General features: G+C 34.9%; 1 protein-coding gene and 1 pseudogene across 7 annotated transcripts; both read right to left on the bottom strand.

Annotated features, from left to right (window-relative positions):
* Positions 1–59,955: 59,955 nt before the first annotated feature.
* On the bottom strand, positions 59,956–141,092 carry Hace1 (HECT domain and ankyrin repeat containing E3 ubiquitin protein ligase 1). Of its 7 annotated transcripts, XM_047557986.1 has the most exons (25): positions 140,763–141,092; positions 137,066–137,117; positions 136,507–136,561; positions 135,240–135,329; positions 134,397–134,501; positions 128,581–128,656; positions 121,543–121,674; positions 109,980–110,062; positions 105,805–105,901; positions 105,534–105,635; positions 104,395–104,501; positions 100,346–100,496; positions 94,774–95,099; positions 94,228–94,296; positions 93,895–93,982; positions 87,030–87,141; positions 86,839–86,936; positions 86,568–86,655; positions 82,591–82,740; positions 81,895–82,091; positions 72,013–72,144; positions 66,208–66,306; positions 65,868–65,938; positions 61,488–61,601; positions 59,958–60,943 (listed from the first exon to the last, which is right to left on the bottom strand). In XM_047557986.1, exons 3-25 carry the CDS (start codon positions 136,533–136,535, stop codon positions 60,841–60,843), a joined length of 2,619 nt encoding a protein of 872 aa, XP_047413942.1. In that variant the 5' UTR covers positions 136,536–136,561; positions 137,066–137,117; positions 140,763–141,092; the 3' UTR covers positions 59,958–60,840. The 7 variants fall into 7 exon arrangements, with proteins under 7 accessions (XP_047413943.1, XP_047413942.1, XP_047413939.1 ...); XM_047557983.1 differs by lacking the exon at positions 137,066–137,117; XM_047557988.1 differs by lacking the exon at positions 135,240–135,329 and having other exon boundaries at positions 59,960–60,943.
* LOC124988495 (growth arrest-specific protein 7-like) lies at positions 73,258–77,184 on the bottom strand (annotated as a pseudogene).
* Positions 141,093–144,179: the final 3,087 nt, after the last annotated feature.

Below are 144,179 nucleotides of genomic sequence, written 5' to 3'. Positions count from 1 at the left end.
TGTAGCTCTGAGATGTGAGTATTTCTCAGCAGCAGGATCTCTACTCTGTGATCTTTATTTGGTGGGATTATAGTTTAAGTAAAAGAAAATAGGGTAGGAAAACAAGAGAAAGTTTGAAGTGTTTGGAAAAGTGATCAGAGGAAAATCAGGACATAAAAAGCAGGTGTCAGCTGTAAAAGGGATAATTAATGAAAGTAATGGAAAAACAGAGGAGGAAGAAACAGAAAATTTTGGCTATTACTGGGGGAGGAGAATAAAGGGGAGAGAGGAGGGCCCAGAACCTAGGTATGAAAGAATCTGCAGATGTAAGATCAAAAAAGATCAAAACAACTTGAACCCTCATATAATTGTACCCCACCTAAGTCTAATCTAAGCTAAATAATGAAAACATGCAGGAGAGAACTATTAACGGGTTATACAAATACACACACACACACAAATATGTATTCAAACCTATCCATGCAGTGAGCATACACAACCACACACACACCCACATACACACAAAATCATGCATAAGGAAAAATGAAGAATAATAAAATACAATGAAATGATGCTTTAAAAAAAGTTAAAATTTTAAAAAAGTCTAAAAAATGGGAATATGGAGAAATAAAGGGGAAAAAATTGAAAATCTTAATGAGAAACAGGGGACTCACTTCCACTGTGGTGGTCAAATCTGTTTGCAGGGATGGCTTTTCAGTCTTTGTTTCTACTTTTGGCTCTGTATTTGTGGCCACCATCTTCATGTTCCTCACCTAGCTGCCAGCTGTGTGTAGTAGCTCTCTGCTTCCAATCTCCCCCTGTTGGGGCAGATGGCCTGGAGAGTGCTGACGAATTGTGTGATCCTGAGGTGGGGGGTGATGCAGAGTTTCTAGTTGCTGGGGTTTGGAGCTCTTTTGGTGGGTTTTTGAGATCTGATTCACTCCCCTTATTAGTTTAGAGTTGTTGATCTCTGCTGGGCTTCTGGATCTCTGGGATTTCCAGAAAAATCCACTTTTAGGGTTTGGGAACTAAGCCTCCTTAAGTTTCCCCTTCACCACTATGGGTGAGAGTTACTGGGTATCCACCCTAGAGTGCAGATGTGCTTGTGTGGCCCGGGGAGCATATGAACAGTAGCTGTTATGTGTTGCCAGCTATTATGGAAGTTTTCTCCCTTGGGATCAAGAGGCTGAATGGTCCAGGTAAAATATTCTTTGTGCCTGTTTCAGTCTCTCTGGTTCAGAAACCCTCTGGGAATTTTTTTTTTACTGGCTGCTGGTAACTTCCTTTATGAGTTCCCAATCCCCATCTATTCACAGCTGTGTGAGCTGCACACACTGTGCAAGGTGCCCAGGGACAGCTTTCAGCACCTGGGAACATCTTCCCACCTGCCAGCATGTTCTGGGCTCAGAGGGCTTTCCACTGGGCGCCTCCAAAGGGCTTACTGCCCACACTGAACACTCTCTCCCCGGAGGACTGCTTTGGATTTGTTTTCACTGAGACACTTACCCTACCAACTCTGTGTCTATTAAGATCAGTCTTCCTCTGTAACCTACAGGTTTCCCTAAGTCAATTTTTCTTTATTTTCTAATTTCTTTATCTACCAGCAACGTGTTTCTTTTGTCTGCACTTCCTGCTCTGCCCTGCTTAAGATATTATTTCTTATGCTCAAATTACCAACTTTCTATCACTCTAATTTTTTTTTTACAGTGCAGTATTGTTTCAGTGAGGTTCCTTTGTCATTCACCTCACTGAAGTGCAGTGTTTCCGCCTTTTAAATTTGGAGGAATTTTTTTCTCCCCTTTGATATCAGGAATTGAACCCAGGGGTGGAGAACTACTGAGCCACATCCCCAGCCCTGTTTAATTTTTTATTTTGAGACAGAGTCTTGCTAAGTTGCTTAGGGCCTCATTAAGTTGCTGAAGCTGACCTTGGACTTGCAATCCTCATGCCTCAGCCTCCTGAGTTGCTGGGATTACAGGAGAGTGCTAATAAACCCAGTGTTATGGTTTGGATATGAGGTGTCCCCTAAAAGCTCACATGTGAGACAGTGCAAAAAGGTTCAGAGGAGAAATAATTGGGTTGTAAGAGTCTTAACCCAATTATTGATTTAATCCCCTGATAGGGATTAACTGAGTGGTAACTGAAGTGGTGGGTGTGGGTGGAGGAGGTGGGAACTGGGGTACGGTCTTGGGTATATACTTGTGTCTACAAGGTGGAATCTCTCTCTGCTTTCTGATCATGAAGTGAGCTGCTTCCCTCTGCCACACTCCCACACTATGATATTCAGCCTCACTCAAGCCCCAAGGAATGGAGCCAGGCCTTCTATGGACTAAGAACTCTGAAACCGTAAGCCCCAAAATAAACTTTTCCTGCTTTAAAATTGTTCTGGTCAGATCTTTTAGTCACAGCAGAGAAAAACCTGACTAAAACATCCAGCATAGGAAATAATTTAAAATTTGAAATTCAATACCATGGAATTCTATCAAATGTCGGGATAAGATAGAGATCTTTCCAAATATAAAAGAACTGAAAAAGTTTATTCCTTTTACCTAATATGTACCTAGTATGTTTAATCCATATTAAATACTGTGATTAAGCAACTGGGCAACCTTAAGATTTGATGTCTTTCCTATGTAAAAAAGAAAAACAATTAGAAATTTTAAGCAAAACAAACAAATGTAGAAAAATGTGGTCCAAATAAAGAGTGGCATGATTTTGAACAACTGATAGACCTAAGAAAAAAACTAAGATCTTTTTGAGATTTATACTTAGAATATTCCTTTTTTTAATAACAGGCAATATTTACAATTGTATTTTCTCTACAGGTCCAATCATATAATCTAGTTCTGAAGAGAACAATATTTATGTAATCATAATACTATTAAAGCTCATTATTGATTTTCAGTTTTCAGAATCAACCTATAGAACATAAAATAGGTAATTACCAACAGAACATAAATATGGCATGTGTCGACCACCTAAAAGTAATAATGCATCTGATGACAGTTAGGAATTAGTGATACAGAAAGGGGCAATGGAAAGAAGGAGAGGAGTATTGATATCTTCACATTACAGGTGAGAGCCAGAATTTTGTCTGTTTGAAAGATCAAGATATAGGGTTTGTATGTATAATTTAAAGTTATAAAAATGAAAACTAAAATGTAATTACCCAAATGAGTATCTATGGGGGGAAGAAAGGAAATATTTAAGTAGGCTACATTCACCAATTTTTATAGCATGAGTCAGTTACCACCAAAGTTGACACATCATCATAATGAATGCTGGAAGATACTTTACTTTAAAATTAATGCTTATTTTAAACATTTTTTCAATGGCTTTGTCTGGCAAGTGAGGTTAAAGATTTTTGTTGTTTGGTTTGTTACTGAAGATTTAACCCAGTGGTACTTAACCACTGAGCCACATCCCCAGGTCTTTTTATTTTTATTTTGAGACAGGGTCTCATTAAATTGCTTAGGGCCTCACTTAGTAGCTGAGGTTGGCCTTGAACTTGCAATCCTCCTGGCTTAACCTCATGAGCTGCTGAATTACAGGTATGTGCCACCACACCTGACTCAGGTTAAGGTTTTAAGACAACAAAATTTCTTTTTTTTTTTTTTTTTTTTTTGCATTTATACTATTTGAATTTTTACTTCAATGTTCTTATGCTTTTTAAGATTTTAAAAAGAAATGTGTTTCTTGTACAGGTAGGAATCCTCATAAACTCTAATTAAAACATTTATGTAAGTATTGTTATTAATTACAACAGTAATAATGAGTAATAGCTAAATTTTACTGAGGGCATTTTATGTGATAAAAGCTAAATGAACACTTCCCTTGAATTATCACAACTCTTATGAAATAGATTCCATTATTCCTTATATTTTAAGCATGAGGAAACTAAAACTTAGAGATTAATTCATGGATAACTCCTTTGAAAACAGTTTCCAAGTCATATAATATATTATATGTATTATGTAAATACATATAAGAAAGAGATGTATATAGAGATGTAATATATAATATACATATAACATGAAATATATAGAAAAGAAATATGTTATATGTAGAAAGAGAGACAGGTTGTATACATAGAGATATAATGTACAGATAAAGATGTAATATATATTAGTCTGTCTTGTAAATTGTTTTCAGTTGAAGCCATCCATGAATTCAAATAAAAATCTTTCAGAGCTGATATAGTTGATGGAGACAACAGAGTCTTCACAGTGAAAGTTCAAATTCACAAGGTAAATATCCAGATATAGATATAGATATATACGTATGTAGTAATATATAGGCATATATATCTCAGTTGCCCTAAATGCTAGAAGATAGCAAAACAATGGTCTCAAATTTAGGAAATAATTTTGACTCTGAAATCTGATACCCAAGGATCCTATCAAATATAAGGTAAGATAGAAGTATATTCAGATATAAAAGGACTGAAAATTTTTATTTCTGTTTTATCCTTTTCACAAAAAACAGGAAGAGATATAAAGGGGACCTGCACAATTTGAACCTGAAAATATGTGTCATTCCTCTTCCTAGGAAATTTAAAATTAGGCAAACAGAAAGCACTCATTACTTGTGTGACAATTTACTTAGTGTCTACTTCCTGCAACCATGAACAGATTCAAGTAATCCTGACAATCGACAAGTGTTTAGAGAATAAATCCCAATCACATCAGTTGGTGCCGGGTGGAGGGATTTTGCAATGAACCAGGTGGAGTCCCTGCATTTAAAGAACTCAGCACAAGCAAAGAATGGTTTGAGGGGTGCTATCGGCTCCAATCTCAACTAATTCCCACACCCACACCCACTGCAAGGACTCTGATTTTTCATGATTATGTTAGTATTAGGAAGACAAAACTTTAAACCCCTGACACACCCACCCCTTCAAAGAAATTGCTGGCCCAAACCTCCCATATAAAAATTAGAAACCATCTGGAGATCTTAGAGTCCAGTGGAGATGGACACACAATTAACTAACATGTAACTCACTACACAGGTCTGGGTGGGAGAGTAAAGGGACCTGCTTATTAGATCATTTATGTTGTTATTACATTAAGTGGAAGATCAAGAAGCTATGGGCCAGGCTGTGGCCATATCGCTTCAAAGTAAAAGATAAAAAGAATAAATGCCATTTTTCCCTTAATGTATTTTGATGTTGTGAATTGTATTTTTAAATTCCAAAGATATTTAAAATTTCCACATTTCTTATATAGTTCTATATACCAAAATCTCTTTGGGAAGGACATGTTTCTTTTTACCAATTTCAAACAAGCCTCAGGAAAGTACATATTATTAAGATAAGACCAAACACATCACTTTTTTCTTTCTGAATCCTTTTCATAAACTTTATGGCCAGATATTTTGCAGGAGTCTCTGTGGCTTAAAAATAGAAATTTTTTTTTTCCAGAGATAGCTAAAGAAAGATTTGAGATGAACAAGGTTAACTGCCCTTTGGTGGGTCACAGTACTGATGTGCTTCAGCCTCAGAGCATGGTTGAATTTTTAATCATTGACTCCATCAGTTCCTATTTTTTTCTTTTCTTCAATGTCTGTAAGTTGAGTTTTGAGCACACTGGTTTATTAACTCATGGACCCAGGTATGGTAAATTAATTTGCTGATTTCTCCTAGTCTTTTCACAGTGAATATTTCAGTTAAATTAGAGATGGGTAAAGTGATGCAAAACCCAGCCCTCTCTTCCTCTGTGCTAAGAGAACCTGTCCTGTTTAGGCATCCCCTCATCTCCTTATACACTGGTGCTCAGGAGATGGGTCCCTGCCATTGTCTAGGTTTCCTATTCCCATTAACAAGGATTCATTTGAACATGAGCATACATATAATTCTGGTTACTCTGATGAGTAGGAATTCTGGAGAAAGCTCTACTCATTAACAGGGGGAAAAAAAAAAAACCCACAAGGTTGAGGATAAACATCTCCTCCTAGATACCATGTTTCCATGATCCCCTGAGCTGGGACTGTGATCTTGCCACCACACAGGTGAGCTAAATCAGCAGTTCTGGGATTGCAGGTCACAGAGACGCAAAAAACTGAGGTGCTGCTCTTGAGCAACTGAGTCAGCCAATCTGGAGTGGCCCCCCAACATTTGGACTTCCTGTTACATGGGCTACTAAGTCCTCCTCTCTGTTTTAACCATTTTGAGTCAGTGTTTTCTGTCACTTGGCTAAACACTTCCAAACTGGTCTATGTGGATTAGTTCTCTCTATAACCTTTCTTCTCCTGTCCAGCCAACATTTTAAACATAATTCTAAACCTTATTTAATTGGTATTAAATTTTCTTCATGGGTAGTCTTTAGCTTTCATTAGTGATATATTTAAATTTATCTTTGTGTTTTATATTTTACCTCAGCAATCTATCTTTAAAAAGTGATCTTATCAAAGATATCTGGTTACTAGTACCCATGGGGCACTAATTATATTCATAAGGTCATGGAAATAGAAATATAAGGCTATGGTATTCTTTGATAGTCAAACACATCCATTTTGACTGAAGACTTTTCCCCTATTTAAAAAAAAAAAGAAAGAAAGAAAAGAAAAAGCGTTATATGTAGCTTTCTAATTCTTATCTCAGTTTATTTTTCCATAAACTTTCATTACAGCAACTCCTTGAAGCCTGACGATTTGGCATTCACAGTTTAATTTCTTAGCTTTGAGTTAACATTATTCTCTTAATCTCACTAATCCTCTAAGGAAGATGAACATAATGGTGAACTTCCTATAAAAATATTCTATTAAATTCTGAAATGATTAAATTGTACACACAAAATTAAAATGTGAATTCATGTTGAATTTATATAACTTCTTTCCAAATTCCTGAATTTTAAGTCATTTTCATCAATACCACTTCCAAATGTCTCCTCTCTATGTGGGCTTTATCAAGACAAATGTCAGAATTCATAAAATCAACGAGAATAATTGAAAGGCCTGTGTTAATTATAAATCATAACACAAGTCAAGGTTAATTACAATTAAATTTTAAATGTTTTGCTTGAGGATGCTAAGCTTATTTAGTCTGGAACATATTAAAATAAAAATGAAATGCTTATGTATGAAAGATATAACAGTATATACTGCAGCTGCCAGGAGTGAAAAGCACTGCCCAGCACTATTTAAACATATTCACCTAGAAAGTGAGAAAAAATAAGCAGTTTGAATGTAAATTATTCTCAGGACTTTTTAGTAATAAATGGAAAAGTAAAGGGCATAATCTCTTAAGCACCCCTGGGCATAACGAGGTTTTTAAAATCTAACTGGGAAGAAGCTAAGATGCCAGCATTCATTTCTGGACTTTACAGTCAATTTTGTAACCAGGGCTTTTCTAGGATTTTTTTCACCCCTGTGTTTAATTCTGAGAGTTCTCTAGATTGAAACTTCAAGTATAAGCCAAAGGCAAATTATTCTGAACCCACCCTACCATATACTTAGTGTCTTGCAAGCTCCTTCTAAGAAAACATATTGAAGACGGGATTAGTACCATCTTTAAAGATAAGTATCATGATGCAACAGTGTGGACATGAGAGTTTTAAAGTCCAAGATTAGTGTATGGTCTACTATGAAACTGAATGGAGATATTTATTTAAGCAAGAAGCCCTTTTCCTCAAGCAAAATGTGAAGGCATTTCAATAACTGTACTTTATGCAAAAATGTAAACGTCTGGGGAACCTGGGTGGAAAGTGCCCTGTGTATAGGGTTCCTATTTCTATAATATCTTTTCGTAACATCACCTTTTTTTTTTTTTGGTAGTGTTAGAGATCAAACCCAGGGCCTCATGCATGTTAGACATGCACTCAACCACTGAGCTACATCCACAACTATTATAATTTTTGAAAACCTAAAATTATCACAAAATGAAAAGTTTTTTGTTTAATGCTTACAAATTATTGTTCTACAATAATATTATGTTTACTATTTTGGCCTGATAAAATAATTCAATTGTCTTCAAAGCTTACTTCCTGAGCAGGGTCAGAGTTGTCAAGGTTTCTGTGCTGGAAAAAGCTTCAGTAAGTGATCTGTGACCTCAGTTCTCTGCTTTGTTCTCTGTGGTATTTAGAGACATCAATTACCATAGATAGATATTTATTTTCACACAGCTGAATTCCCCATAGAAGAAATACTTTAAAATTTACATGGACAGAGCCTGAGTGTGGTTAGTACTTGAAATCTGACTTAAATACATTGCTCTTGTACTTGCAAGTTCACTAGTTCCTGTCAAACTGCTCCATAACTTTTCTACTTTTATGGTCCCTTAAAAATAAATCACAAAATTAAAGAATTAAAAAGATGCTTAACTTCAGACTTCATAGACTCTCACAGCACAAATGGTATTAGCAGTTAACCTATACTGCCAGGAATGTGAAAGCCCTCACCCAAGGTCACATACTGACACCACACAACATGCCTATTCTAGTGGGAAGCTAGAACGGAGCCTAAGAAGTCGTCCTTGTAATAACCGGGGAGAGTTCAACATAGAATGTCTACTAAATGATATTATGTAATTGTTAATTTATCAAGTGCAATAAAATATTTCCATCATATTTATTCTTGGATGATGCATGTTGAAGCATTTAGGATTTTGCATTTGATTACCAATTTACACATGTGTTGTGGGTATAATCATTAATGTAAAGAGATAAACAAAATGTAACAAGATATTAAAAATTATTTTATTTGAATGGAAGACACATGGGTATTCATATTTGAAGATATACCATAGCACAGTAGTTCTTCAAAAGTCACAATAGCTCTTATAAAAATTGGATGAAGGACTTAGAGTCATAATGACTCTTTTTAAATGTATAGTTCTTAATGAAAATTTTCTGTCTTTCTGCAATACAACAGAAGAAAGTAGAAAATTAAACTGATATTAGGAATAATCATGATACATTCAATAAACATTTATGAATTGCCTACCAGACTTGGGAAACAACAGTAGCCACAGTATGATCCTGGCCTTGAAGGATATCCTTCAAAAGGTAAATGCATAAATTGTGGAATACCCATACAGTGGAATATTAGTCATCAATAAAAAGAAATGAGCTGGGAGGGAAAGGGAAGGTACTGAGGCATGAGACTGATCAAACTGTGCTATGTGCATACATAAATATGGCATAATGAATCCCATGGTTGTATATAATTACAGTGCACCAATAAGAAAATGAACTATTAACCCACTAAAAACAGGATTAAGATTAAGGAATCTTAAATGCATGTTACTTAGTGAAAGGAATCAAGATGAAAAGTCACACGCTGTATTATTCCAATTCTGGAAAAGCCAAAACTGTAATGACAATAAAATCAATGGTTGCCAAGGGGTTGAGGCAGGAGACTGGGGAAGGAATGGATGCAGCACAGGGAAATTTTAGGGCTGTGAGACTATTCTTCAGAGTACTATAATGAAGGCTACAGAGCATTGTGTGTTAATCAAAACCCATAGAACAGTACAGCACAAAGCAAGAACCCTGATGAAAACTATGGATGGTCGTTAATAGTAAAGTATCAATATTGGTTAAATTGTAACAAATTCACCACTCTAATGCAGATTGTTATTAAAAGGGGAAAACGTGAAGGGCGAGGAATAGAAGGAGTATATGGGATAGGCTATACTGTCTGCTTAATTTTCTGTAAACCTAAAACTGTTCTTTAAAATACAATGTTAATTTTTTAAATTTTATCTTGCTTTGGCTGTTCATTTTCCCCAAATGCCAGCTAAGGAGGTTCTATTGGAATAAGCATCTATTGCTCACAGTTAAGTCTTTATCTGTACTAAACTCACTTTTAATGAATTGCCAGTCACTTTTAGATATGCTCAAATAATGAGCACATAAATGATGGGTAGGCCCTGGGCAGGGTTTCGAAAAGTGTGGTCCTCACGCCACCTGCACCAAAGTCGTTTGGATGCTTGTTAAAAATCTTATCCCTACTAAACCAGAACCTCAAGGGGTGAGCAGTCTGCATTTTTAATAAGTTCCCTGGGGACTGTGATGCACGACAAGTGTGAGAAGGACTGCACTAACAGTATATAAGGATACTTATGGAATACTCCTTTTATTTTACTACTTATAAAAAGCAAACAATTAAAACATACCAGCTGCCCAGTAATTGAGAACAGGTTTTTCTCCATCTCCTTCACACAAAATGACAATCATGGCTTATTTTGCCATTTCAGGAATTTTAGCCATAAGGACTGAATTCTCCAGAAGCATTTTATTATCTGACACCATGTTAAAGAAATACCGGTATTTCAAAAAAGAAATAATAAATGGTGAAGACTTGAATGACACTTGTGGACCTTTTGTATTTTTTTTTTTAATTGAAGTCTTATGAATCATAGTTTTAATAAAAGACTAAAGAAGATTTCTGATGCTTTATGGTTTATTACTCCCCAAATTGAATAAACATTTTTTCAAGAAAAATTTCAAATGACATTGCCAATTTCCTTCCCCCCCTCCCCAAGAAAATTAATTTCTATGAAATAATTTTGGTCTTGACCTTTTCAGAAAGATACAATTTTGCAGCATCTATATCAAAGAAGGTCACAGTGTCAGTACACAAGGCAGCCTCATAACAAAGCCCTAGAACAATCATAGAGTGGGCCTGATCAATCCTAGTTGTCATTATTTCTTTCAGACTCTCCACCTTGCCCTTTTATGATCCTAGCAATTCACCTTTAAGCTGTATGATATTGTTATTACCTCCATTTATCTATGGTAAAATTTTCAACCGATCTTAACCATTTGAGATATGGCAGAGACATGTGTTTCTCAAATCTTTGCTTTACATTTCTGTGTCTTCCCCTCACCCTGCCATAACAACACTTAGAGTCTTTGCTTAAGGGAAATGATCTGGTATTAGTCATTTATACTCTAAGGCAATACTGCTCAAATTTAAGTGTACATCAGAATTACCTGTAAGGCTGATTAAAACACAGATTTCTGGGTCCACCTCCAGAGTTCCTGATTAGTGGTCTGAGGTAGGGTCTGAGAATGTGCATTTTCTAATATATTCCCAAGTGATACTCACGCTGCTGGTCCAAGGATCACATTTTGAGAATCACTGGTGTAAAGTAATTTGCCACCTTTCTCTGGTACTTGTTCCAAATTATATTGTGATTGGTGTTGTAATTTATATAATTTTTCCAAGATTTTTCAGAGTGAGAATCCTAATTAACAATCCCTAGATAGTATATTAAGATTATGCAAACTGACAAATGCTCCTGACACTGGGAAAGGCAATCATCCAATTATTTTTCTAACTCTACAGAAAACAACGCAATAAAAATCTCAAGTTAGCATGTGACAGGCCTGGCCTTTTAGCATTAACCAATTCTTAACTAGTCAACCACTCACCTGTCCCTGGTTTAGCTTAAGCATTTCTATTTAATTTCCACTTGCCTCCCTTGCAGTCTCAGCTAATGTGTTGGACTTGGCCTCACTCCATCAGGACCTGCCTCTTTTCACCAAGAACCTATGTCCCACATTGCCACCCACAGAAGACAGCCTGCCTTTCTGATCTCTAGTCATGGGTCCTCTCCATCCTGGCTCCTGAGAATCTGAGAAGTTTCAACCTAACTCCTTCCAGGACTGCCAGCCTTCTAGGTATATGATAAACCACTTCTTCTAGGCTGCATCCTTGCCACATTTTAGGGAAAGATGTTTACCCTCTTTAGATGGAATTTTTAAAATGCTAAAGCTAAGGCATGCAAGGGCCATGTGAGAATTGGGCAAGCAAAAGTGCCCAAAAGTAGATGGCAGGAGAAAAGGAAGATTTCACACACAAGAGTACATGATTAAAGAAATGAAAAGTCCTGCTTTCTTTGATTCTCTGATATTTTCATTAAGTGCCAACCAGAATGGCCTCTTACCTTCATATAAGATGGGCATACTGCTGAAAGACATTGCACTTGGGGAGAAGGGGAGAAAGTCCAGAGGAAAGCAAGCAACCAGAAAGGCAGACCACTCCACCAGCAGAGGGCAGCAGACCACGCTACAAGGGGGACTGCAACCAAGGGCAGCACTTCACAGGAAATCTGGATCTGTTAAGTGCTGGCAAAGATGGGGGCACAGAAGGGGCCCACTGAACTACTATTATTGTTTCCATGTTATTAAACCTCATGGCCATAATACTAACAAGCACTGTATAAGAAAAGAGCACAAGACTTTGCATCTTAAAATGCAGATTCCAGCATTTTACAACTGTTGACTGGACCAACCACCCACAGCCTCCATTTTCTTAACTGTGAAATGGAAGGGAAAAAATAATACCAATAGCAATGTGACTTACTAATTTCCCCAGTTTGATTATATATATATATACATAATATATATATATATCTCACACACACACACACCCTTAGTTATTTCCCAGTTTGTGAACAAAAGACGTGCATTAATACCAAAGGCCATCTCAGCAATTCATGCCACAGGATCCAATGCCCAAGAATTCATTAACCTTTTCTTGTATTGTGGAATAATACTCTGGACTCCATCCTGCAGGAACAAACAGAGGGAATTTCTGGAGTAGGGGGTCCATTCAGAGAGGAACTAATTCCCACTGGGTAATTAATGGTACATGTCACTCCACCCTGATCCCAGCACTTAAGTAAGGCTGGTAAAAGAGAAACCAGGAGCCACAGTTCAGGGAATGATTTAAGAGAAAATCCAAATCTTGGGCTGTCTTTCCAAAACAATTACTAGAAAATTGCAGAACCTGTCCGCCCCAGGAAACCTCAGGGAAAATATTACTTTGATTGTGTGATTGCATCTTTCACAGAGCATACAAGAGCAGGGCCAGGCACTGCAAAGCAGAAGCTAAGAGCCCCAGTAGTTATATTGTGCCTTTGTGGAATTGCCATGCTTAGCTTACATTGAAAGAAGCACAAAATTAAAATGCCAAAGTTACAAATCACAATTCTGGTTTAAACTACAGGACAGAGTTCCAGATGATTTCCTTCTATTTTTATGTGACAGGCTATTAATTGCAATCACTGCACACAATTTTTATTTTAGGACAGCTAACATTTCTCTTGCCTCCAAGCCCCAACCAACATTGTACTCTCAGCTGGAGAAATTTCTCTGACCAATCTTACTATATTTGCCTCACAGTCTTTTTCAAATTGACACCTGAGAGTTCATTTACACCTTACAATTTTACAAAAACAATCCTGAAAGAAGGTACTAAGTGATCTATCCCATTTGAATTAAAAGTTTAAATTCTAATTTCAGTCTCTCGTATGGATTGGATAAATGGTAACACTTTATGGGGAAGCTCAGATGAACTTGGATAATTTTTCTATGCTTTAAATTACTTTCTCAACATACATGTGCTGTTGCTTTTAAGTCTACCTCTATCTCTTCTTTAAATTCTGGCTAACAAAAAATAATTATAAACAGTGCCTTTTTAAGGGAAAAAGACACATTACCACTGAGTTATTCCTCAAGGAATTTATTAATGTAAGTAACTCAATTAGAAGGCCTGTCTTTTCTGGACAAGCAAGTCTAGGAAACTTTTAAAAGTGTAACTGCTAAGTATTAGAATTTTTAAAAGCTAATGTGTATTGAAGACCAACATGGCTTTCTTTAGAATGTGTATGATATGTGTCACTCACTGTCTCCTGCCCTCCAGGCACATTGTAGTACCACTCTTAACCACCCAGTGAAGTTAGAGAGGGCCAAGTTAATTGCTCTGGCCAATGAGATGAGAGAGAAAGTGATGCATTACTTCTAGTCAGGTTTTAAGAGCCAATGTCTGATTGGTCTGTCCCTTCACTCTACCACAGGGTCCAGCAATGTTCTCACATAATGGAGGCCCCAATCACCTGGCCCTGAGTAAGGAAATCATGTGTCAAAGTCACCTCCAAGATAGACATGTGGCACCAATAACATTGGACAGGAAGTCTTTGTTGTTTTAAGCCCCTTAGCTACCAGGATTGTTTATACCGAAACATAATCCATCATATACTGACTGATACATTTCAGAAAAATCTTACCTCTATAATGCTTCCTACACAGGTCTTTGTGCCTGGTGAAAGTCAGGGAAGGGGTCATGGAACAGAACTGCAAAGGAATAGTTCCTGAAAAGTGATGGGAAACTGTAAAGAAGCACACTTTTAGAGTCATGACATGCCAAGGTTCAAAATTCAGCTTTGATGTTACCCTTGATTAAAGAGGCAAAAATCTCTCAGTCTCAGTATCCTCCACCCTAAAATGAGAATAATAATATATGCCTTTCTTAACAGAGAACTACATGCAAAATACCTTTCACATGATAGATTCTCAAATTACAGCTGGTTTTATCACCTATTCCTGTAGAAGAGATTCTGACAACAGAAAACATAAGAGCAGAACAAACACTTCCACTTGTTCATCTTTGAAAAATGTTATGTTAAGTGTTGCCACTTATATTTTCTAGTTTAACTACAAACCTTGTACAGGAAACACAAATTTTATTAATAGCAGTACTGGCATCTTATGCATGCAGAAAGTAATGAATGTATGGATGTTAGTACACAGAGTCAATGGTAGAGAGGGATTTATTTACATACTCGATTTATGAAATGGTGACCTTGAAACTGTTATGCAAAAAAGACATTAATCCCAATTTGTAAAGCACATGAAACTAGAAACAGGAGTGGTAATATAGATAAAGAACAACACAAGAAGAATTAGAATCGTTTTTAAAGCAACATTTGTCTGCTCCCTTCTCATTAAGCCTATTTTAAAAGGTGAGGTATATTCCCGACCCTAAAAATTAAAATCCCTCACCCCAATCAATCCGATGTTGAACATTGAGATATATTGCCTTCCTCCACAAGCTCTCAAAGATTTTATAAACCCTGGGGTAACCAGAGATGAATTTCTTAATAAAAATTCAATTTGTAGGGTTTAGAGATTATTTACTCCTTGATTGTAGAGTAATTTGTGAGCCTTGCCCCACATGGCTACATAACTTCTTCCTCTGGCAATGGGAGTAAAATTGATTGGATCTTTTCACAGAATAACACATGAGTTAATACAAATTTTTTTCTCTCAAGTCTCACGTATCGCCTTGCTATTTACTTTCTGTCAAAATAATCCCAGCAAACCAGCCACAAGGCAAACACATAGATATTTATCTATGAATTTTCATCTTTGGTTAGTATATGATTCTGTGTTAGACACATTCCTCTTGTCACACTAAATCCACAGAGGAAGAAAAAAACAAGGTCACTCAGGCCTGTCCAGTTGTTTTACCTTCATCAAAAATTTGCTGATAAAAATCCTTGCTACTTATTTGCACTAAATAAGTGCAAATTTTCCTTATTTGTACAAATTTTTCTTATTTTGCACTTCCAGAGCATTAGTTATCTGTAATAATACATCAGGATTTAATTACACCCCTAGAGCCAGAAGAGATGTATCCACCAACCACACCATGTGACTGCCCAGTTGGAGGTACTGTGTTATGGTTTGAATGTGAGTTGTCCCCAAAAAGCTCACATGTGAGACAATGCAGGAAGGGTCAGAGGAGAAGTGATTGGGTTGTAAGACCTAATCATCAAATTAATCCCTGATGAGATTAATTGAATTGATAGGGTATGGCTGGAGGAGATTAGAATTGGGACGTGGCTCTGAGGTATATATTTTGTATCTGGGAAGTGGAGTCTCTCTCTGCTTCCTGATGATGTGAGCTGCTTCCCTCTGCCATGCTCTTCCACCATGATGTTCTGCCTCACCTTGAGCCCCAAGGAATAGAGCTGGCCTTCTATGGACTAAGACCTCTGAAACCCTCAAATAAACCTTTCCTCCTCTATAATTGTGCTGGTCAGATCATTTGGTCACAGCGCGAAAAAGCTGATTACAACACACTGGTTCTTTGATTCAGCCATGTTTTATGGAACACTGGCAAGACAAGATAGTCCATATGGGCACTGCAATGCAGGATATTCAGAGCCTAAAGAAAAATTCCATTATGTTCTCCCTGACTATCAGTTCAGGTAATAAATACTTGGACAGAGTCCCTCTTTCCCAGGGAGGGAGTCTTTACTGAGAATGAGAAACACAAGCACATGGGGGTCTGCAGTAGAATTCCAGTAAGTGGTGCCCCCTGAATAACCTCTCTGACCAACTGTTAATCATTCAACCAAACTTCATTTGGGGGAAAAAAATAACAATAAAAAACTCAAATCGCACACTACATTTTAGGATAATCTCAAGCAGCGCCCCTGAGCCCAATAATATAGAGAGGATATTTCAAAATTGAAAACCATTGTTAATTTCTCTGGGGCTAGGACAGAGGACAAAATAAAGGAGACTTCTAATTAAAACTGCCCAGAAGTCTCCAGTCGGTGCTTCAAGCTGACAGTCCCAAGCACTGTGTGGAAATTGACTGGGGTAGTCTGCATTTCCTTTGGGCCACATGCTGGGAATCTGGTTGCAATCATGGTTGTTATAGACCAGAACCAGACTTTGGTTGATGGTGTATGAAGTGGTATAAGTGGGATGTGTGCAAATGTACACAATTTATTGACTTTGCTCTCAAATTCCCAGGCAGTGCTCATCAAAACAGGACGGGAGCTGCCCTGGACAGGAACACCAAATGGTCAGTTACAAGATAGGCCAAGGAGATGACAGCCAGAGAAAGGAATTCCAAAATGACAGATGTTTGACTGTTATAAGTTCAGAAAAGCAGAGAAAATGAGAAACAGAAGCATGAAGCTGAGGTTAGAAAGGCCTTGCCACAAAGCAGCTGTTCAGGAAGCACAAATTCCATAAAGCCATGTTCTAAGACGATCAACAAGCAGGCTGTGCCCAAAATGCTTACGACCAGGGCTACCAACATTTTGGTCCTAGCCTAGATCACAAGTCAGAAAGACCTCCTGGTAAGAAATCATAAACATTTGGTCTGACAACATCTGCAGGGCCGATTTTAAAAACAAGCCAGGGCTAAGAGCATATAGCTCCTTGGTAAAGCACGTGCTTAGCACACATGAGGTCCTGGGTTTGATCCCCAGCAACAAAACCATAAAAATAAATGAATGCAAACAAAAGCCAAACTCTGGGTCCTTTCTGAAGGTTTTCATAAAGAGGAGCTCACTGAGAAGCAGCAGAGGTATAAATTACAAGGCACACTAAAACTTTCTAAACAGCCTCCTTACTTATCTCTGCCACCCCACCCCCAACTTCTGCTGTGCCTACTTTCTCCGTCTCTTAAAGTAACCCAGCATCAGCTGGCTGCACTTCTCACTAACTGGTCAGCATCTTTCCTTTGTTCCTCAGATAGTTTCAGGCTCTCATGTTCAAACATCTGTGCCTTCCTCAATTTTTATCTTTGACCATTTGCCCAACTGGGTATAGACATTCTGCAAGGAAGATAAAGAAAGAAACTGTTTCTATAAATTTTCCTTTGAATATTAGTTCTTCTTTGTTCTCTGTCACTCATTCATACACCATAATTACAGGCTACAGGGAGAAATCAAAGTCACGAAGATGTCTGCTAATGAACTGACTCTGTCCACCCCACACCCCACGTGACCTCCACCCACTCCCGTGCTCTTCTCAGAATTCTGGTCATTATTGGGCTGTGCTAATTTCACACTGCTGCCGAAACAAATTCCTAGAAACTTAGTGGCTTAAAGCAATACAAATTCATTCTCTCAAGTTCTGGAGGTCAGAAGTCTGAAATGAGTCATGAGAGGCTAAGAGTGAGGTGCTGGCCAAAGATGTTCTTTCTGGAAGTTCCAGGAAAAAAGTCCGTTCTTTGCCGCTCCCAGAGGCAGTGGACCTTTCCTTGTCTGGTGGCTGCATCACTCTGGTTTCTTGCTTCTTTCATTATCACATCTCTTACTACTTACCCTCATCTCTTGCCTCCCTTATACATAAGATTACACAAGACTCACCTGAATAACCCAGAATAAGATCATATCTGCAATGTCCCCATTGCCATGTGAGAGAACATGCACAAAGCCCAAGGGTCCATTTGTGGACAAAATTGGAGCTCATTATTCAGCCTACTACACTGGCTCTCAGATGTCACAAATTTTACCCTAAAAAAAAAAAAAAAAAAAAAAAAAAAAAAAAAAAAAAATTCAGTAAACTTTATCCTAAAAAAAAGAAAATCAGTAAAAATCCAATGTAAGGTGATTGCAAGTGAAATTGTCAGACTTGCAGAAGATAAATAAATTCAGTTGACAAAAGTTATGGCTGAGAACCACTGGAATTATGAACAAATCCCCTGGCAAATGAGAGAACTGCAGAGATAGAATCTTTCACAACTGAAAAAATTGGAAATTAGCAAGGATAACAACAGTGGGGCACAGCAAAGCCCAAATTATTTAAATATCACCTGATTAAGAAACAGTCTTAGAAAAACTGATAATCTTTTGCTCATGATGCAAGAATGTAAAATAAATATCACACATAATCATACAATTATCTTCAAAAAAGTTTTTACCAAGAATGAGTCAATTTTGATTCATTCCTTCTAAACTTATAATTGGATGTGTTAATGCTACCCAAAAAAGAAAACTAATTTTCATAATTTTTAGTTTTATTTTTCAAGATAAATAACCAATTTAAACACTTTTCATTATTTACTAAGAAGTTTGGGTCTCCATTCTAAGTGACTTTGTTTTCAGTGACTGTTTTATAATAAAAACTAGATAAGGTTAAAGGGTAACCTGCAGGGGTAGGCAAGAGGCCTTTGCACAGCTGAGTAGGGGACTGTGGAAAGCAAGACCATGCCGACCTTAAACACAGCTCCTTTCCCTGCCTGAGCCAAAGATTTCCCCTGTAACTGAAGTTCCTGCCTAAAGTTTCATCTATGAGAAGAAAAACAACAACCTGGTAAAAATACTACAAAGTGATCTCAAAGATTACAACTCACCAGGTACGGTGGTGCACAACTGTAATCCCAGTGGCTCTGGAAGCTGAGGCAGGAGGATTTCGAGCTCAAAACCAGCCTCAGGAAAAAGCAGGGCACTAAGCAACTCAATGAGACCCTATCTCTAAATAAAATACAAAATAGGGCTGGGAATGTGGCTCAATGGTCGAGTGTCCCCGAGTACAAAAAAAAAAAAAAAAAGATTACAACAACTCATGGAAGCATCATTAAATGTATATGTGTGTGTGCTTGTGTGCGCGCGCACACTGAAGATTGAACCAAGCGGCACTCTGCCACTAAGCTACACCTCCAGCCCTTATTTTATTTTTTATTTTTATTTTCATCTTGAGATAGGATCTTAGCTGGGTTTCCAAGGTGGCCTCAAACTTGGAATCTTCAGGATTAAAGGTATGTGCCACCATACCCCACTCACTAAATGCCTTTTTGAAAGGAAGGGGAGGTGTCATGGTAGCACACACCTGTAATCCCAGTAGCTGGGGAGGCTGAGACAGGAGGATCACAAGTTCAAAGCCAGCCTCAGCAACTTAGCAAGGCTCTAAGCAACTTAGAAGACACTGTCTCTGAATTTTAAAAAAAAAAAAAAAAAAAAATTTTTTTTAAAGGGCTGGGAATGTGGCTCAGTGGTTAAGTGCCTCTGGGTTCAATCTGCAGTACCAAAATAAAAAGAGAGGGGGAAATGCAACATTTATTGAGCAATTCCAAAACGTTAAATATTGTGTAGGGTGTGTTTTCACTAATCTTCTGCAAGTTGAGTACTATTCGCTGATTTTTGGAAAAGTAACTAAGTTTCTGTAAAAGTTGAGTAATTTTCCAGAATCTCACAGACAAGAAATAGCAATGACACAGTGTAAACTGAGGTCTTTCCAGGCCCAAAGCCCATGCTATTTTAACTATACCAGTTTTCTCTGGAGACTGCACAGGTTTGTCCTTAGTCTCCAGGACCTACCTTTCCTTGTCATAAGGAAACTGACTAGATTTGTAGACAGTGACTGGACTAGGAAGGTCAATATAAGCAAGAACATCTGGGCCTGTGCCCTTGCCAAGACTTGTCAGACCCTGAGAAATAAGGAATGTTTTCAATCTCTCGGAGATCTCTGCTCTCTTTGTAAAATATAAATATTATTAATACTCAAATCATGCAGTTTTTGACTTTGAGAAAACTCACCTTAAAATCCAGGTGAATAGCTAGGAAGACTCAATTATAAATTCAGGGTGTCAGCTGGGCATAAGTAGCACAGGCCTATCATCCCAGCAGCTCGGGAGGCCAACACAGGAGGATTGCGAGTTCAAAGCCAGTCTCAGCAATTTAGCAAGGCCGTAGATAACTTAGCAAGACCTTATCTCAAAATAAAAATAAAAAGGGCTGGGGATGCAGCTCAGGAGTTAAGTGTCCCCAAGTTCAATCCCTGGTACCAAAAATAAGTAAATAAATAAATCAAGATGTCCATTCAAAGTTATCCCAAATTCACCAACAGAAATATTTGGAATGAAGCAAACCAATTCTAAAGTTTAATATGGAAAAATAAACTTACCAGAGTAGTCGAGAATATTCTAAGAAGAGTGATGAGAGGATAAGCCCAAGCAGAGAGGAAAATTATAAAGCTCTACTAATTAAAACAGTATGGTATTACACCTGAAAGGATAGAATACAACAACAGAACAGTCCTGAAATGGACTCAGATACAAACTTACATCTCAGGAATGTAAGATATGATAAGAATTTCTTTCCAATTCAATAGGTAAAAGGTCAATTGTCCAATAAATCTTTTCAGAACAACAGAGTAATGATCTAGGGAAAATATATTTCTGCTCTTTACCTTTCAGAAAAACAAATTACACATAAATGATTTCAATATACAAAATGAAAAAAACAAAATTGCTAAGTGAAACATGGCAGAAATTTTTACAATCTCAGATTAAGATGGTCTTGAAACTCTTTAGAAGCTGTAAATTAAAAATGACAATTTTTAATTTCTGTGTGAAAAGAAATCACAACGTGAAGAAAAATAGCCCCATGGTTCCTTTTGTTCCTCTTGCAGGTCTCAAGGTATTTTTGCTTGCTATTCCCCTGCCTGATATGCTCTTTCTCTGCCTTACAAATAAGTAGGAGAAAATATTTGCCAAATATATAAATATCCCAACAAATCAATAAGAAAATATCAGCAACTCAAAGGAAAAATGAGTGAACACAGTAACTCACAGAATATGAAATACCAAGGTCTTTCCAGCATATTAGAAGGTAGTCAGCTTTGCTCAAAATAAATGAAACTCAAATAACTGTAGGATTTATTTTAAAAATTTGATTGTATATTTAAAAAGTAAAGTATGAACTCTCATACAATGTTGGTGAAAATGTCATTCTACCTCTTAGAACATCTTTTTTAAATTTATTTTGATTCATTGTACACAAATGGGGTACAACTGTTGTTTCTCTGATTGTACACGAAGTAGAGTCACAACATTTGTGTAATCATACGTGTACATAAGGCAATGATGTCTGTCTCATTCTGCTATTTTTCCTTCCCCCACCCACTTCCCACCCCTCTTTTTCCTCTATACAATCCATCCTTCCTCCATTCTTGCCTTCTCCCACCAGAACATCTTCTTAATAGGCAAATTTGGAGTTATCTATAAAATATATATGTACATTTTTTTAACTCAAATTCCATTTGCATCCAAATTAAATAACTGTGAAATTTTCACATATACATATTCTGACCCAAATATATCCTATGAAAATATTCTCATGTGTATACAACAAATATATTAAGAAAAATTAAATGCAACACTTACATGGTAATAGAAACATTCATATGTAAAACTGACCTATCAGTTGAGGACTAGTAAAATAAGTGATATCACATAAATACAACATTCTGCATTCATTAAGTAGGAGTGAAATAGCTCTAGGTGTATTGAATGAATAAATTTTACTTTTATATGAAACAAATGAAAGTACAGAATAAACTATAGGGAATTCCCCCATTTGTGTATGTATATAAGGCACATAAGTGTACACCTATATATGTACATGGCAAGATCAAGGATAGAGTAAAATTTCTGTGCTTAAAGTTTTGTATCATTTTATATATTATCTATTCAAAAAATAGCTGAGAAAGAAAATGTTCAAGCAAGTCCTTGAAGAATTTGGGCAGATTATCTGTGATTTACAGTTGCCAGCACCACTGAGCCTTGTTGTTGACGTGGGCAATGAAGAGTTTTGCACTGAAACTCAGTGAAGTCTTAAATTTAAAGGGAGACAGCATGATGCACTGCAAATGCACAATAAGCACTTGGTGTTGGAAGGCCTTGTTCCACGAGGTTTTTAGTTCCCCGTCTTAAAAGCTGTGTGATCTTGAAAAAGGCATTTACGCTTATAAACATCAGTTTTTCAACTATCAATAGGGACAAATACGATAGGGTTTCTTGTGAGGTCACAACTGGGTAATATAACTAGAAGTGTCATGTAAAGCTAAAGTGACATAAGCACGAGAGAAAATATCTAGCTAATTTCTAAGAATTGGGTCCCATGTAAACTGAGAGACATAAACAAGCTAGTTAATATCTAGTTTGTGAGAAGTTAGAAGTTCCGTGATCTGCATAGAAGAAAATAACTTGGAAAATGTTAATGAATGCCATGTGATAATGAGGAGTAATTAGAAGAGCCCTCAGCTGCAGCAGACAAAGATGCTCAATGTACTCAAGAAGGGGGCACTGTTCACACATGTGCAAAGACATTTGGCCTGGGGGAGACACATTTTTTTCTGTTCAACTTGAACCCCATTCAAGAAATTATGCTTCCTCTTTGAGGAATTCAATGAATTCAACCCCTCCCTTTGGCCTGGCAGATGCTGAACACAAAGGATAACCCAACAGATGCTGACCAGAGAGCAGAGGGCTCAGTGGAAGACAGAAAACTGACAAGCATTTCCACGTGAGTGGGACGCACTTCATCAGTGAAATTTGAAAGTCTTATTTCCATACATTTGTTAAAGATATGTGTTATGATCAACTAACTTCAAGTGAAAGACCGAAAAGGAAACTGCAAATAGAACCAAGAGCTCTAATATAAGGAAATGATAATCCACACAAAATAAGAATTTATGTAAAACTTTGAGAATGACCAGCAGAGAACAGGGAAGTAAAAGTAGGGGAATAGGGATATAAAGACTTTGATGCATATCTGCAAATATTCCTGATAATCCTATCACTAAAAGGTGGGTTTTATACCCCTCTTCTTGAGTCTGGGTTGACCTTAGTGACTGGTTGATCAATCGTGTTGGCAAGAGTGACTATGTTCCTTCATTGGCATGGAACCCTTGAAATCACAGAGGGCCCTGTGCTCAGAAGGGTCCTGCATTCGGTTTAACACTCTGTTGTTACAGGTTTTAAATTCTTGGTAATTTTGAAACAAAGGACCCCGTTTTCATTTTGCATTGGGTTCACAAATTAGGAAGTCAGTCCTGCTTCTGAGACTGGGTCATGCAAAGCAAGGCAGCCTCTTCTCTGGAACCAAGAGCTCTAAGCCACTACATGAGTCCTCTGAATAACCATGAGGCCGCCATGTTGTGGGGAAACCAAACTATCCCACCAAACACAGCCCATGCAGAAGTGCCAAGATATCACAAAGACATGCTCAGTCAAGGCCCCAGCTTCTCCAGGACCCTGCTGCTCCAGTTCCAGCCCATCTGACTGCAAGCACATGAGAGACCAAGAGCCACAACTGTCCAGCTCAAAACACTTTCCAAATTTCTGGTCCGGAACTATTGGAGATAGTAAAAATGGTTGTCAGCGTTCCAAGTTTTTAAATTTTAGACTGTTTTTTTTTTTAATATTTTTCAGTTGTTGATGGACCTTTGTTTTATTCATTTCTTTATATTCAGTGCTGAGGATTGAACCCAGTGCCTCACATATGCAAGGCAATTGCTCTACCACTGAGCCACAACCTCAGCCCCTTAGACTGATTTTTGACAAAACAGTTAATTGGAACAATGGGTTATGCCAGATCAAATTTGATTCCATAGAACCCTGCATGGGGTCCACAAGGGGCATTATTGGTCAGTACCTGAGTTGTAACAATTTATGTCTGGGGCAGGTGGGCAAAGCATGTTTCCTCCATGTTACAGAATAAAGCCCTGCTTCCTGATGTCAAGAAAACAAAAATGAGTTCTTAATCTTTTTGTGCAATAAAGAGAGAGGTATTCCTTAATAATAAAGAGAAAGGTACTCTCTTAATAATAGATTGAAACATTTTCTTTAGACCATTTCTTCTATTAACTATTAAACAAGAAAAGGAGATAATTTAGGAAAGCAACTGGGCCTAGAATCCAGTAAACAAGCAAATCCTAATGAGTCACTTTCTGCAATGAAGTCTCAACCTGGAGCCAGATGAACCTTGTGGTGTATTAACCCAGAAAGCCAAATTCAATGAGGTAAAGAGACTGAAGAAAGACCACATCTTTTTAACCTTACTCATCTCCATTCAGTTATCTCCTGAGATCAGCCCGCATGCTGCTGAACCCTTTTGCAGTTCTAACTTCTGATGGGGTTTGTGGGCGAAGGGATAATGGTCACCATTCATCAAGAGCTCACATATACTAGCTCTAATTCCACAGACGAGTCCATGGGGAGGGTTTTCTATGCACAATTTAGGAGTAAGGAAGGGAAGCTTAGAGTAATAAAATAACTTTATAAAATTAGCATCCATCAAATGCTGACCGTGCAGTCTCTGCTGCACATACCACATGCATCATCCCTCTGCATGCTCGAAACCACATTCTGAAGGAGAGAATATCATCACCTCCGCTTTACAATAGATGGTGCCTACTCTCAGAGAGGTAACTTGCCCAAGGTCCCAGAGAGGCAGAGCAGTGAGATGGGTCCAAAACCCTGAACGGAGCCTCTCCACTCTGGCAACTCCAAACCCCAGACTTGGACCATAGGATGCTCTATTAATTCTTAAAAGTTCCCTCTGTAGGAGAAGAAAAGAAAAGCAATGGTCTCAACATCAAGAGTATAGTCTTTGGAGGGGGAAAAGAGACCTCTCCCTCAAACCTCATCACCTGTTATTAGATTATTGAAATGTACAGACTTTACGGGTTGGTCAATTTTATAACGATGTCATCATAAACTTCAGTGAGTTTACTTTATGGTCCACAAAGGCTCCATCAGAGGAATGGCCCATTCAGATTTACTGTAGCAAATAGTATAAGATCTGGCAGTGACCTGGGGAAAGCTCTCTGGAAACATACAGGCTCATCTTGCCCTAACTGCCTTGATCGTCTCTATGTCTGTAGATCCAAATGTCATTTGGTTCCACTTCCACTTCAATTAAGCAAGCAAGGCAGAACCATTTCAAATAAATGCAATCATCTGCACAGTCCAGACTCAGCCCTGCCTCCATTACAAAGGTGGATCAGCACATACCCTAAGCTTTTCCTGTTTCTTGGCATGTATTCATGAGTTCATTGTGTTTTGTTTGCTTTCAGGTTTTTTGGATTTTTTTTTACAACTTTCAAAACTGATTTTGCTGGCAGTTTCTAAGGTTAGCAACATCACCTCCATCAGACACCTCTGTTCCATCTCCTAGATGGGATCTTACACATCTAGTCCCAATCATGTTTTCTTGCTTATTGTGTAAATTGCATTCATCACTCTAAAAGGACTTGAAACACCTTGACTGCTTTCTCTTATGTGGAACTTGAAATCCATCGATTTCTGTTGCAGTAGCCCCAGCTATATGTTTATTATCTGTCAGTTCTAGTTTACTTGGAAGTTATCTGTACAGAGCCCGGCAGTCAGAGGCTAGCTCACAAAATAGGGAATCAAAAGCCATAGTCATCTGCATGTCGACACCTGCCACAAAGCCTCACAGGGCCACTCAATGTGTTTCTACAGGGAAGGTCCCTGGCATCCAAGGGCTCTTCTTGCTCCTTCAGTGGCCAGTAGAAAAGCCCTCCATATGCCTCCCACTCCTAGAAGTTGTCCCTCCTTGGGATCAAATTCAGAATATCCCATTATTGATACCACCATCATAGATAAATGTCTCACTGCAAAGCTATGGTGACCCTCAGTTCCCAGGGTCCCATAAAACAAGGTACATGCTTATCCCCAAGTAGGTCCAAGGCAACCATCTCAGAGAAATAAAGGCTATCTGGAGGGCAGAGGGCTCTTAGATTCTGGAAATTCTTGTCCTTCAATTCTGAGATACGTTTTAAATTATTTTTTGTTCTACATTCTGGCTGATTTCCTTAACTTTGTCTTCCTTTCTTTGTTATGACTGAATTTGAATATTGTTCTCAGTCAACAAAGAAATTGAATTCTCTCCCAAACTGATAAAAAAATCATAAATTAGTGTTATGCTCAGATAAGAGAAAAGAACTATATGTGAATGTACCAAATGAGAGTCTTAAGTAAAAATTATGATGACTGAACCATAGCTTCCCCCAGTTTAGAACTATGTCCAGTGATGACATCAGAGCCATGTGGTGGCAGGAAGCAGTCATGCACTGGGCATCTGTTTCAAGGTCAGAGATGTAACATGCCTGAAGAACTCTCCTGTAACCTACTACAGAATTGGCATTAATGGACTTGTCTAACGTGTTTTTAAATAATTCTTTTTTCAATAGGTATGAACTCTTGGAAGATAGAAGCTCCATAAATTTGGATTTGAGGTACATCTTGATTATTTTTCATGTGCTAAATATCAGGAAATGCCCCACAAACTATCATTTAGGCTTATTTCAACAAGCCCTTACTGTTCACTTACTAGACAACCTAATACTGTACTAATATGCTAGGAAGAGATCAAAGACAATCTTTTTTTTTTAGTGGTATAGAATATAAAAAAATGCAGATGACTCTCTAGAGTCTTTTTCCAGTGATTAAGAGGGTACTTTAGAATCTTTGGCACATCCCAAAAGAATCACTGTGAACATTAGTTTCTATTCTCCATGAACATGTTTATTCAGGGAAGGCTAAATAGTCTGTAAGATACAAAACTGGCAAAACACTGAGTCGCTCTCTTCTCTGTGCTCCCAAAGCATTCCATGTAATGTTGTGGAATGTGGAGGCTTGTGTTGTAGTAACCCTTATAAGAGATTGCCCTCCAGATTTTGAAGTGGATCCTGTTCATTGTCGTATCTTCAGTACCTAAAATCAAGTGAAATGTGTAACATACTCATGTAGGGAGTTAGATCACTGGGCAAGTGGACAGATGGATGGATATCTACCACAGCCTTTCTATCTATTGCCCTAGAAAATGGATGGCAGTAAATGCTGATATTGAAGACACTACTAGCCCTAGAGCTGAGCATTAGCATTGCACCTAGTGCAATTAGCATTGCACCTAGTGATGCTACCATTTCTATAGCTGGAAGTGTGTGAATAAAGGGTTAACTGCAGGCCTTGGGTGAGGCAGGCCTGCTTGAGAATGACCTCTGTCATGGCCCTGTTTCCTTGGAAACAGTAGAGTTAAGATAAATGGGGAACAGTTGTCTCACCCTCATTGTGTGAAACAGAACCTGGGTTAGGGATCTGTGAGCTGGCATGCAGGCCTCAAGCTTGATGAAAAACATACACAAAATTGGTGGGGACTGTGGCCTTTCGTGACAAGGTTACCCCCCACACCTTGGCTCTCACACTTGGCCACATGTGGGTGAGGGTTCAAAGATAGCTGCTACTAGAGCAGCTGCTGTCCTCCCCATGGCCTGACAAGGCTCTGTCCCTTTGTTCTGCTGCCTTGTGTCCTTTTAGAAAGTTCAGTAAAGTATTATTAGATTAAAGCCTGTGGTGTCTCCAGAGTGCAATTCCTCCACTCCAACTGATAATCGCAGCTAAGCTGCCACAGTGGGCAATCTGCATATCTGGTGCTTTCAAATGTCACTCTCAGTACAGAGAAGAGGAGGGAAGGAAGGAAGGCAGGAAGGAAGGAAGGGAGGGAGGGAAGAAGGGAGGGAGGGAAGGAAAAGAAAAGAAAAATAAAATCTCCACTACTGCATTCCTAAGTATGGAAAATGAGGTGTTCATAAATATTTGATAATGCTGTGAACCTCAGGCAAAACCAGACCAGCTCCCAAGAGGGCAGTACTCTTGACGGCCACATCCTAGCAAAATCAGAATGCAGGGGATTAAAGTTAATCCAAGTGGCAATGTCTGGAGTAGGCACTGCACAATTTAAACTACATCACCAAAGAAAGGCCAGTTGGGAAAGGAAGTGCAAAAGAGGAAAAGCAGGATAAGGGTAATTGCATGACTAGGAAAAGGTCAAAGGGCGCATTCCCTGAAGGTCCCTCTGGATCTGTGAAATGAGGGAAGAAAAGCATACACATTCTCATTGAAATTAAAACCCCTCTTAGGTTTTCACCTCTGCTAAATTCTGGCTTGAAAATAATTCTAAGCCCCTACCCCTCTGAGTGAATGTTTAGCCACTTTGCCTGGGGGGTTGGTATGTGCCTTTAAGATAGAAAAGCAGGGTCTAATATTCCCTTCAGTCTTTTGTGGGGTTTTTTCCTAGCACCAAACAGAATTGTCCAGTTAATGAAGCCTAAAGAGGCTGTGTGGGGGACAGGAGAATCCACCCAAAACACCTGGCTCAGAGTCCTTAGAACTCATGCCCACTGGGCTGACCATTTTTACTGTCAATCAGACATCATCAACCCCTTTTTAATGTATTGAGAACCCACAAAGAACAAATCAAAGAAGCTCTAAATTTCTGACTCAATTATTCCATGCATTTAATTCCAAAGAGAAATGCACTACAGGCCATTTTTCTTCATATATATCTTTTATTTATTTATTTATATTTTAATGTGGTGCTAAGGATCAAAGCCAGTGCGTCACATGTGCTAGGCAAGCACTCTACCACCGAGCCACAACCCTAGCCCTCTTCATATATTTTTAAAAATGTAAACAAACTTCAGAGGATCAATTCCAAGACATACTGATAGTTGTTACATCAAAACAAAATTAAGGTAGATGTCTGTGAAATTATGCATTTTTTCCTACAAAAATTCTAACTGTAAAATATTTAGTCTAGATATACTACTGTTATTTTAGGTAAAATTGATTATATTAATATAGTCTTTTGCATGTCTAAACATTTTGCAAAAAAATTACCTAATTTCACATTCACAATAACCCTGAGATAAGGTAAGGCAGATATTACTATTACAATTCAGTTCTCTTAGAAGCAGAGTGGCTTTAAAATGACCCTAAGAACACAAAAAGTTGTTAAATGACCTTAAATAACAAAATAGATCCTCTGATTTCTGACAAAATACTTTCTTAAAGAACTTGATAAAATGAAGGCAAAATATTTTTAGTTCTATAAAATTTCAGACAGTAAAACCAAGTAAAACTTGTTAAATATATCCCTTTCCCTCAGAAATTTGGTAACTAAGTAATTAGTCTGTGAGTTACTACTTTTACAATTCAAGTGTTTGAAAAATCTAGCCATTAGTTTAAAGTCAGTAAGAAACTCATTCTATTTCTTCTTTATTTTCCAAGAGGAATTTCTTAGGCAAATACAAAGTCTAAAAAAATTCACATAGCTCAAGAGTAAGTTCAAAAAGTTTAATTCTAGCAATGGGACTACTTTAAGTTCCTGAGAATCAAAATCAAAATTTGGACCCACTTCCTTATTTCTAACAGTTCAGCAAGCTCTATATTTTGTTTCAGACCATAGATACTGGGTATTTCAACCTACTGAACTAATCTTCAGATTTACTTTAAATTCTTCTGGAAGATTCATGCTTTTATAGTTGGGAAAGGAAATTAATGACTTCTTTAAAGGATAAAAAAAATATTTATAATGGGACTTAGGGACAGGAGCTTTGCAATTAAAAATACCATTTAAACATTTTACTTAAATCCAACTAAAGTGGAGTGTCAGCGCAATTCTATTCGTTAATTTTGACATGATTTACTGCACATAATCCCCTTAAGTCAGAAGCTGACCTCCACAGCATTCAAACTTCCTGTGGGATCAAAAGGAATAATAAGAAACATGTTACTACTGTAAAATAAGCAAGTCTGGTGTTGTGTGCAGGTTTGTTCCTATGTTGTCAAATAGACAAGCATGCAGCAAATACTCAGCAATAACAAAATAAATGTCCAGAGACCTTTTCCCAACCGACAAGCAGACAACTCAGCAACTTCAAACAGTTTTTTTTTTTTTTTTCCTTTTAGAGCCAATTCACTTGCAGTGTAGGCTGATAAAGCAATATTAATCTCCTGCTTTAAATCAAGTTTCTGTCACTGGGCTCCATTAATCTCCCCCCTGTTATCAAGTGTCTCCATGGCAGGAAATTATATTTCTAAATTGAATTTTGTTCTGTTTCCATGTAGTAAGAAATATTTTCCAGACTACTAATAGGATGCATAAAGATTGTGACTCTGACAATACCGTTAGATAAATAAAAGCTATAAATTAAAACCACCTTCATTCACTAGCCAGCATAATAGCAAAATAGAAAGCATTGATTACCTGGAAAGAGTAATCAAATAAAAGATTTTAAATGAAAAGTGAGGTAGCAGATGGTTAACTTTTTAATTTACCTTTTTATAGCAATTGCCCATAAAGGTAAAAGAAAAAAATCAATCCAACGAGTCTCTTGCTGCTAATAAAACACATATTGATTCTTAGTGCATATGCTTACTCTACAAAATGCTCAAACTCGGATCTTCCACAGGTAATGGAAGCAGATACAGTTTACGAGCACTTCAGAGGAGACAAATTTACAGTAAAGAAAAGTCTTTGGGCTAGATTTATCATGAAAGAACAAAAACTTACAACCACAAGCAACAAAGAGATTTCATTTTATGGGCAGAGATCCACTCACAGTGAGGCCAGGACAATTTAGCCAAGTGGCAGTTCAGTGGCTGAGAGAGACCAGCAAAATAACAGTCTCCTTTTTTGTTGTTGGTGGTGAACAATACAGAAATCTCAATAAAGTTCAGATTTTTTTTTTTTTTCATTGATACAAGTTGCCTTGTACTTTCCTCCTTAAACCCAGGTCTGGGTTCTCTGACAGTAGCAATTGGGGAAAAGTCTCTTCAAAGTGTTTTTGAAAGCATGGTCCCAAATGTCCATTTAAAACTTCCCATATTTAAAGCTACAGTGAATGAAAGAAGTTTTTCATTGTGCATCAAGTAAAAAGCTCAGAGAACACATAATTTATGCCAGTAAGATATGAGAAGGATAAGTAGGATTTGACAGCTACACAAAGGAGTCAAGGGAAGTTTTCCAGACAGAAGAGGTAAATGGATACCTGCATCCTTTCCCACTCTAACCTATAGATCTTGACCTGAAGAAGACATATGAATCAAATCCATTCCCTTTAACTTCATCCAGAGCTTTTCAAACCTGAAATTATGATGGTAGATTTAAGCCACTGTTACACATACTATCTTCATCAATTTAAGTATTTTGATACTCTAGTAAATTAAACCCCTAACAGACATTTATAATGGATAAAGGAATAATAATTTGATATTGAAGATCTGAAAGTTTACAAAAGTAAAACTAAGAATCTGATGGGCAATAATCAAGACCTTCAAAGTAATAAACATTAAACCAAACTTGAAAGCAATCTGAAGTGGAGTTAAATTATTTTCAGAAAAGGAAAACATACATGTTCTTCAATATGAATAAAAGCAGGTGGTAAAGGGAAGACAGCATGTGAAACACACATCCTCCTCCTTCACCCTTTGAGCAGATCATACCTACACATGTGAGAAAGATAAAGAATGCAGCCTCCCAAAGGAGAGGGCACAAGTCACATTTATTTGCAACCAAGCAAGAATGATCAGTTTGGAAAACTATAAGGCTTATTTTTTCCTATTGTTGTTTAACACAACTTTGACAGTAGAGCAGACAATAATATGCTCCTGGGAGAAATGACAGCAAAAGAGAATGACAATCATTATTTTTCTATATGCTACAACTTGACAATGTATTTTGCATAAACATCACACCAGATGTCTAGCTTCTGGACCCACTTTTTATTAGAAAGGCCAGCCATCTCACGGAGTGTGATGTACACATCAAGCATTTATACCAGACTCCGTTCAATGCCTAAAGGTTTGGTGGGGTTCCACTTGGAATTAATTTGCAATGCTGAAATTGAGATTATTTAGACAAGTCCCAACTTAAAGCTGAGTCCATCTGTCTAGATGTTGCTTCATACATGAAATGTACTTGCTAATGGCTAATTTTCAAAAGCATCTCATACTCACCAACTAGTATATAAAATGTATAACTCAATTGCTATTTACTAAGAGGGTAGAAAATTACCACTACCTAAATAAAATTTAAAACTGAAGTCACAAACAAAGGTGTAAAAGCACTTCAGTCTTTCAGTAGAGAGATTCTTAAACTGCATTTATTGAGGTTCTCCAGCATCAGTCATCTCATTTTCATGAGTAATTAGTCCCTTCTTAAAAGGATCTCTTTACTTAGAAAACATTTACACATCTGGTTGTGTTGGTGCAAAGGCCATTCATTCCAAATGTCTACAGGTTAAAAAGAGAAGTGTTAGGAGTCTACCTCACCTTGCCTTTTATCCTGAGATCTAAAAAAGGCTGCTCAGCCACACTCAAGAGTGTCAGGATATGGTCTGAGGCTTCATTCTTCCTCTGCAAACCAAAGTTTCCTCAGGAAAGAAATCTTAAGTAAAAAAGATCAGGAAACTAAAGACTGTGCCAGTGATCTGTAGAGAACTCAAAATACTTCAGAGAGCAAAACGTTCAAGCAAGCTATTTTTTTTTAAAGGAATCAACTCCTGAGGACAGCCAAGGAGAAAAAGAAAAAGATCCCAAGGGATATTATCTCTAACTCCAAAAAGTTAAAAATTGACATTCATTTTCAATTTTTAAAATGTGTCTTTAGGGCTGTGGAGGTTGCTCAGTGGTAGAGCCCTTGCCTAGCATTCATAATGCACCAAAATAAATAAATAAATGCAATGTCTTTAGTCACTTCCAAGCATGACTTCAAATACGTTGAGATCTTTGCTTTAAATAACAGTGCTGGACTCTCTATAGGGATGCTCCTCAGGCCAGTCTCCTTGAAAGTCAAATTGCCCAGGAAGACTCTAAATGAAAATCTCACTTCCAGAAGACATTAATATGTAAACCTTGAGCTGAATAGGAGAACTGGTACTTGATTTTAAAGAATCTCCTCAATTTCTAGTTAAGTAGAAGGAACAATTCCCTATGTTAACATGAAGTCTCTTTGAAGATCCACCATTATAAATGACTTGTTCATTGAGCATAAAAGCTTAAAGAGGGAAGAAAGTTTATTTCCATAGCTTCTTAATACACATAAGGTTCCAAATAGCCACTATTTATATTTAAAGGCCAAAGTTAATAGCTTTTGTCTTATCTGTGTCCATCTTCAGATCTAGCTAGACCTACAGTCTCCTGGAATTCCTTCAACTGAACTCTCCATCAACATCTGTAATTAATCCACAAAATGCTGAGGGCAAAGCAGGATACAAATAAGCTAAAAGAATAGGGTCCTTAACTTTAAGTTTTAGGACCTTTGAATTCATTGCTATCATTTTAAAATTTAGACTGTACTTGGTGGCACATGCCTTGTCACCCCAGATACTTGGAAGGCTGAAGCAGGAGGATTGCAGGTTCAAGGCCAGCCTGGATAATTTAGCAAGATCCTCAGCAACATAGCGAGAAGAATGTAATTCAGTGACAAAGCACCCCTGGGATCAATCCCCAGTGCCCCCCCCCCCCAAAAAAAAAAAATCCCACAAATCCACAAATATCAGATTTCTGTTTCCTTTTGGGTTATTGGGTGTTTTGTAGTTTGGATTTTTTTTTTTTTTTTTTTAGCCCAATCACCCTGGGTCTTCAGTCTCATCTGTCGAAAACTGTTGGCACACAATGGCTTAATCCCTGAGCTAGATCATCTCCAAAATCATTTCAGGAATAAGTTTTAGAATATAAATATGACTGTAACAAGTTTGCTTTAAAATTTGAATTGAAATAGCATTTACAAAATAATAGTCCTAAGTGTGAAGCACAGAATACCTCTTTGAAAAAAACTGAATTCCTGAATTGTGGTTATTTTAAGTGACAGAGCTGAAGTCACTTGGGTTACATAAGATGGAACAAAGACACCAAAGAAACACATGTAGACACTGAAAAGTGCTTCAATGGACCCATTGATTAGATTTAAGAATGCGAGATAGAAATTTTATCCTCTTATACAAAGAAGAGGGTGAGCATAACTGAGGAATGAAAGGAAAAAAGGAACATTCTTTACCATTGTGGTAAAGAAGAGGAAAGTCACATCCTGGGAAGACCAAGGAGGAGGGACAAAATATCTTCAGGAATTCTTGTTTAATCCCTAAATTTAAATAAGCTCAACAGATAGAAGTCCTGTTCATAAAATAATATTGTACTCTTTATGTGAACTGACCAAGAGAAAAATTTAAATGCCAAAATCAAGAATAAAAAAGGAACCATTACCACTGATTTTACAGAAATAAAAAGGATTGCAAAGGAATACTATTAGCAACCACATGCTAATAAATTAGGTAATTTACATAATCAATGAAAAATTCCTAAAGAAACACAAACTACTGAGACAGAGTGAAAATGAAATAGAAAATCTGAATAGATCTGTAACAGGTAAAGAGATTAAGTTATTAATTAAAAACTTCCCATGAAGAAAAGACCCCTGACTAGACAACTCCCTTGCATGAATCGTACCCAACACTTAAATGATTACTACCAATTCTTTATACTTCTCAAAAATATAGAACAAAAGGAACTATCCAATGTATTCTATGAGGCCAGTATTACCCTGATACCAAAACGAGACAAAAACATCACAAGAAAAGAAAACTATAAACCAATATCCTTCTTAAATATAGATGCAACAATCTTCAACAAAATACTATCAAACCTGCAGGCATGGTGGTGTATGCTTGTAATCCCAGCAGCTCAGGAGGCTGAGGCAAGAGGATTGTAAGTTCAAAGCCAGCCTCAGCAACTTAGTGAGGCTCTAAGCAACCTAGTAAGACTCCATTTCTAAATAAAATATTAAAATGTCTGAGGATATGGCTCAATGGTTTACTGCCCCTGGGTTCAATCCCCACTGCCTCCCCCCATCCACCCCCCCCAAAAAAAACTAGCAAATCAAATCTAGCAACCTATAAAAAGAATTATATACCAAGACCAACTGGAATTTATCCCAGGATAGCCTGGGATAAGTTTAGGTTTTACATATAAAAATCAACATAATACACCATATTAGCAGCTTAAAGGACAAAACCTCATGGTCATTTCAATAGACACAGAAAAAAATTAACATAATCTAACATCCTTTCATGATACAACCACTTAAAAAAAACAGGAATAGAATGCAACTTCCTCAACCTGAAAAAAAGATAACCTATAAAAATTTTATAGCTACTATTATATTTAATGATGAAAAACTGAATGGTTTCCCCTAAGAACAAAAATAAGATGAGGATATCCACTCTCACTACTTCTATTCGACACTACAATGGAGGTTCTAGACAGGGACATCAGGCAAGAAAAATAAATGAGGTACTTACATGGGAAAGGAAGAAGTAAAACTCTCTTTACAGACAATATTTACCTATATATAAAGCCCTGAGAAATTCATAAAAAGCTATCAGAACTAATAATCAAGCCTGACTAATAAACAAGTTTGTAGGATTCAAGGTGAATAGTAAATATCAGTTGCATTTCTATCTGCTAGCAACTGAAAATCTGAAAATAAAGAGAAAATTTCATTTAAAGTAGCACCAAAAATAATACTTAAGGATAAATTTCATAAAAGAAATATAAGACTTATACACTAGAACTATAAAACTGTTGAAAGAATTTAAAGAAGACCTAAGTAAATGGAAAGACATCCCATGTTCATGGATCTCTGGAAAACCTGTTATTGTTAAGACAGCAATACTTCTCACATTGATCTACACAGTCAATGCAACCCCCCTCAAAATTTCAACTGACTTTTTAACAAAAATTTACAAAATGATCCTAAAAATTATTATGGAAATGCTAGGAATATAAAGTAACCAGACAAATTTCACAAATAAAAGCAAACAGGGTAAACTCACACTTATCAATTTCAAATTTTTCTACAAAGCTATTGTCCTTAACACAGTGTGATGCTGGCATAGGATAAACAAATAGAAGAATGGAATATAATTCCAAGTCTATAAATAAACCCATACATATGACCAATTGTTTTTCAATAAAATGTTGAAATGATTCTATAGGGAAGAAGAGTCTTTTCAACAAATGATACCAAGACAACTGAATATTCATTTGAAAATGGAAAGAAGTTGACTCCTTCCCTATACCATACACAAAAAGTAACTCAAAATGTATCACAGGTCTAAATATAAGAGCCAAAACTATGAAGAACACATAAAAATAAATCTGTATGACCTTGGTTTAGATAGTGTTTTCTTAGATATGACATCAAAAGCACAAGCCACAAAAAATAAATTAAACTACATAAAATGCTAAAACTTTTATGCTGAAATGGATATCTTCAAGAGAGTGAAACCAGAAGTCTGTAATCTCAGGGGCTCGGGAGTCTGAGGCATGAGGATTTCAAGCTCAAAGCCAGCCTCAGCAACAGCAAGGTGCTAAGCAACTCATTGAGACTCTGTCCCTAAATAAAATACAAAAAAGGGCTGGGGATGTAGCTAGTGGTTGAGAGTCCCTGAGTTCAATCCCTGGTACCCTCTCAAAAAAAAAAAAAAAAAAAAAAAAAAAAAAAAAAAATAGTGAAACCACAGAATGATAGAAAATACTTTCAAATCATATATTTAATAATGAAACTAAGAACACTTCCAACACAATTATAAAAAGATAAGCCAATTTTAAAATGAGTTAAGGATTGAATAAAACTTCTCCAAAGAAATAGACAAACATGGTCACAAAGCAAATGAAAACATGCTCAACCAAAATCATTTGCCACCAGGGAATCACAAATCAAAACCACAATGATATAATATTTCACACCCACTAGGATGACTGTAATCAAAAAGACAAATAATATGTGTTGGGAAAAAAATCTGTTGGGAATGTGAAATGGTGTAGCCCTCTGGAAAACAGGCAGTTTCTTAAAAAGTTAAATAAAGGGCTGAGGTTGTGGCTCAGTGATAGAGTACTTGCCTAGCATGTGTGAGGCACTGGGTTCAATCCTCAGCACCACATAAAAATTAATAAATATAAGGTATTGTGTCTGTCTACAACTAAAACAAACAAACAAAAAGGTTAAAAGAGATAGCATATGACCAGCAATCACATTCTTAAGTTTATACCCAAGAGAAATGAAAACATTCCTCCATGGAAAAACTTGCACATGAGTGTTCACAGCACCATTGTTCATAATATTCAAAAACTAGAAATAACAGAAATTGCCATCTACTGAAGGATAAAGTGTGTTCCATCCATACAATGGAAATACAATTATTCAGCAATAGAAAGGAATGAAGTACTGATACATGCTACATGGATAAATGTTGAAAACATTAAGTAAAAGAAATTGGTCTCAAAAGATCACATATTCTATGATTCCACTCATCTGAAATGTACAAATAAGCAAATCTATAGAGGAAGAAAGTAGATTAGCAGTTGCCTCGGACGGGAGAAGTGATTGCTGGTGGGTAACTGGATTCTTTTGGGTATTGAAAACGTCCCAAACTTGGATCATCATGATTATTACACAATTCCATGAATCTATGAACATGGTAACAATGCTCTTTGCTGCAAAGATAATTTACATCAAATTCACTACAATTGATACTGTATAGCCAATATTTTCTGAGCCTGGGACCACATAAGGATTGTGCTCACAGGGCAACTTAAACTCCTCAGAGAGAAGAGAAGCCCATCGAGCCTGGTTCCTCGTCTCCACTTTAAATATCCCAGTTGGCCTCCATATTCAAAAAGATAAGGAACCTAAATATAAAAGGAAGCTGTGATAAAAGTGAAGATGTATGTGAGTCCTTCCTCTTTCTTGCACTACTTTCAAAACTAATAATTTGCTAAGCACCATGGGTTTAACAATGGATTGGAAGCAGGCTCAATATCATCTCAGCTTCCCTTTTATTTATAGTATATGCAGGCTGAGAATGTAATTTCAGGCAGTAGGCTTAAATTTCATTTAAATCAGATGGTCCAGTTTTTTAAAAATAAAAATTAAATTTTAGCATACTGTTATTTCAGCTCCCTTGTTGCTATTGTTTTTCTATTAAATTCCTGGATCCATTCAGAAAGGGGAAAGAGGGAGATTCCCATATCCCAAAATACCTTTCATCATTCAGCCCCAAAGACAAATCTTTTCTACTCCAATTCTACTGGTGGTCAATGTTGAATGCATGTAGTGCAGAGTGGAAACTTACACATTATTAATGACTTAGCAAAATGCACTGGGCACAAATAGAGTTGCTATTAAAAGCAATGTACTCTCTTCTCCCTCATCATATGCCTGGGATTACCTTTGTTTGGCATTTATGCTCCCTCATGTTATTACAAAACCATACCCCAGAGTCTTGCTAACTCAGTTTTCTCTTCACTATCTCCAATGTAATTTTCACATCAAGGTGTTTCTATAGACTGGACAGAGTTAGAGTTCAGCTTCTTCTACCAAAGTGTTTAAATTTGACTAGACAGCAGCAATTGCTTTTTAATCTAAGCAAACTGATCTGTCAAAGCCAATCAACTCAGGGAAGTTATTCCAGGAGGATCCTAATAATCCCGATGAATCACACTGCCCTATGTGAAACTCAGCCACTGAACTCTTGACACAGTGTGTCACAAGTACTTAGAGGAATAAGTACATACAGCTGAACTATGTGTTGACATATACACTCTAGCCTCTCATGCATAAGCTAATGATCACCACATTTAGTCTGGAGAGGGAGCACACTGTTGTGTGTGGTGGTGTCAATTCATGTTTAATGATGTTATAGCAAGTAGGTTTCATGTTGCATAACCCAGGAATAAAGGTTATGCTTGATCTCTCTAGATGTACATAAAAGGTTATTGTTATCCTGTAAAATTGCCTCCTGTCTTTTAAACAAGAATCTCCAAACTCTTAATAATACCTGTACCAATTTAGAGCTTTACAGTTACCAAGAACTTCAAGGATATAAAGTTGTTTAATTCACAACATTGAGAGATCAGAAGGTGGCAACAGTCATTTACGTCGCTCAAAAGTCAAAGAACAGAGAATTAAACCTGGATCTGGTAGTTTCAAGTTTGAGGTCTTCCTAATGTTTTAAATTGTGTTATTGGAGATTTTGTTCTAAGGTTAGTATGACTGGGTACTATGACTTGAACCTTTGTCCCTTCCAAGACTCATACCCTGGAACCTTCATTACCAGTGATACACTGTTGGGAGGTGGGCCCTGAAGGGAGGTGTTCAAATCATGAAAGGTATGTCCTCAGAACAGATTAATGTCCCAAAAGGCCTTTGGGGAGCATTCTTACTCCTTTCTGCTCTGCTGCCATGTGAGGAACAGCATCTGCCCACTCTGGAGAATGCAGTATTCAAAGGCACCATCCTGGAAGCTGAGACCAGACCCTCACCAGACACCAAACCTGCCAGAGTCTTAAACTTGACTTATCAGCCTCCAAAACTAAAAGAAATTTCTGTTCTTTATAAATTACCCAGTCTCATACTAGGGAACAAAATTGACCAAATTATATTGTTATATTGTGTGCATATACAAATGTATAACAGTTAACCCCACTAATATGTATAATTATAATGCACCAATAATATTTTTTGATGAATTACCCAGTCTCAGGTATTCTGTTACAGCAACACAAAACAGATTAAGACACCAGCATGGGGGATGGAGATGTGAGATAGTGTGGAGTAGGGCTGCTTGGGTCTCTCTGCTTCCACAGAGAACTCTGCCAAACTAAAGTAAGAAATGAAGAGAATAGGCCTGATGTAGTGATGCACGCCTGTAATCCCAGCTACTCAGGATGCTGAGGCAGGAGAATTGCAAGTTCAATGCCAGCATTGGTAACTCAGTGAGGCCCTGTCTCAAAATAAAAAATAAAAAGGGCTGTGGATGTAGCTCAGTGGTCGAGTGAGACTAAGTTCAATGCCCACTTACTGCACTTACTTCTTGCTCTGTCTCCCAGCTTCTCTGATGTCAGTTAGGATGCTTCCAGAAATCAAGTCAGCACCAGTGCACACATAATGTGAAAGGACAGTAAGATTCTATCCCTGGGGTGACCCTTTACTGATGGGTTATGAAAGCTCATGGATAAATGATCTCATCTTTCACCCCTTTACATGGGAAAATTCACAATGTCAGCTCTTCAAAAGGTCCTGATGGAACAGAGTCCCAGGTGCCCCTACTGCTCCTCAATCTATGAGGCGCTCTTTCATTGGCTTCCCTCCTTCCTATTTCACTTCTCCAGTCCCCCACTCCCATACCCTGGAATTGCCTCCCTCAATAAACTACTTGCCTGAAAATTTAAAATCTGAACAAGGAACAAAAGACTATAAAATATGAACAGGATAACTTGGAAAAAAGAACCAAACGGAACCTCTAGAAATAAAAACTAAAATAATTTTTATTTAAAATTCAAAGGGAGATCAAATAAAGAATAAGAAAGAACCAATATATTGAAAGATAAAGCAGATAATTTTGCATAATACAGAACAGAGACATAAGCACATGGAAAATATAAAAGAGATAGTAGAGTAGAAATATCTACTAAAGTCAAATTAGAATTCCAGAGGACAGAATAGGGAAAATTTTAGGAGATAATATTCAAAGAAATTATTGAATTTTCCAGCTTAAATTATTCAAATCTTTAGATTCATGAAGTTCTAAATTGCAAGCAGAAACAGAATAACTGGACAAATAAGAACATGAATGAAGACAGTGGAAATAAACATAAATATGTGAGTAAACATATTAATGTAAATAGAAAAATAAATCTAACAAAAATAAAGATTATCAGATTGGATAAAATTTTTAAATCTACTTTAAACATGTTTTTCAAAGAATCCTGCAATGTAAATATAACAAACAGCTGAAACTAGAAGAATGAAAAAATTACATTTTATATATACATATATGCATATATATACACACATCCACATACAACCAAAATAAACCTGATATAGAATTTAAGGCAAAAACCATATTGACAAGTTTTCAAAAATCTGACAGTCTCAAGTGCTGGAAAGCATCTAGAATAACCACATCTCCTATACTAATGAGATGAGATGAGAGTATACTAATTGATATATCACCACTTCGAAAAGCAAATGGGATCATCTATTAAAGTTGGAGATGTAAATTCCCCATGACTCAGAAATTCTACCATAAAAACTTCAGCACATACACAAATGTATAAGAATATTTGCAATAACATTGTTTTAATAATCAAAATGGGAAATTAAATTTCTGCCATAAACAAGACCACAATAAATAAATAATGTCCCCCTTTGGACATGTGTGAAATTTCTGTGGGAAAAATAAAACATGAAATGTTTGGATCATCTGAACATATGTAATTAATTTCACCAATGTTTTCCAGAATGCATTCTAGAATGACCCAACCAGTCAATGCTCTAAATAGTAGAGCTCAAAGTGCCATATCCTCTCTAAAGTTTGGTATTTTCTATTTTCTAATATTTGCTATTCTGATGTGGAATCTAAGGTTTCTTTTAAATCATGTTTTTTGTAGTGGTTTTGTTAGCCAGTTATTCTTGTCCTTCTGTGAATTGCCTAACCATACCCTCTGTCTGTTTGCCTACGGAGTTTCCTGTCCTCCTTCTTATTGATCTACAGAATTTGTTTATCTATTCTATATATTAATCTCTTGTTGGATTTAGACATCATAGGTATCTTTTCCCAGTCTACAAGCTGTCTGTTAACTTTGTCTATGCTCTCCTTCAAATGAAAAAAATCCATAATTTATACTAGTCAATTTTCACCTAAAGGTTTGTGCTTTAGGGGTATTAAGTTTTTCCCTTTACGTAGATTTAAACTTTTATCTGCAAAGCTTTTTTGCATTCTTTGAAAGACCATTCCATAGTTTATAGCTTTAGCAGCTACTATAAGTAGTATCTAATTTCTGTTACATTTACTGGTTGGTTATTGCTGATAAAGGTGAATGTTATCATTTTTATCTCCAATCAGTTCTAAAAGTCAGCTCATTCTGCTTTATTTCTTACATAGAAAGAAATCTTATATAAAAGCATCTATCTTCTATATACAAATAATTTCAAATTTGTCTCTTCCTTTCCAATCCTGATAACTCCATTCTTTTCCTTATATCATAGTATTGGCCAAACTTTCAGTATTAAGCCAAACAGTGACAGTGTTTTCATCTGCTAGAAAAGGCAAGGAATATAGTCCCCCTCCAAAAAGAAAGAGCACTATTGACACCTAGATTTTAGCTCAGTGATACCCATTTCATACATCTGACCTCCAGAACTGATAAGATAATGTGTGTGTGCCATTGGAAACCACTTAATTTGCCATAATTTATTACAGAGGCAATAGGAAATTAATACAATATGTAATTGTTATTTTACTTTTCTATTATAAATTGTGGCATAGAGAAGTTGAGAAACTTGTCCAATGTCACCCAACTGAAGAGTCTGATTCCTGTTTTAAAATTTATCATTTTTCAAGCATGACAGCCAATTACAAGGGCTTTACCTAGGAGTTCTCATGGAGAAAAACTGCTCTTTCTACACTTGGCTTGGTAGGCCTGTTATGGGGCACAACTTAAGAACAGACCAATCACCACTGAGAAGTCCAAATTTGAGAGTCTTTATTAAGCTGGCCAGCTGACTGTCTCACACAATGCCCCAAAAAATGGCTATTGGGAGAATAGCACTGACCACAGGGTTGTAGGGGTTCTTATACCAAAAATCACATCAATCATAAGTGTCTGCTGCTATGATTTGAAATTACACATTAACATCATGAGATCATCAACAGAGGGGGAAGTGGGTCAAAATGACCCTTACCTAGGTACAAACTAAAGAATGGTTACTAACATCCACACAATCACTGTTCACATGGTACATTGTTTAGGAGCAATAGGAATCAAAAGAGAGCAATTTTTCTTTACATAGGAATTGTCATTCTGTGTTGTTAAACATGTCACACTAAGTAACTGAGGATGGGCACAGAGGCGGGGTATTCCCATGGGAGAAGTTTATTTCCTACATAACATGGAGTCTCAGAGCAAAATGGAGTCTGTTTAGTCATTTCCCTTAGAGACTGGCCTATAACATTCTCATGGAGCCAGATCTGTCAGCCTATCACAGGCCAAGAATGCACTGCAATTCTTTGAAGGGAGTTACAGAGATTCCAGAATTCCCTGGTCAATTATGCTCTTATGAAAGCATATTTACATTTCAAACCCAGGCATCTTCACTCTGTCATTTTCTGTGACATTGGGCAGAGGTCTACCTTAGACATCTCTGCCAACACCTCCTTATGGGGGAAAAAAAGAAAAAACCTTGAAAACACTTTTTTCCTTTTGACTCAATCCCTATTTTGACTAATACTCCTAGTGGGCATTCTCTCAGCAATGAGATGACTCCCACATCTGTGCTGCTGACCCTCAACCTAGGCACAGCCTCCACTGGAGAAATGGAATGGGGAAGCCAGTGCCTCCTCCTGTCATACCATCCCAGTAAGGAATTAAGAGCTTAACTCATTTTTGGCTTCTTGTTTTAATTGGCTACTCTAACACCTGACAGCTCAGCTCTCTCCCCCAGTTCTGGGCTTATAGTGTAAAGGCTGGAATTGAAATCCAGGGTTGAGAGCCAGCTGCTGGAGAGTTAGGAGAAGGGTGTTTGCTTTGGGTCAAACTGGAGGAGCAATTCCTGTGAGTAAAGGGAGTGAATGAGGATCTCCACAGCTCCTTGTGCTTAGGGAAACTCCCGCCTTCTCTCCCTGAGCAGTACAGTTCACACCATCATGGTCTACTTTGAGAAAAAGGAAACTGAACTCAGGAAAGTCACAACATCCTTGACCATCTGCAAGATCCCTGCCCTATGTTTACAGTTGCCAGTCACCTGCCATCTGCATCTATGGACCACTGAACTGCCCTGATGCTGAAAACCCTTAATTGTCCATGCCCCACCTGATGGAGAACAAGGCTTTCGGTTACTTTCCCCAATTTCATCCTTTTTCAGTGGAAGCAGCTTGGAGATGTCACCGCCCATTTCCACAGAAATGGAATGTAGAAACTGATGGTGGGGAAATTTAACAGTGGTCCACTTTATGCTTTGAATACAGCCCTTGCTGCTTGGTCACCGCAATTTATATTTTAAAAGGATGTGTTTCTTTCTCTTCCTTTCTCCCTGCTCCTCCCTCCTCTCTCCCCCTCCTTAATCTCAGGGAAACAGGATTACCTTTCTTCCCCATTTTAGGCAGATTTATGTCCTTGAGTACACACCCATCATAGGAAAAAATTAATCCAGATTTGGAGGATGGTACCAGAAGATCTCAGAAATGACTATATCCCAAATTAACAAGTGAATGACAACTCCAGATAGAACGAGTGGAATATAGCCTTTGAACCACCCTAAAGAGCCCCCTGTTCCTGCTGATAGGCAGAATCACAGCCTCTGGGATAGGAGTCCCCTGTGTTTCTCCTTTGCCAGCAAAGAAATAACACTTCTTTTTCCTTTTTCTAAAAAAAGAAAATGAAAAAAGAAATCCAGTCACCTACCTCTGTACTCCTGGGCATGATGCTCTATTGCCCCCACTTGTGTTAGGTCATTGTAGTCCAAGGAGCTGAAGGTAGTAGCTTGGGCAAGGGCAAAAGAAGCTGATTGATTTAAAATTTACCTTGACCAGGTAAATTTGACAAAAGTTGGTGATGAGCTAGATGTACCAGATGAGAGGAAGGGAAAGATAATGAGAAGTCTTCCCAGGTTTTGGCTACAGTGATTAGGTGGCGCCCATCTACAGAGCCTTACTGGAGAGTTTAGGATGGGGTAACAGGTGGCAGGTGATGGCAGAGAAATACAGCTCCTCTATGGATATACTAAAGTGTCAGGGACCAAGAAGAAGTTCTCATTCTGAGAACGTTCTGACCTTTACGATAAGCAGCAGCCCAGGGAACATTTTGCGGTTGCCTCCCCTGCGCAAACACCCTGCAGCTGACTCAGGCACCCTGCAACTGACGGCTGACGGATTCCCGGAGCGCGCCCCTCCCCACTCCCGGCTGATAGTTCTGCCTATGGCACTGCCCCCACTTCTCTTCCGGGATTTCACCTTCCCGCCGGCGAACTTGCACCTTATCAGGAGCCCAAAAGAAAAACACAGCCAACCAGCCTGTGTCTCATCATACCCCTCATTCCCTCAGCATAAATACCCGTGAGAACAATAAAAATTTGCAGCTTGATCAGAATTCCTGTCTTGCTGTCACTCCCTGTGTCTCTTGTCCCTTTCATTCCTTCTCTCTTAGGTTCGCCGTCCTGCGTTGATGTCCCGCGGGTCAGGACACTAAAGAACTGAGATTTCTAAAGAAGGAAAAGCCAAGTGATTACATCAAGAAGGCCATTCTGTATGGAGCTTGGAATTTGAATAATACCAATTTATTTTTTTCTCTATTTCTAGACATTAGGAAAAGACAGAGATTATTTAGAGGACTACTATACAAATGCCATCTACACCACTCCTTACTCCTACAGTAAGCTTTCAAAAAGAAATCAGATATTGCTACTGTTTCGAGAAAAACCTAGGGCCATCTTCAAGGACGGCTGCCATGTAGACAGCTAACAACCTCCAAATCATGGAACTCAGCAGAATATCAGAATTCTCAAGGAATAACCAGGACCTAAGTGCCGAGAAACTAATCATGCACTAATTAAAAATTCAAGAACTTAATAACTGCTATACAATAGCCTTATTTTCTATGTTTATCATTTTTACCCTTTCCAGTTATTTGCTCAGTCAACAACCTGATCAATTTATTTGACTCTGAAGCTAGAGAACAATTTAAGAATTCAGTTGGGTCAGATATTTGAGGCTGCCTTGGACAATGAGTTTGCATTAAACCCTTCTCCTGCACTAATACATTCCTGCAGCCGGTTTTTACAACTTAATCATATGCCACACTGCACAGTTTTAAACTGTTTTAAAATACGCCTTTCATCTGCCCAACTGAATTTTATTTCCTTTGAGGGCAGTATCTGGGTCACAGTTCCTAAACCAGTGTTGAGTACATAGAAGGCATTAAATGGAATTTGTTGAACTGATTTGAAAAGTATCTGTATAGCCAGCTCCCACCTAGGACCAGGTTTCCTCCATTTTAAACAACTGTATTTGATCCTCTCACACAAGTGTACGTGAAGTCATCAGATTCTCAGTTTATAGTTTTAATGGTTTTGCAACATTAGATGCACAACATATTTTGAAGCACCAAGTATGCTTGAAATTGAACATTTTTATAAAGATAATAAAAGTTAATGACTCCCTATGATCTATGATCTGACAATACATCTGTTCTTTCTCATTTTGAGATGATAAAATACCAACCCCAGCTTGTTGTGGCACAGTGGGAAAAAAGAAATATGGTCCTATTAATCACTCTTAACTATCAACTTATTAAGCTATAGTTTCTCAACAAGCTTGTCGTACATGATGGTTAATAGGCTGCAGGTGTTTTGTGAGTCTTTTTATACTGCAGTTATGTCACAAAGAGACAGCATGGTGTAACAGAAAACCTAGCAGACCAAAAATCAGAAAATCTAGGTTTTGAATTCCAGTTTGGTTAACAAGTAGCCCTAAAACCTTGAACAAGTCACTACTTGTCTGATCCCCAGCTTCCCATCTATAAAATGAAGGGACTGATTATAAATTAAAGTTGCAACAATTTGCACCAGATCAGTAGACAGGTAACCTAAACCAGAACCCAAGAAATTTATAAAGGGCATTCTAACAGAAATCTGCCCACATTAAAATAACTTAAACCAAACCATAAAATTGGAACTTCTGTTACTAATATTAACCTTATAAGACAACTCTGTTGCCTAACAGCTGTGGAAGGACACAAAGACACAGCAGCATGTTTCACATTAAAATAATCTTGACTACTGAAATATGATGATATCCCTTAAATTGTGCTGAAAATAACCAAAATTCGATATTGGCTAAGTACCTACTGATAATAGCTTCATAACACATTCTCGACTGACAAAAAGTTCCACTCCGTTTGTTACAAACATTCTAAATGCAGGCTAGATTTCCAGCTTATCTCACAAGAGTATAAAGACCCTTGACACAGTTTAACTATACATGATAACAGTAAATCCTTGAGTTCTGGGTCCCACAAATAGAGCTTTTATCATACAGAAGATGAGGTTCTTCCCCTGTTCTTAGGAGACTGGAAGTTAGTAATTATTAAAATAACTGACTTTGGTCACAGTCTTCTGCCTCCCTTCCTAGCCCATTTACACTCTAGCAGGATACCCAGTTCTGACTGCTGCTGTAGCAATCCCACTCCATCCCACTTACCAAAAGATCCTATGTTCCCAAAGCCATTTCTTAAGCCTCCAAGCAGTAAGCCTATGACCAAAGAGCAACTGGACATATCAACAAATAACCCAGATAACATTACTACACCTAAACTATAAATAATTTTTAAAGAGACTGCCTATTATTTATAAAAGGAAAAATATTAGAAATCTAAATGTTAACTTTAGAGACAAGGTCAAATAAATTAACGATACATCCATGTAACAATATTATGCCACCGTAAATGGCGTAACATTGCAAAAATGTTTACAAATAATTTTTAATGACATGAGAGATGTTTAAAGTAAAATGCTAAGGAAATAAAGATGTTGAAATACTATGTTCTTTATTAATTCAACACTGTAAAAAATAAACCGAGGGGACCTGGCAACATAGCTCAGCAGTAGAGGGCTTGCCTTGAATACATGGGTCCTGGGTTAGTTAGATCCCCAGCACCAGGGGTTGGGGGGAATACATTGAAAAGATTAAAAGGAAATGTAATACAATTATTGGGTAGTGGAATCATAATTTATTGCTAATCCATGCTTCTCAGGTTTTCCCATATAAACTGAATACCACTTTATTATTAAAGAAAAATGAGAAAAGTGTTAATTCAAATAAATCTCCAATTGGTAGAATTTTAGAATTCTAAAAACTGTTAATTATCAAGCAATGTGGAAACAGCTTTGTGGGCAAGGGAGCATTCCCTTTTTTGACTGTTTACAAAAGAATTTAATTAGGAGAGTTATTTTAACCACATTAATTTAATTCACTGATTAAGCTTATAAATTATGTTTTGTGATTATGAAAGTATTACTCATTGCTACTGCTGTGACATTTCACAAATTCAATAAAACCTACTACAACACACCATATTAGAACTGGATGTTTCTTTTGCTACATACATATATATTTTTTCTATAACAGGAAATAACACAGACATACGATTTATATAAACAGGAAAAAAAGGTTTTAGGCAGTGAAAAAAGTTCATCCCATCTTTCAATTCTTTCCCAGATATAGAAATAGTGTCTTGTCCTTCTCCCCAGTAATTTTCTTTACACATACCCCCATGTATATTGTATTTCACACCAATCACTTCTACACATCTTTATTACCTCATTTAATAAATCTTAGAAACATTTACATATCAGTACATGTCGGGACTAATGACACGTTAACTAACTCAGGCTGACTCCTTACTCCCTGGCGAGTGAGCAAGATCAAGGCCTCAAAGGCGGTTTCAATAGTTAATGACGATAAATGGGACCACTGTCAGGGATTGGTTAACAACAGTTCCGCTAACGTGATCAGCTTGTGCTTGCCATATAGTCCTTTGGGACTCTCACCTGCTTGAATCCTCCGTGCCTTGCTGACCTTTAAGCTGATTGGTTCCCGCCTAGCCCCCACCCTACATAAAAGCTGTGTGACTTCCTCAATAAACGAGATTCCTGCTGTGTCTCCTGTGCTGACAGCCCTCCCGGCTCTGGTGGGTTTCCTTTGCCACCAACACTCATCATCCTGCTCACCCCGTATTCTCCTCAGGTGGGCCCTGAGGAGGTACATCGGACCTTGTTGCCCGTCAGGGAGCAACAAGTACATATTGATCCATATCATTCTTTCTTAAATTCTTTGTTTTCTTAATTGATATTCTATTCTATGAATGTATTATTAGCACTCTATTAGACATTGAGATTATTATCAGTTTTCTCATCACACAGATCAAAGACTGTGCCTTTTACAAATCTGATACTGCTAAACTGTCTTCCAAAGAATTTGTACCTGTTTAGACTCCAGGGGAATATTTCTTTCTGAGTGTGTGTTTTTTGTTTTGTTTTGTTTTGTTTTGTTTTGGGGGGCAGGGGGGTACTGGGGATCGAACTCAGGGTCACTCAGCCACTGAGCCACATCCCCAGTCCTATTGGGTATTTTTTTATTTAGAGACAGGGTCTCACTGAGTTGCTTAGCACCTCATTTTTGCTGAATCTGGCTTTGAACTCACAATCCTCCTACCTCAGCCTCCCAAGTTGCTGGGATTCCAGGTGTGTACCAACATGCCCCGCCCAGGGAAACATTTCTAATGAACACAAATCCTGTATGGCAGTCTCCAAAGTTTTCAACAGCCAGGAAGGTAACATGAATTAGGAGTGAAGCAGGCTAGAGTAAACTGGAGAGCACCTCAGCCATCAAACTGCAGCTTCCACTCAATGCCAGGGCGCTAATAATGATTTGTAGCAAGTGCACCCTGTGTTGTCAGATTGTTTCATTTCTCAATAGAAACCAAAACCCTGGACATCTGCATGAAACCTCTAGATTTTCTTAATGTTGATAACTCAATTTTAGAATTAGCATGACAGACAAAATACACACGTGTAAGTAGGCCTCATTTCAACTTGTGCCCTGTGCTTAAGCTTGTTTTTTTCCCCCCACAAGCATCAGACTAGCATAATAGTAGGGGCTGTGTTCAGCAGATTGCTTTGAAGCTGGGATTTCTCTTACATTTTGGATCTGGATTAGCTTATCTAAGTTTTGAATGGGTTTTATTACGTATGTGGTCACTATCCCCTCAAATTATTTTGGATAATTTAATCTACTCTTGCCCAAATATTTTCATCAACCAGTTTCCAACCATATGCTTCCTTGCCTTATATTTTCATTCCTTTAGAGTGCTATTCTGTTTTCTTCAGATTGGTCTCTTCTACCTAAATATTTGCAAAGGGACCAATCTGACAATGTAATTTTTTATAAACAAAAATAGATGTTTATAAACATTAAAATTATAAGTAATATAATACCAAAGAAGTTATGGTTACCAATTTGAAAACTCAAGAGACTATTTTATAATTATATTTGGCCTGAAGGGATTTTATGTCCTATTTTCTTCATTTTCTTTTCTTGTACACTTAAGTAGAGAAAAATCATTGACTAAGTTGGTCAAAGAAATCTGAGCTAAAGACAAAATGTGACTGGTGGGCATGGTTTGAGCATTTAAAAGCTATTAGAGTCCTCACCACAAACAGTAAGACTCCATGCCCAAAGGATAAGCTGGTCACAGAATGAGCTAGTTGCCATTAGGTTATTCACCAGCCTCAAGAAAAATGTCCATGCAACAAGGTACGCTGTGAAATACCAGACCCAGTCTTACGGTATTTCCCTCTTAAGATTTATTTATTTTTTATTTTTTTGGTGGGGCCACCAGGGATTGAACCCAGAGGCAGCTAACCACTAAGCAACATCCTCAGTGCCAACCACCACCACCCTTTTTTTTTTTCCTACTTTTTGAGTCAGGGTCTCAGTTGCTGAGGCCAGCTTTGAACTTATGATTCTCCTACCTCAGCTTCATGAGACAATGAGAATACAGGTGTGCACCATCATGCCCAGCCCTGTTAGGTTCCTATCTAGCTCTGAGAGATCCCAAACCCAATGAAAACATGGGATCCTTAATTTCTAAAAGTCTGAGTACTTGGCCTTTTGGTACACATGCCTCTTTCATATATAAGAATTATGGTCTCAGAAGCTGTAAATGTTTAAAAGAAATAAAAATCTCTTAATTTAGTGTTAAGATGGCCAGTATGTGCAACATTGCAGATAAACAACAATGTACTTAAAGAAGTACATTTTACAATGAGGGTTCCATGGCTTGAATGTGCTTCCTCCAAAAGTTCATATATTGGAAACAATTCCCAAATTCATGTTAATGATATCTAGAGATGGGACTTTTGGGAGTTTATTAGGATCAGATGAGGTCATAAAGGTGGAGCCCCTGTGATAACATTAGTGGCATCATAAGAAGCAGAGAAAGCATGCTTGCTGAGTCTTGCCACATGACACCCTCCACCATGTTACGATGGAAAAAGCATTCACTAGATGCTGAGCAGATGTCAGAGCCAGCCTCCAGAACCATGAGACAAATAAACTCGTCTTTATAAATTACCTAGTCTCAGTTATTTTATTACAATCACAGAAAACAGATTTAGACAGAGTGATCCCAAATTCATCCCACTCAGGGACACTTACTGATGTTCAGAAGCTTCTAAAAATGTTACAAAATTTTTATTGCCTTTTTAAAAGATTCTTTATAAAAGACAAATGGAAAGATTAAAGTGACTAACTGATTAGAAAAAAATGAATCTGCTAAGCTTTTCAGAGTTATTAAGATGAAAGAAAGCTGAAGTTTGGTGCTCTGGTGAGGAGTTTGGTTTTTTTAGGAGCCGAGGCATAGAAAATACTTTCTCTGCCCTATTTGTTAACAGGCTTTGCCCTGAACTCAGTAATCATGCTAAAAACACAGAAGCTAAGTTGCAAATACTACCCATGGTACTCAGATTCCAAAATACAACTTTCTGGCATTTAGTTGATTATTTTTGAAAAGCTTTTTAAAATATTCACAACTATAAAAGAAATCTCCATTTATAAAAGTATCTCCCTCTCTGCACCAGGAAAAGAGGGAGGATTAAGTTACTGGAAACTTACCATGGAGCAGGCACTGTCTTAAATTTATATAGCAAGCCTTTCCTTTGTTTAAGGTGTTTTTCTGGTCATCTTTTCTTCAATGTTCTTTTTTGGTTTGGGAAAATTAAAATTTCAGGTCTGTGTCTTTGAAATGTAAATTGTCTAAATTGTTTTATCCAAGAGTCATTCCTTAGGAAATACAAATTTAGGTCTGTCTGGCTAACAACTGCATAGGTTAACTGTTTTAGTCCATTTTTTCACTGCTATAACTACAAGACCCAGCTAGAGCAACTGTAGAGGAGGAAAAGTTTATCTGGAGGCTCACGGTTTCAGAGGTCTCAATTCATAGACGGCAGGCTCCATTTCTTGGGGCTCAAGGAGAGGCAGAACATCATAGTGGAAGAGTGTGGCAGAGAAAGCAGCTCACTTAATTAGGAAGCAGAGAGAGAAACTCCACTCTCCAAATACAAAATATATACCCCAAAGTCACGCCCCCAATGAACCACTTCCCGAAGCCACGCCCCACCTGCCTCCAGTTACCACTCAGCTAATTCCATCAGGGATTAATTCACTGATTAGGTTAGGGCTATAACCCAACAATTTCCCCTCCAAACCTTCTTGCATTGTCTCACACTGAGCTTTTGGGGTCACCTTACACCCAAACCATAACACTAATGAAATAGGTAATTGAGAGACTGACAGTCAAAATGGGGGATTAAAACTATTTGGAAACTGTTAAAAGTTACAATGAAAGATATAAGATCTATTTCTATGTTTATGTTCTATATGTATATATATTATATATATGTGTTATTTTTCTTTCTTGGATGATGTTGCCAAAATTTATAAAATGCTCTATTAAATTAACTTAAAAAATAAGTGCTTATATATAGCTGTTCCCCTCTTATCCATGGGGGATACACTCCAAGACACTCAATAAATGCCTAAATTCACAAGTGTAAATCCTATATATTTTTTGAACACAAATGTTGGCTGCTAAGCAGAACAGGTAACTTTAGGGGTAAATGCCTAAAGACTGTTATTGCATCTTTAATGTTGTTTGTTCTTTTTCTTCCAGCTAAAACTCTTTGAAGCCAGGCATGATGGCATTACCTGTAGTCACAGCACTGGGGAGGCTCAAGTGGGAGGATTCTTTGAGTCCAGGAAACAGAAAACAGTCTGGGCAACATAGTAAGACCTTGTCTCAAACTAATTAATTGATTAACTTTAAAAACTTTTTGGAAAAACTTAGAAGGAATAAGGCAAGGTCACTGAGTTACTCTGCCTCATTCTATTAGGAGACTTAGAGTACACTTGGCTCATCCTAACACTGAATTCAGCATGCCCAAAATTCATCTTTTCATTTTGAACATGTGCTTTTAAACTAAGCATGCTCACCAATACATGTACTTTCCTATATGAGTATGTACAGGTTCCCCAGTAAAACCCCACACCTTCTTTGTTCAGCAAGAGCACTGCTTTGCAAATAACTCCAGTGCTTTCCTTACTTGCTGTGGGTAATACAACTTTCTCCACCCTTATCTTGTGGTTGTGCTTTTTGGCTTTGCAACCACCAAGATATAAATCCATTGTTCACGTAAGCACTACAATACGGTTAGGTGACTGATGGCTGGGTAACATATACAGCATGGATCCGCTGGACAATGGATGATTCACTGCCAGGTGGGATGGAGCAGAATGGTGCCAGATTTCATCCTGCTGCTTAGAACAATGCATAATTTAAAACCTATGAATTTTTCTGGAATTTTCCATTCAATAGTTTTGAACCAGGGTTGACTGTAGGGTAAATGAAACCACAGAAAGCAAAACTATAAGGACTACTCTATTATCCCAGAAAAAAAGGAACTAACTCAAATATTTTTCAGGTTTATCTGACTTGAGCAAAACTTTGATAAATAACATTAGTTTAATGTTACTGGCTTAATGAAAATAGCTGTGATTTCTGAGAAGAAAGAATTTACCTCTAGACTTCTTGTTTTGATGATGGACCTGACAAGTAGGCACTGTGAAAATGGTTAACAGGGAAATAACTTGAGATGGTGGCTAGTTTTGTCTAATGACCCCTGGAATTTTCACGAACAATCCAAGGATAATTGTTAAGAACAAGAAAATTACATAAGGTGTTAGTAGGATAAAAGTTTATAATGAACTTTTTAATAATTACGTTTCACAAATTTTTACCTAAAAAGTTTTACAAATCTTTTTGGTAACTTATACTTTTAGAATTTTGTTAATTTAAATCTAATGACGAATAGTCATTGGCTATTTAGCTCATTTCCAAATAAGATAAAGTGCTGAAATATTAATTTCTGAACATAAGCTTACTTTACTTTTGGCTTTTTAAATTTTATTGAAAGACAAAAATATATCTGAATCTGTTAGTAAATATGTCCTGTTCCACGCTGAAAAAACTAGGACTGGAGGCAGGCAGTTCAGTGGTATTGCGCTTACCTTGTATGTGTGAGGACTGGAGTTCAAATCTCAGCTTGGAGGAGGGGGGAAATAACCTAAGTGTGTCTAAAAGGAAAAAACTGTTCTATATACTTCTAGAAATGAAGTATATATTCATAAAATTCTGGCATACAACAGTTAAAAATCATACTTCCTGAAGCTGTCACTACAAGTTAAGGTTACCAAGAATAAAAATTCTAATTAATACATGGGAATTTAAACAAACCCATATGTGAGGGAATTAAAACATGTTTCTGGTAAGAGAATCTTAAATGAAAGATGTGTTTTTGTTGAGAGTAATTTCTGTCCTACAGTAAAATGATTGCTGTTACAAAATGACAAAGAGGCAAAGTATAAGACAAATAACCAAAAGGACATAAAAAGGTTTATTAGAACATTGGTGGAAGAGTGATTTTATGGACAACACTTTCTGACCAACATGGCCACAACTGGAAGGGAATTGCTTATGCTTTTCTAAAAATTGAGCATTCAAATAAAAAGTATGATGATGCAAAACAAAAATTTGGTCCTGTCAAAACATTTTCTTGAAGTACTGATCTACTCTTAATGGAAAGGTTTTTCTTTATAGCTTTTAGGTAACTGATGTAGGAAACAAAAGTTCTGTTTTAATCAAGATGGTTTCCAGTGGTTCATGTTGTCTTAATTAAGTCTCTGAGTAATTCTTTAATATTAAGTTGTTGAGAAAACTGAGTCCTCTGGATTATAAAGCCAACATTTTTATCTGTAACCTTCTATATTTGCCTTTAAACACTATTATCACTTTGGTTAAATGGATGACTACTGTTCACAGTGACCTGTGTTCATATTTTGGTCAAATGTTTTAGACCTTTGATATTTTTTATAAACTTCTCAAAATCACATTCTAAATCGACTTTTTCTTGACTCAGATTAACTTTGAGATTTTCCAGTTTGTTCCCTGAAAAGCTGCAAAAAAAAAAAAAAAAAAAAAAAAAAAAAAAAAAGCTGAGAACCTTAAAAGAGAGATACCAAACAAATTATGTTTATCTGATACATATGATAAAGCACTTACAAATAATAAGTGCTAAACCTTCTTGGGTATACTTACATGATTTTTAATATGCTTCAAAAATTATATGGATTTCACAGAAATCTAATATTCTTGGGATAGCATATTAGTCATAATCTTAATTTTTAAATGTATTCAAAATAAAAGGTTGATTTTTTTTCCTTGTTTTTTCATTATTAATGTAAAGAACTCTCATCACACCTGGTCATTTTAAGTCTTGTCCATAGTTAATTGCTTTATTCCGATGCTTTTATAGAAGGTGTTTCCAAGAAACTGTAATCCTAAATTATTGAGTCTTCAAGGAGATTCATGGAAAGGACTCTGATGAGTACAGGTTTCTGGTAACTTTAAGACAAAACTGCTGGCCAGGTGCAGTGGCACACGCCTGTAATCCCAGTTGCTCAGGAGGTTGAGGCAGGAGCATCTTGACTTCAAAGTCAGCTTCAGCAAAAGCGAGGTGCTAAGCAACTCAGTGAGACCCTGTCCCTAAATAAAACACAAAATAGGACTGGGAATTGTGGCTTAGTGGTCAAGTGCCCCTCAGTTCAATCCCTGGTACACACATGTGCACACCCACACACAAAAAGATCATTCTATTGGACTGGATAAGAACTCTACTGAATAAAGTGACTTGTTTACAAAATTGCTAACCCCATATCAAGCAGAATGAGTATTAATTAAGTACCAAGGAAATACTTAGAGTTTCATGCTAGATCAGGCAGTACTAAAATTGTTAAGATATGCAATTTGAATAATCTCTGACTGATTGATCCAAGTCAAATTGCCCATGACAATCTATTTAATAAACAGTGCTATGCACCTGAATTGAAGAAATAAAATTGGTACAAGAGGTTGTAAATCTAGTACCAAGTCAGGACTCATGGACAGCCTGGACAGCCACCAGGTCCTTTCTGAGTCTTTAAGTTTCCACTACTGTTTATAGTCAGTTTTTTTTGTTTTTGTTTTTGTTTTTGTTTTTCCTACTGTGACTAAAAGATCTGACCAGAACAATTTTAAAAGAGGAAAATTTTATTTGGGAGCTCACGGTTTCAGAGGTTTTAGTCCACAGAAGGCCAGCTCCATTTATCAGAGCTTAAGGTGAGGCTGAACATCATGGCAGGAGAGGATGGTAGAGAGAAGCAGCTTACATCACAGTGATCAGGAAGCAGAGAGAGAGAGAGAGAGAGAGAGAGAGAGAGAGAGAGAGAGAGAGAGAGAGAGAGAGAGAAAGAGAGAGAGAGAGAGAGAGATTCTACTCTCCAGATACAAAATATATACCCCATAGCCAATTCCCCAATGAACTACTCCCTCCAGCCACACCCCACCTGCCTCCAGTTACCACTCAGTTAATCCCATCAGAGATTAATTCACATTAGGTTAAGACTCTCACAACCCAGTCATTTCTCTTCTGAACTTTCCTGCACTGTCTCACGTAAGTTTTGGGGGGACACCTCACATCCAAGCCATACCAACAACTAAAAGCTCTTCATTCTATGACTCATTATGGAAGGAATAAATGATACATATTATGAAAAAATATTGGTGTGGTGACTGTTCTAAATTTGCTAAAAAGGTTTATGATCAATGTTCTATATATCTAACCCATAACCCTGAGCAGACAAATTTCAAGTATATTCTACCACCTGATGGGCCATTTGAAAATTTACAAGGGAACTTCATTCAACTGGCACTTTCAGTTCATGTTTTCTGGTTGTATAGAAACCTACTGCTGAAGAATTTGCAGTTAAGTTGACCAGAGATGTTTCTCCCCAGAAGCTGATGGCATTATACACATGGACAGCTTTCCCAAGAACATAGATCAAGACTTCTTGGTCATACTAAAAGCTGTAGTTTTTATTTTCTCCTGTCCTAATCTTTACCTTTTCCCTAAAGGAAATCCATGGGACCATAATTTATGGATGGCTTCAGCTAGACCTTACACTCTAGGAAAAAAAACAGAGTAATTACTGAGGTTTATGAAGATAAGCCTCTCTACTAAAGGAAGACTCTACCTGGGGTTCCTAGAGGACTCACTCTTAGCACTAGTAGGGTACTAGTAGTATTAAACTTGAAACTAGTTCATCAACTGGGTAGAAATCTTGCATTCTGTGGCCAACCATGTAGGGAACATTCCTCAAGGTTATCTGACAGCAGTCGCTGACACCATGGTCTAAGTAAGTCAAAAAGTCTGGACAGAGAAACTGAGGTAATGATAAAGACTCACCATGGAATAAAGGTCTTTGCAGTTGCTGAGGCTGAGTTATGAGCTGAGGGGAAGTCTTGCTCTTCAAACATCCCAGCAAGCTGTGATGTGAGCTCACCTGGCTGCCTTGCCTCATGCTGTGTGCTGGAGCTTACCATCCCCCAGTCCTTTGTCTCAGACTTGTTGCTGGGCAGAATTACTTAGGCATACTTGGTTTGTTTACATTATCTCGAAGTATAGTTCACGTATAGGCTGAATATGTTATGCTTTAACAAGCATGTTAACCTGATTGGATAATGTGCCTATATATATCTTGTACAATCCTAAGTAAAATTAGATCTGTGCCTCTGGAGCCTGGTCTCCAGTGTCTGAACTGGGGTAGACACAGTACTCCTCACTCTCAGCGGGACCCCTAGTCTACAAACATCTACACAACCAGACAACCCCAGGGGTTCAGATAAGTCAAGTCACCCTTCAAAAGCCAGTCATGATGGAGCTATTCAGAAGACTGAGGCAGGATGATCCTGAATTGGAGATCAGCCTGGGTAATTTAGCATCTCAAAAACATAAAATTAAAAAAAAAAAAATTCTTTAAAAATCAACCTCCAAAAAGTAAATGACATATGTGTTCCAAAAAATACTTAACTGGGCTAGGGACATTAATTCAGAGGTAGAATACATGCTCAGCACATATAAGGTCCTCGAGTTCAATCCCCATCACCAACAATTAAAAAAAAAAAAAGAAAAGAAAACTTAATGAAACATCATGCAATTTTACATCTCCTTTTGCTTAAAGGGGAGCTAATGTATGGGATTTTATAAGCCTAAATTTTTATAAGCCTAACTACCTATCTTTCCCAATTTTGCTACTGAAGAAAGCTGAATTTAAAGGGTAGCTGATATTGCTGTTTTTGATACTGCCACCTAACACATTAAAGGAAATTTTTCAAATGAATACAATGTATGATGTATTTATAGAAGCAGCAAACACATGGTTTTTAGGCAACCTAAGTGGTAGATGGCAAAAATCCTAGATTTTCCAAGGTTTCCTAACTTTTATGTTCTTCTATTGAGTCTCTGGATCACTACTAATTGCACAACACAATTGGATACTTCATTAAATCAGACCATTCTATAGCAAATTATGGTATTCACCAACAACATACCCTGAATATAAAACTATTATCAACTGGGCTTAAATACTGTTAAACTATCTATACTGCCTGAAGTTTGATTAATTTTGATTAGTTCAGTTTATAGGGGCTCTTGTTCAGAAGTACACTTCAGTCTTTGGGATTATTCTCCTGATAGTCATCATAAAACCCCCTGTGCATTGCTATCCTCTCAAACCTTAAATGTTTGTATGTAGTCATTCACTGAGTGTTGAATGATCTCACTTCAACTATCCAACAAGAACATAAAGAATTATGCAACTAATATGACATTTTCAGATATGAATTCCATATTGAGACCAAGTAAGTCCACTTACAATGGTGACTGAGAATGTTGCCAAAGTCCAAAATTTTTCAATCTCTCCAAATTGAGAGGCCACCCAAAAGGGAGAAATCATTAACAAAATTTGGCCTAAGGAAGTCTCTTACTTGGACTCATATACCAAACTGCAACCAACTTAGTACACAAACAAACTGAAAACCTAATTGAGGAGTATTTTCCCATAATAAACAGCTAAGTTTCAACCAATACAGCAGACAAGCTTCAGTCAACCCACAAGCAGTCAAACGTTTAAACCATGTTCAAACAGGCCAACATTGAGCTGTAACCAATAGGGCTATCTCTGTACCTCATTTCCATTTTCTATTCATTAGTGCTTTTCGACTACACAGCAGATTGTAGTTCTCCAAACCTGTGCTGATTCTGAAAACTGCTGGATTCTAGAATCACAAACAAAAACCAATTAAGACCTTTAAAACTAGAATAGTTTTTAAAGAATTCCTAACATTTCACATAATTTGAGAGATATTTTAATGTTAAAAAAAAAAAAAAAACAGAACCCAAAACAATATATTAAAGAAACAAATATAAAAGTTTCTTTAATATATTGTTTTGGGTCCTGTTTTATTACTTTCAGTGTATAAATCTCTTGATTAAATATCACTGGACAAATACACTGGCTGCTCATCAACAATAACACCACTGGATACTTTTAGTTTCCAGAAGCAAGGTCCTACACATTTTCAAATGCCTCCATCAGCCTCCCTCAATGTGTGAGTGTGCCTGCCTGCCTCCTGCTAAATGCAAGCTGTAACTACTCATACTGCAACTGCTCAGTGTAACTTTTCCAAAATAAATAAATAAATAAACTGACTGGACCATCCAAAAATTCAAAAACCCAATGTTCTGTATTAGGCATGTCACTTGAGCAAAACATTTCAATTACAAAAAGCAAACTTTAGGAATAAAACATTACATACTTAAATTATAATCTATACAACAGATTACTTCAAATGTCATCAGAGTTCACAGACAAATGTGAAGAAATATGGTAAAATACTATATTTTAATTTTACCTTCATTACAAATTAAAATAAGGCATAAGAAAAATTTTGAAACCACAATATGTACATGTGAAAACTGACCACTGAAAGATGCAAGTAAGTCATAATAGACTAAGCTCTAATATACAAATTAGATTTAATTTCATTAGCTGTTATCACATCAGTCTAAATTTTATATATTAAAATACTAAAAAGCTAAAAAAAATCATTGCAATATAGATACAATGTGGGAAAATACATATTTGTGACTTTATACACAATCTAAATTAATCCATTCTATACAATAGTTTTCCAAAATATAAATGGCACTTTACATGCAGTAGAACATACCAGTTGGATGTCCTTATATAATTTAATATATAGGAAAATAAAGAGAAAATACCCTTTTAACAAGACAGTTACATAGCAGAGGTGGAATGTAGAATAAGATTTTGCCTTAATAAAATCTTTGATAAGTTTAAAGAAATAGGAAAAAAAAGTTTCTACTTTCAATTAGCATTTTTAAAAATGAAGTCTACTGTGATTTTATATTCTCTAATTGTATCACAGAGAAAACATAAATGGGAAAAGAGGAGGGAAAAAAAAAAAACAGAAAACCTGATCCTTTATAAATTTTAAACATCAGCCCTGCCTATGGGTTGCATTTAGGCTGCTTTTCTGTTGACAGTTTTCTAAATTGATTCTGCCACTTTGAATTGTGCATCAGTAGTCAAATGGGTCTTCTCGGCTCCATTATGCCATTGTGTAACCATAGCTGCCACAATGTAGTGCCACAAGAAGTCTGTCCTTGAGTATTTCTTTACTTGGATATTCAGGTAACTTGAGCATGTTGATGCTTTAAAATAAAAACATACTACCATTAAACAGAAAATCCATGAAATTTCTGATTGTTTTATCTAGCAGAGAAAATACTACTCATAATTAACATAAAACCACTCTCAAATTTGCATTCAAATTGGAAAACCCTGAAGTAGTATTTAAAAAGACAAAAACTGCTGCACTGCAGTTTCTTTCAGCATGCAAATGTAGTAGAAGAAAATAAGTTCCTTTCAGGTTAAAATAAATAACAGGGGAAAAACTAATAGGGCAATTTAGTTTGAAGTGATAATAACTTAGTGATATTTTTGACAACTTAAGTTTGGTGGTACTTGAACCATATTCAATTAATTAAACATTAGGTAGTTAGGGTTTCCCAAAATATTTTCCCTACCAAAAAAATAAGGGGGAGCAAAAGCTATGTAATGACTTATGTGTATGTGATTCCAGAATTCTGAATAGAAATCATAGTTGAGATTTTCCTTTCAATACATTAATAGTTAGTTAGTATTAATCATTTAAAATTAACCAAAACAACGCACAATGCATTTAAACTAACTTACCATGTGCTTGAAGTCGGTAAAAGATTTGGGGTATATGGCACGGCAGCAATTGTAAAGTTTTGCAATCCACTTCCACCCATGATATTAGCAAACCCACCATGTGGGACCCTGGAACTAAGAGTTTATACCATAAGTTACAATCACATAAGGAAAAATCTTTGTCCAACAGGTATTTTCAAGCTCTAAGTTAGAGTAAGTATATATTCAACTCTAGAACAATGACAAAATGTTTTACTCTGCAAAACTCCCAATTCATTACTGCATTTGTGGCCAGTTACCCTTCCAAATTTCCATCAACTATATACTATACTTACAAATGACCACAGCACATACATCTACTACTTAATTTAGCATGGTCATTTGTAATTATTTGCTTTCATGTGCTTCCCTACTAAACTTAGACTGATTTAATGGCTCAAACATGTCATATTTATATCTGTCTAAATAGAGTTCTAGCAAAATGCCTGGCATCTAGGAGACATTAAATATTTGCTAAATAAATGAATGTTTGATTGATTAAGCAACAAAGGCCTTACATGTTATGATCCAAATGGTTTCCTTCTTGGTGAAAAGTATCTAGATCCAAAGTGTTTTCTATTGTTTTGTTTTTCATAGTAGAAAAACTAGAAAATTCTTTACATTTCTCTTTCTAGATAAACAATACCAAATATATTTTTAAAATGTCATCTAACATAAAGAGGTCACAGGAAAGCTAAAATTTAATGCATAACACATCACAGAAATTGTAATCTTGGGTACATGGCTGTAGAGGATACAGTTACAAGCTCTCAATTTCTACATATTTGAAAATAAACTAAATATTTCAAATTAGTCTGTGTATATATATCATGATTAAACAAACTGATCCTGGAAAAAACTTGGTTGCTTTTAAAATGAGATGCTGTGGGATAGGGATGTAGCTCAGTGGTAAAGTACTTGCCTAACAGGCATGAGGCCTCAGGTTCAATTCCCAGAACCATGAAAAATAAATATTAATAAAAATGAGATGCTTAAGTTCTTTTTTGGATAATTAGAATTATGACAAAGAAACAAATAGGTAGTACATGACTAGAATTCAGAATGTTTCATAGTATAAAGCTTAATTCAGTCTACTTAAAAAACTGTTGAAAGTCAAATAGCCAAAATAATCTTGAAAAGAACAAAGGTGAAGGCTCACACATCCTGATTTCAAACTTATTATATATAAGTATAGTAATTAAAACAGTGCATGTTGGCATAAAGACAGACTATAGACCAATGTAACAGAATAGACAGCCATGAACTAATCCCTCCCATTGATGGCCAAATCATTTTCAACAAGAACACCAAGATCATTCAATGAGGAAAGAGCAACCTATTCAACAAAATGTGTTGGAAGAACTGGATTTAAAAAAAAAAAAAAAAAGTTGGATTCTTGCCTTATACCATATATAAAAACTAACCTAAAATGGACCAAAGATCTAAACACAAGAGCTAAAATTGTGATATCCTAGAAGAAAATATAGAAAAATAGCTTCAGGACATCGGATATAGCAATGATTCATAGGTATGACACCAAAAGTACAGGCAACACAAAACAGGTAAGCTGTACTTTATCAAAAGTAAAAATTCTGTGCATCAAAGGACACTATCAATAGCATTAAAAGATGATCTATGGGAGAAAATATTTGCAAATCAAAACTCTGATAAGGGACTGCTATCTAGAATATATTATTAAAAACTCCTACAACAACAAAACCATGATTTAAAAAATGAGCAAAGGACTAAATATTTTTTCAAAGATAAACAAATGACCAATAAACATATGAAAAGATGCTCAACATCACTAATCTCCAGGTAAATGCAAATCAAAACCACAATGAAGTATCACTTTACCCTCATTAAGATGATTATTAATATAAAAAAGATGAAAGGAAGGGAGGGAGGAAGGGAGGGAGGAAGAAGGAAATGAACCAGTGAGCCAGACTGGCATGGTGGCACACATGTTTGTAATCCCAGCTACTTAATGAGAAAGGAGAATGGACAGCTCTAGGCCAGCCTAGGCAATTTAGGGGGATTGTCTCAAATTAAAACTTTTAAAAAGAAGTAGGGGTGTAGGTAAGAGATAAAACACTTGGCTAACATGTATAAGGCCCTGGGTTCATTCCCTAATACCAAAGGGGGAAAAATAATTTTTAAATATGACTAATGGGCAAAATACAAAAGATAATCAATTCATATCACACAAAAAGTTATATATATGGTAAGAAATTCTAGCAGAATAAAAGATTATACATTGTATTGATTATTAAAAAAAGGCACTACATCCTCTCATTCCCTAATGACATCTTAATGAAAGGAAAATGAATCATATGTTATCAATGTTGTAAAAATTAACATCCTTGGGCTGGGGCTGTAGATCAGTGGCAGAGCACTTGCCTAGCATGTGTGAGGCACTGGGTTCAATACTCAGCACCTCATAAAAATAAATAAAATAAAGGTAGTGTGTTCATCTACAACAAAAAATAGTTTTTAAAAAAATTAACATCCTTCCTTTCTTTCTTTTGAAGTGCTAGGGATTGAACCTGGGACCCTGCACATGCTAAGGAAATCACTCTACCATTGAGCTATACCCCTTGCCCAATATACTCTTACATCCAAAAATTTTCCTCCTAAAAATGTATTCTATATAAATAATCAGACTGGCTCATGAAAATATAAGCATTAGAATTCCTTATTTGTACAACATTATTGATAAAGGAAATTTTAATAATAAAGGGTAAGAGAAATTAAGGGAGGTCAATAAAGAGAATAGGCAATCATTTGAGAAATTACACAGATCTAAAAATAGAACAGTTTTTAATGATCTAGGCCTAAATTCAAAAAGATATAAAATAGGAAAAGTGGTTTTAAAAAGTAAAATTTATATATGTGGGAATAATTCTAGAATAACCAAAATGTTAACAGTGATTATTGTTAGGGATTGAAATTAAGGTGATTCTTTTTAATCTGAATTTTCTAACCTTCCTACATAGAAAATATAATTAATGTTTAATTCTTTTTATTAGATCACTCAAATCTCTGAATATCCCTTGGCACTCAAGAGTCAAAAACCAAATAAACCTGAAAACAGGCTTCTTTTCATACATTTAGCCTATAATCTGTTAATATTAGTGTTTCATTTACTAATTAAATTAGATTTATAGGGCTGGGGTTGTGGCTCAGTGGTAGAGCGCATGCCTTGCACATGTGAGGCACTGGGTTAGATCCTCAACACCGCATAAAAATATAAAGATGTTGTGTCCATCTACAATTAAAAAAAACTTTTTAAAAAATTTGATTTATAGTATGACTCAATTATTTTTCTATTCATATAGTTAAAAGACTAAGAAAATGAAGTAAAATATTATTTGTAGTTATCTCTAAATAATGAGATTACTTAATGAAATTTTCTTTTTGTATCCTTATTTAAATTTTCTATACCAATTATATACCATCTTTGAAATAAGAAAATAATGGATTTTACAAAATTATTTATATAGATATGCACTGATGGTTATTTTTTAAATATGCAGAAAAAGAGGTAAATATCAATTAGTTAATAATCGTTACTGCTGGTTGGAGGAGTAGTTTAATTTTCTGTTTCCTAACTTGTGGAAGACCTACATACATATTTTATATAAAAACTGAACCATGTTTTCATAAGTAGAAGGAAACAGATACAATTCTAAGTTATAAAAACTGAAAATCCACTTCTTAATCTTACAGCAGTATAAGAGATTAAAGACATTTTGTTTTCTAATAGCTATTATATTTAATTGATACTACAAGTGAACTTTTCAAAGAAATGTTTTATCACAAATTATTTTTTAGACCAAGAATCTCAACATTTCAAAGTTTGATAAGAATTTGACAAAATTGCTATGCATATATGAGGTATACAGTGTGTGTTGGGGTGTGTGTGTGTGTGGGGGGTTTATCCAGGACAAACAAAATATCCTTTGTACTAAACCAAGCCAGCAACATACAAATATTATAAATTTGGCTACTAACATTCACTTACCTGTAACATGAAAAGATTACCAAATTATAAATACTAAAAAGATACATAAATTATTCAAATGTAATAAGATTATTCAAATATAATAATAAAGTGATTGTTTTAAAAGTCCTAGTTGGAACTCTTTTCAATGTGTTAAACATTTATCAAGTACTACTATAAATGTTTTATCATATGTTAGCATATAAATCTTTATTTAATACCTAAAATAGTAGAAAAAGATCTGTAAGATACTAGCAATTCTGACTACTAGTACTTATTTTTCTCTATGGTTATTTTCTAAGCCATTAGAAATAAAATACATTAAATTCTTTGTATGTCATCATAAAAACACTTCTTACCTGCCAGTAACAAACTGCAAAAGAAGAACTCTCTCCTCTTGAGTAATGTCTTCTACAACTTCCCAGAACCACTAACAACAACAAAAACTCATATTTCAGAACAAATGTAGACTTAATACCAGAGAAATATGCAATATTCATAAAGCATATTTTATTCTATGAAACTCATTTATCAAAAATGATTTCATACAAAGCTTTTATCTGCAATATTCCCACAAGAAAAATTTAGGGGGAAACTTTACTTTGTTAATTAATGTAGATTTTCATCCAACAGTGCTGAAGAGTTTACAAAATTAAACAGCAAATTTAACTTCATTCTAAGCTCTAGAGAGATTTTTACCTGAACAACTGGATCTTCTCTTTCATAGCCACTTGTGTATTCTGTATTTTTTATCCAATCGCTCACATCAATTTCAGGCATGCCAGAAAGCAGTAGCTCCTTTGGGGGAGAAGGAAAATATTTCATTAATCATCTTTGGGAAAAAAAAAAAAAAGGTTATTACATTTAAATAGTAAATCTGCCTTAATTAGAAACTAATCCCATAGAAAACTGATTTATTTTTGTGACAGTTTCTGCATGCCATCCATTAGAAGCAATACACAGGAGAAAATCCCTGATACTGATAATTTAAAATATTGAGACATGTAGAGATGTCACTGCTTTAGTACAATTTAATTAAAACATAAAAAAGATAGTAGCTTATAAGTTTATACGTGCAACAATTTTATATTCTTTGATTTACTTTATTTTTTTATGATTTTTTGCAAATATGTTAAATTCTATCAGAAGACCATTTTCTCAACATGAAAGTGACAAAAAAGTCCTGAGTAAATACTGGTTTAAACAAAGAAAGTTCTTCAAAACATCCTTATCACTAGGAAAAAGGGGATAATATAATAAAAAGTTATTGTTTATAAAAAATGGATTTAGTCTTTTGGGAACTCTATTCTGGAATAATTCAGATCAAAAACCAACTTTCCCCAAGACAATAAAAAATGAAACTTTTCCTAATGATTTTCTTGGGGATAGGGGGGACAGAGCTGGGGATGGAACCCAGGGCTTTACACACGCAGGCAAGTGCTCTACCACTAAGTTACATCCTGAGCCCTTCTAATGCCTCTTAATAGGCTTTTTTTTTTTTTCAAGAAGATCATCAAGTAAACACATACATAAAATCTCAATCATATAACTAAAAATGAAATTAAGACTGGCAGAGTATTTACCATTAGATTTTCCAAGGGAAAAGAGAACATGAGCTTATGTACATCTCTCAATATGGTGGTTGCACTGTGGATATGCTTACACAGTGGGGTAAGGCAATGATTGTGTACATGTGCTTACACATTAAGCCAAAACAGTATGTTTGCGATAACAGGGACTAAACACAATGTGGCCAAAGTCTCCTGTAGCACTTATAAACATATACCTGACTTGTACAGAGTGTATTCTGAACAAAATTAATGTAAGGCAATGTCTAAGAACTCTTAGTGGTTTTGAATTCTGTTCAGTGGGTCTGCAAGGTTCTCCCTTTTTTAAGTTATGTGTGAAGCTGGATTCTCTTCATATACTTCAACCAAACAAGACAGGACAACTCACTATATGTGCAGAAGCAGATCTGAGAATCAGCTGTCTTCTACTAAACCAGACATCACAAAATTGCAAAAACCTGTTAAAACACGCCACTCTTTTCCACTACTTTTGTTTTTTAAAAAATGTTATTTATGTTAATATGTAGTGAATGGCTATATGAATTAATAAAATATAAGTCTATTTGAATTTCAAATACCATAAATATTCATTGATATAACCCACAAAACAAAAACTCTTTTGTTGTAAAGGGTTCAAAGATCAAAAAGTTTTAGAACTGCTAGTATAGAGTGTATTATTCCTCCTTGCCCCAGTATTATTCACACTGGATAAAATGTCCTAGTCAATCTCAATTTACCACTCCCAAACACATTCTCCACCTTCCTCTGTACTGCAGACTGGCTCCCTTGCTGCTGGCTTCAGGAAAGAGTCTGGAAGCAAGGTTATTCTCTGCTCCCTCCCTGCTTCAGAACCACATCTTTGCAGTAGCCTGATTCCTAAACCACAGCTACCCTTTCTAGGCAATCCAGATGCTTCACATTAATTCTTCCACCTGCATCTTCAGTCCTAGTTATGATAAAGGTTTTCCACTGTTGCCAGTCTCTGGATGCCTCACCACAACTCCTTCATTCCTCATAAACACCTCTGTAATAATCCTTTGTAAAGTTTCTTTATTTGAGCCCCATGAGGAAATTCAAGGAAAGACCTGGATATAGATCTGGTAAAAGGGAGTAGGGATGAATTTTACACGTTTCTTATAATTCATGAGTTTAATCATTTTCCCTAAGCTGGAGATAAGTTTTTAATAATATTAAGTATGCTTTCATTGTTAATAATTATGAATAAAAATGACTGAGACTATATCCTCTCAAGAAATTTAAAACATTTTATGAATACGATATTCCAATTTTTTGTGAAGAGGAAAAAATCTTTTATTATCCTATTTAACAACTGGGCAAAAAAAGTTATTAAATTGACCAAAATCAAACAGATGAATACAAACTTCACAATAAAAAGTACATATAACAAAACTATTAAGACCCAATGAATAATTTACCCATTTAAAAAAATATGACAGAAGAAATGAATTTTTTAAAAATATAACAAAAGAAACGTCTGTTGAAACTGGAATGTGTATCACCTATACTAAGAGAATGTGAGTCATACAAATGTTCACAGCCATACCTTACCTAGTATTCACATGACTCAATGTTATTGTATTCTAGCACCACAGTGGAAAAATTCTTGAGCACCACAGAGGTGAAAGACAGTTCCACGGACATTAGGTAGGAACTCCTCAACTACAACAGTATTAGAATGTGTAAATGACAACACTTTTGTCAACATTTGCTTTTTCTTTCTTTCGTTTTTGGTACTAGGGGTTGAACCCAGAGGTGCTTTACAGCCCTTTTCATTTAAACTTTAAATCGCAGCCATGACTACAATGTTGCTAATCCCTAATAATTCCACCATCTGAATCAATTCAATTTACAGCTTAAGAGAAGGACAAACTAAGAAACCTGATCTAAGAACTACATCAAAAACTCATAGTAGTAGATCTAAATGTGAATGAAAAAAGAATAAATAGTTTTAAGAGAAAACACAGAAAAATGCCTTCATGACCTTGGAGTAAGAAAGTTTCTTACACAAGACACAAAAAGGTCCACAATTAGGGACTGCAAACTGGTGCAACTACTCTGGAAAACAGTATGGAGATCCTCAAAAAACTGAGAATGGAAAACACTATTTGATCCAATTATCCCATTCTTTGGTATATATCCAAAGGATTTAAAATCAGCATACTATAGTGATACAGCAACATTAATGTTTACAGCAGTTCAATTCACAACAGTTAAGCTATGGAACCAACCTAAATGCCCTTCAACAGATGAAAAGGTAAAGAAAATGTGATAGATACACACATACACACACAAAATGTAATATGACTCAGCCATGAAGAATGACTTTGTGACATATGCCAGTAAATGGATAGACCTGGAGACTATTATGCTAAGTGAAACAAGTCAGTCTCAAAAAGCCAAAGGTTGAATGTTTTCTCTGATATGTGGAAGATAACCCAGGGGTGGCAGGGTGGTAGGTGTTGAAGTTCAGTAGGTTGGACAATGGGGAATGGAGGGAAGGAAGGAGGGATAAGAAAAGGAAAGGTGGTGGAATAAATCTGAAATGATTTTCCTCTGTATATATATATATATGAAAACACCACAGTGAATCTCACCATCATGGACATCCACGAGAATGGGATACTAATTAGAATAAGATTATTCCATGCTTGTATAATTATATCAAAGTGGATTCTACTGTCATGTATAACTAAAATTAAATAATAAAGAAAAAAATTTAAAAAGCCCATTAAAATTTTTTTAAAAAGATAAGCTGAACTGTTAAAATAAAATTTTTTATTCACTAAAAGATACCAGATATTCACAATACACACACGCACACACACACACACACACATATATATATATTACACATATATAAAGAACCCACATAAAGAATCTGACAAAAAAAAAAAAACAACAGAAAATAGAAAAATAGACAAGTTACTTGAGACACATCAAAAGCAGAATTCACAAATGACCAATAAACAAACTTCATTTGTCATCAGGGAAATGCAAATTAATATCATAGACCCACCAAAATGGCAAAAATAAAAAAAAAACAGAAAATATCGAACACTCTTTGAAGATATGGAACACCCAGAAATCTTACTTGCTGATGGGAGTGTAAACTGACACATAACTTTGAAAAACTATTTGCTAGTTATCTACTAACATGGAATTCACACACACTTTATATTCCAGCAAGTCTACTCCAAGATATACATACTACAGAATGTATACATATTTTCTCCTAAAGATACAACAGAATGCTTATAGTAGCACTACTTGAACTTGCCTATGTGAAAAAGCCACAAATGTTCAAGAGTAGAAATGACAAAAAGGAAACTGACGTCATGAAATACTACACAGCAATGAAACAAATTACAGCTGCATGTAACAATAGGTGTGATTCTCACAAATAAAAATTGAGCTTTTTCTATTGACATACATTTTACAAACTGGTAAACCGGAGATGATTTTAGAAGTTAAGAGAATGATTACACTCAAAAGGGGATAGTGACTGGAAGGGGATGCGTGAAGAAAATCTCAGGTGCTAGGATTTCTGATTTATCTGGGAGCTGTTTTCAGAGGTGTGTTCAGTTCATTAAGATTCACTAAGTTTTTTACTTATTATGTACATCTTTTATTATTATAAATTTATCAATATCAGTAAATTATCAAGCAATCTTTTTACCAATTAATTTTGCTGTTGCTGTTTGTTTTTCACATACACATAGGTCCAGAAAATAACTTAATTCTGTCTTGAACTTCACACGGCTAATTTAACACAACTACAATATAGAAAAAGTCAAATTTCAGTCATGTCTAATAACATTTCATAAGTATTCCTTCATTTTTAAATGTTCAAAATAATAACTTTTATAATTACCTAAAAACTAATGAATCTATGCCAAATGATTAATTAATCTTACAGTTTGAAACAACTGCAAAACCTACATTTAATGAAATTAAGTTGCAATGAACTTAAAGATTAGCAAATTTTTTTCATTACTGAATGATAAATGGAAATACCAACATATATAAACACAAAGATAAACATCGGTGTCCATCATACAATGAAAAGGCAGAGTGAATTTACTATTCCTAATAATAATTTTTAAATAAGCTATTTTTATTTAAAATACTGTGTTTTATTAAGAACTATAATGTAGAGTTTGAAAATAATTTATTACAAAAAAAGGAAAAAGAAAATGGAAGAGGGCTGGGGATATAGCTCAGTTGGCAGAGTGCTTGCCTTGCAAGCACAAGGCCCTGGGTTCAATCCCCAGCACCACAAAAAAAAAAAAAAAAAAAAAAAAAAAGAAAATGGAAGAAAAACCCAGACATAACTCATATAAAATTAGAAATCCTGTTAGATCACTGTAGAAGGCAGGCAAGCTAAAGGAACAAAACAAAGCAAACATTAGTGACTAAAGGACAACTAAGAGAGTGGACTCCACAGAGGTTTAAAGTAGAAATTTATAAAATTACATATATGGTAAAATAAGAAGCTGAAGAAGATCATACAAATAAAGCAAGAAAAAGCCCTCTTAATTCCTTTTGTAAGCACAAAAAGTTACTATCAGCAACCTTACTTGATATAGCCAAATAAAAATTTCAGAAGACATGTGGAATATTTTTATGGGAAGGAAGGCGGGCCTTCAACATCTCCCAAGTAGAAGACATTAGAAATACATCCCATTTTTATTTATCAAAACATCACCCCATTTCACATTAAGGAATTGTTAATCTGCTTATTAAGTTTAAGAAAATTACAACCACAAAGCTCATAATAAATCTCTAAACCCGAATACTAAACCATAATGCCTCATTATACCTTATTTCATTCATTACTCTAAAATTATTTCTGAATTAATCAACTAGAGTTCTATACTCTTGAGTAACAACAACAAAAAACCATGTTTTTCCTTACCAATTCATATTCATCAAAAAGTTGTATGAGAGAAGGTGGAATGAACATATGAAAGCCCTGTAAAAAAGCATTGATCTGAGGCTGGATGGCTCTTGTCATTCGAAGTTCAGTAACAAGCTGGACATACTCTGCCTACAAAAAAAAAAAAAAAGTTTTTGTGACGACTTCTCTTTAAATCTCATTTACTTAAGATGTTGATACAATAATTTCTCATTTAAGAGGTAAAGGTTTAGAATTAATTTGGTGCCAATATTCATAAAACTCAACAAACCAATAAACCACCATTCACTAAGTTGTTTAGGGAACTATCCTAGTAATCAATCACCTATGACTTCTCTCACACTTTATCAGTAAGATCTACCTTTAAAAAATAGTCTCAGTCTGATTCAGTCTTAACTACCTCCACTTCTAGCACCTTGATCTGAGCCATCATCATCTCTAACTGGATTACAGCACCATCTGTTTCCATTTTTGTTCCTATACTGCTTCTGCGACAGCTAAAGTGACTTTTAAAAATAAAGACGTATAACACATAACTTTCCTGCTCAAAACCCTACAATGAGTTCCCATGGCACAGTAAAATCCAAACAAAAACCTTTCCTAATCTATAAGGCCCTTAATGATCTGGCCTCTGCCTTGCTCACTGCTCTCCTAAGTTGGTTCACTTAACTCTCTTCCTTAGCCTTCCAGCTATTCCCCAAACACAAGCTCTATCAGTCCTTTCTTTATATTTCAAGGTCTTTCTGACTAAAATGTCTTATTAGAATATAAGCTCTCTGCAGGCAGGCACTTTGTTTTATATTTATCCGTATATATCCCCAGCTCCTAAGAGTGGCTACTACTTTGTAAATATTCAATAAGTATGTGATAAAAATAAATGCATACATTTTCACTTAGCACATACTTTAAGCTTAATAAAATGGCTCATTTTATCATAGCCAATCCAATTCTGTTAAACCATTTTCATACATTTTATTTTAAAACACATTATTGTTATAGGAAACAATAACACTTAAAATTTAACTGATAATAAAAATGTATTTTGGCACAGACCAGAATGAATTATCATATATACATGTACATGTATATAAACTCTATCAGATGTTATCATTTATATATTTTTCTAAATTACTTTTAAGTGAAACTTTTTTTTTCCTGGTATTGGGGATTGAACCCAGGGGTGCTTAACCACTGAGCAACATCCTCAGCCCTTTTTTATATTTTATGTTCAGACAGGATCTTGCTGAGTTGCTGAGGCTGGTTTTGAACTCACAATCCTCCTGCCTCAGTCTCCAGAACCACTGGAATTACAGGCATGCGCCGCCACACCCGACCTAAGTGAAACTTCTGAGAGTTAAAAGCAACATGCTATGTAGAGTTCTCAACAACCAGGAATAAATACTCTAAAAACAGAGGAGAAAAAGGCCTTAACGAATTATGAAGTATGAAAATAAGATTTGTAAATTGCTCAAGTGAACTTTAACTATATTAGTTGCATTCCATAGCTAGTGGAATACACATTCTTTTTATCAATTCTTATATCCTCATACATTCAATTTTTTAATTTTTACATGTACTAATCTTTCCTCATACTTTATCTTCTATTCCTTTGAACATTAATTATTTTCCATATTTATTTCAGTAACCCAGTCCATAGCTACCAGATATGGATTTGTGAAAATCAGCTCCTTCACATCCCAAACCTCATAATAATTAAGTAATTTAAATGTTACTGTCTCTTGGTTTAAATTATCTTTCAGTAAAATAATAAAATCCTAGTCATTACAAACTTTGAGCTATTTCATAAAATAAAAGTTTACCAGATAGGTGAAAGATAACTGTGATTAATAGAAACACCTAAATCAAATTGCCTCTAAAATATGTTTCCCTGTCTCTTTAAACTGTACAACTTCAAATAAAACAACATAAATTAACATCTTCCTGGCAATTCAATTGTTACTATGAACACCTACTAATTTTACACACTAACATTGCAACTGTTTATGTTATACAGAAATAAAATAGCTACATTTCAACCACCTATGAAGGCTTTATGGGAGACTTTATACCCTTGCAAAATTATACCAAGTTTCATATAAGCTTTAAGGAAACAGTGCAGACATAAATGATAACCAATTCATAAAAGAATAGAATGAAAAGTTTTACAATTAAGCAATAAACATGAATCAAATCTAAAATATCACTTTGCTCTAAGGTATTAAAAGAACTAATTCACTCTCACTACAAAAATGGTCAGTATTTGAGGTAATACATGTTAATTAGCTTGACTTATTTATTCCACTGTATTCATAAGTCATGTAGCATCACTTTGTACCCATAAAATATATAAAAATATAATCTGTCAATGTATGATTAAAATGTTTAAAAGAACTGATAAAAGCTGGGAATAGAGATCTTTTCTCCCCAACAGAAAACATCTCCTGGGAAAGTCACATTTGCTCCTACTTAAGTTGTGCAATCAATTCTTTGAGATGCTATGTAATTAAATTGGAGAATTGACCATATTAAAGAATATATAAAATAATATGTTAACATACAGAAATTTTCAACCTGGAAAGCCTCAGCAGAGAGACAGAAAACAAATAGCCTTATCAACTTTTTTCCAGTGCAACCTCTGAGGCTGATAATTGATATAAAGATATAAGTGAAAAGTAACTGTAAAAGGAAAGATAAGCACATTAAGACTAAGGTGATTCAACTTTCAGACATTTACATTCCAGTTAAATTACCTGTCTACTTACAGAAACATTTTGCTTCAATAATCTCCTAATCTCCTAAATATGTGAAATGAATAACATCACCTCTCAAAAAGATCTTCCTTAAAATTTTAACTTTTCAGATTTTGGACCTAAATTATGTCTTCCTTATGGAGGGCATTTGGGACACTAAAAACTGACGCATTTCTTTGAACAAATTTTCTTCTTGAAAATCTTATTTTACTCTCTCTCTCTCTCTCTCTCTCTCTCTCTCTCTCTCTCTCTCTCTCTCTTTTTTCCCCCAGTCTCAGTTTGTTCTTAAGAGCAACAAGCATGGCATGGGGTTTGGGAGCTTCAGTCTTAGAGACAAGGGCAGGGTTGCAGGTCTGTCTTCTTGGCCTGGGAATATTTGGGATCCCCAGCTGGGTCATGCAGATCACCCTTCTGGAATCGCCAACTATCTCCTCTCTCCTCAGTGGACAGGAGAGTGGGTGGGAGGGCAGCTTCACCCAGCAGATGCCACCATCTCTTCTCTGTGGGACACCCAGCTCCTCTCCTGGGCAGACCACCAGGGTCACACAGGCATGTCTAGATCTCCGTGTCCACAGGGTCAACGTTGCCCATTTTGTGCTCTCTGACCCACAGCTCTCTGTCTTTAGCCGGGTCCACTTTTCAAAGCAGGTGGTCTACAGGCTCAAATGTGCTTTGGTTGAACATGTCTGTCTTGTGCCGCAGCTGTATGTACTGGCACAAATGGTGCCAGATCGTCTCCACCCTCTCCACTTCCAGCCGCTCCAGCTCCAAAGTGGTGGTCACCATCTCTTTGAACCATTTGGACTGGGGGTGGCTGTAGAGGTCCACACAGTGCACGAGGTCATCACCAGCCTGTGTGAACTTCCTCCGTGCCTTCTTGATGTCCTCCATCTTGTTGCTCAGCCTGATCTCCAGCTGCTGGGTCTTCATCTCCAGGTCTCTCTGCCGCTCTGTAGGGCTTTCTGGGCCTTCTCCACTGATGCATAATGGCTGGCAAGTTGCTTATGGAGGTCAGCGATATGGTGGTCACACTTTTTCATGTCTTTCTTGAAGTTCTCATGAAAGTTCATTAGGGGCTTCTCTACCTCACTGTGAAGCTTAGTGGAGACTTGAGATGAACTTCTGCTTCATCTGCCAGGCTCTTCTTCACCTGGGCCCACACTTCTCCCAGGGAGCCTTCCTCCTGGACAGCCAAGGAGTTCTGAGAGAGCTTAGCCAAGTTCTTTGCATATTCTTCTTAAATCTTTATCCTCTCTTGGATGAATTCACACATTTTTTTCTGCATTTATTTGCCTTTCAGTTGCTTTTGGAGCAGCAGTTCAAACCCTGCCATGGTGCCATTGCCTTGAGGGTCTTTATTATCAGCCCAGAAGCAGTCACAGTAGCTCCACTCCGTTGGCTTCAGTAGCTGCTGTTCAGGCATTGTGTCTGGGTGAGGGAACGTCAAACAATTTACCATCTTCTCTGTGTGGTCACCTTTATTTTCAAAATAATATATTTTGTCTTTATTGCCTGAGGTTCTGTCTTCCAAGTGGTCCCCTCTGTTGGTGTTACTTTCCATTGAGTTTTTATTTTGGTTTATTGATTCCTTCACTTCAAAGATTTCTTCTAGATTTCTTTTCAGGATCTTTCATCTCTTTAAGTTATCTTCCCTCTCCTGAAACATAGCTCTGATTTCATTCTTTTATATCCTCTTAAAGTTGTGAAGCAGTTTTAGTAAGTAAATTCTGAACTCCTTTTCTGACATTTCTTCAACTGTTTTGTCAACAGAGTCTATAACTGGAGCATCCTGGTTTGTTCGGAGTGCTTTATTCCTTTTTTTTTTTCCTATTTTGTTTGTGTGTCTTCCCATTTAGCTGTGGGGATCTGAGGCAGTACAGTTTCTACCCTGTAGACTTACAGCGTCCCTGAAGGTTTCCAGTACTCGCAAATCTGGGTTTCAGTTTCTGTAGGCTACATCACGCTGAAGTCCCAAGATGGCTCCTGGACCTCCAGTAGAGAGTGAAGGATATGGAAATAGGCCCCAAGGGGGAACTTCCCTTCCAGTTTCCCTGCCTGCCCTCCTGCCCTGCCCTAAATACCCCCCCCCTTTTTTTTTTTTAACTATTTCTTGATATCTCAATACATCATAGATATTTGAATAATGGTTCAATAATTTTTAATAATGCAAACAAAATGCTCTTCTCTCCTTCTACGGGACTGATATTCTTGGCCACATTTATAAAATTGTTTTGAAATGGTTTGTGGGGTTTTTGTTTGTTGGGTTTTCTTTTTAAGCAATGAACTACTTAAATGCTGTTATTACTGACTGTTTATATAAACTATTGGTAATAAAACCTTCCTTTCTGGATTTATCTACCTGATTATTATTGCTCTGGCATATATAGTTCTTATTGAAAATTTCAGATGATCATAGAGCCACATACCTGTAATTCCAGTGACTCAGGACAAGAGGATCAAAAGTTTAAGGCCAGTCTCAGCAATTTAGCAAGACCCTATCTCAATATAAAAAAAACAAAAGCTCCAGGTGCAGTGGCTCACACTTGTAATCCAAGTGGCTTGGGAGGCTGGGACAGGAGAATCTCAAATTCAAGGCCAGTCTCAGCACCTTAGTGAGGTCCTAAGCAACTTAGCAAGATCCTATCTCAAAATTTAAAAGGACTGGGATGTGACTCAGTAGTTAAGTGCCCCTGGGTTCAATCCCAGGGGTTGGGGGGGGATATATCTGAAGATACAGTTCAGTGGCAAAGCACCCTGGTTCAATCCCCAGTGCCATAAAATGAAAAAAATGAGAATTTCTCCACTGAGAACTTAAATTTTTTCAGAAGAAATACAGTATCTTGCTTACGAGCAGGTCTAAAAATGTATATAGTACAGCCTCACCAAACTATTAACTGTGATTTTGGGATTGTCATTTAGTCCCTATATATTTCCATTTCCCCACCTGTACAGGGTTGTTTAAGCTAAGGCACTTCAAACACTGCCTAGCACATCATAAGCACCTAATAAATGTCAGGTGTTTTTAATATTAAGGCTATTTCCATATTGAATAAAGAGAAATAATTAAATCAAAAGACTGCTACAGTAAATGAAAAAAGTATGTAATTCAAATGTGTAAAACATACAAAAGATACTCAATAAACAGCATCTTATTATCACTAAAAACCAGAACTAAAGGGCAATGAGATAAACAGATAGTAGGATGGCAACATTGCAAGTAACTGGGAGCCATATCCACAAAAGTTGCAATCACCCTTTATTCCTTCCTCTTTGTCTTTCCAATTATTACCAAATTCTATAAATTCTATTTATAGAACTATAATTCTATTTATAGAACTATTTCTTCTTCTCCAAGTCTCACTGCCACTGTGCCTTAGAAAATTCCTCATGCATGCCTCCTGAAAACAATGCAACAGCCTCCTACCAGTTGCCTTGACTGCGATATTGCTCCATTTCAATGCATTCTTCATGCTCGAAGATTAAGTTTAAAACGAAACAAAACAAAACAAAACAAAAAAACAAATTTGATCATGTCTCTCCCTTCTTTAACATTTGCAATCATCCCTACCTACAGCCTCATATTTCTCATTGTGGGTGCAGTCTTTCATAATCTGGCTCCTGTCTATTGCCCCGCACCTCATCTTTTCCCACTCACTCATTGTGCAATATAAACCAAGCTCCTCAACTCTGATCTACTGTGGTTCCCCACATATGCCATGCTCTGTGTCATCTGTGTGCCTTCTGGTATGTTCTGGTAAGCCAGAACATTTCCTTCTCCCCTTTCTTACTCTTACCTGACCACTTCATATTTCTCTATGATTCAACTCCCCGACTGCCTCCTCCATTCCCTGACATCCTGTCCCACCTCGTGACCATTCCACTACCCCAGTCTGCGTGAACTTTATGATTAATATTGTGAAGGCAATGCTAGTGTTTAAAAATCATGTGGCTTATCATTCAGTTCTAAGAGCTGAAATTGAAGATCTAAGCAAAAAAGTATGTTATCTAACTCAAGAATTATGGCTCTTATATTTCAGATTTTGATCAAGAAAAGTGAAATCAAAATTCTTTCTAAAGAGGTGGAAAAACTACTTAAATGTTAAATTTAAATATGGCTTCTGGTAATATGGCTATTTTCCAAAGTGAAAACAATGAGGGATTTCTTTTCCCCCCTCTAGATTTTAAAACAAATCACTGACAGCTACGAAATTTAAAAGAAAGAACATTATATATAAAAATGTAGAACTAACATATTTCTTCTGCATGTAATACTTACATTTATTTAGGAGGCAGTTGTTTGTTTTTAGTGTCCTTCATGGCGATAATTCAACCAATTATCACTTTTTTTTTTTTTTTTTTGCGGTGCTGGGGATGGAACCCAGGGCCTTGTGCTTGCAAGGCAAGCACTCTACCGACTGAGCTATCTCCCCAGTGCACTTACATTTATTTAATACATTGCTTTTTAGATGAAAGGCATTTTATTTTCATCTATTTGGTTTCATTCTGTAATTAACAAAGGTCTTTAATATAATTTTGGAATAAATGACTCCCCCATGTGGAAATCAGCTTACATAGGCTCTCTCTTACTAAAAAAGTTTGCAAGTCATTTAAGTTTCAAAACAGTTAAAATTATAAAGTTCAACTTCACATGACAATTACAACTTTATGCCTATAAAGGTAAGTAAAAATGGACTTACTCTAAAGTAACACTAAAGTTCATGGTAGAATGTACAAGTCAAAAAAAAAAGATATTCCAAAGACAGGTTTGATTTTTTTAAAAGAACATTTTATGTACTGAATACTTTTAACAATTTTAAGGCAAGTAATCAGTTTAACATGTGGTATGTTCCTAAAGATTTTAAGTTTTAAATGAATCTGCTTGCTTATTAAATAAACATTAAATGTCTAAACACACAATGATAATATAATTATACTGGTCACATTAGAAAATGGAGACAATTTATTGTGAAAAATGCTTATATCAGAAAAGTAAAAGTTGAGAATTATTATTAACATATTTATAATTGAGATCCTGCTATTATCAATCCTCATTATTTTTTTTTAAAGTTAGCCCATAAGCAACTGGGCAAATTAAAGCAACTTAGAAACAAACATCTCAGACCCTTTAATGTAATTACCATAGTATTCTATCCCCAGACAAGACTCACAATGAAGGGTACATCCTCCATGTGAGCATACTTTTATTTATAATTATTTAATTACTATTTTCCTCCTTTCTAGAGTTCAGTAAAAAAACCAAATGTAAAAACTAATAAGTATTTTTAAAAATCAAAACAAAAATCATGTCATAGTGGAGTGGGTAGGAAATGCAAGTATAAATACAGTTGTTCATCATACAGTTGTTAAAGGGTCTTTCTACTTCATCATATTCAATATATTTGAGAGGAGCAACAAACTACTCACCAGATATAGTATTCACCCATAAGAATTACATTTATGGTTCTTCCCTGAAAAGCAATCACCTGCTTAAGAAAGATTCTATGATTTCATTACCCTTAATTGAGGGTAGGTCTTCAGTATAAAATAAAATAATAAATGTACTTCAAGGTGGACAAGCTAAAAATTTTCAAAATATTTTCATTCACTCCCAAGTTCATATTAATTTAAAATTAATTCAAGCACTTTACTATCTTAATCTTCTACAGTCTAACATGACTCATTATATTAAAAATTAGGTAAGTTTTCCTCAGTATGATTAATTTTACATACAGCATGAAGAACATCAGACTTGAAATTAGGAGACCAGAGTTTTGGCACCACCTTTGCCATTAACTCTTTAGGATTCAGTGTCCTTGTGTATAAAATCAGAAGGCAAACTAAAAATTTCTAAGTACAGATGAGTAAAAATTCAATTACTGATTTTACTTCTAATAACTAAACTTCATGTTTTTGTGTAAGTATAGCATATAAGCATTCAGAAGTAAAATTATGTAGCTTAATATAGGTTTACAATTTCCTTTATATATGTGAAACTAAGAACATACTTTTAAAGAATACTAACAGCATTCTTTAATATTACTACTACAACCTTTATGCTGCTTTTCATGCTACAAAATGTCAATAACAATTCTGTATGGTAGGTAATATTAGCCCAGTTCTACAGGATATAGAAAACTGAGGCTCAATGAGTTATTAAAACATGACTAAGTCTTAGGCTAGCAATGCAGTTCAGTGGTAGTAATGAACATGACTATCATACGCAAGGTTCTGTCTGGGTTCACTCCCCAGCACCATCACAACAACAACAACAACAAAAAAAAAAGGTGACTCTTTATTTTATTTGTTCTAATTAGTTGTGCATGACAATAGAATGCACTTATACATTTTGATAGATCTTTTGGCCCTTTTAAATATAAACTGTAAACTAAATCTACAACAGACAATCTTTATGGTTAATCCTGAAGCTGTCTTGGAATTAAAACATGACTAAGGAAAGGAAAAAGGTTTTAGGTTTGTTTAACAAGAAGTTGCTACTCATAAGTTATAACAACTGGAATTCAAAAATCAGATTTTCTGACTCCCAATGTCCTTCATAATATAGCAAAATATAATACTGTATTATACATTTGATTATGATTTTCAAAAGTTTACAATTTTCAGCATTTAAAACAAATGCCAAGATTTTGTGATAACATGTATAGAGGAGATATAATAATAAAAATAATCAAGTTATAAAGTTAAAAAAAAGATCAAGAGGTCTGACAGATTTGCTGGAACAGAAAAGCATGCCCAAAGTTTAAACATTGGTATTTCTTCTTTTCTATATTAGAACTCTATAATCACACTTTGAAAATAGTGATTATTGCAAATACTATCTAGATTAAGCTTGTACTTCTTATTAAAATTTTCAAAATGCATTTGTAAATGCCCAATTTGTATGATCAACTAAATAGTGTCCAGACTGCTTCAGGAACCATCTCAGCCTAGGTAAAACAATACTGAAATGATACTTTCCAATTCAAAGTTTGGTATTTGATCGTTTTGTTAACTTAAACTTTTTAATCTATAACATAAAAGTTTTTCTAGCAAGTGCCAGAAAAATTTAGAGTAACTGGCAAATTATCAGGGCCAAACTTCAAACAATAATTAAGGTAAAAATTAAAATACTCACTTTGTTATTTTGTGTCACAAGAATACCTCCACCCCCAGGTTTCAAAGGCACCTCTTCCATTGCTCCAAACACATCAGTCTCAACAGAAAAAGTTAGTTCTAGACCCAGATCACTAATATCATTATCTAAAATCCACTGCAAATTTTTGGCATATTCTGGATCAATGGATGCTACATCTTGGTAATTTACAGGGATACCTAAAAAATGCAAAAACACAGCAGTTACAGTCTAAATGTTTCTGCCTTTCCTCATCTGTTTAATGGTAAAATACTGCCCTCTATGGATACACTGAAAAACTGCAGAACAGAATCCAATTCACAACATGCTTTTTAAATAGATATAATTCCTAAATTTGGAAGTCTGTTAAATTAAGCCTATGTTTTTTCCACATCTTTACAATGAAATATTTCTTTAAAATAGATATTTTGTAAGTTGTCATAAATTTCAGAAGTGCCAATTATCTTAAGTACACACATTAAACTGCATTTTTTCCACAAACATACATACACTAAAATGAAGGGAATAAAAACTTATGAGGGTTTTTTAAAAGGAGGTAATTTTTCTTTCCCTCTGGCCCCTGCATGCCTTACACACAGATGGTATCCAATCAAAATAAAAATTATCTCATTCAAATGTCCTTAAAAGCTATAAGAAAATCAATGTGGATACATGTCTACAGAAATAATAAAACCATACCAAGAATGTGTTTGTAGAATGATCGTGTGAAGTAAATATTGACCAACTGCCTATGGTTCAAAGCTAATCCCAAGATCTGTCCAGCAAACCGGAAATAGTTCAAGTGATCGGGATTTACATAGGAGTTGCTATTAGGCTGAAAAGTTGTTCCTAATGAAATAAATACAAAATAATTTATACTTAGGAATCTACATGCAGAAGAGAGATAATTTGAATGCAAATAAATTAATTCACATATAACTTCAGCAAAGCTAAGGTTATATCATACATAAGCTTCCAATGGAATGTTCCTTGTAGATATTTAAACAGGCAGTAGAAATGGAAGTATTGAAAATAACCACTGATTCACATAAACTCAGGATAAGTCTACTGAAAGTAGTTGGAAGAACATTAGATACCCTCAAAAAAATCTAGTAAAAGACCATACACTTTCACATACGCACACACATTTTCCTAGGTAGTGTGGCAGTAACTGCTAGGCTATAAACGAGGGCAGACATTGTCTCATTCATGTTTATGTGTCCAGGGCAATTGTTATTCACTCATTTTTGCTTCTTAAGGAAAGCAAAAAGTTATGAGAATGACTAAAACTTTTAAAAGTGCAACTGTTCTTAAGTAACAGACCTAGTCACTAAACTTGATGTCTGTTAAACAATGTTCAGAAAATCACCTAAGTCTCCAAGTCAACCACTTCTTTCACATGGCAAATAATCAAGTTTAAACAATTACTGCTAAGGTAAAAGGAAAAATGGCAAAAGTAACCATTACTGGTTAGAGTGTCAAAATCTAATTTTAAGAGTTAATTCCACTTTTATGAAATATTTAGAATAAGCAAATTCATATAAATTCAAAGTAGATTACTTAGTTACTTGAGGCTAAGGAAAGACTGAATGGAGAATTACTGAACGAGAAGAATTTGTACGTGGGCTGACGAAAAAGTTCTAGAATCAGACAGTGGTGATAGTTGTACACCACAGTGAATAAGTACCTAATATGCCACTAAATTGCAGACTTTCAAATGGTTAAAATGGTCAATTTTACGTTACATATTTTAGCACAAAAAAATTCGTGTCCAGTTGAAAAACCTAATACCAACTTCTCAACTTCAACTTTATTTCACTGATTTTTCTCTGATGATCACTAAACCTGGATTAAAAATTCATGCATTCAAGAAACATATGAGCTCATGCTATTATGTACTACTGTTCTAAGTACTGAGGCTAAAACAAAGGATAAATCTAACAGAAATAGCATCAAATAAAAATAAAGTGGAAAATATTATTACAAAGTGAAATGCTTGGCCATTTGGAATACATATTTGTGATAATAATTTGAGCTTTGATTTATCAGTGTTGATACTGGATTAAATTGCTGTCACCCATTTACATAGATCTAAGGGAAAAAATTTAGAAGCTTATGGCTGAATGGCTCAAATAATCCACATGAAGCTCATCATTCACTAATTTCTAGTCATGAGGCATAACTGAATATTAAAAGCCAAAGCAAGGCGTTGGAGATGAAGAAAGACTTCAAAAGATAAACATAACCATAATCCCCAAAACATATATTTTGAGGATAATCACAAATATTTTTTTACCTGTTCAAATAGTGAATGTTTAGGGCTATGGATGAACCAGCAAATATTTTTGATGAGTCTATTTTCCTCTCCTAGCTTTGTGTTTAATTCCTTCACTATCTAATACTTTCTGGGAAATCTGGATTTTTAAAAAGAATAAATAAGGAGAAATTAAAAGGAAAAAAAGGAAGCAAATGGGATAAAAATCTTCAGGACAGGAATAATAATAGTTTTTAACTTGAAAACTAGTTAAAACAGTATAAAATTTATATGAAAATTTTTAAGTTCCAAATAAACACAACTGTGACCCTTCCAGGTTCTTGTTTTCACTATTAAAAATTCCTAACTATTATTCAGATAAATATGGTTTATTGAGACATTTTTCAAGAACTAATGAAAAAACTTTTCTTTCATGGTGCTGGCAATCAAAGGGCCCCATGCACATGAGGCAAGTGTTCTACCACTGAGCTATATCCCAAGCCCTGAAAATACATTTTCAAGAAGGAAAGTCTTTATTTTAAAAGAATAATAGTAACTATCTAGTACTTATTTCATGCTTTCATTGTGCCAGGCATCAAGCTAAACAATTTCACATCTCAGCAAATTGACATATCAACTAACTAAATTCTCACTGTGTTATAAAACAAGTTATCTCCATTTTCAATTAGGAAAGTTGAGGTTCATAAAGGTTAAGTGCACTGATCCAACATCAAATCAAAGCGGCAGAGCCAGTATTCACACCTAGTATAACACCAAAGTCTAAATTCAACCACTATAATAAGCTGTTCCTCTACAGTAAGCATCTTAATTTGATTAGAAAATAAGTTTGTAAAAAAAATTGTTACAAACAATAGGTCTCTCCAAATGTTCCCCACATTCAGGAACTCTTAAATCCTAAATGAAATTCCTTCATGAAAACAAACAAGGAAATATTTCATCTAGATTTTTAACTCATTATTGAGTTAATAACCATGATCCCAAAGAGAAAACATATAGTTTACAAAAAGAACTACAATTTTTACAGTCTATGTCCTTCAATATTTGCTGTTATAAATTTGTGGTTTTAAGGAAGTACCTCTAAGTCATGATTTTCCCACAACAAATTTGAATTTCAAGTATGAAACTAAACAGAGTCAGAATGAGGAAGTATAAAGAAAGAAAAGTCTAAAATATGCTGAATCGAGTTTTAAAGATTAGGCCTAAAATCATTAAAGTTGGGGCTTTATTGAACTTGTCATACTATTCACAAAGATACCAAATTCACCACAGAGCAAACAATCAAAGGTTACAGAATTAAAGCAGGCAGTCTCATATTCTCAAGTGATTTCAAATACCCAAGGAGCGCATTACACAGGTGAATGCCTGCAGCTTCCTAGTTTCAGTGCAACCCGCTTCTGTTGGTCTTTCCAAAAGTAATCCTTTTTATTAAATGGAAATTTGCTGCTAAGTTTGTTTGGAAGCAGTTCAGAAGCTACAATTAATCAGATATTCTCTCCTTATAAAAGAACATAAACACTGAAGAAAGAAAAGATTTTCAGGAAAAACGAGGACCTGTGTAAAGCATTTGAAACCTAAAGTCCTACCTTCACTTCAAATACAAGTCTTTATTACAGAGCTCTGAAACATACCTCACAAAAATGAGGTGGTAACCAATTCCATTTAGTCTACAATATCAAATTACAACTCTATAGGTCCCAAAACCATTTCCACAAGAGAGCTGTTCATCTGTATTACATGGTTAGGTAAGAGCTTTTTAGTTGCCAGGTCTTGATAGCTTAAAAGGACTAAAAAAAAAGTTAGCATGCATAAATAGATTATGAGTTAAGATTTAACATCACAATTTCTAGATTTCTGTTTTTATAACCAAATTTTTTTTTAAAAGAGTAAAGTAACCGAATTTATTTTTGAAAAAGAAAGGAAGGAGAACTCCCACAAGGGAGGAGTCCTGAGTGAACTGCCCTCACAATAAAAAATTTTAAGACTCAGAAACTCAAATCAGGTTAGTAAATTTTTATTTTTCCAAATAAGAACTTTTTTTTAAGTCCATCTACTACTAACACTATTTTATGAAAGAAAATGTTAACCAAAAAAGTAGGTTAAAGAATAAATATTAAATAAATTTCAAAGAACAAATAAGAACTTGTTCAGAATCCTGTGGCAAGCATTTGGAAACCAACTGTTTGTATCAAAGAAAGTTACACTGAGTCAAGTTCCACTTATGGTTCTACCACTTGTCAGTTGTGTCAATGGGGACAAAAACTCTGAATTTCAGTTTTATTTTCTATGATTATGAGAACACCCCACCTACTTGACAGGTTTACTGTGAGAATCAATAAAACAAACTGAGGTAGTCTGAAACATATGACAAGTCACAAAAAAAAGTCAAAACCACCCAACTTACCATCAGCTGACTGGGTAAACAATGCATAATCGGGATTGACAATTTCGTTAGACAGAATATCAAACCACTCTCGCACAACACCTTGACCCTGAGGTTCAAGAAAATAAATTTTAGCATCAACAGAAATATATCATGTTGGGAAATTTTTTCCTGAATGAGAACAAAATTAAAAATCTTTAAATTTCTTCCATTATCAATTAAATAATAAGCTTTATTCAAATGTGTTTCTTTTATATACAGTTATTTCTAGATCACTTATTTTTATACCCACCATGCCTTCTTCTCCATGGAACCGTACAGCAATCCCTTGTTTTAGCTTTGCACAATTTGCTTTTGATACAACTTCACAGCTACTCCTAAAAATAGAATCTAAATATGTAGCATTGGTTAATTTTACATATTAAAATTTATAATAACAAGTACTTTGTGCCTCACATATATATGTTTCTTTTTTAAACATACCTCTGTGAACCAGCAGAATGTCATTTTCATTTACTGGCCTGTGCACCATGTCTGAATCTGGTTGTCCTGAATGCAAATGTTCATAGAACCATTCACAGCGATCTTTGAATGGCTACCCAAAAAAATGACAGGAAAATATATTAACAATATTCCAGTCATCTACTTACCAAATTTATTAACATACTAAATGCTAGAAAATTTCTACAAATAATCATTCCTAGACCTCTAATTTGCAATAAGTAATTACTAGATAATGTTTCAACATTTCAGTAACTATTCCCCAAAAGGCATCTCTGGGCTGAAATGCTTTGACAACCTGGACAATGTATTTTTTAACATCCCTACATTTTCATTGCTTCTCAGTCTTTTGGCTCAGATCAAACATAAAATTCCTACATTTTCAACAGGAAAAACTGATAATTATACCTAAGAACTTAAGATTAGATATATAATTAAACATATTAATTCTCGATTTCTTTTAAACTGAACAAAGCTTATAAGAATGAATTTTCAAAAAAAAAGAATGAATTTTCACACCCAGAAAAGTTACAGTGAATGTTCCATTTAATTTTCTATGAAAATAATCTTTCACCTAGCTTCATTCTTATTTCTATCCTTTGGAATATAGGAAGCACCTAGAAAATAATGTGTTATCCTTCTGTCTTCCCTTCCTCCACCCTAAAAATCGAAGAATAAGATCTCTTGAATAGTAAAGAAAATATCTGTCTTTTATTCATCTAACAGGTAAAGAAAATTGCAAGTGATCTATAATTTTTATGATTAATCAGCAAGTATTACTGAGTACTTAGTATGTGTCAATACTAAAACATAAAAGCAGTACAAATGTCAATTTCCTTGTTAAAAACTGCTTAGTAAAGTTGAGAATAACTAAAACAATACAATAGTATATATCAAGTTCTAAAGAGTGAAATACAAACTACTAATGTACTAAGTTTAGAAACTGTGCACGTTCCTTTTCTGAACCAGAAATGAAAGCTCAGGAGGACTTGTTCAAGCAGGGAGGAAAGGGGACACATCAGTTTAAGGGAAACAAAGAGAAAGGTATAGCACAGTGCAGGCCATATAGCCCATATCGTAGAGTGCCTGCCTCTCATGCTGGAGGCCCGGGTTCGAGTCCCCAGCACTCTGAGATTGTGGAAATAACAAACAAATGAGAAAGGTAAGCAGGAGAAATCATGTCTCTTTGGAAGATGTAGTGAAGGCACTGGTATAACCAGAGTTCTATTTCTATACATACTGAAGGAAGTGTTTATATAAGTAAACTGAGCACATTATTAAGGATTATGAGATTCCAGTAAAAGATACAGGGGCCACTATAGATATTGATTAGAAGAATATATAGTAATCAAAGTGAGTGTGGCACAAATATAAAGGGAGATTATCCAAGCAGAAGTTAAAAAACGGATACTAGATAATTAGGTCCACACTATGAAGTATATCTAAAAGCCATTACTCTTCTGAGTAAAAATGAAAAGTAAGAGAAGTTCTCTAAGAGATAGACCTTATTAACAGATATAACTTACAGGGGGAAAAAAAACTTTCTCCCACAACTTATCACCACACTCCTAGAAGGCACTGATAGGAAGACAATGAATAAGGTTTTATGCATCCTGAATTTAAAGTTATTGTAGGATATAAATATTAGGGGTTTGGAAATAAACACTTGATTCTGCTACACTTGACTGGAAACAGAGTCATGAAGAAAGCTGAAATTGGAAATAAGCTAACATACCTTGTTCAAGAGAATAGAGATAATAAACACCAAGAAGAAAGATCCCAGGTCAGGATTGAAAATTTGCTCAGCAAATGATACACACAAGTAACAAGGTCAAGGTTAAACAAGGTGACACAATACCACCCCTCAATACCTCAAAGAAGTTAACTTTCAGGAAGTTTCCAGGTTATCAGTTAATTTCTTCAGTTGAGTTAAACTAAGTATTAGTTTTCCTTTAAAAGACTTAATGCTTTTTATTAATTCTTAATAAAAATATTATTAGTTTAAATAACCAATATTATTAGTTTAGAAACTGGTGAGAGATTAACTTCTGTATTTTAATATTTGCTCTTGCATATATAGTATGCATGTAAGTATTTAACTTTTAGTAAACAGGTTGGAATACTGTGTACTTGAAATTCGAATGCTGATTATTTTTAAAACTTTTGTTAAAGAGAACAAAACATTATTCTGAATCAACATATATAGGGCTGGGGCTATAACTCAGTTGGTAGAATGCTTGCCTCGCAAGCACAAGACCCTGGGTTCAATCCCCAGCACTGAAAAAAACAAAAAACAACAAAAAAAAACATATGTAAGTATGAGCTTTGAAGTCAGATAAACAAGGTTTAAAATGCTGGCTCGATTACTTACTGAATTTGTGATCCTAAGGAAACTACTAATCCCCTCACAACTTTAGTTTTCTCACTTGTAAAATAGATAACATAATACCTGCTTCAAGGACTAACTGTGAGGATTAAATGAAATAATGCAACAGAACATAATAATCATAATTATAGTCACAAATTAGCTAATGTTTTTTAAGCACCTATGAGCCAGGTACTATTTCAAGCCTTTTAGGTACATTATCACATGCAACCCCTACAACACTAAATAAAAGGTACACTTATTTCCATTTACAGAAGAAAACAAATGTAACACTAAGACATTAAGTAATCTGTGTAAATACCATCCACAATACTCAATAACTAGGTGATGGTCTATTACCACTCTCAAGAATGTTAAAATTGTCAATAATTATGACGATAAATGACAGTAAACTTACTTGCCATTAAAATATATTAAACTGTCTTGAATCTATAAAATGTGAACCAAGAAATAAAAACTGGCAATTTTTAAGTAATTCATATAGAACATTAAAAGGTACTAACTACTACCTTCAAGCTCTTAATAAAGATATCTATAAGATCAATATACACATGTGCATACAGTCACACACATACACACAGAGTTCCACACAGCTAAAGATCACATTCTGAGTACCTGCATTTCCATATATAATTCACAAAACAGAACTGATTACAGAGGCTCCTCTTAATAGCATTTGTACAGCAATATAAAATGTATCTCCCTTTAACTACTGGCCACCTGAAAACCACCAAGAGAAGTAATAGTCAATCCTTCTGAAATAGTTTGTCTTCAACATTTTTTTGGAGGGAACAGTCTCTAAGTTACAAAAAATTTCTAAGTACAGAAGAGTATAGTACACTTTTTTTCCTTGATGTGAGAGTAAGTTGCCAACATGCTATCCAGTACACCCATAAATACTTTTTGCACATACTTCTTACAAAGAAATTATCCTATATAACCAGTTAACATCTACTAAAATCAGGAACACTGATGCATTACTGTATCCAATTCTCAGACCCCATTTCAAGTTTCGACAATTTCCCAGATATCCTTTATGAGCATAATGATTCATGAACTACATTTAACTATCCTGTTTCTCTCCATCTCCTTCATTCTGGTTACAATTATTCAATATTTTCTTAATTTTCATAACCTTGATACTTTTAAAGACTGCAGGTCAGTTAATTTTGTAGCACATCCCTGGATCACAATTAGCTTAATGTTTCCTCATGCTTAGATTTACAGTGTACACCTTTAGTGAAACCATCACAGAAGTGAGGCCATGTTCTTCTTAGTGTATCCTATTAATGGACACACTGATATGTCTGCTCTGATTAGTGCAAAGCTTCTCCACTGTAAAACTCCCATTTTCTCTTTGTAGTAAATATTCTGTGAGGCAATATTTTGAGCCTATAAATAAGCACCCCTCATTAAACTTTTCATATTCATTCATTAATTTTCCAGTATAGATATACAAGTTTCTGTCATATTTATAATATGCTGTTATCATTATTTATTTTTATGTTCCACTTGTTCCAAATTTGGTAAATGGGAATCCATTTCAAGCTGCATTCTGAGTCATTCTGACATAACTCCATGATTCTTTGAACACATCTTTACTTCCTTGCACAAGAAAATGTTCCAAGTTCATCCCGTATTTTCCATAACCTGACCTTGGAATTCACTATTACTCCAAAGAGCCCTGCTTCATTAAGAATCATATTTAGAAACCAAGAGCTGTGTACCAGATTTGTTATATCAATAAAGAATGAAAACTGTGTTCACACTGATATCTTTTAATCCAAATTCAATAGCATAGAGTTTGTTCTAGTTTCCTCCATTTTGTAATTCCTTTCTCTAATATTAGGCTCCCATACTTACTTATCTGAACTCTCACTTCCTTTCCACCTCCCATATATCAACAATCTACTATTGCTGACATGGCCCCTTCACTGTAGAATGCCCGCCACCCCACTGAGATTCTGTTTAGTAACTATGAGAAAATGCCACCATCTTCCACGTGGACCTCCTCCTTATGCCAATTTTCTATCTCATCATGAGCACCTCTTCTAAACAGACACCTCCTTACCACACCCACACTCCAAAGGCCCACTAGGCCAGCAGGATGCACATGAACACCCTTCATCCTGGTAAGTTAATAAAACTCTCTCACTGGGTCAAAAAGAGTGAATATCTAATGCAGATTCATTTCAACTAAACTGTTCAGGAAAGGAAAGGAGAAAAATTAATGAAAACCAGAAATAGTATTAAAAATAGCAAAGTATCTCTTTTTCAAAAAACTAAAAGTTTTTTTCACCTAGTATCTCATTTGCCCTATAGGAGAGTCATGTAGTATAGGTTAACAAAATAAACTTTGGGGGCTAGTGATACAGCTCATTGGTAGTGTACTTGTCTAGCATGCACAAGGACCTGGGTTCAGTCCCTAGAAAAACACACACACACACACACACACACACACACACACACAAAAGGAAAGAAAATGAATTAAAAGATTGGTGATGCAGCTCAGTGGCAGAGTTTGCCTAGCAAGTGAGAGGCCCTGGGTTTAATACCCAGCACCACCATCAGCACAACAAAAATAAACACAAGAACCAGATAGACTTTTAAATCCTGCTTCTTACACTTAGTAGTTGAATGGCTTAAACAAGTCATTTAACCCCCTCAATTTCAGTAAAAGCAGCTGACTATTCTGAAAATTAAATAATTCATACACAGCAAATATATGGTACTAAAACTATAATTAGCATTCAATATGCATAAGTTATTATTATTGCCTTCTTTTACCTCATTTTTTAAAAATATTTTTAGTTATAGATGGACACAGTACCTTTATTTATATGTTTTTTAATGTGGTGCTCAAGATCGAACTCAAAGCCTCACAAGTGCTAGGCAAGTGCTCTACCACTGAGCCACAATCCCACATTATCATTGCTAAACAGGCCTATGAAGATCCCTATATGGGCTGGGGTTGTGGCTCAGAGGACATTATCATTGTTAAACAGGCATATGAAGATCCCTATATGGGCTAGGGTTATGGCTCAGTGGTAGAGTACTCACCTAGCATGTGTGAGGCACTGGGTTCGAGTCTTAGCACCACATAAAAAAATAAATAAAATATCGTGTCCATCTATAGCTAAAAATATTTTCTATGTACACTTGCATAATTTTATAAAAATGAATTTTTAGCTCTTCTAACCTCAGAAAGGGTTCGTGCTCCTAAAGACATTAAAACCCACTTATGGTATTTATTATCTCATGACTACTAACAAAACCATAGCTTCCATTCTATCCTATACATCTGATAAATTACTTTCTAAAATAAATGTTGCCAAGATTTGTTATTTTCCTGAAGCTTCCACACAGCCTAAGCAAACAAAAAAGATTCTGCAATCTGGAAGTCAAGGCTCAATGCAATATGTGAATATGACCCCAATCTACCTTTCCGGGCACTTCTCACCTAACTGAAATTTCCACTACAATCATTATAGTTTTATACACTTTTCTATCTGCATATGCCAGTCCATACTTTGTCCAGAATATCTGTCCTCCTCTTTACTCCCATTAAAATACTGGATGTTTCTCAAGCTTTTCAAAGCCATTTAAAATTCACCTCCTTTTTGAAATTTCCCTTCACCTACAGCAACCAAAAGCAAGTTCTTCCCCACTTAAACTCTGGAAGAACAAGATAATAATAATTACCAATTTACAGGTACAATTATTATCTTCCCTGCTACATGGAATTAGGATCCTCTTAGAGAAATGTGATTTCCATCTCCAAATCAAGTACTATTTATTAAGTATATATACCAAGCAATCTTTACAGTTTACTCTTCATAACTGTCCTATAAAGTTGGTGTCATTACCTCTATTTTATAGGCGATAAAATCCAGGGTCAAAGATGTTAAGAAATGTGCCAAAAGACACATAACTGGTAAGGAGCAAAACTAGTTTTTCCCTACCTTTTTTCACAAAACATGAGATATACGGAATAAACAGGTACAACCCTTGTAGGGGAAAGGTTGTCAGGTAAAATAAGTTTAGAAGGATTAGCAATGTTAAATCATTATTTTTACCAAAGATTTTCTCAAAGCCTTTAATATGCTACTCATGTGCTTTACATATTTCCACAGGACATAAGACTATTTCCCAACTGTATTTGGGGATAAAATCCTTTCCTCAAAGACCATCTACCATACAGGAGTAGTGATCCATGAAACTCACTTAAGGAAATGTAGTAATGAATTCTGTTGTCTTTATACAGGCATTTGCGCATAGTAGGCACTCAATACACGTTTCTTAAAGAAGAATATTCATTCCTCATATTAAAGCAACATGTAATTCCATCCCCTCTTACTTAGAGGAGGCTTTAAGTATAATACTGACCACACTCAACAATATTCAAATTTTAAAAACTGAATTCATTTCTATGACTACAAACAAGATGAAGAAAATTTCTACCTGTGCTTTTATGATATGCATGAATCTTGACATCAACTCAGGACATTCAAGGAGAAAGTGAAAGTGGTCAAATATAATTTTAGGATTTCTAAAAGAAAAATATATCTTGTTAAATGGACAAGAAAGATAAGTACCATTAAATGAAATGCAAATTCAGATGCATAAGACACTGAAATAGAAGAAAAACATATCAATCCCCACCTACTGCATTTTGAATTGTTATTGAGCACATTTTGAATAGTAAGAGAAATAGCATTTTTTTCTGTTTAGAAGAAACCAAACATAAAGAGAAGAAAGGCTGCAGGACAGTCCATGAATCTCAGAAAGCCTTACCTGTTAACAAAGCATTTTAAAACCTCATCATGTTTGCAGACAAATTCAATAAAACGGGGGGAAGTCATTCTGTGGGGATTAAGAAAAAAATCAGAATACACAAACAAACACTGGTAATAAGATACAGAAAATTTGATAAATATGAATTGAACTGGACTGGCTTCTAGACCAAAAGAAAGAACTTGGGTTTGGATCTTCTTTATAAATTCAGAAAACTGAGGCATGCCTAGTCAATATGTAAATGAAATAGTACATATAACTTCCCACCAACAGATGATATAAACAAGTACCTTTCTAAAAATCTTGAAATTATGAGCATCTCTGCTCTACGCATTTCAAACATAAAATAATTAAGAGATGCTATACAAGGTGACATTCTCCATTCTACAAGAAATTTTGTACTAGATCAAGATTAGTACAATGAGTACTCTAAACAAAGTTAGAATGGGATCTTAAAGCATCAACAATTACTTGTTACTGAAATTACAAAAATATAGTTTTTCTTCATTTATCAAAGCAAAAAATAATAAGCTGAAACCTTCTTACCCTGGAGGCATCTGACAAGAACAGCACATGTAAAAAGCTTGAATGACAGCACTTAGCCGGTTGGCTGTCATAGAAATAACATCCTGACAATCTGCATTGGCTTCCTGTTTCCCTGCAAGAGCATCTGGTTTAGATTCCCCTGTGCCAGTGGATAGATTTTCATAGCTCCCAGGTTCAAATGGTGGAATGGAAGTGGCATCTTGTTCTTGGCCTTTTTGTTTCAGTAAAATAGAAGTGATATCTGTTGAGTCCTTTTTGTTTTTCATCAATTCTGTAGCTATTAAAACTAGCCATTCATCTAATGAGTGCCAAAGCAATTCCAGAGGCTATAAGGAAAAGAAAACTTTTTAGACATCATTCTTAAATTGCTTGATTAAAAAAATTCCCATACATAATAAAAGAATATTTAGATATTTCATTTTTCCCATATTAATATGACAATAATGCTTCCAGGTAAGTAACAAAAATATATGCAAGTCATATAAATGATAATTTTTTCATTTATAGCAAAAATTTAATTTGTATGTATGTATTCCTGGTGATTAAAAAAAGAAAACTAAAATCTAACAAATTAATAAACAATCTTTGTTCTTTCAATTTCAAAAATTTAGTTTTAAGATTATGCATTACTTTCACAATACCCCTAACATTTACTGTATTATCATGATGTCAACAATTTTCAATAAAACAAAAATAAGCCATTTTCCAATTTTTTAAAAAATTACAATTCCCAAAGAACCTAATAAACAGTTTTAAAGTCTTCCTTTCTTACATGAATTTCTAGAATTTTGATAATTTATCACAAGAAATAATATATGACATTTATAAATATAGATTTACACACATACAATATAGGCTTGCTTACACACACAATCCACCTCTAATAATGGGTAATTTTTAAAACAAGAAGCATAATTACCAAACTCCTATCAAATTACTAACTAGCAAATTCTTTTTTTCTTCTTCTTGTGGTTCTGGGGACCAAATGCAGGGCCTCACACATATTAAGCACACAATCTACCATTCAGCTATGCTCCCTGCTCCTAGTAAACTATTAATTCTAAGTAAAGATTAAAAGTTTAAAAAATAATAATAAAGGGGAAGGGAGGGAATAAACAACTTCTTACTCCCACTATATTTTAAATATTTCTACTAAGACTAGTAAAATGTCATCTGTGAATTAAGAGCAAATAACATTTTATATTTTAAATATTTTCATTAGAAATGCTACAATAGGACCAAATACTAAAGGAAATGAAATATAAACATGATCTATAATAATTAGTAGTTTTTAAAACAAGCAGAAATATAAATGCCCAACTACTTTTTAAATAAAAGACCTGCTAGAATATTTTTAATCCCAAATAAAGATTAACAGTTCAAGAGGGAGTAGAGGGGTTATACATTTTACACAGTAATTTAAATATTCCTACTGAGAATGATGAGCTATCTTTTTGCAAATGAATATGAAAGTTAATCTTACCTTTTAAATCTTAAATGATCATTGAATACTACAAAACTATACCATGTGCTTTACAAATACCTATCTTAAAACATTTTTACTAAACAAATAATCTTATTTTAGAAAATTCTATGGATAGAGATCACAGAAGTATTGGTATTTGAAATTTTAAAAAAATATTTTAATAACCTGTTCTGCCTGAAAATTCTTCCCAAATGTTACCTAACAATACTTTTACATCATTTTCCTTGTTTGTTAAGGTATCCAGAACTTAATCTTTATCAAATATCAGAATACTGTACTTATTAAATTTGCAAAAAAATTAAATCATCCTTAGTTCTTCATTTACACATTAAACCAAAAAAGTAAAAACAAAACAAATAAAACTACCACTACTATAATCAACACAACTTGGTACACTAGACAGGCAGGAAAGCAGTTTCCTTTTTAAAGAGAAATTAACATTACCCTTGATGAGGTTGAAATGAGCAACCCACCAACCCACAAAGAGGGCTTTTCTAAAGTTAAGCCCCAGCTGAAAGATTTGAGGTCTCTGCTGTTTAAGGAGGGACAGTTGCTATAAACAGTGACATGATACTTTTACTGAAAATGTCTTAGAATTAAAATCACCATCCAAGTTTGAGACTATAGTTTCTCCTTATGAGCAAAACAGTAAACCTGCTGTAGAAACTGAAAAAGAATTTTTTGTCAGCAAACTATTTAGCTTTACATCAGAAAATGAACTCCAAAATAGAAAGAACAGGTGGTCACGTACACTGTTTCCAACAAAAGAAAAAAGAAATAATTGGCCTGTAAATGAGAAGTGATAAAACCTGGAAAATCAACACACTGGATAGAGATGAAACCTAAGGCAAGAAATGATACAGGCTGATCATGCAGATGAACACTGGGCCTACACTCTTATAATCCTATTTTCAAATACTGGCAATGTACAAAAATTTAAAGGCAAACTTTGAATAATCCAAAATAATAGTAGAGAAAAAAATGGATCTGTGCAAAAAGATAGTAACAAAAATCCTAAAAGTTACAAGTTTTCAATAAGGAATAGCAATAAAATGAAGGTTAAAGAATAAGACACTAGGGGCCTTTCTTTACTTTTTTTCTACCACCTTTCCTTTCTTCAATCACACATATACTAAATAAACCTAAATATACTAAAGTCAAACCATGAGGTGACTTTACCTAAGAAATGTATGTTCTCTTTGAAGACCTATTTGAAAATTCATTCCTCAATCACAACTAATACTGTAAAAATAACTTTATAATTGTGGCACCAGCCACAGACAAAAAAGATTAAAATACACACAAAAAAAGAATACTGTAAAAATAACATTAATTTCTAACCATGGCAATAGCCACAGACAAAAAAATATTAAAATAAACTTTAAAATTTAAAATAAAATATTGCAGTCTAGGTGGTTCAGAATACTTGGTTCGCATGTACAAAGCCCTGGTTACCATCCCTGGCACTGCAAAAATAAAAAAATAAATAAAAATAAGCTATTGCATGTATCTGTGACGCTTTCAATATTCATAAATAATAAAGTATATTAGATAGGATATAAAAACCCACATATATCAACTGTTATTGAAAAATAAGTCAGTTACTAAGGAAAATAGTAGCAGGTTCCTTGGTACTATGAAAATATTGCTTCATTTCATATTATTGAATGATTAGCACCACATTTATCTCTATAGTAACAATAAGACAATCACAGACGAGTTATAAACATTTTAAATTATATTTCAAAACTACAATACAGAATTCCAAATTTACTGGACAATTTTTTTAAATTTCAAGACATACTAAAGCAGAAATATGACAGGAAATCAATACTAACAGTTTAATTAACAGCGGGTGATATCTTGAAATTCTGTTAGTCTATCTCAACTTGATAATGTCAAATGTCACAACCAAAAAGATAAGATCTTAAAGTTTAATTTCCCAATCTTTCTTAGCTTTCAAATTTTCCAAAATACAATTCTATGAAACCATTAATAGTCACAGCTTACTATTTCACAAACAAAAAAGGGCACATCAGATTCAAAATAACCTAAACTGTCTTCCTCATGCTCACTAACTCACTCCAATAATAAAAACAACTTCCCCTTCAAATACTCCAAAGTTCCAAAGGCTCTAGATAAAAATCTCTTAACACTAAAAGAATGGCTAAGTGTTAAGATTAACTTAAAGGACTTCTAATATAAATCAGAAAACTAATAACAGGATGTTAAACAATTTCACCTACTAAAAACACATGGCCTATAAACTCACTCATTCTTAATGGAAAACCCATTAGTTAATCCTAACAATAAAGTGACATGTTAGAGTACCTAGTTAATGAAATGGAAAGTAGAGATCAATTGCTACGTTTCACAAAATGTGGTAAAAGTTAAAATAGTATTTCCAGTCTAACATTGTGCGACTCAGCAGCTATAAAGATTTTTAATTTGTATCACCCCACAAAGAACAGGAACTTTATATGCATGGATGGCAATGTACAGTTTCTACTTTCATCCTGACATGTGGGAAGGCAAATCATTTTGCCATCTTCCCCGAATTTCATGTTTTATTCATAAAATTGGATGTAAAGAGACTAATAAATTCCTTAAAAGTTAATACTTGTTAATTTTTTTAATTACCTGAGTTTTAGAATAAAAACATTTTACCAAAATCCAAATTCAAAATTTAAAGAGAAAATAAGTGGTCCAGAGGCAAGAGCATTTATTAATGCAGAATATACCTTTAAAAATAAAATGAAGACACTAACAAAATAAACTGGAAGAAAACAACTTTGTAAACAAACAGCTAGATAGATATAGAGATACACAGATACATATATCTATGGATATATGACAAAACACAAAGTTTGGATTCTATAAAAAGGAAAAAAGTAGAGAGAATGATATCCTCTTTTTCTGAATCTGTCTTCCAGATTCAGTAATAATGTAATAGGTGGTTGCCTATTAAAAACATATAATTCAATTTAAACACTAAATATTTCTATGCTTACAATAAAACACCAATGGAATAAAAAGGGCTGAGGATGTAGCTAAGTGGTAGAGCACCTGCCAAGTAGCACCAAAAAATAAAAGAATAAAAATATATACAATACCACAAACAAGCATCAATAGAATTAAAAGTCATATATACATATTTTTTTAACTTCATAAAATTACAATTTAACATGGGTAACAACACTGCCTTTGGCTTTATATGGAATAATTCTTCCACGGATTAATCTTCCATTCATTTGTACTTGTACAGAAGAGGTAGCTAAAGCAATACAAAATATTAAGAGAATATCTCAGTAATTCTTCCTTGAGGTGATCCCAGGAATTAAAACTGTTAGTACACCCAGTAAATGAGAGCATCCTTACTTCTTGGTTTGGCAGGGGATACTACAGATGAACCCAGAGTTGCTTTACCACTAAGCTACATCCCTAGCCCATTTCTTTACTTTTTATATTGACATAGGGTCTCACTAAGTTGCTTAGGGTCTCACTAAGTTGCTGAGGTTGGTCTCAAACTTTCAATCCTCCTGCCCCAGTCTCCCAAGTTGCTGGGATTACAGGTGTGTACCGCCACACCGGCATGTAACTTTACTTCTAAAAACATGGAAACACACACAAAACATATATGCACACAATAATAAAATTTAATAAACGAGTTATTTCCCTTCTAATAAGAATTTTTTAATGGTGGTGGCCTATTACATTAAAAACATACAATTCAATAAAATTAAATTTAAACACTAAGTATCTCTATGCTTAAAATAAAACTCTAATGGAATAAAAATTTTATATGTAAGAAAATATAGAAAGCTCACCAATTAAACTTTGTGTAGCTTAGAAAGAGCTGAAAGGAAAAAGGTGAGCCTAATTTAAAAAATGGTACAGGTGGGCTGAGGATGTGGCTTAGCGAAGAGCCTGCTTAGCAGGTGGAAGGCCCCAGACCACGAAACAAAAAACAAATGGTACAGATATGAACCAAAATTACATCCTGTTTGTAAGATTTGATTAATGAAGGCATGCTTTGTCAAATTCGTATTTAACATCTATCTTTCTAACATCATACACTTGTCTGACCTTGAACACCTGGCTTCTTGGAGTTTTGTTCCCATTATACCCCATGTCGATTCCATTACTAGGGGAGGAAGGACCAATTCGGAAGACATGACAAAATATTCTCACAATCCTTAAAAGGCTCTTCATTTGAGCATCATAATTGCTAGATAGGCTGAAAAATTAAAACACGAACAGATTAGATGGAACAAAACAAACTATATCTTCAAATACTTATTTTAAAATAGTTTCATTTCACTGACCTTTAGTTTCATAATATAACTGGGTAAAATTCTCTTCCTATCATTACAGGAAATGGAATGGTTTAATAGTAAAGTATCAAATACATATTATATGGATTGTTTATTAATGGAATACTAATTTTAAAGCACCCAGAATATAACCAAGATCAAGGTGTAAAATGTGAGAAAAGAAAAAATTCCCCTGTAGAACAATTAGTATCTAGACACACCAACTTCAAGGTAATCTTCAACTTTTCTTTCCAAAAGTACACTTATAAAATTGAACTATTTAGAACTCTGAAAACATTTCACAAAGAAGCAATCCTGTATTATGTTGTATAAGTATACTGCTGCACAAAAGCAGACCAACTCACAGCTCAAATGTTTAAACTAAGAAGCTGAAACTATGTAGTCTATCCATAACTTCATATCCCCTCCCTACCCAAGAACAGTAACCAATTATTCACATATAGAACATTCACAAATTGAATAATCTTAAAGTTACCAACTGATTACATCAGGGTTATTCTCGATATAAACTCCAATATGGAAAAGAAATGATAAATTCAACTAACACTAAATGATACTGAATATAAACTTTCTTAACACATCTGAAAGCCCTTCAGAACCCCACAACACCTTGGGATTGGTCATAATCACAAATATCAATCATTCCTCTTCCACAGAGAAACTATAGAAGTTCAGCTAAATTTGTATTGAGTTTAATGATATATCTACAAATGATTTTTTTTTTGTCCAGGGAATGGTCTTATTTTTGAAATCTGTAACATCAATATCTTATAACTGTTGCACAAAAACAGACTAAAGAGTTTCATAAGTTTTCAGGCAGAATGGCATGATTGTGTTTGTATGAATTTGATTATCAAAAGCCCTCTGTATATTTTACCCAGTTCATGGTAACATTTCTAGTATACCTTTAACATTAAAAAAACAATAAGGATTAATAATGCAAGAAAAGAAAATGTCTACTTCCAATTATTCCAGTTTGACCAGGGACAAATAGGCATATTTGTATATTTTACCCTGTGACCTCTAAACCAAACTTTCTTAACATTTTCATTTCCATAATCCTGTTTGTTTTCTGTTTTAAGAAATACAAAATTATTTTTTAAAAACAGTTGGATTGGGGTTATGACTTGGTGGTATAGCACTTGCCTGGCATGCGTGAGGCACTGGGTTCAATCCTCAGCACCACATAAATAAATAAAATAAAATAAAAGTATTGTGTCCATCTACAGTTAAAAAAATTTATTTTTAAATAGTTAATAAAAAATAGCTATAAGTTCCAGTATTTTATTATTAAAATAGCTATTGCTGTCCTTTCTGTATTTGGGACAGCAACAGCATAGCACATTAGCAAAACTTTTGTGTTTTAGAAACTGAATCAAATGGACACAGAATCATTACCTACTTTGCATTGACATTTACGTGTCATTACAAAGTGTTTCTAATTTTCACATTATAAGATTGGTTGACACTAAAAAAATGGAAATGTACTTTAGTTATAGCTATTTTATTGTGTTGCAGCTCTTAGAAAAAAGTTAACTACAATGACTCTCAAATTCCATGAGAAAAGTGTAAATTTGAGTTTTCCACTGCAACCACTTACACAAATACTTGACCAAAGGAACACTTTGTGAATGATCTTTTCAGGTAAGAAGCATTTTCTTAAACAATGGAATCTCTCTCTCCTTGCAGGGTCAGCAGGCTCCATTGTTGCTTGAGCCGGAGGTGGGGCAGAACATCAAGAGACAGAAGAGGTGGGGAGACTGACCAACCTCACCTCTTAAAAGTTCTGCCACCTCCTATTAGTGCCACAGGCTGCTGACTACTGTATTTCTTCCACTAATCTCCCTGTCATTTTTAAGAGCCAGACTGAAACACAGAATCTGCTCTTTATTAATGAAGATATGAATCTTGGATCCTCTATTTATTGACAAATCATTTAACTTCAACTTTCTTATATGTAAAATGGATATAATATCTAAATCACAAATTTACTGTGACATTTCAGTGAAATTAAGTTTTTTAATTCTCCTTAGCTTAGTACCTACCTATTAAGGGATAAAAATGTACTTAAAAACACAGATACAGAAAAACATAATGCTCTCTAATTACTGTGGAAGACCACAAAATAGGACAAAGATGTAAGGGAAAAAGTTTTCTATTGTAGGGAAACAGGTCAAATTATATTCTGGGAGCAATTAAAATAATCATCAGGATCTCCTTTTTCCTTTTATATAAATCATCTTTATCTCCACTATGTTCCAGACACTATGATTGGCACTTTAAAGAATCTTATAATTTCATTCTCAGAATAACTCATTAAGGTATTTTCTACCTCTTTCTATTAAAATGGAACAAAATCCCAACTAGACTGTAAATTGATATAAGGAGACATCTTGTCTGTTTTCTTTACAACCACCCAACAGAGGTCCTGGTATCTTACAGCAGTCATTCAAAAACATACATTAGATGAAGGGATGAACAATAAAGGGAAACTTCAAAAGGTAAGTTGCTAAGGTCACACAGTAAATGGTGTATCTTTAGTTAGTTGCTAAGGTCACACTGTTAGTAATGGTGTGGATTTAAACTTGAGTCCAGCTGACTCCAAGGACCATGCTTTTAATTAGCATATCTGAATCGTAGAAAGGCTTCATAAACTACATGGAATACTGGGAATGAATAAAATAAAAGAAGTACATTATGAGAACCTGGAATTCAATGATTCTTATTAGGTAAGATTCTAAAAGTAGTTACAAAGAGAATAATTTTTAAAATTAGCAAACTGTATACTTAGTAGAACTGCTGAAAAACTATGAATGACTTAAAGAATGCAAGAAGGTGATCTTGGTATCACAAAGATGTGAAGGGTGTTCGAGTATAGAAAGTAACTCTCATCTGAAATAAGTGAAAAGTTGAGACAAAAATTAAACAAAGAACTAAAATCATGAATTTGACAACGCAGATGACTTACAGAATCTGCAGGGTGTTGAGGAAAAAAAGTTCAGTAGGAACTAAAGAAGTGGGAGATAATCATGACCTGTCAATGTAGAGATGATTAATGAAAAAATAATTCTATAAAGGGGAAAGCATCCAAATTAGAAGAGGGTCAATTTTATAAATTAGTAAGTAGTAATAACATATAGAGAATGGTGCAGCTCAAGGGCAGAGTGCTTGCTTAGTATATACAAGGCCCTAGGTTTAATTCCCAGAACTGACAAAAATACATAAAATAAGAAAAAATAACACATTAACCTTTTTTTTAATAGCTACTTACTCCTAATTAGGGAGATTAACCACAAAAAGTGTAACTGGAGGAAAATACCATATATATAAAAATCAAGTAATATAAAGTTAATTAACTCCATGGACTTAGTGATAAGCCATTAAAACCACAGCAACTTCTGGAAAAAAATAAAGAACTGAAACGAGAGGGACAGTGCAGGGAGAAAACTTCATACTGAATCTCAAAAATGTGTTGAAAAGTTGAAGAGAAGCCTATATTCACTTTTATAAATTAGTGAGCAAGATTCCCAAACTACTTTTTGAATTCTTCTTCATGTGCATTTACTTACATGACTAGTCTAAGTAATAGTTTCATAAAATTCCAAACACATAAGCCAAAACTCACTCAAGTTTGCTCTAGTTTCTTTAGAGATCAACGTTTCTTTAGTTGGTTACCTTGGTCCTTTTAAACAAAACAATGATAAGTCAGCTAATTTTTATAACATCTTACCACTGACAAAAGGCACCTAACTGAACTATTTAGGCAGACACTGCTACCAACCGAAATGCTGATACACTTACCTAAGCAGCTTATGACCATTTGTTGTAGCAACTTCAGCAAGACTTGTTAGAATCTTCAGATATTGGCTTTCACTTTGCTGAGACAAATGCTCCAGAACTTGCCGCAACTAAATATTTTATAAGCAAAGAGACTACATAATAATCTATTAAATTTTGTCAAAAAATTAAGTACCTAATTAGTTTAATAAACACCTTAAAGCCAACCAGGTAAAATAGAGACCTTTACACTTTCTTTGTATAAATTTGTAAAAGTTAATATGAAAGGTGAGGACATAAATTTTTGTTGAAAATTACTCAGTAAAAAACAATAAAAAAATAGAATAAAAATCACCTAGCATATGTGAGAAAATTGAACTCCATACTTCTCAAAATTAAGAAAATTTTAAATTCTGTAATTTTTCTAAGAATATAACTACTATAAATAACAGAGCTCAGGGTTGGGGATGCAGCTAAGCAGTAGAAAGATTTGGGGTTAATTCCCAGCACAGCAAAAAGAAAAAAAGAATTAAAAAACAGTCCTCAGTAAATTAGTGATTACAAATTTTAACATGATATTCCTCCTCAGATTCATTTCCTCTATTCATGGGGAATAGTTATCTTAAGGAAAGATCAAGATTCAGAAAGTCAAATATTAGCCCAAAGTTTGTTAATTATCATACATAGTTGTTTCTTGGTATCTCTGGGGACTGATACCCGAATTTCCATGTATATCAGAATCTGCAGATGCTCAAGTCCTTTATAAAATGACATAGTATCTGCATATAAGGTATGCACATTTTTCCATACACTTTAAACCATTTCTAGATCACCTGTCATACACGGTGCAATGAAAATGCTATGAAAATAGTTGTTATACTGTATGGTTTAAGTAACGACAAGAAAAAAAATTGTAATGTTCAGTACATATGTAATTTTTAAAAATATATTTGATCCATGATTGGCTGAATCCATGCATGGAGAAACCATGGATATGGAAAAATAACTGCAGTTTATACTCATCATATAGTACAGATAAGCAAATTCAAGTTATTAAAATATTTGAATTAATAAATAAATTACTAAGCATATTTGTAAGGTTTCACATATATAAGCCTGAATAAAGCTTGTTCATTTACAAGTTACCAGCACAATTACATTACCATGTTTTCTCGGAGGTCTTCATTCTGTGTCATTTGAATAATAGTCTGGAAAAGCCTAGGGTGATACTGAATTAATACTTCACAAGTCTCTCCATATCCACCCTAAAAATAAGACTTAAAATTATTCTGTTTCAAAAACAAAGTTTCTCTTAAAGGTCATATACTTCACCAAATAAAACTCTTTGCACTCACCCACTCATTTAAGAAAAATATGATTTTACCATTCTCAGTTTCTATCATAAAGGAACTCAGAATATATATTGAAAAATACCTGTACACATAAATCCAGAGGGGTTACTCCATTTTTATCTGGCAAATATTTGGCTCCTCGTAATAGAAGAATCTGTGCTGTATCTCTCTGACCATGACTATATAGAAAGAGAACCAAGTTAAAAATGAAATCTTTTAAAGTCTTTCCCTATGAATTATGGATGGTTAATATAAATCAATAGAAGATTATCCATTAAAAAAAGACAGGAAAGTCTAAAACACATCCTCAGCAATAAGAAAAACTTTTCACAATGTTAAATCATACTTTTACTATATAGATAAGAAAGTGATCTTTCAAATCTAAGAATTGAACTTGGGTCACATTATCTACAATAACTCATAACATTTTGAGATAAGTAACTGTTTCCCAAGCTTCTGATTTTTTTTTCCTTCCATTCATTTCCCTTTCTCAACTCTATCCTGATCTCCTTTCTACCACACACATCCAAATTTTTAGACTACTTACTCCAAAAGAATTTAAATATTGAAAATAAGAACACATTTTATAGCACTTTAATTCTTTGATAAAAAAATAAAATGAAAAAAGCATCAAAGTAACAACCTAAGGGAAGAAGGCAAGTGGGAATTACTAAGAAAAAAATCTATCTAGCTTTCAACCTTCACTTTAACAACCCACTCAGTCTGACTTCTGTGAATAGCTATTCAGTCTAGTCTAAAATAAACCACTCCCTTATCCACATGCCTTTCTCTGAGCTCTCTCCTTCTTGTATTACTACTCTTTCAGTTAGAACCAAGATACTCTGGAGGTAGCAACCACTAGACCCTAGGTCTTGTTATTCAATGAGTTCCTCTGATTCAAAATAAAGGAATAAAAAGATACATTTACAATCCAGAAACATTAAAATATAAGGCTGATTTTAAGAAATGCCCAAGTAAGTTCCACAATTTAAAAGGCCATCTAACACAGAAACTTTACTTTGAAGATAAGAAAAGCAACTAAACTTAGCTAAAGATTTTTTTTAAATACTCAGATAATTTTCATTTCCTTGAAGAGGAAATAGAAGTGATTTCTCAAACACTTGCATTCTTTTAACTTCAGACCCTGTGCGTTTGAGAACTTGGATAGAATGTGTAATTGTACATATTGTACAAATATTTTGGATTTCTTATGAAACAAAAAGACCATATTTTCTAACAGGATATTCCAATTCTACAGGTTTAAAATTCTGACCTAAGGTCTGTTTTACCTGGCTACTAACTGAGTCTGGTAACTAAAAGGAGTTGCCTGGCAGGAGTTACAAATCCATGCTCTGAATTTTACCCCTTTATAACCATTATAAAGCTCTAAAACTCTGTGCACTTCTCACTGATTTACTGTATCTATACACTTCAACTAAATCTTACTTTCTTAACAGAATGAAAGTTATCTGCAGGTACAGAAAATACTTGAAAATCTAAATATCACAAGTACAATTAAAAGTCTGCCTGTAAACAAACCATGTTCCATATTCACCAGTCTTCTACAATGATGGTTTTATTTCTCAACATAGATTTTCATAACTATCTTTGTTCAAAGTTATCTAATGTTTGCTAGTTCAGAACCTAAGCACATACAAGGCCCTCAGTTAATTCAAAGCACCAAAACAAAACAAAAAATCCTTAATGGTGGGAATACAGTAATAGCAGAATGTACTTCTAAAAACATTCTTTTACCACATTCCAACATTCAGACTATGGGATTATCCCAGTTCTGTACGACCATGCTTACATTAATTATTATAAATATCATTGTTTTGTACAAGATATTTTTCAAGCATGAAATTATAGTAATTCATTCATTCAAAAAAAAACTCCTAAGCATCTAAGAGCAAAACACTGTACTAAGTGCAGATATAAAGTGGCAAAAATGAACAGAATTCTTGCTTTCACTTAAGTAGGAAAAACAGACTATAAACAAGTAAATAAACAATTACAAAATGCTACAAAAGAAATGACCATGATGCTGTAACAGAAAATTTAAGGAAGTCTACTTAGATTGGCCAGAAATTTCTTTCCTAAAAAATAATAGTTGAATAATGACATGAATAATAAGGAGGCAATACCACACAAAAAGCCTAGGGAAGAGCATTTCATCTTATAGAAAAAGCATGCTGTAAGGAGTCTGTTGCATTTAGGGAACTCAGAGAAAACCAACAGCTGAAGTACAGTGAGCTAAGCAGGGGTCAGACTATGTAAGTCTAATATGTCAAGACAGAATCTGAATTTTATCTGAAATGCAAAAAAAGAGGCACTGAAAAGTTATAAACACAGGATTTAAACACAAAGTGCCAACAGCTAACTCATTCATATAAAAGATCAGTTTGCTGAGGAAGAAACAGACTGGAAGGAAGCAATGGAAGAATCAGGGAGACCAGTTAAAGACACTACTACAGTACTCTAGGCGCAAGGTAACTGTTTTAAAGTGGTTTTGATGAGTTTAAGAGTATAAAGTTTCAGAACAAATTCTGAATGTGAAATTTACAGAACTTACTATTAAGTTCCACGCTGCAGTCCAGAGAGAAATAAAAAAAAATTACAATCTAGTTTCTGGGTTAAAGACTGGAAGAATAAGGGTTCCCCTGACTAAAATAAGGAAGAAAGGTTGAAGAGGAAAATCAGAAACTATATTTTGGACATGTTAACATCTGAGATTCTGTGAGATTTTTCAGGGATGATAGACACCCAAATTCAGAGCTTCAAAGAAAAGTCTGATCTAAAGATAAATCCTTGATAGAATATGATTTCAGGATATCAAACAATGACAATAGTCATAAACTGAGGACACTATGGAAGGAACTAGTATTCTAGCCAAGCAATCAAATTTTACGTATAAGAAAATGACTGGATTTAGACAAAATCTAGATGTATAAGGATCCAAAAATTCCTGTACTCCCCTTGAATATGAGTCTAAATCAATTTTAAAATCCATAAAATGTAAATCAAAGTCAAGAATCACTATAATGTTTTGTGAACTGCTTCTATCCTTCAATAGATGATCTGAATCAGTCTGATCAAGCTAACATCAGAGACCCAAACAAGAAGGGGAGGTCTTTCAGTCTAAAACAAACGTGCAGACTTTTTGTCATTATTCCCTAAACAACATAGTATATCAACTATTCATACAACATGAACAATGTATTAGGTATAAGTAATCTAGAAATGATTCAAAGTACACAGGAGGCCAAGCATACTTTATATGCAAATACAATGCCATTTTATATAAAAGATATGAGTATTAGGGATTTTTGGTATCCATGGGAGAATTCTAGAACCAATACCTAGGGATACCAAGAAAGGACTAGAATTTAAATTGAAAAGAAAAACCACTATAGTTTTTTGTGCTCAGCTGCTCTCTGTAAACTATCTTTATATAACATACACACACACACACACACACACTCACACAAACACACACACACACACACACAAACACACACACACTCACACACTCATCTATATCTAAGTGGATGTGAATACATGTATGTAATTACTGTATTGCTCTTTAGATACTGGGTTTTTTGTTTTTCATTATTTGTTTTGTTTTCTATGATGGGGTTGGAACCCAGGTCCTTGTACATGTTAAACAAATATTCTACCACTGAGCTACATCCCAGTACTAACTTATTACTATATCACTAAAACCTATAACAATGCATGGCACACAGTGAGTGTTAGCTAAATGCTTGCCAATTAAATGGCTAAGTGAACAAATATACAAGTCAAGAAAAGAATCAAGAAACAAGCACAAAAATAATGCATAACTCAGTAGCTAACAATACTGACTCAATATTTTAAAGTTACAGATACAGAAAAAGCAAAAGCATGGCTCTGGACCAAAACGTACTTCAATAGCTTATCCTAAAGGAACTCACCTGATTAGTTAATAAAGTGACCTATGGAAATTACTAGATTATTGATTTGTCTTAAAACTGAAATAATCAAGTAAATCAAAAGCTCCCACCTACAACATAAAAACATTGGCAATTAAATATAATAGAAAATGCTTTCACTCATGTAGTTAAGTAACAGAACCATAATGCTTTTCTTCATCTTAAAAGAGAACATAATATTTGTGGGAAAATACGGCTCTAGAAAATATACAGAAATATTTGTTTGAAAATATGATAGATCACAGCAATCTTTTTGGGGTATATATGAAAATATAAAATATCATACCTGCAAGCAAAGTACAATGGAGTGGCTCCTGACACATTTGGCCTGTTAATATCAGCACCACTGTCTAGCAAGCATTGCACTGTCTAGGGAGAATAAAAAATGATTAAAACCAAAGAAGTCAAAAGATACAATTTTCAGAATTTGAATTCATATAAGGAAAATTCTTCCCATAAATTAAAGGTTTAAAAAGAAAATGAGTGGGTATGTGACAATTATGATGGCTGCACAAACTCAGGCACTATGTGTTACGTATGGAATTAGCAATGTGATATAAACTGTGTTAGCATGAGAAGATTCCTGAGCAGCACTATATCATAGGTAGTCTGTAATCCTAAAAAAAAAAAAAAAAAAAAAAAAAAAAAAAAAAAAAAAAAAAGGAAAAGCTAATATAAAATCCTAAAAGTTCACACTTGGAAACACACACACACACACACACACACACACACCAAATAAATACACACACACACACATATTCTGGTTTTATTTCTATAATCTTCATTTGAGTTCCTCCTGAAAAAAGGAATAAAATATGTAAAAATATACTATAGTTTTTTGAATAAGACTGTTTCGTATTACTTCTGGGTTGAATACACATATTCACTTTTACTGCTGCTCTAGTAGTGTGTTGACAACATAATCAGACCATACACCCATACAAGGAAGAACAAGAAACAGTACCACAGCATACTAGATAAGCCAGAAAGTTTTTCAAAGATGACAAGCAAATGGAGGAACAATAACTGACTCTGCAGATCAAAGAAGGCTAAGTTCAAATGGGGATTCTAATAAGATGTAACCAATTTCTTAAAATAGCACATATACAATAATAAACAAACAAACAACAACAGTAACAACAAAAAACTACCACAGGAATTCCAAGTACCAGGTACCTTTGAAAACAGGATGTTAACATAGGGCTAAAACAAAAGGAGGAATATTTAAAAGTCTACAAAAGAAATAATTCCTCCTTACCCAAGACCCTTCCTCCCATGCTATAGTATTAGTCGCTATTCTTCTCTCTGCTATTTTAAGACAGGTGGTTTATTGTCTAGAGGAAGTTAAAATGAAGACTCTGGATTGGCAAACAAGAAATACAGGTACAAGAAAGGTTCAAGAGCCATGGTGAAAAGAACTAATTAAGTGAAAATCTCCAGCCCTTTCTCTTGGCTCCCCAAAATCTGCAGCCAGGTTTCAAACCTTAAGAGGAGAAATAGAAAGTTCCTACTCTATATCCTGGCACCAGAGAAAGTCTAAATACATTAGAGTCCCTAATGAAATAGTCCAGTTCAAGGCAATGTTCCTACAGCAGTGACTCTCAACCAAAAAAATATGTTTTCCCCATATAGGACGTTTGGAAATCCCAGGAGACATTTTGATTTTCATGACTGGTGAGTAAAGGCCAAAGATAGAGCTAAACATTCTATAATGTACAGGACATTCCTCACAACAAGTAATTATCAGGACCAAAATATAAATAATACCAAGATTAAGAAATCTTGGTGTACAGAGAAGCCAGTCAACAAATTTGGTCTACAAACACAACACTTTCAGTCAATATCTTAATATCTCACCCTTACAAATGAACAGACAATATTTAAGACACAACTGAAGCAGCCCACAAACCAGAGTAGCAAAAATTAAAACAAAAAGAAAAAAGAAACTCAGAAAAATCAAGAAATAAAGAAAACAACCAAAATTAGAATTGTTGATACTCTCAGGAGAGGAAAAAATGATATTACATCCTTAGAACAGAAACCCAAGGGGAAAATATTCAGAGAATAAGAAATTAAAATATGATAGAAGACATACCAATTAAACAATTTTAGAAAGACAATGTTTAGGAATTTATAAGAGAGAAAACAGAATGAAAAGACAAATAAGTAGAAAATAGGAAGGATGAGAAAAATCAGTGGATTAATCCAGGGAGACACATTGCAGAAAGTAAGCATAAAGAAAATTAAGAGGTTGGGGGACAACACAGGAATCAAGAAATAACACCAAAACACACCCCAGAACTAAAGAGTATGAACTGCCAAATTTAAACAGCTCATCAAATCCCCAATTTAAAAAATTAAAAGAATGTCAACAAAGCAATATCAAAGTAAAATTTCATAATACCAAGCATATAAAATTTCAGAGGTAAACTGAAGACAGATGGATATTACACATTTCAACAGTAACACCAAAATCTAAAAGGTAAAAAGCCTTTAAAACTTCAAGGTAAATGATTTCAAATACAAAATTCTCTACTCAGCCACACTACACTCAAATCAGTTATAAATTTAAAAACATGCTTAACTATGAAAGATTTCAAGTTTTTAAAAAACTAAAAAAGTACCTTTTCTCAAAAAAAGTAGATCTCAGAGATAAAGGATATCCTCCCCCACAAGGGAATAAACCAAAAGAGAAGATGTGGAAACTCGAATACTCGAGGTCAAACACAAGACAGACACTAAGAAATTTCCAGGTTTAAAGGGAGAAAAACACAAGAAAGGCAAACCAACAAATTATTTGACAAATATGCCTTTGTAGAAAACAGTACTGAGAGACACTTACGGGAACATATAATACAGAAAGAACTGCTGATTCTTACAAAGTAAACTGAGCAAAGTCAATTAACTTCAAGAAAGAAATGTTGTAGTTCCCTACCTGACTTAAGAGTAAACAATATTTACTTAATCATTCATACAATGAATATTGTTTAATCAAAATTTAAATTCTTGGGCTGGAGATATAGCTCATCTAGCAGAGTGCCTGCCTCACATGCACAAGGCCCTGGGTTCAATCCCCAGCACCACAACCAAAAAAATTATAAATTCTAACTCACCATAACAAGAAATGAATAAATAGTACCTAAACATCATAAATTGAAAAAATAAAGCCAGAGAAGCCTATTATTTAGAATTATTATTGAAAATTGTTCATAATCATGGTTTGACAAAGAATAGGGTTGGTTTAAGGGACCATTTTTTTATTTAAAATATTTTGATAAAAAAATAAGATTTTAAGATATAGTTAACATATATTGCTATTTGAATTTACTTCTATCCCAGTATGAATTCTAAAATATATATAACAAATACTTTCATAGGGTTGGGGTTGCAGTTCAGAGGTAGAGTGCATGCTCGGCGTGCACAAAGCACTCTGTTCAATCTCTTCCATCAAAAAAAAAAAAAAAAGGCTATATAAAACTAATATTATCAGCTATATACCTCCTTTAAACTCAGACAAGTAACTAAGTAAGCAACTTTCAAATATGAGAATGACAAGGACCAAAAGGTCACTATTATATAAGAGAAGCCCTATTTGGGTCTTTTGATCCTGGTTTTCAACCTTTCTGATTTTTAACCTAGCAGCTTTGTCTATGTGGTCTCAAAACATAAGTAAAATAGCACTAATGGTATCTACAACTATTGTAGAAATTATAGACAAGAAGCTTTCCTGGTTCAAAAGGACCAGGAGAGAGAGAAGAGAGATGAAAGCAAATACACTGAAAATATCTATTAATGTACATTTAAAACTAGTGAGCCAGAAACTGAAATAAATTTTAAAATATAGTATACATTTATATAAATTATAGTAAAAATTATTTAATAATAATGTGAATAACCTTAACATGTGCCTAACATGTTCGTAATAATAATCCTATTTACTAGAAAGTAAGAATTCTAATTTTTCTGAATTCAGATTACTAAATAGTATTAGGGCTAATATGACATATCTTCTTAAACTACATTAAACACAGATGATCTACTCATTTCCTACCAAATAACTGTTACACAGCAAAGCTCAAATGTCTTGATAGCTACTTGTGTTCAGTTTTAAAAGTCATTTTTTAAATTATATACTTTTTACAGTGCTTCTGCATTTTTATGTATATTATAAAGCTTAAAGTATAAAAACAAGTTAGCCATTAGATTAACATATTCCTCTGCCATTCTCAATAAAGCGATGAGACAAACTAAGCAAATCATAGCAAGAAAACATCATTTATAGTATGAACTGTCACATGTTTCTGTCATATCCTTATATACCCTACGAAGACATTAAAAATTCTTTCTTTTCTTATATTCCTGTCATATCCTTGTATATCCTACTAAGACATCAAAAATTCTTTCTTTTCTTATATTCCTGTCATACCTTGTATATTCTACAAAGACATTAAAAATTCTTTTTTAAGCCAGCTGCAATGGCACGTGCCTGAATTCTCAAGCTACTTGGGAGGCCAAGTAAGGTAAGAGAAGCAAAAGCTCAAACCCAGCCTGGGCAACTAAGCAAGACCCTGTCTCAAAATAAATTTTAAAAGGGCTAGAGATACAGTTCAGTGGCAGAACAAGGCTAGATTCAATTCCTAGTCCTGGAAAACCTTTTTTTTCCTTTCTTAAGATGAAAGAACATTGATTAAATTAGTGGAAATTGCTGATTCTAGCATTTTACCTTCAGAAGTCTTTCTGCTTTTCTATATTAACAAATTTATTCCAGTTAACACCCTCAAAACACATAACTAGTAAAAGAAACATTTTTTAAAGTTTTAAATATCTTCACTTGTAGATAAAATATTGCCTAAAGAAAAAGAGGAAAAAAAAAACATTTCTCTTAAGAGTAAGCATTAAATAATGTATAAAGGAATTTTAAAATGAAGGAAAAAAATTGCCTTGTAGCATAAAATGAACAAAAAGTCATCAACCTTTGTCATAAAAAAAAATGTTTGCTGGTTTCTTTTTGTAAAAGTTCTGACAGGAGAGGAAAGGATAATGAAGAATTCAATTATTGAGTCAAAGGTATAACAGAAGAGGTAGCAAGAAAGAGATAACCTTAACCTTATATACAGTTTTGTCTTTTTTTAATGACCAATCATTTCGCTGAGAGAGGCAAATTAAGATAATTCAAGTGCACAAGAGATCTAAGATGTATTCACACCAACAGTTAGCAGACTACACCGTGGTATGTGGTAAGGGAAACAAGTCAGGCCTACATGGTGTCAGACCAGGGGTACAAAGTGCAGCACTTACCCAACTCACCCTATCATTGTACTATCCTGGCTGTTCCTACTGAGTCCTGTAGGGGAGGTGAGACTTCCTGGGTCCCTTACTACATCTTAAACACAGGCTAGTGTACAAAATGAATTCTCATTCCCAGATAATCCAGAGTGACAATATTTCAATGATAAAGCAAAAGATCTAACCACAAAAACAAATTATTTTCTTGTTAACAATATACACATAAAATTTGGATGTGAAATATCATGAAAGATGAAGAGCTACATAAAATTGCAATAAGATACTTATTGCCTAACTTCAACAACTTCAGTTTAACTAGAGTCTGACACTACAATCTTCAAAAGTATGACAAAATAACAAATATTTACAACTATGTAAAACTATTACATGTATACAATGGATAAAATTCAGGAGGAAACAAAATATTCTCTACTAAATTTTAAAAAAAAGCTCTTGAAGAAACACTACCACTTGAGGGTTTTAAATTACATCAAAACCTAAGGCACAACATAATTGAAGAATTCAACTTTTAAACCCCCTAAGGATTTTCAAAACCAGGGGTTTTCACAGTAGATACAAATAAATCCAATACAACCTTTAGAAGAATCAGGGCCATCAATAAACACTACACTTGAAAATACAAAAGAAAAAGGATGACAAACATTCACAAATGCAAAGAAAATAATGGTCAAAATGATACTGCATTTGAGTGGTTCATTCCATCCTTTAACAAAAAAATCTCATGTCTATTATGTATTATGAATTATTCTAGATTCTAGAGTTATAAGAATTTTTTTTAAAAAGGGCAAAATCTCAGTCCTCATGAAGTTTACATTATAGTACAAAAGACCAACAGACAAAATATAAACAAACAACATGCAATGTGTTAGATGGTGATCAGTAGTAGCCAGAAAAATGAAAACAGAATTCTCATTTTTTTGGATACAATTTATTTTAGAAAATATCTTGCCCAGAAAACTCTACACATAAATACATTCTGTGAAAACTGTGCATTGAGCTATAAGCCATAAAAGATCCAAAAAACCATAATGATATTATGATTAGTGATCAGAATTTCTCATTTTCAGAATTTATAGTTTCTCATTTTCTTGTAAAAATTAAGCTCTGTGGCTTAAAATAAAAAGTAAACATTAAAAGTAAACCAACATAAATATCTGTGACTGATAGTCATGTACATAATTCTAATAACTACAGTGAACTGAGATCACTATAGATGAATAAAATGACATCAGCAAAATAAGTTCTTAGAAATTTCATAATTATAATTTCCTGCTCAACTCTTGCCCACCAACCACCACTACCACGAAAAACTATTCTCCCAATCCCTAATATCTAGAGTAGGGATTCCTTCTCTTTAGAAAATAAACTGCTCAGGAGGTACATAGAAAGAAAAGCATAGAAAAGAAATTTTCATATGATCTTCAACAGATCCTTAAGAAACAACACACTTTCAACAGCCTTCATAATGTTTCAAATGATAAAACAGTATCCTAAGTGGAAAACTAATGTGCAAAGCTAATGCTGGGTCAATCTCAAAAGTCATTTAATTGAAAATAGTGACTAAGACCACCTGAATCCAATACACTGATAAATCACAAAGCAAAAAACCCAAAGCAGCTCTTCTATATTGATGTCAACTTTCAAAATAACGCTGATCAAAGTAAAAAGCAATAGATATTCAATAATAAAGCTATAAGCAAAAGCCTAAGTTGTGGTATTATCATTTGCTAAAAGGGGACTAAACAACCAAAAAGCGTCTTTATTTTTTATTAAATAATTCTAATGACATAACTTATGACAACGTACAAATAACTTATACACTAAGGAAAACTGTCAAACCACTAATCAGCAAGTGAATCATATAGGGTTTCTTCAGCAGCCTGTTCACCTAAATATATTGAGGGTCTGAACCTGTATTCACTATCCCACAATAATCATTATTTTTTGGTTGTGTTAGGAAAATATCAGTGACAGGAGGACTTTCTAATTTTTGCTATTTCCCATAAGCAATTAAAGAGAATTCTAGCATTGAAATAAATAAAGTTACTCTGAATAAAAAAGTACTTTCTAAAATATTAGTCTACCTACCTTTGGGCCTCAAGGCTGAATCTGATTAATGTTTTTGCAAATACTTTATATTAAGCTCACATGACTGGTAACTCTCTGGATGAAAAGCTTGGAAGACAGCTAAGGATACAACAACCAAGAGAGCTAAATGAACGTAGGTAAGCATTGTTAACTAACAAATCTACAATTTCAGTCCACAATATCAATATCAAACAACTGTTTTTAAGTTATAAAAATGTAAATCTCCCAAACAAGATCCAACCATCACTTTACATTGCTTGAGAAGCTTTGTATTCGGTAGTATAAATTCAGGAATATAAAATTTACTCTTATAAAATATAATTTATTTTTAAATAAACTATAGATTAATCCCTGAACTAATCCTGCTACGTAACCTAACATTTAAATTTTGGTACAACTATATGATAGTTCTCTAGTGTTTCTAAATCCATGTGATTCCAGGAAGACAATAAACAATCATTTGTGGCAATTAAATATATTTATAAATCTTAAAGAATAAAAAAAGAAAAATCTACCAAAAAGGAAGTTGAATTTATGGTAAAAGAAAGAAAGAAAAGAAAAAACTGAAATATATATAAATATATATATATACATACACACACACACACATATATATATATAATTATGATTTTACTAAACTTTCTAAAAACAAAATTGAAAAAGAAAAAAGAATAATGAAATCAAACACAGACTAGCTTCTTATACAAAAGTAAATGGGGGGCTGGGGATATAGCTCAGTTGGGAGAGTGCTTGCCTCGCATGCATAAGGCCCTGGGTTCAATCCCCAGCACCGCAAAAAAAAAAAAAAAAATTAAATGAATAAAGGGGTCTAGATATTGCTCTATGTATTTTCACACAATCACATACCTATTAATAATGGTAGTAATAATGGCAATAGATATTAATGCTCTTAAATGTCCTCCAGAGTATTCACAACATTTTCCTCAATTATATTATCACTACACAGAAGATACCTTCTGAGAAACAGCAGAGAAAGTTGCCAAAGATTACATAAGTCAGATAAATAACAAAACTTTGAAATGATTTTGTTATTATTGTTGTTTCATTTTTTGAGACAGGGCCTCTATGTTGACCAGGTTAGTCTCAAACTCCTGGGCTCAAGCAATACTCCTGCCACAGTCTCAATATCATCATGCCCACATAGTCTAGAATCATTTTTTAAAATCAATATTCAAAGACAAACCATATTTTATTTTTTTTCGATGCTATTGTGAATGGAGTAGTTTTCCTAATTTCTCTTTCTGAAGATTCATCACTTATGTATAAAAATGCATTGGATTTATGAGCATTGATCTTGTAACCTGCTACTTTACTGAATTCACTTATGAGTCCCAGCTATCCCACTCCTTGGCCTATACCCAAAGGACTTAAAATCAGCATACTACAGAGATACAGCCACATCAATGTTCATTGCTGCTCAATTCACCATAGCCAGATTGTGGAACCAACCTAGATGCCCTTCAGTTGATGAATGGATAAAGAAACTGTGGCATATTTATACAATGGAATATTACTCCGCAATGAAGAATGATAAAATTATGGCATTTGTAGGCAAATGGTCGAAATTGGAGAATATCATGCTAAGTGAGATAAGCCAATCTCAAAAAACTAAAGGACGAATGATCTCGCTGATAAGCGGATGAGGACATATAATGGGGGGTGGGAGGGGCTAGCATTAGGTTTAGGGTTAGGTTTAGAGTTAGGCTAAGGAGAGCAGTAAGAATGAAGGAAAGAAGGACTGTGTAGAGGGAAAAGAGGGGTGGGAGGGGTGGGAGGGGTGGGAGGGGTGGGGGGGAGGGGAAAAATATAATAAACATCATTACCCTATGTAAACGTAAAAAAAAATAAATAAATAAAAAAAAAAAAAAAAATTACAAAACAGAAAAAAAAAAAAAAAAAAAAAAAAAAAAGAAAAGACAAACCATAATTCTGGTATTGTGTACCTAACAATGCAGTATTACAGTTGATATAAATAAAATTATATAAAAATAAAATTATTAGTTATAATCATTTCTTTCATCTTATTTTCAAATATGAATAGAAGTAACTTAAAATCATGGTGTTATTACACTGCAAGGACAAAAAAACCACCATGAATCACATGAGATCTTTATGATATTCCTGCTAACAAGACAGATGCAGGTACATAAAATCATGGTTAAAATTATTCAATTTCTTAATTATGACAAAAATTAATCTGTTTTCCAAACCTTTTCCCTTTAAAACAAAGTTGTGTAAATCTGGAAAAGCATTTCTGGTCATTAAATAAGAATATAATATTAAATTACAAAATTCTACAAAGCTTTAAGGTTCTTGGGCAGTTGCTCAAAATCTTTTCATTCACTCCTGAGACTGATACTAAAATGAGATTAGAAGACAAATTTCAAGGATTTCTTCATTATCTTGGTTTAATTTGAAAATTTTTTTAAATACTTTTACTACAGTCTCTTTCCCCCTGAAAGTTTTCTATTTTATCCCACAAAATATATATAACCAATATGCAAGCTTTTAAGCTTAAATTTTTTAAAAAAAATCTTGAAACCTAGTTGTGCTAGTATTTGTCTGCATGGACATAAGTTCTAGAGATTTTTCTAGTGAATTAGTGCAAGAGCTGGCTACTTTGAGACAATAAAAAAGGTCATTTTGACTAGCCACTAAAATATGTTGCTCAGAGTGCAACCTATGGAAAGATACACAAAGATTCTAAAAAGTCATTAATCCCTATCCTATAATAATTTAACATACTTCACAAACCAGTACATCATGTCCAACTCAGGATAAGAGTATATGCTAATCCACTGAGATTTGGACTAGTCCCAAAATTCTGAAACACAGGCAATATGAGCAAAATTATCAATACAGACTTTCAGAAGTATAATTCAGTCTGGAGACAAGGAGATAAGGATAATTTTTAAAGATTTCTTCTGTACAAATTGAAAAAGAATGAAAGATATACACAATAATTCAGAAAGTAGTGCTAAGTATTTCCTTTATCTGTGCACAAACCTCAAAAATAACCATAACTGACCAACTATGACAAGAGCAATCTCACTAGTCAATACAATCAATAAGTCAATATGGCTTTTGTACTGTTTCTCTTCTACTATATCTGCAAAATCTCACCCTGTGAAACTCATCATTAGTGAAGTCAGGCTCCCTATAAATCTTTTGAGCATACAATTGTTCAAAGGCATCTGACTATGAGGAATTCCCCATTACTTAACCACACCTGCTTTAGGTTGTAAACCATATGGAGTATATTATACTCATACCACCTAATCTTCAATAACTTCAGAAGGCAATTCTGAATTTAAATGCAGCCTGCAATGCACATGTTTTAAATGAAGGCATTCTTAGTAATCCCTTGTTTCTACACTAGCTCAAGGCAGCAAACATTAGTCTTTACAGATTATTTCTAATCTGAATCTCAATTGTTTTTTTTTTTTTTTCTATATAAGAGAGGCTTGCAAGACTTAATGATACTCTGCCCATTTGGTATAGCAGAGATCACTTACATTAAAGTAAGTGCTTTTCTGTCCTCTGAGAACTATATATAGAACTTATTTTCAAATATACAGTAGTTCCTTAAAAATCTGGGTCACTGGGGCCGAAGATGTAGTTCAGTAGTAGACACCTGTCTACCATGCATAAAGCATGTTTGATCCCCAGCATTACACACATTAAAAAAAAAAAAGATAATTTAAGATACCTCAGATCTTTTTTTTTCACATAGAACATTTTTTAAACTTAATAACACTCAGAAAGTAAGCACCAATGAGAAGTAACAGTTCTTGAAAACATTGGTTAGTTTTCAGACAATAAGACAAAAAATATAAACACTGTGGTGTTCAGAAGTTCTAAACTATTTAAGCAATACCAGTACTCATTTTCCTCACTAATTCCAATAACTGAGGTTTAAGCTAGAAGAAAAATTATAATTGCTTAGAATACATGTGAACACACATTTAAATTTTTAGTATATTCACCCAAGCATGGTAGGCTATGCCTAAAATCCCAGCTACTTGGGAGACCAAAGGTAGGAGGATCACAAGTTAGATGCCAGCCTGGGCAACTTAACAAGACATGTCCCAAAACAAATTTTTTTAAATAACAGCCACAGATATAGTTCAGTCATGCACAAGGTCCTGGGTTTGAGTACCAATACTACCAAAAAAAAAAGTTTATTAAGCTATCAAAATTTATGAATCAGAAATAAAATTAGAGTACAAATTACAAATATTCTGAAGAATTAAAAGTACTATTTTCTATTCCTTTTGCCTTATATAAAATATAATCTCCAGAAATCCACAGGAGTTAGAAAATATTTTCTTATAAAGCTTCATGTTCCAAAGTACACAGTGAAAAACTTTTCACAAATTTAAAGTTTTCAAAATCAAGCACAAGCAACTTCAAGTCTTCATGGGTGAATTTACCGTTTTGTGACCATTCTGGCAGGCCACATGCAGTGCTGTCTGCCCCATCGCATCCTCAACATCAACATCACTGACGTGTTGTACAAGGTCATGGAGCAGTTCTGTCCGCCCATTCACAGCCAGCCAGTGAATCTGTGAAGTCATTTAGTTACATTAATTATTTGTGTAAGAACATTTCATAAGAAAACAGAAGATAAATAATGCTATTATTTCTCAAATGAACATAATATAAAAATTAAAGATATTTTAAGCCCATATAGTTTTTCCCTTTTTTTTTAACATGAGAAAGATACGTGCATCAAAATACATTTTAGTCCATCAAGTATTACAAAATCAAGAACTCAAAGACTCAAAATAGTATGGTTCCTAGGCTGAGAATCACCAAATACCTTAAAAGAAGATTTAGAAGATTATGTTGAAGAAGTCTCCCACAAAGCACAAAGGAAAAAAAAAAGAAAAACAAGAGAAAACATAATAAAATTGATAAGCTATTCCAAGAGGTCTAAAATTCAAACATAAGAGTTAAGAAAGGAGAAAATGGGAGTGGGAATCATCCAAGTCATAAAGTATGAAAATTTCTCATGAACTCCCATTATATGAGTTACTAGGTTATTGGGCCTCAGCATTATCCAGCCAAATGAATAAAATAAATCCAACCAAAATATATAACCATGAAATTTTAGAATGCAGAAGTACCAAGTAAATTCTGTAAGTTTCTAGAGACAAACAAGTGTCACATAAAGGCTCAAGAATCAAAATGGTACCAATCTTTAAGAATGAAAGCTTGAAGACAACAAAGTAATGCTTTTCAAATGCAAAGGGAAAATCATATCCAGCCTAGAATTTTATTGTCAGCTAAATTATCAATTACATAATTGTGCAAATACAAAGAATCAAGTCATATTCAGACATACAAAGTAGCAATAAATTTACCTCCCATGCACCTTTCCTCAGTAAACTACCAGATGATATGCTCCAGCAAAGTGTGAGAGAGACACCTAAGACACAGATAACACAACTCAAAGCAAAAGGAAAAAACAAGTAAACTAGAACTAAATGAGTTCAGCAAGGTTGTACAAGATCAAAAAACACTGCACTTCTATACACTAATACTAAACCTGTAGAAACATAATAAAACACAACACCATTTACACAACTGCTCCAAAGAAAATGTAAATACTTGGCTAAATGCTTGATAAAACATATACAAAATCCCTATGCTGAATAACTGAATGCTAATGAAAGAAATCAAAGACCTATGTAAGTGGAGAGATGCACTGTGTTTATGGATTGGAAGATTCAATCAATCGGTGTAAGATGTCAATTATCCCCAAATTGATCTTTCAGTTAATACGATTTCAATCAAAATCCCAGAGAAGTATTTTTGTAGCCACAGACAAATTTGCTCTAAAATTTATACAGAAAGAAAAAGGAACCAGAATAGCTAACACAAACCTGAAAAACAAAAAAAATTAAAGTGGGGGGAAATCACTCTAGTGATATTTAGACTTGCTTTCGAGTAGCAATAATCACGACACTGTCGTACCCACAGAGGGGAAGACATATAAATCAATGAAAAGGCCCACATAAATACACTCAACTGATTTTTGAGAAGATGCAAAAAAATTCCATGCAGGAAGGACATCCTTTTTCAATGGTGCTAAAGAAACTGGACATTAATAGACAAAACAATGAACCTCCATCTAAGCCCCATGTCTTTTACAAATATTAACTCAAAAGAAATCACAGACAGATGTAAAATGTAAAACTAAAACTTTTAGAAAAAAAGGGATAAAATCTTCAGGATCTAGAGCTAAACAAAAAGCTCTTATAACCTTGATACCAAAATATGATCTAAAAATGGAAAATCTGATAAAGTCTACTCCATCAAAATCAAAAACTTTTGCTTTTCAAAAGACCCCAATGGGGGAAAAAAAGAAGAGAAAAAAATACCCTGATGAGAATTTGAAAAAGTAAACTAATGACTGGGAGAAAATATCTGAAAATCACATACCTGGGATAAAACCCTACTCTCTTGGATATATAAAGGATTCCCATAACAGTTTTTAAAAAAAAAAAAATCCAATTAGAAAATGGATAAATGACATGAATTGGCATTTCATTTCATAGAAGAAGATATACAAATGGCAAATAAGCCTATGAAAAGATGTTCAGCATCACTGGCAATTAGGCAAATGCTTACTGAAAACACGATGAGATCATATTCATCATAATGCCTAAAAAAAATTCAAGCTTGGTGGTACACATATATAATCCAGTGATTTGGAAGGCTGAGACAGGAGGATCACAAATTCAAGGTCAACCTCAAAAACTTAGTCAGACCCTGTCTCAAAATAAAATTAAAAAGCAGTAGTGTATCCCTGGGTTCAATCCCCAGTACTATAAGGAAAAAAAAAAAAATGACAACAGCGAATGCTGGCAACAAACTGAAAAACTCTATCACTCAGATATTACTGGTGGGAATATGTAATAACAGAATGTGCATTATACATTCTGGACAAAAAATATCAAAACTAGCACTCACAAACATTTCAATACAGAGATATGAAATTTTTAAATCTATTAAAATAGCTGAGAAGAACTGCCTAGAGATAGGTAGACTTGAAGGAGGCAAGTTTGGGAAGGCCAAAAGACTGTTTCCTACACTAAGCCTTGTAGAACCATTTGACTTTAAATTTGTGCATGAATAGTTTTATTCAATAAATTTTTTAAATATTTTCTACTCCATTTTCCTTGAAGTTCAGGAATTAAGCAAAGAAATTAGCAGATAAAAACTTATGTGATTCAACAGATTAAATTAACACTGGACATCTTTATCTTACCTAAGCTAGGTAGTATCCTAAGGAAAGATCATTTCTAAGGGTTCATAACTCTCTATGGCACCTACCACAGCACTGCAGATATACAGAACACAATCTTTCCTTAAGAGTGAATGGTATTAGGGCGCCACGCAGCCGACAGGGGGTGCACGCTGTGGACAACTCGGAGCTGGAGCTGTGAGTCAGCCTCACGGAAAAGTGACATTGCCATAGCCAGGTGAAGACCTCTGGAGACCAGGACCAAGAAAAGAATTGCTGTGCTTGGGAGTGTAGCCTATGGGCTCTCTTCTGTCAAGTGCTGCCTGGATGAAGACTTGGAATCTGTTTGCTTTGAAAGAACTGATGACATTGGCGGGCTGTGTAGGTATCAGAAATTGGGAAGTTCAAAGGACAGTACTTCCATAGTCAAGACCATAAAAACCCAGAAGCATTGACTGGAAAAAGTCTTTATAATTGTTGGGAATTCTGGAGGAGATCTGGCTGCAGAGATTAACTACACAGCCAAGCAGGTATTCCTCAGCACCAGGAGTCAGGCTTGGATCCTGAATTGTGTAGGGGACCATGGGTACCCTTTTGATGTGTTACACTTTTCTCAGCTTAAACATCTTATATCAAAGATATGTGGCCAAGCATTAACAAATACATTTTTGGAAAAAAGTATGAATCAAAGATTTGATTATGAAATGTTTGGCCTGAAGACTAAACACAGAGATCTAAGCCAGCATCTAACAGTAAATGATGATCTGCCAAATATATAATTTCTGGCTTGGTAAAAGTGAAAGAAAATGTGAAGGAATTCACAGAGACAGCTGCCATAATTGAGGATGGCTCCAGAGAGGACGACATTGTTGCTGTTATCTTTGCCACAGGCTGCAGGGCTAAAGAAACTTTACTCACAACATGAAAAGATGGCAGGTATAACTAAAACTCAAGAGGAAATGGCAAAAAGATAAGAAATTCTCCCAGCATGATAAGAAATTCCTGATTTTTCCTGGGATCCTTCCTCTGCATTTCACCCTATGTTGGGTGAGGTGGGAAGATGACCAAGTCTAAGAAATCAGAGCTTGGAAACCCACTGAAGAAGAAAACACAGTCTGCCAAGTTGGTTTAAACTGGTCCTCACAGACACTTTCAGAGGTCCTCAAATGGCTAGTAGGAGTTGAGCATGGAAAGCTCACTGCCATCTTGTAATTACAGAGGAGGCCAAAAAATGGGATGGAAACTAAGAGATGAAAAGACCAAAAACAAGGAAAGAAAAAATATACATCACTGAAACCAGCTGTGCCTGCAGTCAGAACTACCCCCAGGGTTATCACCTGTAAAAGAAAACACTGACCCTACCTTTGTCTATGTTAGTTTGAGTTGATTTTCTTTCACTTGAAAACAAGAGTGCTTACTGACTTACTGTTTTTCTCAATTCCCTTTCATTTGTAGTAATAAAGGGACAAGAGAATGATAACAAAGAAGAACAGAAGACTAACTATCCAAAAAATCCAATTACCTAATTAATCAATAGGCAAGTAAACTAAACAGACACTTCTCAAAAGAACAAATACAAATGAAAAAAAATATATATATGGAAATATGTTAAACATCATTAGTAATTAGGGAAATGTAAATCAAACCTACACTGATATTTCATCTCACATCAGTCAGAATGGCATTTATCAAGATCACAAATAATAAATGATGGAGAAATATGGAGAAAAAGGAACACTTTTACACTGTTGATGGGACTGAAAATTAGTATAACGATTATGGAAATCTGCATGGAAGTTCCTCAAAAGACAAGGCATGGAATGACCAGATGACCCTCTACCACTCTTTGGTATTTATCTTGAAGAATTAAAGTCATCATATTACAGGGATACTTACTTATTCCATATTTATAGTGGCACAATTCACAATTGCTAAATTTTGGAACTGGCCTAGGTGTACATAAACTGATAGATGAATAAAGACAATGTGGTAGAGATACACAATTGATTTTTATTCAGCCATAAAGAAAAATGAAATTGTGTAGTTTGCAGGAAAATGCATGCAACTAGAGACAACCATGTTAAGTAAAATAAATCAAACTGAAAACGTAAAGGGTTAGATGTGTCCCAAGGAAAGATAGAGAGGGAAAAAAGGAAAACAAAGCTGGGGGTGGATATCCTAAAAATCAAAGGGAGATCAGTAAAGGAAAGGAAACAAGGGGTAGGACCAAGTGGGGAGGGAGGGGGATGTGCTGGGGAATCATATTGATTAAATAATAGTGTTTGAATGTGTGCATGTACAAATATACAACAAATCTGAGCATTATGTACAACTATAATGCACTAATAAAAATGTGGGGAAAAGAAAAAAAAAAGAGTGGATGGTATTACATGGTTAATATGTAACAAAACCTGTAGATTCCATGTAATGATCATGATTAAGTTTATTATTTAATAAGCACTTAGAAAAATTCAAATTTTAAGGAAGATCCCTCTCCTGAGAAGACCCACTCTCTCCCTTGAGGGGTCTTCTTTCTCCTCTACTAAACTTTGCCATATTTTAAAATATATATGTATTATATATTATATAAGACACATACATTTATATTCTATATGCAATTTTATTTAGTTTTTTTTTTTTTATGTGGTGCTGGGGATTGAACCTAGTGACACACATGCTAAGCAAGCACTCTACCACTAAGCGACAACCCCAGGCCTCTATATATAATTTTAAATTTTGTATATAATATATATTTTATATATACAGATAAACATATATAAAAATATTATTTCTTATACCCCTCCCCCAAAAGTCTTTAATCAAAAAGACCTTGAACACTTGCCTGGTAAGTAAGTAGTCAATATTCTTCTTTATTTACAAATTAAAAGATAAAAGTCTACAAGTACTATCGAAGGTAGGTTAAATTCAATTTAACAAATAATACTTAAAATCTTCTGCCATGACTTCAAAATTTATTGTCTCAATAATTCTATTTTTTTTTTTTTTGGTGGTGCTGGGGATTGAACCCATGGCCTCGTGCACTCTACCAACTGAGCTGAATCCCCAGCCCTCAATAATTCTATTTTATCTCTACTTTCAAAACAAATAATGCTCCATTAAATAATGATGATTTGGTTAAAATTCTGAGATTTCAACAAGCCCTTTAGCAATATCCATACCACCTCCCTACAATATCTTTATGGATCAAAACTATATTAATGTGCCAGGCACAGGGGTACATGAGTATAATCTTAGAAACAAGTCTGAAGCAAGAGGATCACAAGTTTAAGGCCAAGACTGGGCAATTTAGAAAGACCCATTTCAAAATAAAAAATACAAAAGGTTGGAGACATAGTTCAGTGGTAAAGCACCCCTGCGTTCGATTCCCAGTACTTAAAAAAAAAAAAAAAAAAAAAAGGCAAAATGGACAAAAATACTAGTTTAAGATACAACACATCTAAAAGAATATAGGTCAAAATATTAACAGTGATTATTTCTGAGTACAGGGAATATGAGTGCTAATTCCCTTTGTTACTTTATTCCTTTCTCTCTAGCCACACCAGTTTTCCTAAAATGAAATATTAACACTACTCAAATGGACATAATGAAAACAGCTCTCCTACAATGAACTGATAACATACTTAAGCAGAAATGCTCCTAAGAAGTTCCTTGAATGTCAGTGACAAAAATTAGCAGAATAAGACTTCACAACAAGTAAAAGTAATAACCCAACAACAAGGGAGAAATACAGTGAACTACGACTTAAAACTATATCTCAAACCATTCTACACCTTCTTAATTACTATAAAGAACTCACAGAAACACTTGTATTACATTTCTCATTGCCATCACATTTAAGATCATATTCGAAAAATTATTTTGAAAATCTCAGATAAAATGCCCCCTGGGCCCTTACCTGCCTGAATCACTTTGGCCTTCCCCCTGCCATCTGCTGCTCACCTTTTTTTGCTATGTCACCTGCAACCCAACCCCTGGGCCTAGTCACATAGGCAGGAAGGAGAGATAAGGGGAGAGAGTGGGAGAACAAAAAAAGACCATAACCTATAAAAGATGTAGGGCGTGTTCACTTCTTGGGATTCTAGAACATCAGCCATGGCCGCCTTCTCCCTCCTGGAAGAAGTCTATATTATTACCTTTAAATAAAACCTGCTTAGTATGCTTGAAAAAACAAATCTCAGATAAAAGTGATAGCACTTACTGCTGTAAGGCCTTCATTATTACAAATGTTGACATCAGCACTGTATTCTAATAATTTACTCATACATTTCTTCTGCCTGAAAAGAAAGACAGTCACAGATAACTGGTACTGGAAAAAATATACAAATAACAATTATTTTAATGAAATATTAATCACAATCAACATTAGTTGATGATATACCTACATCTGTATTTTCAAACTATATCTGCAATATTTAAATGAATACTATTTGAAATAAAATATAAAATTGTTTCTATGATACAAAGATAATATGATAAATAACCATTAGGTTTTCGTGTCATTGGAACAAAGTTACTCAAACTATGGAGAAATTTCTAGTGTTGACTAAATGAAACAGTAATCTCCATTGGAAATAAAAGAAAATCCATAAAAGTCTATTGTATGAAGAATACAGCAAAATGTCTCAATGTTGTATTCCACATTCTTGATTGAAACATACTTAACACTGAGTTATAAAAACATGATCAGAAAATCAATAAAATGTGTCTATGCATCCCACTCTACTCCATTTTTTTCATTCATTTTTATTATGATAAAATACACATAACATAAAATTTACCATTTTAAACCTGTAAGAGTAAAGTTTTGTGATATTTTACATAGTACAAAGTCAAAGTTCATCCATATTATAGCTTGTCAGAATTTCCTTCATTTTTGAGGCTGAATAATATTTCATCAAGTTTATATGCCACATTTTGCTTATTCATTCATCAGTTGATAGACACTTGTTTCCACATTTTAACTATTATAAACACGTACATAAGTATGTTAATATTTCTTCAATACACTTCTTTCAATTCTTCTGAATATACACCCAGAAGTGGAACTGCTAGATCAAATAATAATAATTCTATTTTTAATATTTTTGAGGACTACCATATTTTGTTTTAATATTTGTTTGGTTTTCTTTTTTTTTTTTTTTTGCAGTGCTGGGGACTGAACTCAAGACCTCATGCATGCAAGACAAGCACTCTATCACTGAACAATATATACCAGCTCCAAGGAACTATCATATTGTTTCCCACAGCAGCTCTTCCATTTTACATTCTTACCAAATATACAAGGGTTCTAATTTCTTCACATACTGGCCAGTATTTGTTATTTTCTGGGGGTTTTTTGATGATAATCATTCTAATGGTTGCAAGTTGGTACCTTGTTGTAGTTTTGATTAGCATTCTCCTAATTAGTGATGCTGAGCATCTTTTCATGTGCTCACTGGCCATTTGCATACCTTTGGAGAAGTCTCTTCAAGTCTTTGCCCATTTTTGTACAGCCTACTACTTCATTTTGCTCACAAAGTTTCTTTTTATCCTGATCCATTCCTAGTTACTATTCAATATTCATCTTAAAACTCCCCTTCATTAATAAACTGTGTATGGATTCCTGTGAACTACATGGAACCTCATATTCCTCTGGAACCATATTACCTATTGGTATAGCTCTTTTGGCAATCATCTCTCTCTCTCTCTCTCTCTCACACACACACACACACACACACACACACATACAACTATGCTCAGCACTGAACTGACAAAATAAAATCTGTGGCATGAAGTCATGACCTAAATGAATAAATAGAGATATATATAAAACAGTGCATACAGTATAAATACATGTATTAATAGTATGGTATACATAGTATATAGTGGCATATGCAGAGTAAATGGTATATGTATATATTACTATTTATTCAACTAGAGAGTAAACTTCTGCCATGTATTATATCACATTTCCTTAAATAACTCATAATCAAGCATAGCCAGACACATAGTAACTCTCAAAACTTCAATAATCAATTGCTAAAATTCTTTTTCTTATTATTATTATTTTTATTTTTACAGACTGCATTTTGATTCATTGTACACAAATGGGGTACAACTTTTCATTTCTATGGTTGTACATGATGTAGGTTCTTTATTAGTAAATTAAAAATCAAATGATATCAAATATATGGTGCTGTCAAGATAAAGATTGCATCCAACGTGCATTTGTGTCAGGATGACCTGACTAAGCATGACTTAAGAAAACTACCTTTACCTCACATATGTGAAGACACAATGCAGGCCGGGTCTGAACATCACAATAACAAGAAAGAAAGGAGTTAGAGCAAAAGTTCTCCAGAAGTCCCCCCAACAAACCTATTCCTAAGTCACACTGGGCAGAACTAGGTCACTTTTCCATCCCTGCCTGCAAAAGAATTGGGATAAGAATGTTCTCAGGCATCCTTTTCAGCCCTAAAGTGATTCTTAAATGATCAAATGAACAGTTTAAAATAAAAGAAAAAAGGACTAGCAAATTAATTTTCTTGCTTTGAGTTTTACACAAAGTTAAACGTCATAAAAAAAATCACATTATAAGCTCGGAAGGCTGAGGCAAGTGAATCGAAAGTTCAAAGCCAGCCTCAGCAACATTATAATCAAAGGCATGGAAGAAAATAAAGCTCTGAATAAACTTCTAAGTTCGAATATTTACAGTTTCCTCATCTAACATATCATTATGAAAATCGTAGGAAATAAATTCTCACTAAGCAAGGTAGGGCACACCCATAATCCCAGCTACTCCAGAGGTTAAAGCAAGAAGATTTCAAGTCAGAGGCCAGTCTGGGCAACCAAAGAAGACCCTATTTCAAAATAATTAAAAAAAAAAAAGAGAGTTGAGAATGTAGCTCAATGTCAGTACTTAAAAAAAGAAAGAAAATTCTCAATAATTAAGAGACAGCAGACCAGACAGTACTATTAAAATAAAGACATTGTTTAATATATGTTTGTATTTATACCATAAGGGTGGGTTTCTAAAACCTATTCAGAAGCTCACCTGGACCACTGATCTATTCCAAAATAAAAGGTGGAAATAGCCCAGGAAATAGAAAAAAAAAAAAAAAAATAGAATAGGGGTTGTTGAAAAAAAGAAACAAACCATAAGGCTCCCCACTTCCCAAGAAAGAACTGCAAAAGGTGTAGGGTAATATAGGAAACTTATCCTATTTTTCTTACTTAACAACCATTATTACAGTTTTCCAGAATCTGAGTAAATCAAAACGCCTTATAAGTTAGCAGCCATTTTGCCAAAAACCAGACATAAAATGCTAACTAATATACAGGCTCGGTCCTTTTTTCCAGGGAGGGGGTAACCAGGGATTGAACTCAGGGGCACTCAATCACTGAGCCATATCCCAAGCCCTATTTTGTATTTTATTTAGAGACAGGGTTTCACAGTTGCTTAGCAACTCACTTTTGCTGAGGCTGACTTTGAACTCATGATCCTCCTGTGTCAGCCACCCAAGCCACTAGGATTACAAGGGAGTGCCACTGAGCCCAGCTAGGCCTGGTCCTTTATTAATTAGCTCATAATTCAGCCCCCCAATTTTTTTTAAATTGTATTTCACAGCTGAGCATGGTGGCACACACATATAATTCCAGAGGCTTGGGAGGCTGAAGGAGGAAGATCTCAAGTTCAAAGCCAACCTTATCAACAACAAGGCACTAACAACTCAATGAGACCCTGTGGCTCAGTGATTGAGTGACTCTGAGTTCAATCCTTGGTACCCACCCCCACCCCCCAAAAAAAAGAAAAGAAAGGAAATCCAACACAACACTAATAGTGACAAGAGAAATGCTAGCACGTCAATAGAAATATACTATCTATCTGACAATGACAGTTGAGGAAGCAAAAGAAAAACTAATGGACCAGCAAAAGGGGTAGAATTCTTTTACTTCATGCCTTTTACTTCAATATGGACAAATTTGAATTCATAATGAAATTACAGGAAAAAGTTATTTCTGAAAACACCAGTAGTTTTAGGAAGTAATAAGGATTCAAGTCATTTAGCAAACATTTATTAAACATCTCTATGTTGTACAAGACACCAATTTAATTTTTAAAAAGCTAAAATATTTAAATATTGAATGTCAAAAGCAATCTTTATTAAAAGTAAAAAGGCAACCAAACTAGAGAATGGGTCATGAACTCTTCTTATTCCTTTTCTTCTTGCTAATTGATAAGTGAATCATGTAATATGTCATATTTCTTCCTCTTTAAAATATAATGGTCTTTTCAATTACTATTGACAGAAACAGTGATCAAAGCTATTTTGTACATGATACTTAAAAGGCCTGTATACTGGAAAACAATTTACAAAACATCTTTTTAGCAGATCAAGAACATCCTGTCTTTCAAGACTAAGACATACTTCTTGATCCTCACATTGAAGTTGTATGACTAAGTCTACCCACAATTACAGTGGACTTTTTAAACCCTGCCTTGTACCAATGTCTTTCCATTTATGATGGCTGACAGAATACCTGTAACCTTTTCAGACTATTGTCACTAACCAGGCATAGTAGCATATCCCTGTAATCCCAGTAACTTGGGAAGCTAAGGCAGAAGTATTGCCAGGTTTGAGGTCAGCCTTAGCAACTTAGCAAGGCCCCAAGCAACTTAGCAAGATCCTATCTCAAAATAAAATACAAAAAAGGGCTAAGGATATAGGTCAGTTGTAAAGTGCTCCTGGGCTCACTCTCCAGTACCAAGAGGGAAAATAAAAAAATTGTGTCAATATCCTATTCACTCCGGATAATGTATCTAGATCTGAAATCAATTCCGCTCTATGATCTTGGATTGACACACTATAACACCCCTAAAGACTATTAGAAAAATCAACTGTTACCAACATGTTGTTATCTGTTAAAACAGCCGACAAATAAGTTGGCTCATGTGTTAACTCATAAAAGGGGACACCATCAGAGAGGGTGAAAAGACTATGCTTTCCCCTCCAACCCAACGTCACTATGGTTCTTATCTTTCCGGTTCAATCTGCATCCTTATATGCAAAATTTTGGCTTAGATTGATGCAGTGGGTAATCTTATTCCAGTTTAGAACAGGAAACAAAAATATCTCTAAGATTAATCAAGAGACAAAACAGGAATATACTTCCATAAAGAAGTTTAATAATACTCAAAGTTCCTCAAGACCTCAATTAAAACCTACTTATTTTCATTTTAAACTTAATTTCAATCATTTTGGTATCATTTCCTGGTCCAATAGAATTTTAAGAGAAAAACAGTGGCAGAGAGAGACACAAAAATGTGACTCAAAATGCCTCACAGAAAAGAAAAATAAAAAACATAAAAATTATAGTAGGACTTAGAATAGCACACCATAACATAATGATGCTCATCATGATGACCAGAATTATCAGGAAGAGGCAAAAATATACTCAATACACTATCTTCAAGTTTTACTTTTTAAAATACTCCCCCCTTTTTATTTTTAAGCACATTAATTTAGAAAACTTATTTTCAGAGTTAAAATGAAAATAGGTTTAGCACTGAAAGTTACCCTTAACTAGAAAATTTACTTCAATACAGTTCATTGTCAAACAACTATAAACTGGGTACAATATGCTCACTGTCCTTAATTCCACTACTAAAATTAACTGAACAAGTAACTTGGGAAATAAGCCATGGAGTTAAGAGTGGCAAAAGATTGGCAGGGAAAAAAAAGACAACAAAAAACGGAGGTTAAAATTATGCTTTTTGGAAAATGTCATTATAATACAAGGAATGAACTGCTGCAAATATATTTTCAGGAAGAAAAATATTAGTGAGCAATAAGTTATTACATGGTAGTTATTTTAAACTGTAACATAATGATAAAAGACCTACTTTAAAGAGGAAAAAATACTTATATATCCTTAAGAAACCAAAAAATTATAACAAGTAAAATGTATTATTTGTCTAATTTCTGTTAATACCAATAAAAAAGCCTCAGCAAGTTTAGGAAACTAAATATTTACCCATTTCTAGCTGCCAAATGAAGGGGTGTACAGCCTGAAATATCTTGATAGTTAGGATTTGCTCCTTTCTTTAACAGCAGAACCAAGCATTCCACTGATCCACAACTGAAAAAATATTAAAAGACAGTTCAAATACATTCAACAAAAGCCATACTTGACAAAGTTTAAATTTTAAAAAAACCTTGTATTAAACATTATTTTAAAATTCTATATTTATCTATAATTTGATTTAACTTCTGTCACAAATATCCTCTACCTTCAAAATGGTACATTCTATTAGGAAAGCTATAAAGTATTTGAGAAGTTCAAATAAAACAAAATCAAGAATTCATTTATAAAAGAAGTTATATAGTACTCTCAATTTTTTGGATGCATGAACAATTAATTTAAACACATCTACCTAAAACCAGAAAGAAGAATGGGTAACAATAAATTAACTGATTGATTATACAGCAGGAGACTATGGATAAAAAATGATACTCCCACAAAGATAAAAATAAAAAAACCAATGACTTCAAGTACAGTTAGCATAGTCCTTTTATTCCTTTTATTGATGGGATAAAAGGAAAATTGGGTGAATACACTCTACGTATATCAGGAAAAACAATCCCCACGCCCAACCTAGAACAAACTAAGACGACAGGAACATGAGACTTGAGTTCAATCCCAAAGTTAAAAATTTATCTAGAAAAAATACATAGCATACTATTCCCTCAACAGGATAAAGACCATTTGGCTGTCTGTTCTTATCTCTCCCTACAACTATTATGAGACAATGGTGAGTCAAAGCTCATGATTCTTACTCTAGACCCAGATTCTAACACAAAATATCTTTCGTCTTACTTTGCTGCAATGTGAAGCAAGCTTCTTTTCACACGTCCAAATGCATAATTGACATCAAATTTTGAATTTGACAGTAGTTCAGAAACAGACCTAGCCCCCCCAAAAAAAAATTTAAAAAAGAATCAGTATGTAAAGAAAAAAATTTTAAACATAATAAATCAAGTTCTCTTAATAATTACTCTGAAGGTCCTATCTTTTATCAACCAAAAAGTAAGGCACTATTCTGAAGTACAGAATGGTAGCCAGCAAAATATTATCCATAAACTGGTACTGCAGGTCTCCTAATCTGCCACTCAAACTGTGCTGTTACATGCGCTGAGGATACCTAACAAAGTAAATTGGCTTCAGCTCTCCCCAGATCATTAAGAAACAAAGGGAATAGGCATAGCTGCTTTCTTTATCAAAAGCTGGGCCTATTATTAATTTTAGCCAAATAAAAAATCAGACAAAAATACTTTTTAAATATACCAGATTTTTTTTTTTTTTTTTTTTGCAGTGCTGGGGATTGAACCCAGGGCCTTGTGCTTACAATGCACTCTACCTACTGAGCTATATCCCCAGCCCTATACCAGGTATTTTAAACTTGCTTCAAAATAGTTTCTCTTCACTTTCTTCTCATTATATACTAAATTATCCACTGGTCAACTACAACAGAGCTGGCTGCTACAAGAATAAAGATCCCTTCACAAAGCAGACACCGGTATTTTAAACATGCCCCTATTTTCCAAAAAAAAAAAAAAAAAAATCAACACAATATCAATAAAAAGAACATCAAAGTAGAAGCACAGAAGGAAAATAAGTGGGGCTGGGGTTGTGGCTCAGTGGTAGAACGCTTGCCTAGCATGTGTGAGGCACTGGGTTCGATCCTCAGCATACAAATATAAATGAATAAAATGAAGTTCCATCAACAACCAAAAAAATGTTAAAAAAAAAAGAAAGTTACCCCTCAGATCTAATCTTTGCTACAAAAATCAGTAGTGATCTCTAAAAGAAACCATTGAAACGTTTTTTTCTATTTCAATGACCAACCAAAAACTGGACATAAAATCTGATTATTCATTTAGAAAATCTCTTACCATAAAATTACAGCTTATATATAGTTCTTGGGAAATCTTGTTCCTTATTTCACAACAGAAAATTATGATATTTTAAAACAGCCCTCAGAACAATATCTAGGTGTAAACTGTGGATCTGTTATGTATCTGTGTGTCTAACGTTTAGAACAAAGTATAATTCTAAGGCATAAATTTATGAAAGAGACACTCACCTGTGCTGATCAGCCATAACCATTGGCATTAATGTGTAAACTGCAGTTTCATTATCTGAGTTTCATAAAAAAAGGAAAAAGAATAAATTAATCTCCTACTTTTTCCAAAGGGTGATACTTAGGACTAAAAAGTTTTCTTTTGAGACAAGGTCTCACTGTGTTGCCCAAGTTGGCCTCGAGCTCCTAAATTTCAGCATCATTCAGCCTCACCGTCCCCAGTATCTAGGACTACAGGTGTGCACCACCATGCTCACTTTAAGATTAGAGTTTTCTTAACTCTATATAAAAAATGAGGTATTTAACAATAGTGAAGAATACCAAAGGTACTGCAAAACTTACAACACTACATAATTTCTCATCTCCTCTACTGCTGTCACGAAAAAGGCTCAGCTTCTGGATACAAGGAGCAAATTGAATAGCTAACATTTTCTATAGTTTTAATAACTGAATTTTATTTCCAAAGTAGTATTTTATCATACTTACATGTACACTTTGTGAAATTTTAAGTATATATGAATATTAAAGATACATATACTAAGCCAGGCACAGTGATGCATACCTGTAACCCTAGCAAATCAGGAGGTAGAGGCAGGAGGATCCCAAGTTCAAAACTGTAACACAAGATAACAAGCTGTGTAATGGTGGCAATGAACCACGGATTCTATACTCTCATAAAACTACATACCTTATAGTATACCCAGAATGCACTATATACAATAACCAAAAGGTCCACAATACGATACACTCTAATTTGTTCTATCCTCTTCTGTTTCTTTCTTTAAAATGCTAACTGCAATCCAATAAAATGTTCTCAATAATCACCAATGAGTCAGTACCAAAGTTGAAAACATTGCACTAAGCCTCCCTTGGTATAACAACATTCTTTCTCTCATATAATACACAACCCAATTAAAAAAAAAAAAATCTGAACTTCTAAGCAATGGCAATTTCCATAATTTAAAAAAAGTCATAAACAGGCAACACCCTTGTTTGCCAATTTAAACACAAATCAAAACAGTACATAATTTTAAGTGAGCATTGTAAGGTTTGCATTGATTTTATTTATAAGGCTTTTATTTAGATAAAATATAAAAGCCAGGCACAGTGGTACACGCCTGTAATCCCAGTGGCTGGAGAGGCTGAAGCAGGAGAATCCCAAGTTCCAGGCCAGTCTCAGCAACTTAGCAAGGCCCTAAGCAACTTAGTGAGAGCCTGTCTCAAGGATGTGGCTCAGTGGTTTAAGTGCCCTAACATTCAATCCCTAACACCAAAAATAAATAATATATATATATTTTTTAAATTTAGACATGGCTCTTACATTTTAAGTCACATCTAACCTTGTAAAAAATATAGGTCATAGGGGCTGGGGCTCAGTGACAGAGCACTTGCTTAGCACATGTGAGGCACTGGGTTTGATCCTTAGCACTGCATACAAAAATAAATAAAATAAAGGTATGCTGTCCATCTACAACTACAAAAAAATTTTTTTAAATATATATATATGAATATGTGTGTGTGTGTGTGTGTGTGTACATGTCACTATGAGGATAGGTAAGGATAAAGAAAAACTATAGTGCTAAAAGGAGACGAAGAAATATTTTACTAAGAAAGGACAGAATAAAATTTGTTGCCAGATGCTTCCTTTTTCATATCTACATAGATACCATGAAACCTAGGTAAGTTTTCAAAATGTTAAGAAAAATTTAACCTCTTGCTTTATCAGACATGTTGACCATTTTTATTAATAGTTTTAATTAACTACTAAAAGGAAAATCTTAAAGAAAAAGGAGCTCAGATTTATTATATATAATTTCTCTTCAAACTATCAATGGGAATGATTTGCTTTAAAGTTGATAATTATTCTATGATCATTCAAATATGTATGCTAAAATTCTTATTAAGCAAACATGGTAAACGCAATACTTTAAACTATTTTCTCCACATAAGAACAATGTACACCAACCTTTTAAAGTTCTTTTGAGAATCCACATCCCTAAAGTAATTTCTTTGTCATCACCTCTTTTTCTCTCACAAGAATATTCCTGGATTAGCCCTGCCTAGGATGACTCAACAACCTAGACTCCAATTCTTGGTGATCATACCCACCTCAAGGAAACATAACTATGCCCCACCCCCAAGTGTTCAAGTCAGTAAATCGTGCAACGAAGTTAACTACAGAATAAAAGATAGTTAAAAACTTTACTGTTTTAAGAATTTATTCTAATTACATGCTTACTGACTGCTGAATTCTAACAAGGCAAAAATAAATCTGATTATTTCTTAAGTGTACAGTGTTAGCACTTCTGTTCATTCCTCAAATGTGAACACATCCATGTGAAATTGTAGAATGACTATACGCTCAGAGAATTCAAAAAGATTCACCAGAACTTAGGATCAAAGATAAATTTAAGGAACAAAATGAATAAATTCATCATAAATCAAAGAAAAACAGATAAACAAGATGCCAGTTTTTGCCTAGCAACATAGGGAAAAGTTTTACTTTTAATTGTAATACTCTTAGTTTATAACTACTCAGACTGCTGAGGTAGTTTCTAGGTGTAAATTGAGAAACTGATGACTAAAGCCTTAAAAAATGTTGATATAATTAGACCCTATTATTCTTTTTCTAAGAATTAACCCTGAGGAAACAGGTAGACTCTTAAGTACAAAGTTGCTCCTCATAAAATCAGTTATAAAAACAAAAATCATGCATCCTATGAAATCCTGCAAAGTCATTAAGTATATTTAAGAATATAAAAAATGTTTATGAAGGGATGAAGGTGTAGCTAAGTCGTAGAGCACTTTTCTGGCATATTGGAGGCCCTGAGTTTGATGCCCAGCACCATACCAAAGAAAAAATTGTTTTGTCGTTTTCTAAATCCAAATTAAAAGACTATATGCAGTATGATTTTATTTTGATAGAGAAAGAAAAGGAATTAACAATGGAAGGAAATAAAGAAAATGTTAACATTATTTATATTAGGTGGCAGAAACACTATCAAAGCCTCCCAAATTATATTTATGTAAAAACATTGGATTCACACTGGGCAATACAAATTGCAATGTCAATGAAACTACACACGAAGCCTTCATCGACTTATACCAATAATCTGACTTTGGAAAATAAGTAAGAGCAGCACTTAAGGAACCGCTTCAAAGGTGGAAGTTTGAAGAGAAAGAAAAATTTGAAGCTGGAAGTGTAGTTACTAAAACCCAGAACTTAACTGCTTATACTAACAAAATACCAAACGGTTCCCATAAATCGTCCTTACTCTGAATCCTAAATAGAGACTCAGGAAATTTTTTTTCAAGAAAATTAATCCCAAAGTCCTCAATCCAATAATTTTTTCAAGATTCCCAAGGCCTACTTCCAATAACTTATAACTTCCCCAGTACCAATTCAAAGAAAGTTATTTTAAAAAATGAAATAACAACATAAACTACAAAGAATTAAAAAAAAAAAAAAAAGGGGGGCAATTCATCAGCCCTAACTCCCTTCTAACCCTTCTCTCACTTGGGCATAAAAAAACAGTCCATTAGAGGCATCACTGCCAGCTCTCACAGCCACTAAAACATCTGAATTCGTGAGGCTACAAACGAAACGGCAGTATTTGTCTCTTTTATTATTAGAGTTTTACCTGTTCTGAAGGAATGCTGGCACACTGAACTAATAAGAGTCCTGAAATACAGGGAACATGCCTTATTCCTCTTTTTTGAAGCCCCACGGTTTCGAACTAGCCTACTGAATAAAGCATGAAAAGATACATGCCTATTAAAGAAAAATGTATATTTGCGTATACACACAAACTTTGACAATACCTATGTGATGAATGACAATCTTTTGTCTGTTGCCAAAACACGGGAATGCCCTACATTTTAAAATAAAAATGGCTTAAACCCCACCCCCGGTAGCAAAAAGTAAATAGTTTCTTTGGAGCATCTCCCTATCCCCAACAAGCAACCACTGTAAAATGGCTCGTAACTAACGTTTTTCTGCTCCTTCCCCAAACCCCTAATCGACAGTTAAGACCTCGGTTCGGGCTGTCCTCGCAGCAGATCCCGAACACACCCGGCCTCTCCCGCAAACTCCCACCTGCGGAGGCGGGAGCGACCCGCCAGGGGAGGCCCGGGGTCCTGGCCCGGCCCCTCCCAGTTCAGGAAAGTAAAGTGGGCGTTTTCCCAGCTTTGGGTTAGTTTTTTCGCCAGACCTTGGCACGGCTCGAGCCCTGGTCTCTCTGGTCCCTAGCCCCGCTCACCCTCCGGCAACTCCACGGTGCGCGCGCGGCGCAGCGAGCGCGTCAGGCGGTTAAGCTGTTCCATCGCTCTCTCCATCCTCGGCGCGTCCTCCGCAATCGCCGCGCCGAGCCGCGCTGGCGGCCTTCGCGCCCAGCGCCCTACATCCCGCCCCAGGCCCGGTCAGCAGGCAGAGAAGCGGGATCCCCCGGACCAGCACGCAGGGCTCCGACGGCGGCTTGGGGTTGCGTCCTGGTTCCAGGGCCCCCAGCGACTACTGAACAGACCACCTGCGCTGGGGACCACCCGCCGCCGCCTCCGTGCGCGGGTTTCCTACCGTGGCCGCCGCTCCCTTCTGGACTCGCAGGGCCTTCTGGGAACTGTAGTTCAGGGCTGGCAGGGCGCGCTCCCGGGGCGGAGCCACGCCGGAGATGCCCCGCCCCGCTCCTCCCCGTCCAGCCCCTCAGGCCCTGGGCAGCGAGTGAGGCAAGCAAGGCAGGACAGCTTGTACCTCCACGTCCCGGGGAGACACTTCCCGGGCGTTTCCTCCAGAGTTGGACAGGAATAGCTTCCTTCAACTCTATCACTCCCTATAAATGAATGGGTATAAATCAGGTTGGGATTGCACAATTATTCTTAAATTGAGTACCACCAACCATCTTGTTATTGATACCTTTTGGGGGTGGGGGATACCGGGGATTAAACTCAGGGGCACTGGACACATTCCCCGCCTTATTTTGTATTTTGTTTAGAGACAGATTCTCACTGAGTTGCTTAGCGCCTGGCTTTTGCTAGGACTGTCTTTGAACTTGATATCCTCCTGCCTCAGCCTGCCTAGTGACTGGGATTACAGGCACGCGCCACCGTGCCTGTTGATATATATATTTTTTTCCAGATAAATGACCTGTTTAAATATCATATGTCAAATTTGAGGAGTAATAAGTTAAACAAATGCGAAAGCAAAATTCGCTTTTTCCTTCACTGTAAGAAACTTAACAATAGCTTATTTGTTTCTCATACTGAGTAACTTCCAGGAGGCTGGGACACCACTCTTACCTTTTGCTTCATCCCTGTACTTAACCAACACCTAGCACCAAGTTGAAACTTTGGGGATGATAAAAACATCATGAATAAAAACAGCATGAAAGAAAAATTGTATTTGGTACAATGTGATGACATCCTAATGAGAAATGCAAAGACTTCATGAGTTATAAAAAACCTGGATACCAATAAGTGTGGAAGAAAGTAATAGAAAGGAAATCAGTGAGAAGAAATCCTATTTGTCATCTGTGCACAGCAGTTAAACACCAATGGAAATTTGAGCAGCTGAAACTTGAAAGAATTAATCCCATCAGGGACACAACAGGAGCCTGGTGAACACAATTGACAATGAAAAGTTAAGGAAGAAATTCTTCTTAAATCTGTTACCAGTGCTAAGGTGTTGCTTGAGTAAGGGAGAAGCAAAGGGTTTGACTCTCAACTTCTCCCTCAAAGAGGCAAAGGCAAAGCTATCCCTACAATGGATGGGCATTAAGTAGAAAAAATAAGTCTCACCTGTCCACACAAGATATGAAGGGGCAGAAAGTGGCTGGTACTGTTCGGGTGCTCCCTGTCAAAGCCATCCTAAATCAGTCTAGCCTGTAACTGACATCATCTTCACCTAACCAGTTGGTTCAGATAAGACTAAACCAGTCTGGCAACAAGGTGGGAGAAGTCAACACTTCAAAGGTAGGGCATATGCTGTGGGCCAGTTTGGACCATGCCCAACCTTTGCAACCTGGCTTCAGCTGAAAATGCTTTAGTCTTGTTTGGCCTCCCTAAGTCACTTAAAGTCGGGATTCTGGGCTGGGGGTGTAGTTCAATGGTAGAGCACTCACCTGTATGTACTGCAAAATACAAAATAAAACTTGTTTTGGCACCATTGTTCCCTGTCTCTTCCTCCATATAGATTAACATCCATGTCCTGTGGACACCAAAACTAGAGTTTATGTGTTGGAGCAGAAGCCCTTAGCAGCCTCCATTCTCCTTAGTGCTCCCTATGCTGGTCACTGTTCACTACAGAACCAAAAGATACTGGGAGAACATTATAATATGATGCTGTCTCCTGACTAGCTCTGTTCCAAGGCTTGTGAAGCTGCAATACACCTTTGTCCAATAGATATTGCTACAGTGACAGACATTTTTATAATTTGCACTGCCCAAAATAGAAGCCACTAACCTAATATGTCTACTAGGTGCTTAAAATGTGACTAATGCAACTGAATTTTAAATTTGTACTTAAATACAATTTAAGTTAAATAGCTTCATGTTCCTAGAGGCTACCAGATTACACAGAGCTTCACATCAGGAAGGAAGTTGTCCAGTAGGGGATCAGAAAAGCCAAATGGCTGCTCATCCATCATTACCTAAAGAATCAAAGATTTTCTTTCTTATGGATACCAACACTAAGAATATCAACTGTTAGTGTTAAAAAGACAGTCTGTATAATAAATTCCACTGTCAAAAACACAAAATAAAATAGTATAAGTTAAGTTCAAATGTATTCATTATACATTGACTAAATTCAACAGTTAAAACAATTTGTTTCAGGTCATATGTATGAAAGAAAAATAAATATGGAAGCCTCAGTTTAGGTATACCCAAGTTAAACTGTCTATGACCATGTAACCAAAACTTAAGTCATCCCAATTCCCCTAAATAACTCTCACCATAAACACAAAACATAAGTTTATGTCCCTATCAGTATGATTCAGTGAAATTAAACCAATCAGCTATATGTCCCTATCAGTATGATTCAGTGAAATTAAACCAATCAACTATAGACAAATCAGCTTAAATAGCTGTTTGGTATTAAAGAAAAAAAAGTTAACCATACCAGCCAATTACAAGAGAAATCAAAGTACTTCCTCCTTTATAGCACAGCATTAAATTGTGCTGTAACTATAAACTGTGCTATAACTGCAATAAGGTGAGTGTCTTACTACAGTTCAAAATCTCCTGCAACACAATATGTACTTTTTGAATGCCAATAAATTTTTAACTTTTTTCTAACTTGATCTGATTTTATTTTTTACATATGAAAGATAAAAATAAAGCAGCTATTTGCTCTAAGAGACTAACTTTTCCTTGAATTTCAAAGAGGAATTGGAAATAATATGTACCTGGCATTTGTCAAGGTTCTGCAGAGAAACAGAACCAATTTGTGTGTGTGTGTGTGTAAGAGATTTATTATAAGGAACCAGCCCACATGTTTACCGAAGCTGGCAAACCCAATGTTTATTGTGTGGGCCAGCATATTTGAGACCCAGGAGACCCAATGGTGTAATTCCAATCCAAAAGTTGGTAACCCAAACAGCCAGTGCTGCAGATGAAGTCAAAGACAATTAGTTGGAGAATTCCCTCTTGCTCTAAGAGCCCAGTCTTTTAGTTCTATTCAGACC

Source organism: Sciurus carolinensis, chromosome 7, assembly GCF_902686445.1.
Source record: "Sciurus carolinensis chromosome 7, mSciCar1.2, whole genome shotgun sequence".
Lineage (NCBI taxonomy): Eukaryota > Metazoa > Chordata > Mammalia > Rodentia > Sciuridae > Sciurus > Sciurus carolinensis.
This window is presented reverse-complemented; position numbering and strand designations above follow the sequence as displayed.

Coding starts and splice junctions, on each gene's coding strand:
- Hace1 (XM_047557983.1), bottom strand. CDS start 140,838: ATGGAGAGAGCGATGGAACAGCTTAACCGCCTGACGCGCTCGCTGCGC. Junction 105,636..105,804: donor CTCTGGATTTATGTGTACAG/GTATTTTTCAAT, acceptor TCTTATTTTTAG/GGTGGATATGGAGAGACTTG. Junction 82,092..82,590: donor ATTCTACAAACACATTCTTG/GTATGGTTTTAT, acceptor TGCATTTTTTAG/GTATCCCTGTAAATTACCAA.